This window comes from Lacerta agilis, chromosome 7, assembly GCF_009819535.1.
Source record: "Lacerta agilis isolate rLacAgi1 chromosome 7, rLacAgi1.pri, whole genome shotgun sequence".
Lineage (NCBI taxonomy): Eukaryota > Metazoa > Chordata > Lepidosauria > Squamata > Lacertidae > Lacerta > Lacerta agilis.
This window is the reverse complement of record NC_046318.1, coordinates 41,887,071-42,023,369: the sequence shown is the minus strand read 5'-3', so window position 1 is coordinate 42,023,369 and position 136,299 is coordinate 41,887,071. Positions and strand designations below refer to the sequence as shown.

General features: G+C 39.6%; 3 protein-coding genes across 5 annotated transcripts; 2 read left to right on the top strand and 1 right to left on the bottom strand.

Moving 5' to 3' along the window:
- The first annotated feature begins 24,695 nt into the window (after positions 1-24,695).
- On the top strand, positions 24,696-84,087 carry ROCK1 (Rho associated coiled-coil containing protein kinase 1). 3 transcript variants are annotated; one of them, XM_033155004.1, is made up of 34 exons: positions 24,696-25,353; positions 39,298-39,379; positions 41,910-42,010; positions 42,699-42,836; positions 44,691-44,866; positions 45,840-45,924; positions 46,323-46,467; positions 47,917-48,055; positions 49,957-50,048; positions 50,596-50,755; positions 52,002-52,068; positions 53,409-53,497; positions 54,394-54,442; positions 55,162-55,297; positions 55,545-55,636; positions 55,769-56,015; positions 56,611-56,717; positions 57,107-57,257; positions 59,076-59,236; positions 59,953-60,137; positions 60,857-60,926; positions 62,320-62,414; positions 63,123-63,288; positions 64,786-64,879; positions 66,245-66,333; positions 67,157-67,345; positions 67,819-67,984; positions 71,352-71,422; positions 72,080-72,168; positions 73,970-74,048; positions 74,157-74,418; positions 75,095-75,299; positions 80,469-80,525; positions 83,687-84,087. In XM_033155004.1, the coding sequence occupies exons 1-34, from the start codon at positions 25,261-25,263 to the stop codon at positions 83,688-83,690; spliced, it is 4,131 nt and encodes a 1,376-aa protein (XP_033010895.1). In that variant the 5' UTR covers positions 24,696-25,260; the 3' UTR covers positions 83,691-84,087. The 3 variants fall into 3 exon arrangements, 2 of the variants coding, with proteins under 2 accessions (XP_033010895.1, XP_033010896.1); XM_033155005.1 differs by lacking the exon at positions 80,469-80,525; XR_004427029.1 differs by lacking the exons at positions 74,157-74,418; positions 75,095-75,299; positions 80,469-80,525; positions 83,687-84,087 and adding an exon at positions 70,844-70,892 and having other exon boundaries at positions 73,970-74,035.
- A 5,134-nt stretch (positions 84,088-89,221) lies between these two features.
- On the top strand, positions 89,222-105,667 carry USP14 (ubiquitin specific peptidase 14). Its single transcript, XM_033155003.1, has 16 exons — positions 89,222-89,400; positions 90,579-90,724; positions 94,799-94,831; positions 95,427-95,531; positions 96,130-96,233; positions 97,785-97,843; positions 98,529-98,659; positions 98,985-99,065; positions 99,754-99,842; positions 100,550-100,664; positions 101,463-101,528; positions 102,012-102,104; positions 102,760-102,888; positions 103,459-103,519; positions 104,693-104,800; positions 104,941-105,667. The coding sequence occupies exons 1-16, from the start codon at positions 89,385-89,387 to the stop codon at positions 105,090-105,092; spliced, it is 1,488 nt and encodes a 495-aa protein (XP_033010894.1). The 5' UTR covers positions 89,222-89,384; the 3' UTR covers positions 105,093-105,667.
- Positions 105,668-107,455: 1,788 nt separating this feature from the next.
- On the bottom strand, positions 107,456-125,754 carry THOC1 (THO complex 1). Its single transcript, XM_033155002.1, has 21 exons — positions 125,634-125,754; positions 122,051-122,124; positions 121,893-121,953; positions 120,293-120,359; positions 119,603-119,721; positions 118,817-118,865; positions 117,244-117,339; positions 116,819-116,901; positions 116,096-116,169; positions 114,866-114,974; positions 114,426-114,557; positions 114,022-114,122; positions 113,635-113,701; positions 113,342-113,392; positions 112,646-112,716; positions 112,071-112,169; positions 110,983-111,048; positions 110,342-110,425; positions 110,029-110,176; positions 109,314-109,392; positions 107,456-107,895 (listed from the first exon to the last, which is right to left on the bottom strand). The coding sequence occupies exons 1-21, from the start codon at positions 125,736-125,738 to the stop codon at positions 107,600-107,602; spliced, it is 2,031 nt and encodes a 676-aa protein (XP_033010893.1). The 5' UTR covers positions 125,739-125,754; the 3' UTR covers positions 107,456-107,599.
- Positions 125,755-136,299: the final 10,545 nt, after the last annotated feature.

Genomic DNA, 136,299 nt, shown 5'->3' with positions numbered 1-136,299 from the left:
ACAAAACCACCAAAATTGTTGCGCTTTTGGGGGGGAAACAGTTTGCCAATTCTGCAAAATCCCCCCCAACGCCATTTTTGCACCCGAAAGCCAGGACATGTCAGGAGTTTTCCTGGCGTGTGGCAAGCCTACCTTTGCTGAAGCTAAGCAGGCCTTGGTCTGGTCTGGAAACCACACTTCTGCATGCCTTAGGTTGGTGTGATGGACAAATGGGAGGATATAGCTGTAACGTTTTCTCGGAAGTAGGCCCTACCTTCTTCAGTAGGGATTACTCCCTAGTTTATTTTGTTAAGGGTTTCGCAACAGTGGTAGAAATTGAACCGAGAATGTTGCCAGAGAGTTCCTCTTGGGATCACAGATAGACTTGGCCTAGAGCTGGGGGTTCAAAGGGCAGGGACGGAGTATAGGAGAAAGCAAAGCAGTGGGAGTCAGAAGAGGCCGAGGTGAAGGCTTATTTGAAGCTGAAGAGGAAGGAAGGAGGGAAAGATGTCAGAGATGGGCTTTTGTTCGGTTGGACCACCCACCTCATACCCATCCCTCCTCCTCGCCGCCCCCCGCCGCCATCCTGCTTGTCCTTCAGAAGGGGAGCGCCTCTAGCCTTGGAGATTGAGATATCAAGAGCTTAGCCAGAAATGATCCCTTGGCTTGTTTTTCTCCTTGGGGCTGAGAATGACATAAGTAGCTCCTTTTCTTACATGATAGAGCAACAACTTTGCTGGCAGTTGCAGAGTAGGATGCCGGGGAGGGGAGTCAAAAAGAACAAATTAAAACATTCCATTACCTAAAGCAGAGGCATGCTTGCACCCAAAGTTCAGAGGCTGTGCTGGTGTAAACTAAAATAACTCATAATTACAGTCTGGTAGGTTTTTGAAAAATCTTTATGCACTAGGTACACTTTATATTATTATAAACCCATCTTATCCTGACACTTTTTTCCCTCTCTGAAGGGCTGACCACATTGCAATTTTATCATACCCCAGCCTGCAGATGTTGTTGGACTACAACTCTCATCATCCCTGGCCATCTCTCTTCATTCCTGATCGTTGGTTGTGGTGCTTGGGCTGATGTAGCCCAACAACAACTGGAAGTGATTTGGTCAATGAAGGCTGTCCTGTACACCAGGGGTCACCAACTTGGTGTCTGTGGGTGCACTTGTATCCACATAAATCTTCCCAGATGCCCACAGGTTCCTTCTACAGTCACAATTAAGTTCCAGTGTGTTTGATATATCTGAGTATCTTAAAGATTAACAATTGGCTTGCATCAGAGATCCTTGTACACTCACTCTCCCCCACATGCTATAGTTCTGCTCTATTCTGCGCAGATGAGGCTGCATCTAGAGTACTGGGTTCAGTCCTGGGTTCCACGACTGCATAGGTGTCCACAGTTGGAGGAGTCCCAGAAAGGATGCTTGACCACCACCCCCTCCCTGGAATTCTAAGTGTACTGATGATTTTAATACATGGGAATGAAAGAGCTCTAGTACACTTCACTAAGCAGCCAAAGGCCTAGAAAGAACTCAATTCCCAGTTGTGAGGCTGCCAGACTCTTTGTACTTTTCTGGAGGAGGGCCCAAGCTAGCAGCTCACTGTTCAGATTAATGTGGCTTATTCATCTCTGCTGATGCTGCTTTCGATTAGACTTTGTAAATCTTAAAAGTGCCATCAGTTACATTAGCATTAATTCCACCCCCCCTCTTATTGCAATAGACTTTGTTGTAACAGTCTTATGAAGGCTCCCAGGGACCCTAGAGGGGAGGGAGGTGGTTAGTGATTATTGGGTTCAAACTGGAGGGATTCAGGCAGGAGTGTGGAGCATCCTTAATTGAAGACACTGTTTCTCCTTCAACATACCCCCCTCCCATGATAAAAATGATGGATGTAAATAATCTCATGTTGCTTGTAGAAGTTTTCACAAAAAAGACCCACTACATTCACCTGTTCTAAGCACATCACCACAAGGTCCTTGAAGTGCAAGTAAGCTGTTATATTTGCGCAAAATGTTGTTGAAAAACCTAAACCACTTGGGCAGCACAGTGCTCCCTTTTCTGCAGAGCCAGTGGTGCTAGTGAAGGTAGAGCAGAAGGTTAAAGCAAAGACAGGAGGGAGGGAAGTATTCCTATCACTCTTTCGTTGATGCAAGATTGAGACACAGAAGTTAGCAGGCTCACTGAAGGTCATGAAGCCTCTGCAGCAAGATCAACAAAACAAAACAAAAAACAACCTATGAATTCTGTTCCTTATGGCCATGTCTGTCTTTTTATCTCATTGTGTCTGAGATGACAGAAGGAGGATAATCTGGCAAATATACACTTCATAACAGTACTGGAGTGTGCACCAAGTTCTTTGGTTTCATAATTCAAGACCACTGCCACAGAAAAAAGAAGTAGACCCAGGAGATAAGGTTCTCGAGGAGATGAAAGTTGAAAGAAGGTTTCTTACAACCAATGTTGACATACTTTCTTTATCTCTCCTCCCACTGAGTCACTCTCCCAACAGACCTAAGTTGAGCAACTGGCATGCAACTACTTCTGCAGATAGTTCAAAGGCATATGTCTCCTGTGAGGCATTTTGTGTGTGTGTGTGTGTGAGAGAGAGAGAGAGAGAGAAAGAGAGAGAGAGAGAGAGAGAGAGAGAGAGAGAGAGAGCAGGTTGCTTATTTAGCACAGCATCACAATTGCTATGAGTACATGTGTTTTCATTAGGAGTGTGGGTTTCATACAGCTGTGTGCAAAGATCTTTAAATATCTGAACATATGCATCTGGGAACTCCATATGGTCACAGAAAAACAAAGTTGGAAGGAACCCTGAGTGTATGGCATCTTAGTCGCTCTTCACATGGAAATATCAGGATAACCTAAGTGTATATACAACACTAGTGGCTGCTGCGTAATTGCCCCCAACAAGTTAGCAAATATCAAGATAGGAGCACATGAATCTGGCTCACTGCACCATCTAGAAATAAAAGCAAAACAATGGTTTGGATCCAGACTGCATTAGTTTAACTTGGTTCCTTCCCATTGAAATCAATGCGACTGAAATCAGCAGTCATGACTTGATAATTAATGTAAACAGGAACTAAGCTCACCCAACAGTCTGGCTTCAACCTTACGTGTTTTTCATAGATTGTAATCAAAAGACAGAAATGTTCTGGGAGAACATGATGAAATTCAGCCTTGGCATTTACTGAACAGTGAGTTTAAACTAATATCTTTGGGCTCCATGGGTTCATTAACAGGAGCAAGCAGCTATCATATTGTCTGCATGCTAGTTCCCACAATCCTTGCTGCACTTTTTTTTTAATGGCACCCTGGAAAATCACCAGCCTTATAAGTCCCTCCTGGCTCTCAGGATCTAATTATCATGGCCCAAGGAGGCAGTGAAGACCTTTTCAACTGTACCACAACAGGCCCAGAACAGAGGTATTCATTGTGCAAGCTGCGTGGCCACATCCCTGACACCATATTGGAGCGTCACCATGCCAGGTCCAAGGCAGCAATTGGTTTCTGCCATAAGTGCCCAGCCTTTTCCAACCCACACCCTGAACCTGCAGAGCTTCCATGGTCTTTTGGAAGCAGCTGTGTGGAGCACAGGGAACAGGCCATGCACCAAGGGACAGGACAGACCCCCTCCCCTATATTACACATTTTTAAATTCTCTTCTATCCCACACTTCCTGCAGATAAAGACAATTGGCCAACTCCACCTGTGCAAGTATCATCCAACTGACCTCAGGAATGGTTGGATCTGATCATATTGGTTTCTCTAATCTTAAGTTTAGTTTTCTGCCTCTCCTGATACCGCTGGAACAGAGAGACAAAGATGGGTGCCATCAATATACTGATGACACTTAGTTCCAAATCCTGAATGATCCCAGTGATTATATTGTTTTTATGTGAGTGTGACCTGTCCTGCAGTCACTTGTGTTAAAGGCTGGGGTATCAATTTTACATAAATAAAATAAATAAGTATAGTATGCAGTTTGGTGCTAATGAAGCATTCAGCCAGAGCAGGACACAATGGTGTCCATTTTTCAGACAAAATTTTCGGTCTTTCCATTGTATAGCTAACCATTGTATGCTATATTGAAATGTAGGCCCATGAAAATATTGAGAGAAGTTTGTTTTAAGATGAACAGTAATAATGAAGTATAGTATAGTTACTAAAATTCACAATGCATTTTCCATGCAATGCATTTTCCACTCCATTTTGTATACCACCCTGCCATGGGATACCTTAAATGACATTCAATTCATTTTAATAGATGTTGGCCTAAAATACATCCTGAGTTCTGAATTTCTTTATACAGGTTTTGGGTAGTGGTTCTGAAATGGGCTAATTCAAACAGGCAAATTAAAATGGTGTGTTGCATGCCCCCCGCACGCCCCTGATAATTTGCACCTTGTTGTACTTTCTTATTTAAATAAACTGCAGTCGATTGACAGCTCTAGAAAAAAAACACACTACAAAATAAACGCAAGGATTGTGACACCTAGTGCCGATGTGCCCACATTGCAGAAAGGCTTAATGTTGGATTTAGCCCAAATGCAGAATGAAGGAAAGTGTCAGAAGAATAAATAAACCAGTGAAAAACAGTAATAATGACAGACGGGGAAGGCCAGCATGGCTAGAACAACATTTCAATAAAACACAGGCTGTTTCAGAGCCACGATGCAGCAGGGAGTGCTTGGAAATAAAATACATTGATTATGTTCTCTAGAATGGTGATAATTAGGAACAGAAAAGGTCAAATCCCAGCCCTCAGACACCTACCAAGCTCTTACTTGTTAGTTAAGGCACTGTAGGATGCCTTAGGAGGAGAGGCACTACGAAGACAAGGTTGCCCACTGTCCCCTAAACCATTTTAAAAATCTTTATTTATTTGATTGTTTTTATTTCTGAGAGTCCTCGTTGATGGAAAGCCACACAAAAAAAGGAAAATAAAGGAACCCTCAGGCAGAATTCCCAATTTGACAAGCTGCTACTGAGTTCCATGTAACTCATTCATGGCCTCTACATTAATTTTATTTTTAAATGAGGAGTCCCATCCTGGCATCCCTTGCATTGGCTGCTATGGAAATGTTTCCTGCTCATCTGTCTCTGTTCTTTGTTGAGCCTTAACATATTTGATGATCCAGGCTTTAACTTAACCTCAGAGAATCCTCATGCTGGGTTACCCTGTCTGCACTGGCAGAGGAATGGGAGTGCAGAGGGAGCGGACTGCCCCCAGCATCACTGTTCCAGTAGGGTGCCATCACGGCGCCCCCCTCGGACACGCGTCGCGCCCCCCGTGTGCCGGGCACCACACCCCCACAGACAGCACATCACGCACCAAGACCATGTGCTACACCCTTGCAGGCAGCGTACCTCACCCCCGGGATGCACTCCACGCCCCCCAGGGGCACCAGCCACGCCCCTGCCTGCTCTCCGCCCCCGGTAGAGGAGCATGCAGCTTTGCCACTGCCTGTCTGCTGGGCAGTATGAAGTCTGTCTGGATTTTATTTCAAATAGACTTATCATGAAGAATTGCAGATTGATTGCCCACATGAGTTCTCAGTTTACCTTACAGCAATTGACAATAGTGGCACCACGTTCCCTGTTAGACTCCCACCGAGGATAATACAATGGTGCCGCAATCCTATACATGTCTACTCAGAATCATAGAATTGTAGAGCTGGAAGGGACTCTGAGGATCATCTAGTCCAACCCCCTGCAATACAGGAATCTCAACTAAATGATGCATGGCAGGTGGCTATCCAAGCTCTGCTTAATAACCTCCAAGCAAGGAGAGTCCCACTGCCTTCCGAGGGAATCTGTTCCACTGTCTTAACAGCTCTCACTGTCAGAAAGATCTTCCTGATGTTTAGCTGGAATCTAATTTCTTGTAATTTGACGCCATTGGTTCGCGTCTTAGCCTCCAGAGCAGGAGAAAGCAAGCTTGCTCCATCCTCCATGTGCCAACTCTATAGATATTTGAAGATGGCTATCATATCTCCTCTCAGTCTCCCTTTTTCCCAGGCTAAACAAACCCAATTTCCTCAAGCATTCCTTATAAGGCTTGGATTCTAGACTCTTGATAATCTTGGTCATGGTCCTCTGTACATGTTCTAGCTTGTTACTATCCTTCTTAAATTGTGGTGCCCAGAATGGGTTACAGTGCTCCAGGTGTGGTCTGACCAAGGCAGAATAGAGTGGTACTATTACTTCCCTCGACCAGGACACTAGACTTCTGTTGATGCAGCCCAGAATAGCATTAGCATTTTGTTTTTGTTTTTTTGCTGCATCACACTGTTGACTCTTCTTAAGCTTGTAGTCTACTAAGACCCTAGATTCTTTTCATATGTACTACTGGCAATCTAGGTGTCCCTCATCTTATATTTGCGCAGCTGGTTCTTCCTGCCTTACATTTGTATCTATTGAAATTCATTTTGTTGGTTTGGTCCCTGTTCTCCAATCTGTTGAGGTCATCTTAAATCCTAATTTGTCTACCCCTCCCAGTTTGGTGTCATCTGCAAATGTGATGAGCATCTTCTCAATACCTTTACTCATGTCGTTTATAAAGCTGTTGAACAACAAGGGGCCCGGGAAAATAACCCAGTGGTACCCCACTTGTCACCTTTTTCCAGGCTGATGAGGAACGTTAAATACCCATATGCTGCGATGGCCGCCCAGATATTGCTAGCCCAAAGATGGAAAGAAAAAGCAGTCCCAACCAAAGAAGATTGGCAAACCAAGTTAATGGACTATGCTGAAATGGAGAAATTAACTGGAAAGCTCAGAAACCAAGATGACGAGAAATTTAAAAAAAGAATGGGAAATGTTTATTATATATTTACAAAAGTACTGTAAACATCTTAATACACTGGCAGGATTTTTAAAACACTTGTAATTTTAGAGATGGTACAGTAAACTTGAGGTTAAAATAGATATTTGGAGTAGAAATGATATGTAGTTAAAAAAAAGAAATGTAAGGAACCAGGGGAGGGGGAGGAGGGAAGTCACGGAATTAGGATAATCCCATTTTATGGATATGTATTTTACTATTTTGATGCAAACCTTTTTTCTTTTCTTTTTTTCTTTATTTTTTAGTTTGTTGTTGTAGTATTTGTTAGTGTTTGTTCTCTTTTGTTTATTTCTGATATTTGTTACACTTGCAGAAAACCCAATAAAAAATTATATTAAAAAAAGGAACGTAAGTCCCATTGGGTTCAGGTATAGAGAATTATAGTATATTATGGTCACAGACCAATAAATTTTAGTACAAAAATAAAAGGTACATTAGAACAATAAAAAATAGATATAAATATACATTTTTCTTCTGAAGAAGCCAGCAAAAGAATTTCTCCTAATCTGCACTGAGATCAGAAAAACTTTGGCAACTCTCTCAGTGATATAGGAGGACACATGCTGTAAGTAGAATGCCAAGTTTTCAGAAAATATTCTCAGATCAGTTTTTAGCAGAGGGGGAATCAGTCTCTTTCTGGACTCACTATACAGGTTAAATAGAGGAACATGTTCAAAAATTGTAATGCTCCAGCTCCACACAGACACAGCTGTTCATTAACTGAGGATTTATTGAATCATCTACTTAACAGTGCTGAAGGCAGCATGTTAAAGCGAGCCAGAATAAATGCTCTCCTTTGAAATGGTTAGTGTATACAAGTATAGAGCTGTAGTGATCTCATAATTTGAATAGTAATGAAGAACAAGAGACATTAGCTGCAGTTCTCGGATACTGTAGATCTGAGCCTACTAGGTCTTTCAACAACAATAATTTGGGTTTTCTTTCTTCATATATACAAAGCTCCCTTTGGAGGATTTGTAGTGCCTCATCACAATCTTGGATTTACATGAAGTCAGGGTGGGGGAGCAAAGGAGAAGGCAGATTGCATAACAGTAACGGTCACGGCACTGGAGCAAGAAAGGGGAGACACTGAGGAGAAAATGGCAGACACTGACAGAAGTGACTGGTATTCAATGCTAGCTGTACTCAGTGTGTAGACCCACTGAAGGTAATTAATATGACTAATTTTGGTTCATTAATTTCAGTGGGTGTATTCTGAGTAGGATTTAGCTGAATATAACCCTTTGACTTGGGAGGAGCCATTTGCTACTGTGTCTCAGGCAGCAAAATGCCTGCAGCCAACCCTTAATTGTTGGCATATTGATCATGGCGATTCATGTGCTGTAGCCAGATGAACTCCACTTCAGCAGGATGACAATGACATGACTATACTTCAATATTTACAGTGGAAGCAAGTGACATAGATCTGTTTGACCTGTGTTGATACAGTAAGGATTTGTGAGACCCTGGGGATAAAATGTCCTGCTTGTGAGCATCTCTTAGGCATCTGGTTAGCCACTGTGGGAACTGAATGGGCCTCTAGTCTTATCCGGCAGCATTTTTCTTATGTTCCTTATTTATTTTTTAGTATTCGTGTGGAGTTCCTCATTGATACCTTCCTCAGCAGCGCCAATGTCCTTCTTGTCCTGGCAAGGTGCAGCTTCAAAAATAAGCTGAATTTTGCAATACACTACAAGTTGAGCCTGCAGTAAGTTGCAAAATCAAATGTAGGGAAATGCAACCGGTGCCATCGCACCGCGCACAGAGCTTCTGGGGCGCCACAGGGGGCGCCACAACTATGTCACCCAACGGAAGGTGAGAGGCAGCGGGGGCACCAGATTTTGGCATCACACAGGGTGCCATTGAAATTTGAGGTGCCAGGGTCTGCCACTAAGTTGCACCACCAGATCCTCACCAGATCCAATATTTGTGGGAGCTCGCTGTGATTAATCAGTGGAGAGGGAAGTGTAGTCTTTTCCTTAGTATTACATATCCAATTGTCTGGAATTTAAATAGACTCCAGGGCTGAAGGTTAGCTCAATCAAGCCCAACTCAGATTAAGCCCTGATTATGGCAATGACTCAAGATAACTGAATGTTCCCCCCAGTTGTAAACCTAAGGACAATAGGCCGAGTCAAGTAATTAACATTTAAAATGGAGACAGGGATGCACAGAAAAGGGAGAAAGCTGTTAATGGCTTTGCAGTTATTATGTAAAAATAACATGACATGACAACTTCATATATATAAAACAGTCTGCTAAATCAGTGGCCAAACCTAGGTGTTTAAGTAGTTTAGTTTGCACAGACCAATAGGCAGTTTACAGGGAGTTTGATCTGCAAAGCTGAAAAGATAACACTAAAACCTGCAAAGGGACAATGGTTCAGGTTGTCCCCTCCCTCAGCAATGTAGTATATGGCATGCTAGCTCCATCTACTGAATTTTGGAGGGAGTGGCAGGATAAAACTTGAGAATGTGGAAATTTGGCCAAGAGCCAGCGAGAAGGAAAGGGAGGAGAGGCCTCCATCCATACCTCAAAATGGGGATAAAAGTTCAAACCTCAGTGGAGAGCTTTGGAAATTATGATGCAGCTGTATTAACTGGAATAACAGTACCTGGGGCTATCATGAAAGGATCCACAGCAGTGCTGAAACAGTCTCATCTATTCCTAGGGCCATTGTTAAAAAGAGTATAAGGAGTACGTAGTGAAAAAAAGTTGCCTCAGACACGTTTTCTTTGTGGGACTAGCATTCCTTGGTACAATCCCAAGGATTCCATATGCCTATTCCCTAACTTTTCTGCCAGTTTTCTTAGGAGAGATTTTTTATTAGTTGACCTAAGAGCGAACTTTATATTTTAAGCAACTGTCTCCATTATTTATACCTGGGACTTTCCTGAATTTTTTTTTTAAAAAACCCTACTTGGAAGGGATGAAGAAGTGTTGTTATTGTTTGTTTTGCTTTATTTCTGATTTTGCAATGCCAGCAGTTGACAAGAAGGGATACCCATTAAGGGCCTGCTATTAGCCCCAAAACATATTGGTTACAAAATATTAAAGATGCTCTATTCCCCCCTTTTTAAAATCCTCATAATTAAAGCACACATACATACAGTACAAGCTCTGCTAGCTTTTAAGAAAAAGACATTACCATATTTTTTCATTTTGGAAACACATTAAAGATACATGCAATTTTTTTGTATTTTGTATATGAAATACTTCTTGGCTAAAGAAGTTTTTATTAAATATTTATAATAGATTTGAGTAGATTATTTTGTAATAATTACTTTTTTAAAAAGATGTGAATTTCATACATTCTGTGTTCAACAGATGCAAATGTAAAATTACTGGAGATATAATCTTATTTCAAAGATAATAGGAAATGATGGCTTCTCGTATGCATGAGTCATTGTGCCCCTCAGACTTCTACCTTCCTCTTCATGTGTTTTGCATGTCAGTGGACAATATAGAAATCTTCTGCTTGGGTTTTAAACAAACCATACTTCCCTGTGACATCTGAACACAGCAGATTATATGCTTTATTTAAACTCTGGCTTTAGAACTGAAACGTTGGTTAGAGCCTACCTTTAATCAATAACCATAATTATTGATAGCAAATGTGGTACCTGCCAGACCTTGTGGGACTATAAATCTCATCATTCCTGACCATTGGCTACCCAAGGCTAACAGGAAGCTGTAGTCCAATTACATCTCGAAGGCACCATGTTGACTACCCCTGGTTTAGATGTCATGGGGAACTGTGGTCACTTTAAAATTAAAAACCATGCACCACCACCCCAGGCCACCCTGTTTGATGTTTAAAATATTGTTTTCTTAATGCTGGGTTCAAAAAAAAAATAAGGGTCATCTTATACATGGAAAAATATGGTATTCATGCTACCGCTGTCCATGGTACTCATTACATTAGGGAAGCAGGCAGGGGTCGTGCTGCTTACTTGCGCCAGAGGCCCATGACATAAAATTGTCTCTGGATGAAATAAGATGGGTGGTAGCTGGGGTTTCACAAGCACCACACTTTGCAGCATGCCCAGCCACCCTGTAAGAAAAGTGTTTTTGTTTCTGCTCTTTTTAAAAAGGTTAACCAAGGGAGGGGCAGGACATCCAGGGCCCAGTTGAACAGACCCAGGGTTTGGGGCTATGAGGTGACTGGCTTACAATATTGTTGGAAGCAAGGACATTTCTGCCTGAGGCTTGAATTGACTTATTCCATCCAGAAGACCAAGTCAGTGGTAGATCAGATTATATGCATGCAGAAAGTCCCAGGGTTTAATTCTCAGGGAGAAGTGGGGGACATTCCTGTCCCATACTCTGCAGAACTGCTGCCAGTCAGTCTAGCTAGTACTGAGCTAGATGGACCAATGGCCTGACTCAGTATTAAGCAGTTTCCTATGTTTTTGGATCTCTCCCTTTCTCAATGTGTGTTCCTGAGAGCAGCATGTGTGGACCTGTAGATTATGCATCCTTTCACTTGATCTATAGTTTATGCAGAGGGAAAACAGGATGCCACCAGGTTTTCATAAGATTTTAACTTCCTCAAACTTGCTAGTTGTGAAACCCTCAAATATGTTGTAGTGTGTCTTCACCCTTTAACCACTGCTACTCAGAATGTGATTCATACACATCTCCCCTTTGGATTATTGAGGGGGTAGGTCCCCTGTCTGGCCTTGTTGATTTCATCATCTACATTTCATAATATATTTTCTCAGTCTGCCCTCCTGTGCACACTTACATGGGAGTAAACTCCATAGCCTCAGTGGGACTTTATTCTGAGTAAGCATGCTTAGGACTGCATTGTCAGAGCCACACCAGCAATACCCTGATGGGGTCCATAGTTTGAGACTCCTCTTGTTCCCTTGGTGAGCCCAAGTAATTGGACCCTGATGGACTTTGTTGTTCATTCATGTCTCATCTCAGAGGTGGTGAATGACCCAGGGCCAGAACATGTGTGACAAGGGAGATTCATGAATAGGATCTCCTATGGCTTTTCTTTTGAAGAACAGGAATGTTGTGCTTGGAGAGAGGGTGTTTGGTCCTCTCCTCCCAAGCCCTTTCACCCCTTAGCTCTGGTGGGAGAGAGACAGGAATGGCATTTGAACCTGTCTTCTCTTGCCCCACTTTACCCCAACCCCAGCTAATTGGGTGATTTCCATCAGAGAAAGGCATGGAAGGAAAGAGTTAAGTATCCCAGAGCACCACGGCCCCAATTTTTATGCAGTCCTAAATACTGGAAAAAACAACAACAACAAAGGAGATCCTAGGATCTCACTTGAACCTCATACTCCAGTTTCAGAGGAATTCTTTGCTTGGTGGCTCACCCTCCTTTTCCTCTTTCAACAAGAAGTCTTCCATCTTCCTTTAGCTCCTACTATTCCCAATAAGTGCAGTCATCAAGGTGGCACTGAAAGGGGCATGTAATTCCCCTGCCCCTTGGTGTACTTTCGCTGGATTCTTTTGCACAACTTTATTTTTGAGCAACCTACCTGCTCTGGTTAAACCATTTGGTAGCAACATAAACAGGACATTGCTAGATTTAAGTTTACAGAGTAGACATTTTCCTGCTATATTACCGTATTTAGCCTTAAAGTGTGGCAATATTAAACTTTTTTCTTATCTTTCAGACAGTATAAATGAAAAGTATGGCACAAATGATTGTGAATATGAAGATAGGTAACAGATGAACCTAATGAGCCTAAATCTCCCTTTTTGAAACAGATATAAGGGGGGAGGCTTAAGCAAATGTTGTTGTTGTTGTTCAAGACACATTTCTGCCAGTAAAGACTGTACAGTATAAGGGCTCAAACACACATCCGCTTGCCTGTGATTTCTAGGCATAGATCCTAGAAGTTTTCCTTTTGTACCTCTGCTTTCCCTGAGAAAACCCACTGTTTACGGCTGAATCTGAATCTGAACAAACATAAATCTGCAGAAAACCCGGTTGACGTTTGTTCCGATTCAGCCATAAACAGTGGGTTTCCCTGGGGAAAGTGGTGGGGCCAAAGAAAAACCACTCTAGGGCCTGAGCCTAGAAATAATGGGGCAAACAGAAGTGTGGAAGAGCCCTAGTAAGTTCCACGGTTTAAATGGAAGCGTCAAGCACCTGGCTGGATAATCTCTCTTTTTAAAAAATAAAATCAATAGATCTTAGAAATGCCAAGCTTTGGCTGGATCATGCCTTTAATTCTCTATACTGCCAGAATTATTAACTTCCTATGCCACAGAAGTTTATAAAAAAGCAAATAGGTTACATTTGTCTCTTAAATTACACAGTTTAAAACTGCTTTTAATACTGTGTTCTTACCAAGAAAAGCCCTATGCGGTTAATTTTTGCTGGCTGACCCAATCTGACCTCTTGTTCTTTCTGCTACTTTTGAAATTGCTGCACTCTGTTCAGCCTGGAAACAAACAAAAAAACAAAACAAAACCACCCCAATCATAGAAAAGCTTGTGCTTCAAGGTTATATTTTTTAAAAAGCTAAAGTTCTTATTTTAAAAATAGAAGCACCAGTTTCTCTGTAAGTACGACATCAGTTCAAGTATGTTGATGCAGTTTCCAAAGCAATAAGAAATGCCTTAGGTCACATTTCAGTCAGGTCAGCCAAATCTACCATCAGTGATTAAAAAAAATAAAGCGGAGGGAAGGGGGAGGCCCTTAATGGTCCATGTTCTGGAATTATATCTCTCTTCGCATTCCTATTTATGAAAATACTTTTGGTTTTGTTCAGAACTATATTTAACTTTGCTTTGACGAATACTCCATCTGAGCACATAAACCCGCCGTATACTGAATGATACCTGAATGATACTGAATGATACCCAGTATTGTATGCATTGCCTGCGAATGCATTTTTCCGGAATAGTTCTCTCAGTTCGTTATCTGAGATGCTAGAAATGGAATCTAAAACCTTATGCATGTCAAACAGAGACTCCATCACTGAGCTGTGGGCAATCTATGTTTTAGTAAATATAATCAAGTCCCCACAGCCCATTATTTGAAATAACAATATTATTATTATTATTATTATTATACCTTCACAACCTGAACCCTAACAAAACATGTTTCTTTATGCTTTACAGATGCAGAGTTACTGCTGATATAGTGATGTTCCAAAAAGCAACTAGCAGCCTTCTGTCTCACTAGGGGTTTGAACTCAACTTCTTAAATTCATGTCAGTGCTCTAACATGATGGGAGTTACCAGTGGAATTGTGAAGTCATGGGAGCAAGGAAGTTAAATTAATGTGTGCTTTTGGGTGCCATGTTCTTTCATGTCAAACCAAGGTTTGTAATAAATTGTAATGGCAAAAAGGCATATTTAATATAAATCTGAATTTGTTTCACAATATCATTGAAACAGATGCTTTGAATATGAACAGCGGTATGAACCGGTAAGGGCAGGTGATTAAATATATATCTGACCAGTGAAGAAGTAGTTAGAAATGCTATATGAGATTTGTTTAACTTGAGAGCTTGCAACAACATATTTGAAATAGTGACTGGCCCAGTAAAAAGAGGCCATCTCATAAATTCTGCCATGGTTTCTGGGCACCACATTATTCTGAATGGTGAAGACAAAACCAGACTATGGAGAGCTTCAATAGGTGTTTTAAAAACTTGTAATGGATAACAAAATAGACATAGCTGAAGAAGTGTGCATGCACACGAAAGCTCATACCAAGAACAAACTTAGTTGGTCTCTAAGGTGCTACTGGAATTAATTTTTTATTTTTTATTTTTATTTTTTGAAATAAGCTAAATAATATGATACACACTGGGGTAAATAATATTGACTTTAGTTATATTGATGTGATTTGAAGTGGCTGCTGCATCTGAGGTCATGATATTGAATTACAGTTCCTGGTTTTTTTTTACTAGAGGAAGAAAGGGGGTTGCAATAATCTCTTTAAAATATGATTTCACCTAGACCTGTATGTAGCTCAGTTCTCAGTGCAACATGCATCTATTTGGAAGTAAAACCCACTATGTTAAAGGTACCCCTGACCCTTAGGTCCAGTCATGGACGACTCTGGGGTTGCGGCGCTCATCTCGCTCTATAGGCTGAGGGAGCCGGCGTACAGCTTCCGGGTCATGTGGCCAGCATGACTAAGCTGCTTCTGGTGAACCGCATGGAAACACTGTTTACCTTCCTGCTAGAGCGGTACCTATTTATCTACTTGCACTTTGACATGCTTTTGAACTGCTAGGTTGGCATTATGTAAGTTGAGGCTTACTCACAGGTAAGTATGCAAGTCTTCAACTTGTTACTGATCACTGGTTACATCTCAACCTGGTAAAAATCTTGAGATATAATCCTTATTTCTAGGAAGCAAAGTATATTTTTAGACACATAAAAATGGTCATGTAGCAGCTGTTTAGAAACTGTGTAGAAGTCTGGAATGCAACAAGTGATCTCTGTGGGAATGTAGCTCTGACTGCATGCTCTGATATAATACTCAGTGGATAAGTGCAATTAATCACTGAGTTATCACCACAAAATGCACCCTGAGATGATATACCCCACCACAGTTCTCACACGATTAGAGGGTCTTTCCTAAATAAGTGCAAATATCTGCAAACCCACACCAGGATTTTGTGTATTTTTTGTGTTTTTGCACTGTCATTCATTCTAGTGGCCTTTTGTCTCTGTGAATTAATGATCCATTCTGGCAAATTCTTTTTTTCTGAGAGAGATTTAAGCAAATCCTATGGACTTAGCAGAATGATGCAGAAAAAGCTGATATATGAGATACAGCCTCCAAATCTCAATCTTTGTATCTCTCATTGTAGGGGAAATTTTTATCTTGTCCCATGAAAGTTAGTACTGAACAAACACAGAATATACCATATCGTCTCTACACGATTTTGTACAGTACAGTAGGATTTTATCTTTTCAAGCTTAAAGTAAGGTGGGAATTAATTTAGCTTTAACACAATTAACACAGCAATGCATTGTTTTTTATTTAGAAATTGTCATTTACACCAGGACAGGCTCCCTCCTTTTTTAAAAAAAGGATAACAGTGTAGTGTCATGTTCAAAATAAAGTGCAAAGATGGTTTGGAAGTACAGTACAAGTTAACTGCTTTGAGGTTGTTGTTTTCTAACAATCAAGTGTGTGTGTGCGCGCGCACGCACCCCCGCACCCCCAGTGCTTTTTTCTAGAAAAATAGGTGCTGGTACTCATCATGAAGTTGTTACATTAAGCACCACACTTTTTAACAAAAAGAAAAAAGAAAAAGCGATAGAGAGGTGCCAGTATAGTTTCCAGGAAAGCACAAGTTATTTTTTATGTCTCAAAGAGATCAGGAATTCTGACTCTAACTTATTAAGTGTTGTTTTCCCCCCAGAAAATATGAAACTGCTGACTGAAAGCTGCATTCAGCTTCTACTGAGCATTTTATATCAAAATCCTATATATGTCTACTCGCAGGTGATCCTGAAACTGCAACCCAATGCAGACTTAACTGGAAGTATGCTCCAGTAGGCACCTATAAGCTCAAGCTATTAAAAGACCAATTAAATTTAAATAGAGAGATTTCACCACAAGCTTAAGGGTCCAACTGAAAGTGGGAATTACAAGTCCTTAACTTTCACTAGGCTGTGGCTTCTGGCAATGAGTTGGTTTTGTAATTAAAATGATGAAATGAACCTAACAGAAGTGAGACGAAAGTACTTGGGGTGCCTTGTGGAGAGTAAGGCCCATTTAACACACTGAGGAAACATGCAGTAGATCAAGCTGTACACAGGAAGACCCTGATAACGTGTGTGTGTGTGTGTGTGTGTGTGTGTGTACACATATGACCACTTTAATTAAAATATATTTGAGAACATAAATTTCCATTTTCATTAAGTCTTGTTGCAAAATACATTTCAGCTTCAGTTTCATGGTCTTAGATACGCCTTATGTTATTTGCATAGAACCACAGACTTGGGAGGAACCATGTGGGTAATTTACTCCAACTCCCTGCAATGCAGGAATCTTTTACCCAATGTGAGATTTGAAAATATGCTCAATCCCTCAACACAAAATCTTTTAATTCTAAGATTCTTTTATATTACTGGTTCAAAGGATGAAGGAAGGCTATAAAAAACAACTAATGACAAGAGCAAATGTATCAGAACAAAAGCTACACTCACACATAATTGCTTTTAGACACTTTATTTCAAACATCACATCCTGTGCTTGCTGTCAGGTCTTTTTAAGGGGGGGAAAAACCTGCAGCTAGTTATTTAGTAAGAGCCTCCTTCACCACCCTGTTTTCTCTATCCTTTGACTTCTCTGTGGTCACTTCATGGGCTGAGCCAGGAAACAATTTTGCAAGCACTTATATGGCTATGAGCCACGTATGAGTCAACCATTTTGCATATTAAGAAAGTTCCTCTCCATTTCCTTTCAGCAGTCTAAAACCTTCCAATGGCTACACACTGTGCTGTGCTTTTCTGATTATATATTTGTTAACATAAAAAATATTGTGAACCTTTTTAGATCCCACTGCAAGAGATCGGGGGGTGGGGTGGGGAGAGAATAATACTTTTATTTTCAGTCTGCTTAATAAAAAGTAAAATAAAATCCCTTCTCCTACTTTGTGCTTGTCCCCGTGAAAAACATTGATAAGCAGGGAGTCCAAATTATAAGAACATGCAATTTCTGTGAAATTATGCAAATGAAGACTTTTGCATAGATTGTCCCAATATTTTTGTGTGCATCAAGACATTTTGATGCCCAAGGTGAAGAAGTAAATGGCACTTCCTGCAGTCCCCTCACTCAAAGTAGACAGTACTCAAGGCTGGACCTGAGGCAGAAAATATTACAAGCATCCCCCAGCACTCTGAGGCAGTAAATATATAACCATTCTAGATTAAATAACCAACAACTTGCTGCCCTTTTATTAGATCCCAGATCTGCTGCTTCGGGAAGCTGCTTCACCCTGTCTAATGGTAACATGCAATGGACATTAATGCTGCAATCCTAATAATAATACCTTTATTGTCAATGTACAACCTGTGTACAATGAAATTAACCGAGCCTCCATCCCTCCACCCCACTCAGTCTCATTGCACTCTGTGTGCTTGTCGCACAACACACCAACCCCGAAAGTCAGTTGCACTATATTATTTTCTGTTCAGCAGCCTAACAGCCCGTGGATAGAAACTGTTTTTTAGCCTATTGGTATGACTGATTATACTTCTATATCTCCTGCCCGAGGGTAGAAGATTAAAGAGGTGCTGGCCGGGGTGTGAATCATCCCTGAGAATTTTTCTCGCTTTCCTAAGGCAACGATCCCTTGTGATGTCATCTAGCAGGCTCAGGGGACAGCCCATGATATCATGTGCTGTGTTCACCACCCTCTGTAAAGACTTTCTGTGTGTGGCTGTCAAGCCAACATACCTCACTGTGATACAATATGAGAGGACACTTTCTATTGTGGACCGGTAGAAGGAGCTCATCAAATGTTGTTTAACATTGTTCTTTCACAAGACCCTGAGAAAATGGAGTCTCTGTTGGACCTTCCTAACCACCTGAGCATAGCTGTCAACTTTTCCCTTTTCTTGCGAGGAATCCTATTCAGAATAAGGGAGTTTCCCTTAAAAAAGGGAAAAGTTGACAGTTATACACCAGAGTTATATTGTTTTTCCAAGTGAGGTCTTCACTAAGGTAAACTCCCAGGAATTTAAAGGAAGAGACTCTCTTCACGCACACACACCCCATATACAACGGGGGGGGGCTAGTTCCCTTCTCTTCCTCTGAAAGTCCAACACCATCTCCTTTGTCTTGCTAATATTTAGGTGCAAGTTATTCTCTAAGCACCATGGAGATACTTTTTGAACCTCCCCAGATATGCTGATTCATCTCCATCTGTAATTAGACCCATTATGGTAGTATCATCTGCAAACTTAATAATTACAGTGGATGGATCAGATGAAATACAGTCATATGTATACAACAAGTACAGGTAGAGGGACTCAGCACACATCCTTGTGGGGTGCCAGTGCTGAGCTTCAGGGAGGTAGATGTAACAGGCCCAATCCTCACTGTTTGTGTCCGATCCCTCAGAAAGTCTTTAATCCAGTCACAGATGGTAGGAGAAAGGTCCAGTTCCATCAGCTTTTTGATAAGAATGCCTGGAAGGATGGTATTAAAAGCCGAGAGGAAGCCCCACTCAATATACTGGGACTTGCCTCTAGTAAATATGCTTAGGGTCATGCTATACAACATATACAAGAGGGAGTGGAAGAGGGAAGGCCTAGGAAATGTCTTGCACATGAAATCCAATTCTCTGACGATGAAAGCTTTCCTTTGTTTGCTGAAAGAGTTGCAAGTTGCCAAGTCTTTAGCAAATAAGCATACAGTATCTTTTCAGTTGTATTCTGCAACCCTACCAATACAATGAGAGCTGGCCTAAGACATTTTGGCACCTGAGACAAATCACAAAATGGTGCCTCACCTCCTTGCCAGGGAACAAGGATGGGAATTAAGACTGCATCAGGATCTGCTGCCCCTGTGGATCCTGCCACCTGAGGTGATTGCCTTGCCTTGCCTCATGGGGGGGGGGGCCTACGTACAATCTTTTTATCATTAAGAAAACTGCACCAGGCTTCCCTTCCTGCAGCAGGAAGGTAAACAGCATTTCTGTGTGCTCTGGCACTAGTCACAGTCCTCCATGCGCCAGTAGCGGTATAGTCATGCTGGCCACACGACTCGGAAAGCTTTATGAGGACAAACACTGGCTCTCTCAACCTGAAGCATGATGAGTGCCGCACCCGATAGTCGCCTTTAATTTGACTTAACCATTTACCTTTACTTTTACTACTTAGTAAAGCGTCTTTAGGATTGGAGCCTGAAGGCTAGAAACTTTCTCATGTTTCTGAACTGAGAATCAAAATGTTTGTGCAATGTGCACCTATTTGCCAACATTTGATGTTTTAAAGGCTAAGCACAAGGGTCAGGCAATTGAATTTAAAATATCGGAGCCCTTAACGATGCTTCTTACAACACTAAAGACATTAGCACAGTAGATAACTGAGTTGCTGGGAAGATGATAATTGGAATTAATGTTGAGTCAGATTTACTGTCTAACACAGATATGTACCGGTATGAAGTGCAATCTAGAATAAGTGTGCAATACAAGATGGTACTACCTGATATCATTCTTATAGTTCATTTGTTATCAAGACGACCTTCATTGAAGTGTATCAGACTAACAGGTGCTAATGCTGGATTCAAGAACTGCTCATGGCAATACAGTGTATTTCTATATTTCTGGGACCAGGAGCATGGCCACAGAACTAATAGGATTATGAGAGAAAAACTGAGACTAAATTATTGAGTAAATATATTTTCTAACCAGTTTAACTCTGGAAAACATCATTTTATTGTTATGGATATACTTAGAATAGAATCATAGAATCATAGAGTTGGAAGAGACCACAAGGGCCATCCAGTCCAACCCCCTGCCAAGCAGGAAACACCATCAAAGCATTCCTGACAGATGGCTGTCAAGCCTCCGCTTAAACACCTCCAAAGAAGGAGACTCCACCACACTCCTTGGCAGCAAATTCCACTGTCGAACAGCTCTTACTGTCAGGAAGTTCTTCCTAGTGTTTAGGTGGAATCTTCTTTCTTGTAGTTTGAATCCATTGCCCCAAGTCCGCTTCTCTGGAGCAGCAGAAAACAACCTTTTTCCTTCCTCTCTATGACATCCTTTTATATATTTGAGCATGGCTATCATATCACTCCTTAACCTTCTCTTCTCCAGGCTAAACATACCCAGCTCCCTAAGCCGTTCCTCATAAGGCATCATTTCCAGGCCTTTGACCATTTTGGTTGCCCTCCTCTGGACACGTTCCAGCTTGTCAGTATCCTTCTTGAACTGTGGTGCCCAGAACTGGACACAGTACTCCAGGTGAGGTCTGACCAGAGCGGAATACAGTGGTATACTTCTTTATATGAACAGCTACAATGGAGTAGTTTTCAATTTTTGTGCAGTATGACAAAAATTATGTGCAGTTTGTCCAGAGAGCCATTCAAAACTGCATGGCAACATTTGTCCACAGACTGGAGATCTGTTTACTGAGGAGTTATAGGGTCTCATGGAAACTCTGCTATGGTGGTGGAACAGAAGATGTACCATCGCAACACATACACCTAAGATATGCTGGTAGAACACTCTGTAGACAGAGCTGTACTACAGCTGGAAATAGGGGAGCAGAATGGCTGAAACAGTTGTGGGTGGCACATAGGCAGCACAAGGAAGGAGCACATTTAAGCCATATCCTAAGCTGTATTGTGGTTGTGTGCAGTGCTTTAAAAAAAATAAGGAAAAAAAGGTGCTGGTACTCACCATGAAGCTGTTACAGTGTCACACTTTTAACATGGGGGAGGGGGGTAAGGTGCCAATACTGTGTACCCTTGAGCACCCCTGAAAAAAGCACTGGTTGTATTCCTGTATACGCACCAACTTTACATCAGCCCGATAAGAATTTCCCTCTCATTGGCTTCAGGGGGAAGGGAGAATATATTTATTTTAAAAGGTGCCTCTGTGAAAATGAGCACACTGCTCATCTCACTATGACAGAGCATAAGATGTGGTGTAATCAATACACAATCACAGTACACCACCATCAGTATAGAACAGGCATAGGCAAACTCGGCCCTCCAGATGTTTTGGGACTACAACTCCCATCACCCCTGACCACTGGTCCTGTTAGCTAGGGATGATGGGAGTTGTAGTCCCAAAACAACTGGAGGGCTGAATTTGGAATAGAAGCTCCACACAGGACAACCCCAAATAAGGTGGCAGAGATGCAACAGGTCACACACTCCTAGGAGGAACACTCTGGAGATGAGAAACTACAATGGTACTTTGCAAAAAACAGCCCGGCCTCAGGGCACAGATCAGGAATTGAGCATATTGGTAGTACTTCTCTTCCTTGTAGACAGATATGCTGTCTCAGGACTCCAGATGCAAATACCTATCAGCAAACCACTCCTAATCATACACACACAAAGAGAGAGAGAGAGAGAGAGAACAGGAGCTATGGGTTGTAATCTTGAACCTGTTGACAGTGACATACTGACTGCTTTGTTTCTTAAGAATTTAACAGTCATAATACAGAACATGAGTTAGAGAGACAGTGTGAAAGCGCATACTCAAAAACACCAGCACCACTTTCCTTTGCAGCATCAGCAATTTCTGTGAGGAAGAAACATGCAGGGGGCTGAGCCAGAGAACTTTATTTACTTATAAATAAAATTGATGTATCACCTTTCTCTCATTTTGGCATCCATGATGATGAATGCAATATTAATGAAACATAATGATAACAGTAATTAAAAATCACAAACCTTAATATAGGCAGGTGTTATATTTTAAAAAGACAGCAAAGAAGTGTAATTAAAAACACCAATGCACAGCAAATGAAAGGTAGCTATATTTTACAAGCCCGATAGAAGAAGACAGACTTTGCTCATTGCTTAAAAAATAAGAGTGATGGTGCTGGGCAGATTGCCTAGCCCATAGTTTCATAAATGAGGTGCAGCCAGAGAAAAGCCCCTCCTTGTTTGATACCTGCCTACCTTCCATAAGTGGGGACACTGGTCATCCAAGCTACTTGGGCAGGCTCATAGTGGGGTAAGTGGTCCTTTGGTTAAACAGGGGCCAAACTATTTAGGACAGGGATACTTAAGCTGTGCCCTTCAGATGTTTTCAGGCAGCCTCCATCATCTGTGACCATTGACCATGCTGGCAGGTGCTAATGGCAGTAGGGATCCAATACTGGGAGGGAAACAGGTTAGGACTCTTAATTGTGCTTAGAAACAAACTGGAAGTCACTGAAGCTCCTTATGTATTGGTATGAAATTATCATATTCTGTCCCAAACCTGGCTGCCTGGAAAAAGGTGGGCTATAAATAAATCAATAATAATAATTGTTCAGGGTGATGGTGGAGGAAAGTCATTAAAGCCTATGTGAGGGATGTTTTTATAAACATTTCTGATTTGGATCTTAGTAGTCAGTGGCTCCACAAAAACTTTAATAAAGTAATATTTTTCTAGCAGGGGAGAGATGATGAGAGACTGGGCAACTCAGACTGAAATAAGGCTACAAACACATTAGAAAAGTGCAAGTAGATAAATAGGTACCGCTCCGGCGGGAACGTAAACAGCGTTTCCGTGCGCTGCTCTGGTTCGCCAGAAGCGGCTTATTCATGCTGGCGACATGACCCGGAAGCTGTCTGTGGACAAATGCCAGCTCCCTCGGCCTATAGATCGAGATGAGCGCTGCAACCCCAGAGTCGTCTGCGACTGGACCTTTACCTTTTATAGCTATAATAATACGTGTTAACTAAATAGAGTCTCTTCAGCTATTGGCCTGCCCATTGAGTAGATAACAGTTTACATTCCCTTACTCGATTGTTCCAAACATTTATTTGACAACCCAATTCTGGTCTTGTCCATCCAAGTACTTATATGCCCTCTGAAGAGAGTCTCCCCTGAACTGTACAGCACAGCAGCAGCAGGCAATAAGGCTGCAGTGCTAAACAAGTCTACTCAGAAGTCCCACTTAAGTAAACGGGGTTTACTCCCAGGTAACTGCGCGAAAACAGTATTCAGGGAGAGATGGGAGACAGAACCACCCGCAGGATGTACTGAGCTTCCTTATTTCACTCCTAGAAACAGCATGAAATATGACAACGCGATGCGATCAACGAATTTAAGCCAGGGAGTCCTTGGTTACTTGACATCAGCACGGGTCCCCCGCAAGGCACTGAAAAGAGCAACCTTAGCTTCTAATCCCCAGTCCGCAAACCAACTCTGCCTGATGCAGCCTAGGACCAGAACGGACTTGCTGCTGGGATGTCTTACACACCCATCATTTCGTGCGGTCTGCAGGCAGCACACGGCACTCCGGCTTCAGGAGATTGTGGCTTGTTGCGACAGCAAAGGCTGCGCCCGCAACTCAAGGCTGCCGCTGCCGCCGCTGCAGCTACAACAGCAGCAGCAAGCAAGCAAGCAAGCACAGACCAGCCGCCACGCTCGCGCTCACAGAAGGCGGCACAAGCAGAGAAGAATCTAGACAGGAGAACCCGGGGCGGGAGGGAGGGGGCAGGAAAAGAAAAAAGAAAAAAGGAGGCGCGCGCGCACGCGCTCAGATGCCAAGTAAAGTCGCCGCGCGCTCGCTTTCCGCCCCCGTCCTCCGGCGCATGCGCTCCCCGCTTCGTTCCCCTCAGTCTGTTTGAACAGGAAGGCGGACATATTTGTGTGAGTCTACCCTCCTTGACTAGTTGCTGAGGCAGCGGCGGCCGCCCCGGGGCCTCTCTGTTCTTCTCTTCGCCTCCTTCGGTTCGGCTTCCCTCACGACTTGGGAGCAGCGGCTCCTCCTCCGCCAGTCGCAGCTGCGGAACAGGGGCAGCAGCAGGGTCGAGCGGAGTCGGAGTCCAGCGGCCGCACCAGCTTTTCTCCCCCCCCCCCATCCCCACCCCCACTGCCCGCCCCGCGAGAGAGAGAAAGAGAGAGAGAGACGTGAAGCCCGGCGGAGTGCGAGGGAGCGCGGCTGCTGTAGGGAAAGAAAGAGCGGGGAGGAGGCGGAGAGAGAGCGCGGCACAGAAGCGACGAGCGGCCGCGGAGGACCCGACGAGGTGAAAGGGAAAAAAAGGAGGCGCGGGAAGGGAAGATGCCTTAGCCGTTACGCGGCCGTTGCTGGAGCCGCGCGTGTCCCGAGGGCAAGGCGAAGGCGGCCGCCCTTCTCTTTCTCTCTCTCCACCCCCACCCCCGTTTCGCGGCCTATTCTGCAGCTGGCAACCTCCCCCCTCCCCCCGTTGCTGCAGCTCGGGCAGGGAGGCGAAGCCGTACCCTCCTCCTCCCTCAGGCCCGCATCTCCACGGAGAGAGCTGCCCCGCCGCCGCCGGTGACGCTCTGCTGAGAAAGTTTCCTGTTTTCATGCTAGGCCTCTCCTCTCTCTTTCCCCTCCTTTCCTCCCCTTGTTTGAAAGAAGTTGCTGCTGGGTAGCTGGCATCGGGGAGGAGGAGGAGGAACCGCTACGCTGGCTTCCAGGGCGGCTGGGAAAATGTGGCTGCAGAGGCACGGGGGCCCAGGCTGGAGGCGAGAGGAGACTGGCAGGGCTGTGGCTGCAGCCTAGGCGCTGAAGAAGAAGGGGCAGCGGGGAAGGACTGCTCCGCACCCCCAACCCCCCTACGAGAGGGGTTAGCGCCTTTGCTCCCGTTTTCGGCTTTAGCTCTCTTTCGCGCGAGGATGTGTGGCAGGGAGAGCATGAGGGACAACCCCAGCGCATCCCCAGACCTTTGAGAAAGGAGGACTAGGAGAGCCAGCTCAGGGAGCACTCCTGTTTCGTTTTTTCTTTTCGTTTTTTTCCTGTGGATTAATAAAGCGATCACCTCTTCAGCACCATGTCGACGGGAGAAAGCTTTGACTCTCGGTTTGAGAAAATCGGAATGATGATAAAGGATCCCAAATCTGAAGTGAACTCGGACTGCTTATTGGTGAGTTGTATTTACTACTTTTTTGATAAACGAACATAATCACGGGCTCCTTCTTAGAGAAGAGAGCTTCCTCCTTGATGGTTTTTTTTTAAAAGTCTACTGACGTTTGCCTTCTGATGAAGAGGAATACAATAAATTTATTCTGTGTGCTATGTGAGATCTATTTTTCCAAGAGGCTGCTGCTCATCTCCTTATGTCTTTCTTTAAGCTGCCGCTTTGCTTTCACTATTTGATAGGCTGCAGTAGTATTCGAAGATTTGAGAGTTACTGGCAATACAGTATGCTGCAATAAAAATGTTGTTAGGTGGATATTTTCTTTTATGCTGCAGCTGTAACCCAGGAAATCCTGCTGTGTGAAGATTTGTACTTCTAAGGGACATGTTAAGAGTGACTTGTTTTTGTTCCCACTCACTATATTCTTGAAAATGTGGCTAATTTAACACTCTGCTGAATAATTCACAGTTAAACTGTGGGTTTCTAAATCTGAAAGTAAATCAAAATACAGTATTTCATTCTTAGATGTGAAAGTAAACAAATGCCTTAATTCAAGACATGGTAGAAAAGTGGTAGGAGTGGTGGCATCAAAACTAATCTCAGATTTATACACACAATCTTTATTTGGCTTGTTCAGAGTACATTTAAGAATCTTTCAGCATGGTTCTATGCACACCTACTCAAAAGTAAGCTCCAGTGAAGAGCTTACTTCCCATGTAAGCAAAGGCTTTGCTTTTGAATGAAAGATGAAACAAGTGAGTATATTTGATTTAGCAGGCAGTTCCTTGTAAAATTTCTTTTCTGAAGCAGACTGTTTTTAAAGCATTTTGACAAAACCTTTTAATACTCTACCGAAGAAGCAGTTTGACTTTCCTTAGTGCATATAAATTTTCTAGTGATTTTTTTTTGTTAAGAATTGCTCAGTGTTTCATTCGTGTCATTTAAGGGCTTCATTAAGGTAGAATACAACTTTATCATAGCTTCCCAGAGCCAACTAGTGTGGGAAGCTTGGATGCGCAGCAGTGGTTGTTGGATGTACAGTATAGTTATACTGTATAAAGGACTCAAGGGATTTCAATATTGTGACTGACTTGGGTCCTAAATAAATACAGGATTCCACTAGCGAGTTCTCTTAAATAAAAAAAAATTTGGCAACCCATGCCAATCATATGTAAAAATTTAAGAGATCGAAGTTATTTTTGTCCATTATATGCATGCCATACATTTTATAATGTCAAAACAAAATATAAAAATTAAAAATTAAATCCTTCCAGTAGCACCTTAGAGACCAACTTAGAGACCAGTTTGTTCTTTATAATGTATATAATATATTTATTATAAAATGGAACAGAGGTAGGGAGGTATGTCAGCTGGTTCTCCAAGTAGAAGTTAACTATGTGGACTAAACACATACTGATGTTGGCCTAAGAAATTTCTGTATATACTCTAGAATCCAGTGGTTAACTTCCTGTTAGAGCCTATTGACATGATCCTTTCAGCCTTAGCACATGAGCTGAGCCCAATAGTATAAACATCAGTGGCTATGTTTGTACATCTCTATAAGCCATAAACCATGGTTTACCATGCATAAGCAAATTGTGCCAGCTTCACTCTTCCTGCTTTTGCCAAAAGGAAAAAAAACCCATGCAGACATGACCATAGTGTGATGTATTGAACTTTGGATAGATCATATTTGGGTACTTAATCATAACTGCAGCTTTTCAACTTTAGGTTGTGTGAACAGTTTCTGTTATAGTTCTAGAATATGTAAGCGTGGGAATCTCAAGGCATGATGAGGTATGTAATCTTAAGGTGTAGTAGAGCATTTTCAATGTTTGTTTGAGATAAAGCTAGAACTGATGGAAACAGTGTAATTCACACTGAACCTTATTTATATTTTGTAGTCATTTTATAACATTTGTGTAGTGATTAAATTTTAATTATAACAGACAAAGTGGGATCCATAATCTTTGAAAAAAACATTTAGGGAATTCTGTAAGAAATAGTAGGTCAAATATTTAAGTAGGGTCCCTCCCTTCAGTGGCCCCTCTCTTCCTTCCTTTATAAACAAGGGCTCTGATAGCTGTGGATTAACCTCCAGTCATGGGGAGGCCTCTTGTAAATGGGTGGGAGAGATTTGGAATCGGTTGCATAATATTGGCCTTTGCTGTGCTACTGTTTCTGGTTAACTTTGAAGCAGCTACACAGCTGACTGTTGTTGCTAAGCAACAATCCTACATATCTTCATATATTTTTTCTTTTCTTACAAGGCAGGGCACTTTTACATACCTCGACCATGGGTGTTGTATGGACAATTCATGTGGCAGTACATGGCAACTAAATACCCCTATTGCATGCTTCTGGATAAAGGCAATGAATGTTTTCATGTTTGTGATAAAAACATTTAAAACATTACTCTGAATCAAGTATAGTAGATAGCCTTCGTGGAAAAACATTTTCTAGCATTAACCACAGATTTGTAATATGTAAACTAGGCCTCAGTATTTAATTTTTGGGCAATGGCAGGAAATGTGTATGGGACATACTGAATATAGGAAGTTGAGTCAAACTATTAGTCCATCTTATTTAGTATTGTCTACTACACTGACTTGACAGCCATTCTCTAGGGTTTCACACAGCAGCCCTCTTCAGCTGTACTGAGAGATAACAAGGTATTTAATCTAGGAACTTCTATATGCAAAACATGTGTTCTACCCCTCCATTACAGTCCTGAGTGGGTGAACAAATGATAGACTCTTTCTTATTTGTGCCACCTTTTGTTCCCTTGTTTGCCTTTCCCTCCCTTTTTGACTCCTGCATCATCTTCCCTTTCCTGTAGGAAACCCTAGTGCATTACTCTAATATACATAGGTAGTTTTATATTTTTCAAAAATGATTTAATTAAGCTTCAGCTCTGCAACCTATCCTTAGTTCACAGAAAATAATTGATGTTTCTCTAGGTGTGTGTGTGTACACTATGATGTTGATTTCCTACTTAGCCAAATGGCAGATGTGAGGTGGCAAGAATAGTGATCTCACCCATTACTGTATCTTAAGCCTGGTTAGGGAAGCATCTACATTTATTCCTCAGCAAGTTTGTAATGCTTCTCTGGACAGAGCTGGCTTTAACATTAGTCCAAGTAGGAAATCTTCAGTATCTACCTTTGGATATTATTCCCTTTGACAGCTTCCCTTTAAGATCAGTTCTGAAAGAATTTTGCAGAACAAACAATGTGTTATAGACTTGTTCATTTGTATCTGTTGAGGAATGCAGATATGTTTGTCCAGGAATTTATGTAATCTAGTACATTACTACAGGTCTGAGATATTAAGTGAAGAAACCTGTGGGCTTCATGTAGCCCTCAGCTACCTTGTGAAGTTAATGGTGTCGTCTTGAATTCCTATATTTATTTTTTATCATCAAATGTTGTGGAACTTACAATTGTAGAAAATATAATGATAAAAACCTAATTCATGAAAATTTAAAATAAAAATGCCTTAATTTTATTAAAATATTTATAAGTTTATCCAGTGTTAGGGATGGACGTACAAGTTGCTAGGTCCCCAAGTATATTATTTTTGCCAGTTGGAGAAAATAAATGGGGTGTTTGGAAATAAACAGTGTAGTAAACAAAATTAAGGATTGAGTATTTGGATTATATCCATTGTCCATATTTCATGTTATAGTGAAGCAGGGGTGGAGAACATGAGGCTCTCTAGGTGTTGCTGGAATACAACTCCATTTCCCTTGACCATTGGCCATGTTTGCTGGGGCAGCTGGGAATTAGCATCTAATAACATTTGGTGGGCCACATATTCCCTGCCCCTGTGGTAAACACAGTTAATGGTTTACTATGGACATGGACATAGAGATCATTTCCACTTGATCCTCACCAGTGACTTAGCATTATATCCAAACCAGGAACAAAAAAGCCATCATCAGGAAGCCATGAACAAATCTTTGTTTCAAATCATGGTTTGCTTGGAGCCAAACAAGCCACTATCTTTGGTTTTGGTATAATTAAGCCAGGGATTGTGGTTTCGGTGTTCCCACAAGGAAGAGCAATGCATACATGATAAACTATTAACAAGCAAACTGAGCAAATATGTAGATAATTCTTATGTAGAATTATCATTCAGAAATGAGAGAAATTTAATTTATTCTGAAAAAGCTCATAAAATATCCCTAGAATGTATGTAATAAAGTTGTAGCAGTCCATTTGGTGCTCAGTTACTCCTTAATACTATTGGTTGAACTTTTTATTCTCTACTGTGGTGTTTTATTAATTCATCTGATTTGGTTGTCACAGCAAACCATAACATAGCACAGGGGTCAGCAGCCTTTTCAGCCATGGGTCGGTTCACCATCCCTCAGACCATGTGGTGGGCCGGACTATATTTTGAAAAAAAATATGAATGAATTCCTATGCCCCACAAATAACCCAGAGATGCATTTTAAATAAAATGACACATTCTGCTCATGTAAAAGCACACTGATTCCTGGACTGTCCATGGGCTGGATTCAGAAGGCAATGGCCCACGGGGCTTAGGTTGCCTACCCCTGACATAGCATGACAAGAATGAACCTCAGCCTTGCTTCCCCCCACCACATCCCAGATGCAAGGAATTCAGAAGTGTTCACTTCCCTTGTCATGCTGTCCAACCTACAAACTGGTTAATGTTAACATTAGCTATGGTTTGTTTGAAGCATGCCAACTTTATGCCATGGGTACAAAGATAACTTGGTTTCCTTCTGTAGTTAAAGCTAACCACAATTTGCTTCTAACTTTGTCTAAAGCTTGAAGTGATGCAGAAGCAGACTTCTTCACTTCCATAATGACAGCTTATCATGTGCAGCGAAACCCAGCCACTACATTTTGGTCCTCTGGCAGTATGCATCATCCACCTGCGTCTATCAAAAGGCTCTAAAATAGTTGTGTGTACCTTGACATTAGTTGACCTTGTATCTTGGGTACCTAAGTGCTCTGCTGATTGGGTCCAGATCCTCACACTCTCAGTCAAATTGGAGTAAGCAAATTGCAACAAGAAGGTCCTGATTTGTCAGGCAGCATTCTCTCTCAGATAGATAGATAGGTAGAGGGTGTGTGTGTGTATTATTATTATTATGCTGTGGGGCTGCCTGGTCTGTAGTGGGGCAGCAAGCAAAAAAAAAAAAAAAGGTGCCTAGACAATTGGTTTTGGTGCCCACAACCCAGGTCCCAGGAGCCACATGGCTCCTAGCATTGCTATCTCAGTTTTTATCACTGATTCCTGCTTGTGCAATGGGGCTTTCCTCTCTGCCCCACATGTACCCCTGAGATTGATTTGGGGGCTCCAGAGAACCTCCCAGAACACCATGCAGGGGGAAGGGGGGTTATTTTGTCTGGCAAGCTGCTATGCTCACACAGACTGCACATTAGTGATAGTGCAATTTAATTTCCGCACTGTGTACTTAAACTTCCAAAAATATTTAGATAAAACCACTTACCAATGACTCCTGAGTAAACATAGCAGTCATGGGATAAGAGAACAGGTCCTCTTATGCACCAGTTGTTTGTTAAAGAATAGGAAGTAAAGAATAGAAATAAGTGGACAGTTCTCACAATGAAAAGGCGCCTTCAAGGGGACCCATGCTTTAAAACTTGTTCTTGTAAATGACTTTGAGCTAGAGGTGATCAGTGAGGCTGCCAGGTTTTCTGATGACATCCAGTTGTTCAGGCTGGTAAAGGCTATAAGAGTTTGCAAGGAGCTCTAAGAGGATCTCTAAACTATAGGAACAAATGACTCAATGTAAGCAAATGTGGTACAGTGTAAGTAAATGTAGCTGATGCACAACAAATCCTAACCACTTACACATGGCTGAAGTGGCAGTGACTGACCAGGAAAGAAATCTTGAGGTTGTGATATAGTTCAGTGACAATGTTGTATCAGTGTGCTGCAACTGTGAATAATGGGAATTCCATGCTGGGGATAATTAATACAGAGATTGATAATAAAACTGCCAATATCATGATGTCTTTTAAAAAAACAAATGTAGTGTGACCACATTTGGAATATTTTGTATAGTTCTGATCACTGCACCTCAATACAAAATTGGATTTCATTACCATAAGATACAGTTACAGCCACTAACTTGGGACAGCTTTAAAAGAGGTTAGACAAATTCACAGAGGATAAGGCTATGACTGCTAGTCATTACTGCAATATTTTTTTATTTAAACCATTTATAAACAGCTTAATATTTTAAAAATCTCTAAGCAGTAATAAGAAAATAAGTGGTAGGATACCTTTCAATCCCAGTCAGTGGGGAACAATAGGAGAGGGCTATTGTGTTCATATCCTACCTGTGGGCTTCCTATAGGCATCTGGTTAGTCACTGTGGGAACAGAGATGCTGGATTAGATAGATAGGCCCTTAGTCTGATCCAGTAGGCTTTTATGTTCTTATTTATAACAAAATTGCAGAACACCTAGGTAAACAACTAAGGAAAAAAGTGCTCAGTTACTGCAGCTTTTGGTGTCTGTTTACGAACAGTTTTGTGTGCTGGAGGGAAGAATTGGATTTTACAGAAAGTTAAATTCATAATAGTTTATCAATGCTCTGGTCCATGGGGTCACGAAGAGTCGGACACGACTGAACGACTGAACAACAACAAAAACTGAATGTTCAGAATCTTAATGATGAATAGAAAAGGGAATTACAGTAGTGTTCTGTACAGCCTAATCAATGACAAGAAAAGGAAATTACAGTAGTGTTCTGTACAGCCTAATCAATGACAAGTTCAGAGAGAGAGAGAGAGAGAGAGAGAGAGAGAGAGTAATCTTTAAGATTTAAAATTGAGATTGATTCAACAATAATGGATCTTTCAGGTATATGGCACTCCACAGCGCATTTATAGGAAGGAATTGGGCTGTTCAGGCAGATGCTGTCAGTGTAAAGATTATAATTCCTTTTAAGGCATATGATGTGGGTGTGTCCTGTGTTGGTAAAAATTGTAGTACTTTGTTTTGGAAAAAAATCCTCGATATTTGCAAATGTTGTGTTGTGGGGTTGAACTATAAGGACTTGCATTGTCCACAGGTGGACAGTCAATGGACCCTGCAAGTCCTGAATGGGGTAACTGTGCCCCTGAAGGACCAGGTGCGCAGCCTGGGAGTCATTTTGGACTCACAGCTGTCCATGGAGGCACAGGTTAATTCTGTATCCAGGACAGCTGTCTACAAGCTCCATCTGGTACGCAGGCTGAGACCCTACCTGCCCACGGACTGTCTCACCAGAGTGGTGCATGCTCTAGTTATCTCTCGCTTGGATTACTGCAATGCGCTCTATGTGGGACTACCTTTGAAGGTGACCCGGAAACTACAACTAATCCAGAATGCGACAGCTAGACTGGTGACTGGGAGCGGCCACCAAGACCACATAACACTGGTCTTGAAAGACCTACATGGGCTCCCAGTACGTTTCCGAGCACAATTCAGAATGTTGGTGCTGACCTTTAAAGCCCTAAACGGCCTTGGTCCAGTATACCTGAAGGAGCATCTCTACCCCCATCATTCTGCCCGGACACTGAGGTCCAGTGCCGAGGGCCTTCTGGCAGTTCCCTCACTACAAGAAGCCAAGTTACAGGGAACCAGACAGAGGGCCTTCTCGGTAGTGGCACCCGCCCTATGGAACGCCCTCCCACCATGTCAAAGAGAAAAACAACTACCAGACTTTTAGAAGACATCTGAAGGCAGCCCTGTTTAGGGAAGCTTTTAATGTTTAATAGATTATTGCATTTTAATATTATGTTGGAAGCCGCCCAGAGTGGCTGGGGAGACCAGCCAGATGGGTGGGGTATAAATAATAAATTATTATTATTATTATTATTATTATTATTATTATTATTATTATTATTATTATTATTGGTTTCTAACAGACATAAAATGATAAACACCTACCACCCATTGTTAAATGGGTTGAAAATCTTACATCACTTTCTACATTTGAATGCATATCTTATAATTATAAGTCTTGTTTGGATATCGTTTTGGACATATGGACTTCCCCCCCTTCTGGTTCAGAGATCAAGGGTCCATCTAGGCCAGTCTCTTCCCTTTTTTGCTTTAGAAGTATTCTGTTCATGCACTGCAGGGGGTTGGACTAGATGAACCTCACAGTCCCTTCCAACTCTACAATTTTATTATTATGATTCTATTTATGTTTAAATTAGGATTGATGGATCATTTCTGTTTTAAAATCATCATATGTTTTAAAAAGATAGCTGCAATGATTTACCATACTTGATCTTAAAACGTTCATGTGAAAGAGTTCCCAGTGTCTAATACCAATCTTGGTCTTACATTTAATATTTTAATTTAATTTAAAAATGAATACTGTTAATTTTAAGCAAACTTATTTGTGTGGATATATATTCTTGCAAACAGTGTCCTTACGGAAAGAGTGCTCCCAACCTGTAATACCTCAAAGAGAGTAAGAAATCTATTAACATTAATGTCAATTTTTTATTTTATCTCCCTTGTAAATGTTGGATTGAAATGTTGCAGTTAAGATGAAAGTATGGAAACTCAGACATTGCTTTTGCAGATCATCAGAATAAAACTACTATTTTTTCTATTATGTACAATCACTTAATCCCATTTAAAATACCGTATTTTACGCTCCATAAGATGCACTTTTTCCCTCCTAAAAAGGAAGGGAAAATACCTGTGCGCCTTATGGAGGGGAGGCAGCGGCGATGTTGCTGGATCATGCCAGCACCTCCGTATACCGAAAGAAGCTTCTTTCGGTGAGCGGAGCTGCTTGCATGATCCAGCAACATTGCCGCTGCCTCCTCCCGCCGAACGCAGCGGGGGATGGGGGAGGCAGCGAGAAGCGAAGGGGATGTTGCTGGATCGTGCCAGCAGCTCCGTTCACGGAGCTGCTAGCATGATCCAGCAACAGCTCCACTGCCTCCTCCCACCAAACACGGCGGGGGATGGGGGGAGGCAGCGGGAAGCGAAGGGGATGTTACTGGATCATGCCAGCAACATCCCCTTCACTTCCTGCTGCCTCCCCGCATCCCCTGCCATGTTCGGCGGGAAGTGGGGGGAGGCAACTGCGATGCCTGCTTTTGGGATCGATCAGTGGGTGGCAGGGAGGTTGGTGGAGGATTTCCTCCACCACCCGACGCGCTGCCCGCCGATCCCAAAAGCAGGCTTTTGGGATCGGTGCAAGGCACGGGGTGGTGGAGGAAACAGCGGGGATGCTGCTGCTTTCTCCACCACCCTGCGCCCCGCACGCCGATGCCAAAAGCAGGCTCATCCCCTCTTGCTTTAAAGGGACATGGGGAGGAGGGGAGAAACCGAGTGTTCTCCCCTCGTCCCTATGTCCCTTTAAAGCAAGCGGGGATGAGCCGCTGTGAAGGGAGAAGGGACTCCCCCTCCAGCACCCCCTCCCTGTTTTTTAGAGGAGGAAAACCAGGAAAATATTTTTTCCTGGTTTTTCCCCTTTAAAAAACAGGTGCGTCTTGTGGTCTGGAGCGCCTTATGGACCGAAAAATACGGTAGTGTGTCTGATCATGTATTTAAAGCCTGGGGGAAAATATTCTTCTACTCCAGTCTAATTGTGTCCACAAAAGTTTATAGTTAAAGTGTGTTTAGGGAAAAAATAATCTGTGTTAAGTGATCTTGAGTGTACACTTTAGAGACAGCTGATGTGTGTTTGGTTTACTTCTTGGCAGGCTTCAGAAAGGGAGAGGAATACTATTTCTTTACACCCTATGATAGTGAGGGAAGAAAATGGTATGTCAACACAGTGAATTGATTTAGAAGAAAAGGACAATATAAATAATTTAAATGAAGTTTTCTATTCAAATTTGTTCATTTGTTTCCTAACATGACTACTAACCCATGTTAATTTACAACTACCGTAGATGGGGTATTACTTGAAATTTCATTCTACCAACCAGGTCTTGCATTTCTTTGTTGCACTTTGTCTTTAAAGTACCGTATTTCCATATAGGGTCTGTCTTACTACCAGCATCTGACTGTTTATAATGTCAGCAGTGCAACGCTATAAAACAAGGTGGGCAACTTTTTTTTTCTTTTCAAGACTGCATTTTCTTGGGGAGTAATCTCTTCCAGGGTCTGAATGCCAGCAGTGGGTGGACCCAGAGCTGATGTTGGAGAATGAGAGAAGAATTGAGAGAATCAGAGCGTTCTAGATTAACTCATTAACACCACCTTGTTTCAAATTTCACCATAGCTACCTCAGATTCCCAATCCTATGCAGGTTTACTCAAAAGTAGTGCTCAAATAGGTATACAAAGGATTTTGTTGTTGTTGTTACAATCAGACCACTTGAAAGAAAGTGAAAACAATTCTTTTCTGATTAATGCTCTCTGCACACTCAAAACACGTGGCAGAAACTACCAATTTGTTGCTGGACAGCTGGTGCTGTACAACTGTAGAAAAAGTTAATCATGTCAATTTTTGAAACAAAATATTTCCCTTCTGTTGTTTAAGACTGTATTTTTCCTAGCTTTTTGAAGTTTGCTTTCCTTCTATGTAGTGTCATAACAAACAACAGTTAAGGAATTATGATGGGTTAGAGAAGTGGGACAGTTTCAGGAAGTATCTAGGAATGCATAAAGTGAGGCTTTGGTTCCCAAGCTGTAGATTGTCCATTTGTGCTGTAGTTTTATCCTGAGAAATATGTCTCATTGACTCAGTAGGGCTTTCTCCCAGATAAGTTGGCATAGCATTGCAACTACATCATAAATATGGAAATATAGGAACCCACACATTAGACAATTTTTTGTCTTCTTTCTAATGTTGCAATCTTCTGCTTCATTCTGTTCCATCCTCATAAAAAAGATAAGAAACAAAAACAAAATGCTTATGGCTGATAGCATGTTAGTTACTCAGCAGACTAGTGTCATTTATATTTGTAAAGTGAAGATGAGAAGCCTGTGTTTGGTAGGGAGATTATAAATTGTCATATTTGAGAAATGATCAACTTGGTTCTTCACTTACATAGAAATGCCACATTTATCTCATTGTATCTAGTAATGGCATTAATTCAGTTTATAGATCAATTAGTAGCAAGTTTATATCTGGATTATTATTAACCCAAGAGAAAATACTTAGTTTTAAAAATCCAATTTCAATGTTAAAAAATCCAAAGCTTTAAAAGATGGATTTTTATTCACCCTACATGTAGCTGATTGTCAGTATTATTTATTTTAATGCTAATTAACCCCCCCCGAGCCCGCTTGGACTGTCCCTAACTCCCGGATGTCCTCCCACTCCTCCTTGTTTGACCACCCTCTCCATAGGCCTCATGACATGCATGTGGATGTGTACATCTGAGGAAGAGCCAACTATGCATTTTTACTCAGAAGAACCCCATTGTGTTCCTTAGAGCTTGCTCCATAGTAAGTGTATTTAGGGATGCATGTTTTGTGGTACAAATTACCCACCCAAGCAGTTCCATACATTGTGGGAGAGGGAGAAGTAAATAAATCCTCTTGCCTTCCTCTTCATCACTCAGGTTCAGGACTTGATGAGCAGTTCTCAATCTCAGTAGTGATACATAATACCATTTGTGTAGTAGTGCTAGACTCCTGAGGTTCAGGATTAGGTGAGGGGGAAATTACTTCACTGAGCTCCAACTATGAGGAGAATTTACCTACTATTCTCTCCCCTCCTGCGCACTGCTGTTTCCAGACCTTTAGCTTATTAGCTAAAAGGACCATTCACATTAAGAGGCAGTATGTTTCTGCATACCAAAACAGGAGAAGGCCATGCATTTAAGAACAAGACAGAACAAAGGCCCATCTAACCCAGCATCCTGTTCTCCTAGTTGCTGACTAGATGTCTATATTAAGAATACTAAAAAATTGGCTGTTGCTTTGCCTTTCTTGTCTGTTGTGTAAGCTTTCTGGAGGCATTTAGCTTTCCACTACTGAAAACAAAATGGTGTACTTGATTAACTTTTGGATTGATCCAACAGGGCTTTCCTTGTGTTATTATCACATTCCCATTTGTTCTCAGATATCTGGCTCCTTCCAATATCTGAGCTGTATATTTGCATAGTTTAGTCATGTCTTGATTTAATAGACAAAATATCTGGGACAAAGGACACTAAAACAATTAGACTTTCAAAACCAAATTTCACAAGCTGAGAAATAAAATAATTTATGAAAAATAGGCTTGTGGGCAATCAAAACTATCAAGGAACTGGAGCAACTCCTCTGTGAGGAAAGGAAACATTTTGGGCCTTAGTTTAAAGCAGGGGTGGGAAGTCTTTTTGGCTTCTTGGGCCAGATTCTTTATCAGGATCAGCCTTACAGATGGGGTCACCCATCTGTCAGTTGCTTGATGTCACAGTGATGGCGAATCACTTGGAAGTCCTGAAGCTGGGACTTGAAAGTACATTGCAGGTAGCAAAGTGCTGTTAAAACAAAGGTGTTTTCCTCCATTTACATTTAGTCCTGCCAAGCTGGTAGGATTCAATTGTTGCTCATCAGTTGATGAATGGGGGTTAAATCCTGCTATATTATTGAGTGTTCCAGTTCCCTGCAGGATTGAATCCCACCTCTCTGCCAGAGAGTGACACCAGTTGGTTGACAGGGATGTGCAGTTTTGGGGAAATGGCTCTGTGAGCCAAAATGGACCCACTGAGGTGCCAAGATTTGCTGCCCTCCATGGTTTAAAGAAAAGGCAAGTAAGAGGGCACATTATAAAGGTTTGCAAAATTATGCATGGTGCAGAGAAATTGGATAGGGGAAAGTCTTTCTTCCCCTCTCATAACACAACAACTCACCGAATCCAATGAAGCTGAATGTTGGAAGATTCAGGGCAGATAAAAGAAAGTACATCTTACAAAACAATTTGCTCTTGCAAGAGGTAGTGACAGCTACCAATCTGAAAGCCTTTAAAACTGTGGCTTCTAATTGGCTGGGGCAACCTAGCTAGATAGGCGGCACATAAATATAAATATTATTATTATTAGCTAACTTGTGAACCACCGATTTAAAAGACAGATTCAGACAATTAGAAAGATTCATGGTGGATAAGACTTTCAACTTCTACTGGCCATGATGGCTCTGTTTTGCTTCCACTGTCCAAGTATGCGTCTGAATTCAAGTTGCTGGGAATTGCAAGTAAGAAGAATACTTCTGTGCTCAGTTTCTGCTTGCAGGCTTCCCATGGGCATTTGGTTGGTTGAGCAGGACTCTTTAAGTTCTTATGACTGCTCACTCAAAGCAGTTTGTCATGATTCCTTACTAATAGGAGTAAGATGTGCTGTGTGTGAGAGTATGAATTGGGGTAATTATCCAGCCCTGGCATTGGAAGAGAAATAGCACATCTCTGACCTTCCTTCACCTAAATCTCACATGGGGACCTAGTCTTAGATCAAAATAGTTTTTACCAAATGTTCTTCTGATATTATTTGGATGATATGTGTTTGGGGATAAACGTAATGTAGGTAAATGAGAATCCTCTTCTTGGAACCTTTGAGGTATGCATTGGTTGAAGGGGTGGTGATGCAATCTTCACTGGATTCAAGCCCTATATGCCATTGGAACTTTACTGAGTGGAATGCTAAGAGAGTTTGTATTTGGGGTCCCTTCTACACACATTGTTTCTTAAATATGAAACTTAAACCAAACATTATTTCGATGGGGCACCAAGTGGGTCCATTTGACACAGTTCAGTATACTTGTGCTCCCTCAAACTTTAGCTCTTTCCTTACAAGTGCTTTTTCTCTCCTGGATTCAGAGCCAAGCTCCTCTGCCCCATCTGTGACCAACTTTTTACTTTTTTATATATCTCATTTTGTAGATGGTAGTGTGATAAATTATTTACACTTCATGTATTCTTTAAACATTTTAAAGCCTGGAAGTTGTATATAGCTAATGCATACAAATTGTGTTCTAAAGAAAACATCACTTTTGTTCTTCAGGATGGATTAGATGCATTGGTGTACGATTTGGACTTTCCTGCCTTAAGAAAAAATAAAAACATAGACACCTTTTTAAACAAATGTAAGTATATGTCTTTGTATACATGTTTACAGGATTTCTGGTGTTGATAATGTTCCAATATACAGCTTTTTATAAAAAGAAAAGGAATTTTATGTGGTTAGCAGTTTGCATGGAAATATCTTTTTCTCACCCATATATGTATTATCACAGTTGTTACTTCCATGAACTTGTTGGAGGAAGCATGGGCTAAAAATTAAAGCAAAGCTGGGAAAAGAGAGGCAGATGTGCTGTGCATGTAATGAGTAGGCCTGGGCAATGTATCAATTCATTGCCTGAAAATGGCTTAAAGTTAAAATTGCAAGAGCAATTTGAAAGAGACAATGTATTGTGAATCCCCACTCACCCCCAGCTGCAGCCAGCATCGAGCTCTTCAATCCAGAGAGCCCAGCCAGGCTGCCTGATGCTCACCCACTCCCCCCCTTCCTTCCTCTGCAGCCCAGCTTGCCAGTCTGTGCCTTAATTTGTTTCTCTGGCTTGCCAGCCTGCGCCTTAGTTTGTTTCTCTGGCTCTGTGAGTGCCAGCAGGCTGTCCCCTCCCTCCCTTCCTCCTTGTGCTGATCACTGAGCAGAATGGAGCCACCTCCCATGACTCACGTAGCACTCCAAAGGGTGGCTCCCAGTAGCTGTGGTTTCAGGGTGAGCTGTGGCTCGTGGCTGTGGGTAGGCTGGTGGCTTATCTGTGGCAGTTCCAAGGCTTTGGAAGGCCCTCCCTGTGGAAATCCACCTGGCTTCTTCTATGTTGCCTGTTTCTGTAGAAATAGAAAATGATTTTAAACAAACAAACTTTAAATATGTTATTTTTATTGCTGTTTTTCATAACTAATTTTTTGTTCTGTGGCTATTAATATTGTAGCAATATTGCATGTTTATTGTATGTTTATTTATTTAGGATGTACTGCTGGATGGAATTGGCCGTGTGTTGGATGTATTGGGTTCTCAGTATAGAGGCATTGTGGAAAAATAAAATCCAGTGCACATATGCTCAGTGGGGGGATTTGTAGGACTTGAAAAATTGCATAGGGCTTTGATTTGAAATATTTCAAAAATCATTGCATTGCAGAAATGCTTACTATGTGAATGGCTGAGAGTTTTTTATATTAAGCAGTCTATAAATTAATGAAAGAGAAATAAATTTAAAAAAATCCCACAATGCTTCTTAATGAAAATGATGACTTACTATGGCAATAAACCAGAGGACATTTTCATATTTTCACATTTGCTTACCATCCTGGCAATCTTACATTATACAGCTTGGTAGTCTAATTACTTAACTTTTAAAACTATAATTTTTGATTTCCTCTTCATGCCAAAATATTTATCATTTTGTGGTCTAGCCACTATTTTTTTTCCCAATTTAAATTTCCTAACTGCAAAGGGAGAATGACAGTATAGAATCAATTTAATGGATGATTGTAAAGATGATGTTTTTGATGCATTAAGTTGTCCAAGTGTTACCTTATGTGTTTGAATAGCGTGAGACCAGAAGTTTCATACTTGCTAAGTTCATTCCTTTGGAATGTAGGAAGTTGCCTTATACTGTGTTGGACCATTTGTCCATCTACCTCAGTATCTTCTACACTGATAGGCAGCAGCTCTCCAGGGTTTCAGACAAGGTACATTCTGAGCCCCACCTGTACATGCTTGTGATTGTACCTGGAACTTTTCCCATGCAAAGCAGGTGCTCTACCACAGACCTACGACCCTTTTAGCTTCCCAGCACTAAACATTTACAATAGTTTATCTGTGGCTTGGGGAGGCACACTATATATGTATATCTTAATAAGGATTGTAATTGGTCAGTATTCTAGGATGTAAATATTGTTCTTTTGAACCTTTCATTAGAAAAGTCTGTTTCAGTTGCTGTGTTCTGCAACCACAGAACTGAAATACTTTTTATATAATCTCATGTCAGTGTTGACCCATGTAGATTAAAATAGCATGTTACCAAATTTGGAGTTAAGACTATTTGACCACTGGGAATTTAAATTATTGCAGTTTATTGGATGATGATTTTTAAAAATGCAGACTTCCTGCTTATATTTTCATGGTAAAGTTGTTTTTTAACATGAAAAAATAATTAAAAGGCCAAACACTGGAATCTTATTTTAGTATCTAATTTGTAACCTAAATAGCTGATATGTTGTGATGAATGCAGATTTGTCTAGTCTAATTACTAGTTTCATATATTTGTGTATAAGATAAATTAAAATTGAACTTCTCTCCTGACCTGTTCCTACAGTGAGTTGTTTTATTGTGCGTTTGGCATTTATATGTTGCCATAGGAATGAAAGTAACTTCGAAAGGAGATATTTGTAGTAAAGAAAAAAAAGCTTAAGAAGAGCAAACTCTTGTCTTTAAACAATTTGTGTATTTAACAGGCAACAGATGTTGCAAGAAATTACCAGCAAATGAAATATGAATAGAATGAGCTGTTTACCCAGTACATTTTTCCTATATGAAAGTTTATTTTTAAGATTGCGTGTGTGCTTATGTCTCATGGTGTAGTTTTTTAATTTATATTTTCATCACAGATAAAGACACAATAAACAAAATCAGAGATCTGCGTATGAAAGCTGAAGATTATGAAGTGGTGAAAGTGATTGGCAGAGGTGCATTTGGGGAAGTTCAGTTGGTAGGTTTACTTTTTGTGTATGAATAAGGTTAGCATTTATAAAAGAGGAAGCTGCAATTGTAACGAAGAAAAAACAACGCTTACATGTGCACCATATATTTGTGGTGATTTCCCTACCTGCCCCCATGACACTTCATACGTTTTTTAAAAAAGTTACTTGTAAGCAATCGCAAAGCTGTTTTGATGAACAAGCACAACAGGACCAAAACAGTAAAAAATGGCCCTGATTTTAAAGACGCATGTTACCGGTAATCACTAATTGCTTGTCCTGGGAGTATCAGGCTTTTGTGGGTGCCCTGGTGCCTGCTAGTGCTGGGTTAGTGACATCTACAGTGTGTTTTCAACCAGGTGCACCAGACCTAGCACATTACAGTACCTTTCAATCATAAAATCATTCAGCATTTCCCATAGAGATATGCCAAACCATGCCATGACCTTGCTGCTATTTGCAGTGTCACAGTGCTAAGGTTTTTCAGGTTTACAAATGTGTTGACTATGCTCTGGAGAGCTTGAGAGGATCAGGGATGCTGTCTGTCTTTATGTGAAATGCAGAAGGCCTGCCATGCAATACTTGGGTATTGCATATTGATTGATGCAAGGCATGTGTAGCATATTCATGTAGATTAATATTTGCCTTAAATTTTAATTTATGGTAACATTTTCTTCATCTTAAAATTTATTTTTAAAGGTAAGACACAAGTCATCACGAAAGGTTTATGCCATGAAGCTTTTGAGCAAGTTTGAAATGATAAAAAGATCAGATTCTGCATTCTTTTGGGAAGAAAGAGATATCATGGCATTTGCGAATAGCCCTTGGGTTGTGCAGGTATATTGACTAATTTTTGATGTGTTTATACCATTAATTTTGCTGAGTAAGGAAAAGTTCATTTTTCAATAAAAGTGCTAATTTACAGATTTTAGCAACTTTAAGTCTAAGTGTGTTTGCATTTGCTGTTCCATGTTTTGCAGTGCATATAAATGTGATGATTACTAAAAACAGAAAACCTAAGTGAATAATTTTTAAGTATCTTGGGCAGAATCCAAAGATGCAGGAGTGGTCTTGTGCTCATAATGCTTCGTTCTCATCTCCTTGCCCTGCAGCTTCCTGTGTGTCCCCAAAATCTGTTCCAGAGACTTCCCAATTCTTTACAGCAGATTTTGAGGATGTGTGGAGGGTTGCAGAGGAGCGGTAGTGAAGTCTGTTCCACTTGCCTGTGGACAGGGTAGATACAAACCCTTGTCTGTCAATTCATTAGTACTGTAATATATTTACTCACCTAGCATCTTTGTTTACCGTTGGAAGTCTATCCCTACTCAGATCAAGGAAATGCAAATCTGGAGTGGTGGGAGTGAACCTGTTGGATTGGGCTTTAGTTTTGAGGTGTGGACTGAAGCCCAATTAAACAGTTTTACTAACTCCACACAGATCTACACAGTAGGATTCCAACTTTATTAGGAACTGTGTGCCCCAGTTAGAATATGCATTACTTTGTCTTGGACATCACTTGTTCAGATGGATTGAACATATCTTCCTCTGAACAATTAGCTAGTAGTGTTGAGTTGGCAGCAGCAAATATTTGATTGTATGTACATAGGCAAGTACGTAGGTTAGCCCACTCTTGCACATGTGAATATTTTATTTGTGGCTGATTTTTTCACTTGTGTTGCTGAAGCTCATATTTGTCTAAACACTATAACAGCTTAAAGTGTCATTGGTTTAGCAAGTTTTGTTGCTTTGGACATCTGAGCATTTTAAACTCAAACAATTGTGTGTATAATTGATGCAATAAAATAATTGAAGTCACTATTCATTTTAATGCAAGAAAGTGATGATTATGTACTAATGGCTAAAGGTAAAGGGACCCCTGACCGTTAGGTCCAGTCGCAGACAACTCTGGGGTTGCGGCGCTCATCTCGCTTTATTGGCTGAGGGAGCCGGTGTATAGCTTCCGGGTCATGTGGCCAGCATGACTAAGCCGCTTCTGGCAAACCAGAGCAGCGCACAGAAACGGCGTTACCTTCCCACCGGAGCGGTACCTATTTATCTACTTGCACGTTGACGTGCTTTCAAACTTCTAGGTTGGCAGGAGCAGGGACCGAGCAACAGGAGCTCACCCCATCTTGGGGATTTGAACCACCAACCTACTGATCGGCAAGCCCTGGACTCTGTGGTTTAGACCACAGCGCCACCCGTGTCCCATCACTAATGACTAGTTTTTCCCAATATAATAATTAAGTAATCTTTATAAAGATTTCCTTATCTACAGTTTTTTCTTGAATGCTAATCACGCCTTTAAGTTTTGAACACTGTAACTAAAAATAACAACATTTGACTATGAATGGCCTGGTTCTGAAGACCATTGCTTGGCTTACTGAACCAAGAAATGTACAAGCCTTTTGTCCAGTAGGAAAATGGATTAATATCCTCTCCTGTTTATTCTGGGGCTGGTAACCATCGTTTCCTTCCTGGTTTAATAGCAGCTTTCTGCAAGTGTATTTTCAGATAAATAAGGCATTGTATTTAGATGGTAAACTGGTTCTTCCTTTTGGTTGATACACATATTGAACAGCAATGAATTGCTAATACTTTAAATGTCAACAAATAATTCTAATTGAGTGAGAGGAAGGCAATAATGATGAACGGAACACACAGTAATCTCAGTTTTATTTCCTTTTATAGTTATTTTATGCATTCCAAGATGACCGCTACCTTTACATGGTGATGGAATACATGCCTGGTGGGGACCTAGTGAATTTAATGAGCAACTATGATGTTCCTGAGAAATGGGCAAGATTTTATACTGCAGAGGTTGTTCTTGCATTAGATGCAATTCACTCAATGGGCTTTATTCACAGGTGTATATGCTATTTTTCTTAATATCTGAATACCTCAGTATTCTATCTGGAGTGCATTACAGTATAATCAGTTGCATGTTTAAAATATTTTTTGAATATTTAATCTAAATAGCCAGAATTTGCCCACTTCCTTACATGTTTGGGCTGGTCAATGGCAGCAATTTTGGGCAGAAACCATGGAAGGAAAGAGAAACTGAGGCAGGGAGAGAAATTGAACAATACAAGAAGCAGGAAAGATTGGACAGGGAGAAGCTTTTTCCTTTGTCTTTTGCTGGTTGGCTGCAGAAGTTTGTGGTGGAAAACAGGGAGGGAGAGATTTATGCCAGTATAGATGAGAAATTCCAGGTTCTGCCAAATCCAAACTCTCCCCCCCCATTGGATCTTGGGTTTGGATTACACAAGTGGACTTGATTATGTTGCCACTGCTGTAAATAAGGCAAGGTGAGGCTCTACCATATGCTGAGGGGGGGGGGAGAGAGAGAGTAGTGGGGAAATTAAAACCTGTAGTTCTGCAATGTGCTTTGTGTTAAGAGATACAGAGACAGCTTCATCACACTGAATGAAAGTAAAGTTTAAGAAATACTAAGGTGGCACTGGAACATTAGCCTCTTCCTAAAGAAAATTTCTGTCCTCTGTCTCATTTTTAATGGTGATATGCTAATGGTTAATTATGCTGCCAGTGGACTTTTAAAGGGATCAGGCAGCTGGTGATTGAAAAGACCTCTGCCTGAGACCCAGGAGAGCCACTCCCAGTTGTGTAAAGAAGTTTCATTTGTTTGTGTGTTTAAATCACAGTTAGAGGAGGAATTTGCTCAAGGAAGAGGATAAACTATGACAACAGTAATGGCCAAAGGTTGGCTCTAAGTTTGCTAGGTGTTGGTACTTAACCATCTTATGTGGCAAGACAAAATATAGCATAGGTGGGTTTTGTTTTAAAATATATAAAACCTAGGTTTATTTGCTTTCTTTTCAGAGATGTAAAGCCTGATAATATGCTGCTAGATAAATCTGGTCACTTAAAACTAGCAGATTTTGGTACCTGTATGAAGATGAATAAGGTTGGTATGCTTTTTTTAAAACCTGAATTAACTTTTATGCTTTTGAAAGTAATATTTTCTGGATGAATGTTATTTGACTATGAGTTTTGCCTAAATTTTAGATACTTGGAATACTGATGTGTGTTTTTTAGTTTATTGCTTGTTTAATTTTTTTGGCATGTTTTAAAGTGTTGCTTTAATTGTTTTTACCAGTAATTGTATTGTTTTATTATTTTTGTAAACTAAATACATTTTATGAAATAAATAAAATTCTTAAGATTTAAATGAAGTTTAGCTTACATCTTTGACACATTTTCCCAAGGAAATCTAGGAAAATGTTCTGCTTCAAGATACTTTTCAGATCCTAGGTGAGTTCTACAGAGTGATTGTTTTAAATAGCTCCTCTCTTTTCTTTATAGGAAGGCATGGTACGATGTGATACAGCTGTTGGAACACCAGACTATATATCCCCAGAAGTATTAAAATCTCAAGGTGGTGATGGTTACTATGGACGAGAATGTGACTGGTGGTCAGTTGGTGTCTTTTTGTATGAAATGCTTGTGGGTGAGCATCAAAATAATCAGTGTTCTGCAAATGACATTAACTGCATTTACTGTTGAATAAAAAATGCCTTTTATTTTAACTATTGATTAAGGTTTACATGGAAGCAAGCCCCACGGAGTTCAATGGCTGCCTTTTACAAGGATTTTACAAGGTCATAGGATTGTAGTCTTCTATACTTCAATGCTACATCCTTCCAGATCTTATGCTGTTGCTAAACATCAAGTCAGGGAGCAGAAAGACTTCAGCTATTCAGGGTTTGATCTCAGATGAGCAGGCTGACCCTTGTGTTCAGTAGAGACCTAGCTACCGTAGATAATGGGAAGGCTTAATCTTATCCAACTCTACCTGAAGGAGCGTCTCCACCCCATCATTCTGCCCGGACACTGAGGTCTAGTGCCGAGGGCCTTCTGGCGGTTCCCTCACTACAAGAAACCAAGTTACAGGGAACCAGGCAGAGGGCCTTCTCGGTAGTGGCATCCGCCCTGTGGAACACCCTCCCACCAGATGTCAAAAACAACAACAACAACAACAACTACCAGACCTTTAGAAGATATCTGAAGGCAGCCCTGTTTAGGCTTTTAATGTTTAATAGATTATTGCATTTTAATGTTCTGTTGGAAGCCGCCCAGAGTGGCTGGGGAAACCCAGCCAGATGGGCGGGGTATAAATAATAAATTATTATTATTATTACTGAGGATTGCATGTTGCCTTTCGGTGTAGAGTTTAGGATTTCAGTCTCCTTAATTTAATGCTCCTACCTGGTGCTCTCTTTATTGTCTCTGGATGCCACTTTCTTTATTTTATGAATTGACAGTATAATAACATTAATTGTTACACCTGTCAAAACAGTTGTATATGTAAAAACTATCTATCTTATCTATAACAAAAAATGTTTTAAAACAACACATACATAAAAACTATTCAAATCCAAGACATATACCAATGGAAAGGATAGATGCTGCTACACTAACTATCTGATTTTGATGATGATGATGATGATGATGATGATAATGTATTTCCAACCCCGCCCATCTGCCATGCAGAACACTGCACAGTGATTGGTTATGTATGTAGAGCACATTGCAGAGGTTTTTGGTGCATAGATGACAATAGTCAGGCTATCCAAATCCAAAAATGGCCATAGTTGTCTTACCAACTGAAACTAGTACAAGGCACTCCTAGCCACTAAAGTTAGAATCATGTAATGTGAAAATGCTTCTACCATACATGAGCTTCTTGGATCTTTAGTACAACTGGAGTATTGCTTTCTAATTTAACTTTTATATTAAGTGATAAGGTGAATCCTGACTACATAAAATAATTGCATGAGAAGTAGCAATAATTTGCTTTCTATATCCAGTATTTAGCCTTGTTCTGACACAATGTTTCCTTGGAATTTTATTCTGGTATTGTGTGACATTTTCTCACTTTGGTTCTTTTTAATTGTAGGGGATACACCTTTTTATGCAGATTCTTTGGTTGGAACATACAGTAAAATTATGAACCATAAGAATTCTCTTAGCTTTCCTGATGATAATGATATTTCAAAAGATGCAAAAAATCTTATTTGTGGCTTCTTAACTGACAGGTAATATTTAACATCAAAATGAAAGTTTCTATAGTAAACTTCATCACCTGGTGATAAACCAGTGTTTATGAATTTTACATATGTTTTAATAAACTTTTTAATCCTATTACGTCTTGTTCTGATAATAAAATATAGTGTTGCTGCTTTAAAACCACTCTGTATACGACAGCTTTTAAGTCAGTCTGACAATTCAAGAGCTTGAAATCAGTTTCCTACTATTTTTGTTTGTTGAATAAATCTTATGTTAATAATTGGTTTAAAAATGTCTTTCTAAATGCTTAAGTACTTTAAGTTTATATACATTTTAAGCAGTGGGATAAAATAGCATATGCAATCTTATCCTGCAAAATATTTAAAGAAATTAGAATTAAACTGGCTTCAAGTTTGAATAACTTAACATTTGTACGAATTTTACAATCTTTTACCTCATTCCTGTGTGTGTGTTCTTTTTTTGATGCAAGCAATCATTTCTTGTACAGTCATTATCCAAACAGTTATTAGCTGTACAGTGTGTTTCTTTTTAGCTTTAGTGTGCATGAGTATACCTGTGTATTATTCTTAGGTTTCATAATTTATGTAAAGGAGGAATTTTTTAAAATCTTGCAATTTAAAATATTGTTAGGATTATAAATGCGGTCTCTTGAATACCCTAAACAGACTATAGATACACTTTTTCTTCAAAATAACATATGTGAGATTGTGCTGCTGATGTTGTCATAGACATGGATCCAAAAGTATCCTTCTGCAAGCAGAAAAACTCTTCTGCTCATAGAAGGGGTTTTTATGACTTAGCAAAGAGCAGATGAAAAACTAATCTATAATGCCAATAATGTTCTTGAGTTTGTAAAAGCTCTTATAAAACCGTATGTGCAAGACTATTCAGTATTTTTTCCTCAGGAAAAAATACTTCAAACTGTTTATAGTGTTAATCCCTAATGTGGAATGATTTTGTGCATTAATGATTGGAGTGCACACTTGCAATTCTCCAGAACTGCAAAGCAAGACCTATGTTTCGGGTGACATACCGTATATATTCGAGTATAAGCCAACCCCAATATAAGCCAAAACACCTAATTTTACCCCCCCAAACTGGGAAAACTTATTGAATCGAGTATAAGCCAGTTCACCACACCACAAACCGGCGGAGGAGGAAGGAGCAGCCTGAAAGCGGCAAAGGCGGAGGAGGAGGAAGTAGCAAGAGCAGGCATAGGAGCTGCGGTTGGGAGAGGCGTAGCGCAGCACCTCTCCCAACCGTGGCTCCTGTGCCTGCCCTTGCGAAAGGTGGGTGGCGGAAGAGGGACGAGCGGTGAGAAAGGGCTTCTTTCTTGTTGCTCATCCCTCCGCCGCCGCCCGCCTCACTCGAGTATAAGCTGAGGGGGGCTTTTTCAGCACCAAAAAATGTGCTGAAAAAGTCTGTTTATACTCAAGTATATACGGCAACTCTAGATACATTGTTGTGTGAAGACCTTCCCTAGCACTTATACAGCAGCTTACAGAAACAGTGACAATTCAGTTCATAGTCTGTAGCAGTCCAGGAACATATATCAAAGGGGGGGGGGATGCTGCAGTGTGTTTTGTTGAGGAAAACCCCCACTTTGGGAGGACTAAAGTGGATGGGAGGAGTGGTTAATATTTTCTATACACATTATTTCAATCTACCCCAGAGTTTCAAGACAATGTTATGAGGTAGCATGAGTTTGAACCACAGGAGGTGTGGTTCCTCACCCCAGATTTGGAGTGGATAAGCAGTTGGTGATTTTCTTCTGAGCTTTTCTCAGCTCCCAGTAAATCCCCTTTCTAATTTTCCATTTAAAAAGTGACATGTTGGGCTACTGTATGCTTTATGTATTTTGATCTTCAGAGCTTGCATATTTACTTGTTTCAAAATATCCCTTCAACAGGGAAGTCAGATTAGGCCGAAATGGTGTGGAAGAAATCAAGCGACACCCTTTCTTCAAAAATGACCAGTGGTCTTGGGAAAACCTTAGAGACAGTAAGTATCTCTTTTGACAACGCATGAAGCTATCTGCATTGAGGCCCATATCACATCTTTTAAAAATCAGTAGTATAAATTGGTTTGGTGTCCAGACTTGTATATACACAAAGTTGCGTATGCATATATAGATTGGGAGCCTACTCCAGGCATAGAATTCACCACTTAGGACACTGCAGAAATTAAATAGCAACCAATTTTTAGTATTTGTGAAAATATATTGCTCAAGAGATCCCTATTTCATTGCTAATGTGAGGTCTCTTGAGTGACCAATGGGTGAGAGGTTTTTAAATGGGCAGCTGTCTGGGGACCTCAGGAGCATTCTGTTCTGTTTAGTAATTACAACTATATTTAATTTTTGAAGCTTTGAATTTTTAATAATAATCTTTTTTTCTATTGCATGTGCTGCTCAGTGTAGAATAAAGAGTCAAATTTTGCCACGTCTCCTTGTGATTCTTTCATACCTCTTCTACATTTCACATATAACATTTTTAATACATGAGTTTCAATAAACATTTTAGTAATTCTTTTTTGTTTATATTGATAGCTGTAGCACCTGTTGTGCCTGATTTAAGTAGTGATATTGATACTAGTAACTTTGACGATTTGGAAGAAGATAAAGGAGAAGAAGAAACATTTCCTATACCAAAAGCATTTGTTGGCAACCAGCTGCCTTTTGTAGGATTTACTTACTACAGTAACCATCAGTAAGTATATATGTGCTACTGAAAATGCAGGCATGTGAGCATAAGTTGTGAGAATAAATCCTATAAGATTTGAGAGCAGTATCACAAATGCAACTTAATTCTGGGTTTAAATGACACTTTAAAAAAATCTGTCTTCCCATACCATCCTGAAATGTGTAGCACTTATTATATCATCCTGAAATGTGTAACACTTATTATAGCAGTTTTGAACTTATGGTGTGGGCAGCAATTTTGTACATCTAATTTTGGTTCCTCTTGATGTGACATCATACCTTATCTCTCATTTTTGTGTTTTTCTCAAGCAATGTCAGAAGGCCAGGCTTTTAAGTAATTATTACTTCCAGTGCATGCTTACCTGGGATAAAGTCCCATTGAACTCAGTGTGGTTTATTTCTGAGTAGACGTTTGTAGAATTCCACTGTTAAGGGTCAAATTATTCTATGTAGTCTGCTCATTAATGTGCCTTTGAGTTTGTTTGCTTACTAGCTATGGAGAATAGCAAAAATGCCTAGTGAGCAAACAAGGAGACATCATGCAAGAGGTTGATCCACTTAATTATTTGCTAATTTAATTTGCAAAAAGTTCATGGATTCTTACCAGGATTGCGAAAAACGTCAGATTTCATCTTGAGAAGTTTTAACTCTTAAAGAGCATTCAAAATATGATAGTAATACACCTACAGGTTAGAAATACATAGTCAGATATGTATTTCACAATTACACAGCTAATTTCATGATTTTTGAGGAACTGTCCAGCATTTGGAGTAGTAAAGCTTTTTACTACTGCAGACAGAGGTTTTCCAATCTTCCTTGTAAGTTATGATTTTTCATCAGGTGCAAAACTGCAGAAAAAAATGTTGTAAAGCACAACAGTATGTGATATTTGAAGGAAAGATGTCTAAATAGGTTTTTCATGTTGCGTCTCTTCAAAAGATGTGTGCTTTCATGTTCAAATTTTAGTTAATGGCAGAGACTCAAAAATGTCAAATGCACCCTTAAAATTGCATGCACCCCTACTATATAATGTGGGCATTTATGTTTCAGGTATATGGGTTGCAGAAATGTGAAGCAGTGATCAGGGGGCTGGAGTACCTTCACTATGAGGAAAAGCCAAGATGTCTGAGGGTGGGGGTTAGTTTTTAAAAAGGTAACTAAGGATAGAAATGAGAGAATTTCTAGTATGTAGAAAGTGGGGAGAAAAAAGTTGTTCTCTCCTCATATAACTATAACTTATTGTGTGCTTACAGGTATTTATCTAGCTGTACAGCAAACTCTAATGACAACAGAGCAAGCACCAACGTAGATAAAAGTTTGGTATGTCTTTTTTTCTTTTTTAACCCCCCCCTTTATTATCAGTTTAAGACCACAAATAAGTGCTATTAGCTGATTAAATATTTTGTTGATTAATATTTTGTATTGATAACTTGATTTGAATAAATATAAATTACCAAGACATCCATATGTACACAGGTCCCTCTTTCCGAACACAATATATTCCCAGGAAATCGTTTGTTAGGCAATCATTTGCATAATGAGCTGATGATTTCTATTATTTCCTATGGCAGGGATGTCCAACTCCCAATAGACTGTGACCTACTAACAGTATAAAAAACTGGCAGTGATCTATCCATTGTTGTTGGATGGATCAAAGTTGTTGAATGAGCATTGCGATATACACAGAATGTAATCAAAGGTTGATTATATAAAACACAGTTGAGGGTCCTGAATCCCCAGTCCGATAGTGGAGCTTAATCTGATGGCCCACTTTTTTGCTAGGAAGCAAAAGTTGCTGAGCTTTTTTAGGAAAGCCAAAGTTATAGAGCTTTTTTTTGGGGGGGAGTAGATCACTGAGGAGCCAGAGATCTACCAGGAACACCCCGTGATTTACCAATAGATCGCAATCTACCTGTTGGACGTGCCTGTCCTATGGGAACATTTTTCTGGCTCTCTTTCCCTGCTTTCTGCCGGAATCTAATGCAACCAATCAACAAAAGCCAGACAAAGGAAAAGCTGATTTGTCCAATCTCCCTTCTTCCCTCCCTTCTCCCCTGCTTTCTGCCCAAAATGGCAATGCCAGTCAGCAAAGCGCAAGTAGGGAAGTGGGTGAGCTCCAGCTGTTCCAATATCTGAATCAGCCCTTTGTGTAGTGAGGGTTGGGTATAATTCTTTGTTTGGATAACTGAGATTTCGTGTAACGAGCATTCCAGTAGTGGGACCTATTGGAAGATATGTTTTCAAGGTATTGAAGGAAGTATAACATAAAGATTAATAGCCAATATTTGCAGTCATGTAACAATGAAAATGAGTCTTCAGTTCTTTTTCTTTCTCATTATTGCAGCACAGCAGAGCTAAAATGTCGCCAAAAATTAAATTATTTTTAATTTACAATGTTTATATACTACTTGATTATAATAAAACCTCAAAGTGGTTTACAAATGTGTCTTAATTTCTGGTCCCATTTATAAGAATGTGCCCATGTTTATTAATCTGTTAAAGCAATAATCTCCTAGCTGAAACTTGCTGTTCCAATTTTTAAAAATAAGATACTGAGAACAATTTTACATAGCTGTTGTAAAATTCATTATAATTTAGCTAGTCCCATAAGATCCTGTCAAGTATGGCTTTTATTTTCATTCTGTATTTTATATTTAAAGCTGGAATCTCTGCAGAAAACTATCTATCAACTTGAAGAACAGCTACATAATGAAATGGAACTGAAAGATGAAATGGAACAAAAATTCAGGTGACTCATTTCATTCTATGTTATCAGAACTTCAGAAATACCTGTTTTATGAATTTTATATTGTGGAATTATGATGGTATTAACACTTTATATGTGTAGACCAAGAGATTTGTAGCCCACCTCCAAAACTGAGTATCGGGCTTAGGAGCCAATTAATGGCACCAATTCTGAAAGTGATATTTTTAAGAGTTGCTAGTAGCAACAAGGATGCCTTTGCTTGTTGGCATTACAAAGAGCAAGACTAAGCAATCTTAGGCGAATGTGCATTAGTTATCTTGGGAGTGAAGAATTGGAAAGGTAGGGATATAGTCACTTTGAGTCTCCCATTTGCCTGCTTTTTGGTTTGGTTTCTTTCCCTCTTAGAGCTCACTCTGGTTCTTCTCAGATTATGTTTACGCTGCTTGCTAGAGTATATGAATCTGGCTGCTATATTCATATTCCTTAGTGGCAGCTTCAGATATTTGGAGCTAGTTTAAGATCTAAGGTGCTAGTTCTACACAGAAATAGTCAAGTAAAATTCTTAGGTTACTAGGATATCAGTGTTAGACATAATGCGTATTCAACATAGCACTAATTTGCAGGAATTTTTCCTTATGGATTGGAGATGGCATGGAGTACTCACAGTGAAGGAGAGGGAGAAAAGTCCTGTTTTCCTAGTGCTATTTAGTTGAATACTACCCACTCGGTATGACATTGGGCTATACCCATAAACAGATTGGTGGTAGCCTTTTCTGTACACCACTGTCAGCCTTTTGGTCACCTGGATGTAGATTACACAGCCATGATGATGTGAGTTACTGCAGTGTAATTGAGTTAAATTGGGTTGTTTGCAGAGCAGTTGTAGAGCAGTTTCCAAAAACAAAAAAGTGTCACTAACATAATTTTATTTTTTCTAGAACATCAAACATTAAATTAGACAAGATAATGAAGGAATTAGATGAAGAGGTAAGTGATTTTTTTTGGTGTGTGGTTGGAATTAGTCCCCCCCTATTTTTTTTAAATAATGGTGTTAGAATTTTATTTGCATACATGTGATTTCTTTCTTCAGTCATTTATTATTACAAATAAAACAAATCTCTCTCTCTCTGAAGGATTTTTTTCCTTTTCGGAGAATGAGGAAAGTAAAGACTTGCCAATGTGGGATTGCTTGTACAGAGAGTCTTTTGCCAAGGTCTTGATTCACTTATTTTAATCTCTACTCTTGGAATGCCGTCTCTCTAGCCTGTAAAATTGATGGGTGTGTGGCTAGTGACTGTAAAAATGCCAACATACAGATAACTCATACCAGTTTAATACAGTATTTAAAAAAAATTAACACAATTATGATATTTATTGCTCTATTTTATTCTAAAACATGATAATATTTTCTTTCAAAGATGGATTATGAATTCCCTAAATAAAATAATTTGGACCAGTTGCAACTAAATAAGTTTTCTGAGTGGGAGCCAGTGCAATGAGTCCTTCTAGTGCAACAGGGTTTCCCCTCCTCTCCCTCCCAGTGGGCAGGGAGAGAGATATTGTTCTGTCTGGCAAGCAGAAATGCTTATGCTGATCATATTAGCACAATGTTGAATTCCACTGACAACTTCATTGGGATGATTAGAACTTAAATTTTCTACTAAATTTAAATGGTGAAAAATTAAATGGCAGTATATAACTTGCAGGGCAGTCAGAGAAAAAATTTGGAATCAACAGTTACTCAGGTTGAAAAGGAAAATATGCTTCTGCAACATAGAATAAATGAATATCAAAGAAAAATTGAGCAGGAGAATGAGAAACGTCGAAATGTAGAAAATGAAGGTAAGCTATATTTCCTTTCAGAAAGCACCTTTCAGGTAAGACTGATGGTCTCTTTTGTAGGATTTTTTGAACAGCATAAATATCTTAATATTCTTTTAAGTATTATAATTGGGGCATATTTGTGTTTGAATATGCCTCAGAGCAGTGGTGGCTTGTTTTTTTTCCTTGCTGTATAGAAATACTAGAAAATATACCTCCAAGAGACATGTATGTTTATTTACATTTAACATTTCCCCTTTGCATCTAGTGTCAACGCTAAAAGATCAGTTGGAAGACTTAAAAAAAATCAGTCAGCATTCACATATTACAAATGAAAAAATAACGCAGTTGCAAAAGCAAGTAAGCAATTTTCTATGCCTATATCTGCTTTACCTCCAAAATCAATTTAGGGTAAATGCAACAGAGCTGGATGTATTGGTTTTATGATACCCACTGCTACCTTTTCTTAATTCTCCCTTCCCCTCCCAACAGCTTGAAGAGGCCAATGATTTACTGAGGACAGAGTCAGATACTGCAGCAAGGTTGAGAAAGAGTCACACAGAAATGAGCAAGTCAGTAAGTCAGTTTGAAGCTCTAAACAGAGAACTGCAAGAGAGATGCAGAATCCTGGAAAGCACAAAATTACAAGTGGAAAAAGACTATTATCAACTTCAAGCTGCATTGGAAGTGGAAAGAAGGGATAGGAGTCATGGATCAGAAATTATTGGAGAGCTACAAGGTAATAATTTAAGCCAAAGTAAATCTAATACAGTACAGTAGTACCTTGGTTTACAAACTTAATCCGTTCCAGAAGTGCGTTCTTAAACCAAAGCGTGCTTTCCCATAATAGTGGGGGCTCAATTTACAAATGGAACACACTCAACAGGAAGCAAAACATGTATGCACATTAATTCAATGTGCTTTCAATACAGTGGTACCTCGGTTTACGAACTTAATCCATTCCGGAAGTCCGTTTTTAAACCAAAGCCGTTGTTAAACCGAGGCACGCTTTCCCTAATGAGGCCTCCTGCCGCTGGTGCCCTTCCATTCAGCTTCCGTTTGTCGGCCGAGGTAAAGTTTGCAAACTGGAACACTACTTCTGGTTTTGCGGCATTCGTATACCAAATAGTTCGTAAACAGGACTGTTCTTAAACCGAGGGACCACTGTCCTGAATTTTAATCCAAGTTGCGTAGCACTAACATTAGAAACACTGTCTCTTTTTTAATTAACCAACTACCTCTGATGTATGTTGGGAGCTATATGTGGGTAAATCATAGTTTCGGTTTTGTGTGCAAGTACTGTGACAGATTAGACTATTTAATTGTTTATGTAGCTCGGGTTACATCTTTACAAGAAGAAATCAAAGGTTTAAAGAACAATCTTGAAAGAGTGGAAGAAGAAAGAAAGCAGGCCCAGGACATGCTTAATCGTTCTGAAAAGGTAAGATCAATGAGGCATAAATTTCTTGTTTTTTTGGAATACAGATGCATATTTCTAAAAATCTATAAAAAGCAGCATGCAAATATGATTGATAGGATGATTTTATAAGATCTAAATTAAGCCACTGTGTTTGAATTTAAGTTTGTTTAATTCAGTTGATGTGAGTGAGAATACTTTGGCTCATGTAATATTTTTTATATAGTTGTGGATCACTTTGTCACTCACTTCCAATGTAACAGTTCATTATCATATGCTCAGTTTTAAAAAAAGAAAGCTGAGGTGGGTGGGATGACAAAAAGCCATGAAAGTCATGAAATCTGAAATTTTTTTTAGATTAAGGATGGTATGGTGTTCTTAACCTGACTTCAGATTATAAAAATATCTTACAGGAAAAGAATAATTTAGAAATTGATCTAAACTACAAACTCAAAATATTACAGCAGCGTTTAGAGCAAGAAGTAAATGAGCATAATATAAATAAAGCTCGTTTAACTGACAAGCACCAGTCAATAGAAGAGGCCAAGTCAGTTGCAATGTGTGGTAAGTTTTTATAGCATTTATTTGTTCATATAGCATTTATATACTGTTCCTCCCAAGGCATGTTTACAGTTTTAAAATACTAAAACAAATAAGTAACTACAGTCCAACTGGGGCAGGCCATGATGCTGACTTTACCTGCCTCCTTCACTCTCTTCTTCCTTTTCACAGGGAAGATTGTGTCCAAGGTTAAACTACTGTTAATTGTTTGTATATTTTTCCTTTGGATAAATACAGGCTAAACATCCCTTTTATGTATATAATAAAGAAATGACAGCTAAAATGTTACTTGTAAGTCAGTAGGAGAAAGGCACAAATTGGACCAGTGTGCCTTCAAATGTCTCTTTCCTATCCAATCATTAAACAAAATGCTGCCTGTGGAAGCAGTCATAGTGAAATGCTCAATAATACAGTGCTGAAAAGGAAAGTATGTTTCTAACAGTATTAGCACACAAGTATTGTTTGTTTTTCCTCACAGTCATCACTGGTTTTATCATTATACAAATTACACACACACACACACACACAAACACACACGTATATCTATATATATTAAAATGTAAAAGGGGGTGGGTGTTTGTTCGTGAAGGGGGAAGTTCAACGGGAGAAGCTGTGGGGAGGCAGGCGAAAACAGGGGCAAAGACGGAGAGGAGGCAGGCAGAAGTTCTACGGGATAAGCTGTGGGGAAGCAGGCAAAAACGGGAAATACGGAGAGTTCAACGGGAGAAGCTGTGGGGAGGCATGCACTTTCTCTTTTACATCTTCCTTTTCCATTTCACAAAATGAGCCACAGCAACGCGTGGCCGGGTCAGCTAGTGTATATATATATATATATATAGAGAGAGAGAGAGAGAGAGAGAAACAAATTTTATTACACAAACATAATAAATAAAATTAATAAAATAATAAAAACTAAATTGTCTACTTAAGGCCCCTTTGAATAGATAAAGAACACTATGAATGAGACATACAATGATTCTCCATAAACTGTCTAAGCTAAACTACATAATTCACAATTACAATATGTGGTACAGCCAACAATGCAGCTGGATCATATGGGACTCACAAATGGGGATAGTGCTGTTGCCCTCAGGTCCTGCTTGTAGAGTTCCCATAGGTTGGCCGTTGTAAGAACAGGATGCTGGAGTGGATGAGCCTCTACTGGTGGCCATTCTTATGCTATTAAGGGGAATAGACAAATTCATGAAAGATAAATTTATCATTGGCTACTAGTCATTTAGTCATTGCATACTAAGTCCAGGATTGGAGGCAGTTGCCAGGGAACAACAGTGGGCCAGGGCTGTTGCTCTCAAGGTGGTGATAGGGCTACTGTGGGAAACAGGATGATAGGCCAGATGAACTTCCAGTCTAATTCAGCACATCTCCACTTACACTCAAACATTTGGCAATTTTTTTGTAGATTACTAAGATGTCTTGTCAGTGGGGTATCTTCACTGTCCTCGTGAGTGTTGAAATAGTTTATTTTTCCTCACTACTTGCAGATAGTTTTGAGTGCTAAGTCTTACTGCCTATGGTAGTAAAGAAGTGGTGATGGGGCTAATAGTCAAGGAAAACACTGCCAGTACATATAAGAATTCTGGACAGTTTTAGTATCTGCTATGACTGATTACGCCACCTAAGTTTTGCCTCTCCCCCCATCAGATTATTGTAACTAATTGGCCAATGTCTGTAGACTGTGTAAGGTGTCTGGTCAGGTACCACTGCAAATGTGGAAGGTCTGCCCATTTAGTATGCAGAGCGGCCTGCATAAAATTCTTTTATTTGAATTTTTTAAAAGATGTACTATCTTTGGTCCTTTAGAAATTGAAAAAAAGGTGAAAGAAGAGCGATCAGCAAGAGAGAAGGCAGAAAATCGCATAGTCCAGATTGAAAAACAATGTTCCATGCTAGACTTTGACTTGAAGCAATCTCAACAGAAGCTGGAGCACCTTAGTGAGCAGAAAGAGAGACTAGAAGATGAGGTAATAAAAAGTGCTTAGTTAGTTGCTGTGCCAAAGCAAAGATAAGTTTGAGGTACTGTACTTAAGAAAACCTAACTTTCTTCATATCCCTTTAAGCGGAAAACTCCTCAAACCTCTGCTTTTGTATGTGGTGTGGATGCAAATCCAATATCTGAATTCATTCCCCCCAAATTAGTGTTGTAATTGTTTTCTCAATTCATACAATTTGGATTCTATGTGCCATGTATTTTGCACTACAAAGCTTTGCTACAGAAAAATGCTAGTGAAAGTGGAAATACATAGAGAAATGATTATTATAAAATTAGTAGGACCTTTCTTTTGCTGTGTTGTGGGGAAAATCATGGAAGGGGATTCAAAATTTAGAATTGAGGAAGATGGGCTGCTTTGTAAAAAAATTCTGTATGTTGCTGTACATTCTGTTCTACATGGACATAAAGGCAGCTTAGGCAACCACACAACTTGTTTTGCATGCTCAAGGCAGTTTGTGTGTGCGTGCAGAGGCTTGGGTTGTGTTCAAGTCCTGTGTGTCTGATAGCAAACTGCTTTCAAACCTGAACATGCTTTCAAAAGCAGCTTTTGATACTGTATTGAATGCTGCTGTATAAAGAAAAAATATATGTTTAAATGCTGGCAATAACTTATTTATGAAATATTCCTACTTTTCAAGAAATTAGAAAGCCTTTTCTATTTGCTAAAATATTTTATTGTGTGGTTAGGTTAAGAATATCACACTTCAGCTGGAACATGAGATTAATAAGAGAGTGATGACACAGAATGACCTGAAGATTCATGCTATAGAGGCAGATAACTTAAAAAGTTCTGAGAAGCAGCTAAAACAGGAGATCAACACATTGTTGGAAGCGAAGAGATTAGCAGAATTTGAGTTGGCTCAACTGGCAAAGTAAGTAAACTCAATTTAGAATCGGCTGCTTCACCCCATAATGTTACAAATGTTACTGAGTGCTTTTCTGTATTCAAATATGCATACATTTTAGTACATGAATATCTTTGTTTAGTAATACCTGTTTATATGATCACAGGAGCCTTATTCTCATATGCAGAGTTCTTTCTGTGTGATAGGGTCTGATTACAGTACATTATGTACAGGTTAATGCTATAAAAGTAGATGCCACAAGGTTTGTTTCTTGTCTTTTAGGCAGAAGTGCACTGCTTATTTTCTAGTTGTCTTACAAATGAACTGATCAAAACAAAGCACTTGTTCCAGTTTGAAGTTGCAGCTGAAATTCATTTGAGGGAATGTATAACTTTAAATTAAAACCTTGGAGTAAGAAGAACCACTTTCTAAAGGCTTATTTCATACTTCATGCACAACTTGGATGTTTAGTTACTTGATTAACCAACACTTGATGACTGATAGTTTATATAAACTCCATCAATTGAGAAGTATTTTATTTGAATGTGTATTAGGGATTTGAATGCTGTGTCAAAAATGAGAGATTTTTTGAATTTGGTGGTAGGGAACAGAAGTCTGCTGATTGACTAGCCAATGTGGGGATGGGATAAAGAGGGTTGTGTGGGTTAAAATTTACCAGCTAAAATACTGCCACCAGGTCTTTGGTTGGTATGTAGAATGCTCTTAATTATTTTCTCCTCTCAAAGGCAGTACAGAGGGAATGAAGGCCAAATGCGTGAACTGCAAGATCAACTAGAAGCCGAACAGTACTTTTCTGTAAGCTGTCCACTTGTATATTACACAAGCATTTTTTCTGAGTGATGATATGGTAACATTGTATAAACCCAATAGTAGTGACTTTTAATATTAGCTTCATATAATGTTTGTACCTGGAGAGGGTAAATGGGTAAAGAGGTGATGATAAGGACAGGACAAACAGACAGAAGTAGAAGACAATGTGCTGATAGTGCTAGCAACCCTCAAGGGCCACGGTTTTGTAGTCAATAAAACAAAAAGCAACTACATCCCTTGGGATGTAGCACTTGGGAGCCATCAAAATCAGGGTGGTCATTTGCTGACTCTTGCTAAGGATATCATATGTAATGATGTTAGCTCAGCTTTTGAATATGATGGCATTAGTTATAGGGATCACACCATGGGCCAGACACCACTCCTCACCCTCCTACTATACCAAGACATCATTGCCAATTGTAGACATTGCCAGATACTCCTGGTGGACAACACAACCATGAAAGTCCACATTACAGGTAGGAAGGAACCAGATTGTTCACCTGGAAGCCTTCCATGCACTAGACTGGGCAGTGATGCATCTGACTTAATTCACATTGGAGCATATCATTGTAGTTTTGGTGAAGGTTATGATTTTATAGGAATTTATAGACTTGTTCTCTGTTGCTTGCTTTATTGCTTTGTTTAATCATATTTTAAACATTTTTGAGATATTGCCTTTAGCTGTCAGGGTGCTGTCATTGATTCCTGGCTGATTGCTTAGGGAAGTATGAAGACAAGGAAAAGTTTTTTATTTCAAACTTTACAAAGAGAGGCTATAGAACCCAGCCTCTAGGATAATGGCGTTGTCCCAAGTGAATCACCCTCCCTTCTCTTGCACTTCCTCATTATTATTATTATTATTATTATTATTATTATTCATCTCCTCTACGGGTGCCACTATGTGCCCTCTGTCTTTGAGCTCTTTGCTCTCCTACTTTTTAAGGCCTGCTGGGTTCTGTGAGATGGTGGGTCTGGAATGCTTTCTAGTGACATGTCAGCCAGCTGCTGCTCCGACTCTGCCTGCTGCTCCTCTCCCATTATTTCTCAACTTTCCCCCTCATCTGCCCCTGAGCTGTGACCTCCGACAAACCACAGTTGTAAATCTACAGTGTCTTCCTCTTCCTCCTCCCTGGAAGGGTCAGGATGGGGAGGCAGCTTCCACCACTCTTCCTCCTCTGCCCAAATCTCTGACAATACCTACAAAGTGTTTATAAATGTTCAAAATAATAGAAGAATATGCAGTAGGTAGAAAATAATGTGCCAGTATTTTTTATTACATACGCAACATTGTGTCCTGTAATAAAGAATGTCTGAATGGTTAGACATATTATTGAGCACAATATGATAGAGTTGGGTTTGTTGTTGTTTTTATTTACAGACTCTATACAAAACTCAGGTTAAAGAACTTAAAGAAGAAATTGAGGAGAAGAATAAAGAAACTCAGAAAAAAATACAGGAATTACAAAATGAAAAGTAAGTAAATGTTAGAAGCACAATCTCTCCATTATTAAGCACCTGTTTATTTTAATTAGAAAGTGAAGCATGTACTCAACCCCTCTAATTGTGGAGTCATTTCTGTTTCATGTTTCTCACAAGAATGCATACAGTGTGTTTTTAATTTTGCCTAGAAATAAAATTTTATCTTCATAAAAATTGGTAATAGTAGGACATTACATATGCTAGAAGTGTAGGTATACAAGGTTGTACTTGAATAAAAACTGTACATTTTTTGTTTTTACTCTCAAGTTAGGACAGAGCAGAACAGCATATTCTAGAATATTGTGGACACAGTATATGTTGACACAAATTTTAGTTCTGCAAGCAAATAAAAAAAATTAATGTTTGTAACATACAGAGGGACATGAGAAGAAGGCCTTGCTCTTTTTCCCCTGTAATAGCACCTGTGTTCTCTGGAACAGACTTTTTGTTTTATTTTGTTTTATTAAAAAGACAACATGGCTCATATTTTGTTTGGGGAAAGTATGTATAATTTATATGCTACATTTATTTCATACCTTTCCATCAAGGAGCTCAAGGTAGCAAATATAATTCCACCCCATTTTGTTTTCACAACAACTCTATGAGAGGTTAGCCTGGGAGATAGTGACTGGTTTTCTGCAGTCTTAGCCTTTAAACACTACACATTACTACTTTGGAAAAAAAATTAACTTTTTGTTGTAGAGAAACTCTTGCTGCACAGTTAGATCTGGCTGAAACAAAAGCTGAATCTGAGCAGTTGGCCCGAGCTCTCCTTGAAGAGCAGTATTTTGAATTGACTCAGGAGAGCAAGAAAGCTGCATCACGAAACAGACAAGAAATTGCCGATAAGGATAATATTGTAAGCCGGGTAAGTTACTGTGCAATAAACACATTACAACACAACTTACTATCTTGTATTGAAAACATCTATGAATCCTCTATTTTATATTGCTTTAAAATATTATTCCAGTGGTACGTATTGCTCTGATGTGCACTGGAAGTTCTGTTTTCTGCAGTGGAGAATGGAGAACACATAACAGGGTTAACTCCCCTTCCAGCCAGCCAGTAGTGCTTTTCAAGTTTTGACCATGCCTCAAGAGAGAGAGTTAACCCTTTCATGTGTGCTTCCATTTCCCACTGAACAGAAGGGCACTTCATGGTAAGGCTAATTTTCTGATTTCAGCAAAGGGAGCTGAGGCATACATACAAAAGACTACATATGCAAATTGGTTCCTTCCTTGAAATTATAGGAAAAGCCATTCCATATTTTACATACGTGTCCGAGCTGTCAGGGGTGTTCCTCAGCCGAAAAAAACCTATTAAAAACTGCATTTTTCCATCTATAAGACACCCCCTATTTTTGAGGACTCTGATTTAAGAAAATGGGGGGGGGAATGGCCTCCATGTATAAGATGCCCCCACATTTTTGACATAATTTTTTTAAGGGGGGGGGAACCTAATCTTATACATGGAAAAATGTGGTACATGACACACATGTTTAGTGTCTAGACAGCTATTCCCAGGTCTGTGGTCTATGGAGCAGTTGCAGAAAGAGGGACCATGCCTCTTCCAGTAGCTTATTTATCTTCCCCAACAGGCTATGCACACGCTACCGGATACTACACCTGTGAGTGAGCTGCCTCAGTTCTTCCTACTTCAATTCTCTCCTGGTTCTGGGAGGCATTGGTGCAGGAGAGGGTGGGAAGCACCCAGCCCTTCACTTGCCTGACCTGTCTTTTCTTCCTCTCCCTCTAGCTCTGTAGCTTCCCCTGGCTTTGACTCTTGCCTCCTGGTTGGTACAGGTTCCCACAAATAACTTCCCCATTTGCCCTAGTCAGACTCCCCCCCCCCCACTCCCCCCACCAAGTGCAAACTCAGCAGCATCCTGCTAGTTCATGGCAGTTCCCTTGCCTTGACATACAGTGGTACCTTGGTTTTCGAACGTCTCCATTGACTAACATTTCAGAGCTCGAATGCCATAAACCCGGAAGTAAATGCTTCTGTTTTCGAACACACCTTGGAAGTTGAACCGGAAACGTGGCTTCTGTCTTGAGTTTTCAGTTTTGAGGCTTCTGTTTTGAATTTTGAGAACTCGTATGGTCTTCCAGAATGGATTAGGTTCAAAAACTGAGGTACCACTGTATTTGAATCGCTGTTAAGTTTTCTAAAGTTTCTTTACATAGCAAAGCACTGTATGTGATCTTTTCACACATCATAAAATATGTCTAGTAGAGAAAAGATCTGCAGAAACTAGTCCAGATTTTTAAAATGATAAATTATGAGATGACAAATTTGTACTAGTCAAGCATTTATAATGTGCTTATTGATGTCAGTGGTTTAACAAAGCCTTCCCCATCTTGCTTAGCTTGAAGAAACAAATAATACATTAACCAAGGATGTGGCATTTCTAACAAAAGAAAATTCTGAACTAAATGAGAAGATTAAGAAACTGGAGGAAGGTATGTGATGATTTCCATATCAATGACCATAAAAGATTAATTTTGAAATATGTCAAAACCTTTTATACATGGAGGGCAGTTCTCAGTGGGTTAGGTCCAAACACCTCTTTCCAGAAACAGAAGGGCTCCTAGTGTCTGAAGGCAGGAAATGCACCAAGTTGAGGAAGTAACTGTAAGTGGCTTGAAGTCCTCAACTCCAGTCTATTTCCTGCCTTTGTCCGAGGTGGTATTTGGTGTTAGCCAGGGGTCGGCAAGGTTTACCTCACCTGGGCTGGTTCATTCCAGTGGAGATCCCTCTGTGGGCCAGATTGTGTGCATGCATGAGAGCACGCCCACAATTTTCGGGGCCTGCGTCTGTGCAGACGCGATTCCGGCATTGTGGAAGGGAGTCCCCGTGCCACACTGTGCCGGTTTAGCCCAGCGCATGGGGACTCACCGAGCGGGCGGCTCAGTTTGAGGGCAGCTCATGGGCTGGTTAAACAACCCCCGTGGGCTGCTTGTGGCCAATGGGCCTTAGGTTGCCGACCCCTGGTGTTAGCTGTTGCTCTTGACCTTTGTAAGATGGCTGTATTCTGTTGTTTGTGTCCGTTTTTGCTAGTGGACTTCTTCTGTAGGCAAGTCTAGAACTGGCCCGGTATGTCCTAGGCAGTAAAGTGTACAGTTTAACAATCTCTGTTCTGCTAGAACATGAGCTAAAAGTTTGAAATCTAACTGTTGAGGTATGGAGGAGCCATGCTCTTTATTATAAATGAAGATGTTTAAGAAGAATTATTGGCAGTATCATTTAAATCAGGGGTGGCTAACCTTTTGTCCTCCAAATATTGCTGGACTAAAACTCCCATCAGCCCCTGTCAGCGTGGGTAACATTCAGGAGGTTACAGGTTAAGCACCCCTGATCTAAATTGTTTCTATTAAAAAGATTATGAGTTATGAAAAAAGTGTACTTAAATTTCTCAATTACCATCCTAGATGGTAATTTTCTGAGGTCTTAGTTTTTATCTAATACCTAGAATAGTTTCTTCTAATTTCATTTAGGCACCGGACCAATCCATAATTTGATTGTGTTCTGCCTTTTTGTAATTGAAATTCGTATTTTGATTGATTGCTTTATTTTTATGTGACACCATAGTGGAAAGGAGGGATATAAAGCTTCTCATAAAACAAATAAACAGGGTGGTATCTGACTAAATCATCCTAAGAGTACACATATTGAATCATTCCAGAATGAATATGCACTGGCATAACCATTTGGTTACATTAATAAAAATTAAATAATGATTGATGGGGGAGGGAACCAAGTAAGGTGCAGTTATTTCGATGTCATAAAAGGCCTTGCTTAACCTCAATTCTTAATATTGTCAACAGATTATATATTGAAAAAAGAAGAAGAAATAAATACCATAAAAATGCAGTATGAAAAGAACTTGAACACTGAAAGAACCCTTAAAACACAGGTATTTGTCTTTTCTTTTGATGCTGTGTTAAACTACATTCTGAAAGATTTTATTAGCCCTTCATATGTTATGATGTTTTCACTACAAACAAGGATGAAAGGTTTCAATTATGATTATACACCTACAGCATTTCCCCATTCGTCTTAGCTGTGGTCCTACAAAATGTGGTATCAAGGTTAAATTTTGTCCAAAATATAAAAATCATAAGCAGTCATCACAATAAGACAATTACATAAAATATCAAATAAATGAACATTTTAACAACCAGTATGAAAAGTAACAATTGGAAGCAGAGTTTCTCAGTGCTACATCCTTTTCTGTATCTTGAAAATGCAAAATGGAGCTTAGGCAAATCTCTCTGGAATTCACAATAAACCACAAGGCTGGCTGCTTTGTGGCATTGTAAAGCATAGACTTTAGTTCTTGGTTCCTGCAGGTCTGAACTTGTTAAAGGGTCTCTAGTAGCAGAGCTGGGAAGTGCTGTTGCTAGAGTAGACAGTGTTTGACTAAATGGACCAATGGGCTGGTTCAGCATAAGGCAACCACTTATGTTTATAGGTTTTGAATGATAGGGTCATGTTGTGGTAGTATTTCCCTACATAGCTCGAGAAGAATAATGGGTTAAATGGCTTAGACCCATAGAAATATATGAGATCCATATATTTATTTCACTAATTGATCATGCTTTGTAAAATGTTTAATTTGTGAGCAAGACTCAAATGTTATCATTGGTTAGAATAATTCCAAGAGGGTGGGGACCATATATGTGCTAATATTTTTTATGTCTATTCAAATTTGTGCATATTTATTTGATACATAACAGGCTGTCAACAAACTGGCTGAAATTATGAATCGCAAAGATTTTAAGCTAGATAGAAAGAAAGTAAACATGCAGGACTACAAGAAAAAAGAGAAGGAAAATCGGAAGTTACAATTGGAACTTAACCAAGAAAAAGAGAAATTTAATCAGATGGTAATAAAATACCAGAAGGAGCTTAATGAAATTCAAGCGGTAAGACCTTTCCCCTTTTTTCTTTTGGTTTTATATAGTCCTGTCAAATACATTCACTGATGGTTTTCTGCTTAAAAGCTAACATATATGAGAAGGAAATGGTGTTCAATACTCGGCTTGTCTGTCTAAACTCTGCTGTGGAGTACATTGTTCAGCTAAAGAGTTTTCAAATGATTACTGTCATGCACGAGGAAGTAGCAGAACAAAGTTAATCTAACAGAGCAACCAAGGCAGTTTCTGTGCCAAAACTGGTGTTAAACCTGACCAAAAACTGGAAAATCTCTCATTTAAGAGACTCAAACTGGCCAGTGATGATATTGTATACTAGTAAATAATTTTGTTTCTGCAAGTTTGTGATGGTAGATCTGCAAATAATGAACATTTTGTTTGGCTCAATTTGAATTTTAATACCTTGTGTTCTTAATAAATTAATTCACACAAATAATATTCCCCACATTTTCTACTGATTATAGCAAATTGCAGAAGAGTCTGCACATAAGAACGAACTTCAGATGCAGTTGGATAGCAAGGAAAGCGATATAGAACAACTGCGCAGTAAAATTAATGACTTACAACTAGGCATGGACTCAACTAGTGTTGCCAGCCTTCCGCCAGATGACACTGATGGAAATGTTATAGGTAAGAGGCATAGATTTACTGTTTATGCATCTTGTTCACCAGGCTTTTCTTCTATATATAGATAAGCTGTCACTTTAAAAAAAAACACCGTTGGCTATATTATTTTACATTTCTTTTGTAGATAGAGGATAATATGGTTTAAAGGCAGGATGCAACATTCTCTGCATACTTCTCTGTAGGGAAAATTTACAAACTTGAATTCCCATTTAGATAATTCCTCTTAGTATGCAGCTTGCAAGTTGTCATTTTTTTATACAGTGGCTATAGATGTGATATCTGCATTTACCATATTGTTTAGTTAGAGTAGATTTACTGTGGATTATATTTTATTGCACAAATAATTAACAAGTCCACTTCCTTACATGTACTGTCACAGTAGAATTTTTTTTAGCTACAGGTCTGTTAATACCATGTTTTGTGATATGGATTTTAAAAAAATCTTCATTATATTTATATGTATGATCTAACAACTGCAAAGAATAAAGCCCTGACAAATGTAAAGTACCTGTTTCTTAGCTCCCCTTTTACAATTACTGTATATCAAAATAACTGACAATCAAGATTGAATTGATTTCTGATTCTTGATAACAAAATTAATTGGGGTCATTTCAGTTTATATTATTTTATGTTTTTAAACTTAGTGTGTTGCCACGTGTCTTCTAACTGATTAATTGTTTAAATTAATTAAATAAAGTCTGCATGACAGTAGCAGACTTCCACTCATTTTCATTTTCCTTCTTGCCCTGCATGCCCCCAAAATCTGCTCTGGAGGATCCCCCAACTCTCTGGAGCAGACTTTGAGGGTGTACAGAGGGCTGCAGGGTGGAGAACAGGAAGGTGAAGTCACATTGCAAGTCCTTTCTGCTCAGTCACAGACAAAAAATAATAATATTAAAAATGAAACAACTTAATTAATAGTGGACAGAATGGCCGAGGGATTAATTACCTCATTATTTCTAACTTGGTTGACAGTTCTATTTAAAAAGTATTAGATGGGAAAACCTATATAACAGGAACCTGGAGGTAAGGAAAGATAGGGAAAACAATATATAGATTATAATTTCACATCAAAATCTGTAATGTGAACAGTTCAAGTTTTAAATATTTATTCTGCTTATTTACATGTGATTCACCCGATATGGCCAGATTCTAAATTTATAGTCTCCAGTGAAGTGCATTTAGGATTGGATTCCTAGAGACTGAACACTACAGCTATCTTCTCTGATTCCTCCACCATATTGTTTATCTTCTTTAGCCCTATTCAGAAGTTAGACATGTGCAGTGCTTTATTTGAAAAAAACGAGTTGCCGGTACATCCACCCCTTACCCCTTTGCCTGCCTCCTCCTCCTCTGCCACTGCTTCTTACACACTACCACCCTTGGAGGCGTTACCTACCAAAGCAGGTCTACCACAAAATGGTGTGGCTAAAGCGGCCCACACACAAGGAAAGGAGGAGGTGTAGGTCGTTCTAGCCACGCCACTTTGTGGTAGAGGAGGACAGTCCTCCTCTACCACAAAGTGGCGTGCCTGGAGCGGCCTACTAGTCAAGGAATGGAGGAGTAAGAAAGATGGCCACTCTAGCTGCACCACTTTGTGGTAGACCCACTTTGGTCTAAAATGGCTGTGGGGAAGCGGTGGAGGAGGAGGCGAAAAAGAGGTGGCGGTACAATGTACCGCCATGTACCGCCTAAAACAACAACCCCTTGACATGTGAAAGGGAAGCAGGGTGGTGCTGAATATCTGAAAAGCTCATGCACCGACTTTGTGTATGCTGAGTATTCCTGCCTCCTGGTGCCTGAGCATACAGTGTAAATATATGTCAAGACAAAGCCTTTGTGTGTACTGTTGTACTTGTAAAGAATTCAGCACAATCTTGAACCTCAGTTATGAGGGGTTCCAGATCACATGGAAGTCAGCTGTGTGCACAAAGGCTCCATCCGCACAGATATTTGTGCTGTATGTGCAGATGCCAGAGAGCAGGGGTAGTTGGTGCACATGATGTTGGGGGCACGACTACCTGGCACAGCCCTGCTCATGCGCTGGTTTCTTGTGTGAGCAGAATTCATGAATAGTGTTATGTATTGTGTTCTTTAATGGATTTCATATTGAAAAGCAACAGCTTTCATTCCTAACTCTGGCTTGCTATCTCTTTCTGTCTTCCTATTGCGATGTATAAGCATCTTTCCAGATAGTGGTTCTGCATACTAAGAATTAATTCTGATTGGAATCGGTGTTCATTTTTTGTTTATAATATATTGAGAGTTTCAGTGGGGAGTACAGCTGAAAATAAAGAACCCCAGCCTGGGCTTAAAAGTCCCACTTTAGCCTAGACTCACTGTGTAATCAGAGGTCACTAGCTCTCAGCCACAGTACCCTGTCATTAAACTTGCACCAAGTACAAAATGATTTTTTTACTGCTAGGAACCAGGTGAAAACATTCTTCTTTAACCAGGCCTTTGGCTGTTAAAAAATCTGTAGACTTTTAAATGTGTTTGCCTTTGTGAAGATGGTGATGATTAATATTTTGTGTTTTTATGTTGTCAACCACCCTATAATCTTTGGATGAAGGGCAGAACATAAATTTAATAGTAATAATATTTTTCAGTCAACACTTGGTTCTAAAACAGTATGCAGAATTTGGGATACATGTGGCAGGGTTCTCTTTCCCTGCCCCAGGTTAGAATATCGGCAGCTGGCAGTTACTTGTAATGAAATTTGGTGATACAAACATCAGTCCTTTTTATAAACATTTAGAGAACCTTTAGCCTTTTATATGATTATGTAGTAATCTTACCACAGACTAAAAATTGTTGTATGAAAACTAAATAAACTGCTTCTCTCTTATTCTTTATATCTAGCTGATTCTTCCTGCATTCCTTATTTATTTCTCTTCTATTCTTACCTTCTGTGAGTAATGGGACAAGTGGGTACTTTGTGTTTGCTCTCCTGCTTTTTCTGTTTCTTGTGAACTGTGGCTTTCAGTTACTATACCTTTATGCTTAGTATTTCATCTTCCCTTTCCTAGTGTTACATTATATTTATGTCAAAACTTTAATAATACTATGATTCATGCTATACCACCATTTTCAGACCAAAGTTTGGTCTGGCTGTTTCAAAACTTTGCCATTGAAACAGTATTTGATGTTACCCTTGTAAACCCTTTTGCTGCTTATCCTGCAATAGGTTTATTGCCATGGAAAATGAATTTGTGACTAAGCATGAAAAATGCTTCAATCCTGTTTTTTATTTAGCTGTGGCTGTTATTCCTGCTTCAGCAGTCTATTTGGTAATTGCTAATGGCTGCATGAAATTTATTTTCTTATAGTTCTCTGTTATTAAAATGTTTCCTAATATGTCCCCCAACAGAGTCAAGAATGGAGGGCTGGCTTTCAATACCAAACAAAGGAAATATAAAACGTCATGGATGGAAGAAGCAGGTATTTAAGAATTCTATTTTCTTTTGAAGCATAAGCCAAATCAGATATTAAATTATACAGCTTACATCCAAAGCATGGGTAGAAAACGTTTGATGCTTACTAAGACACAATGCTTACTAAGACACACACACATGCTGAAAAATAATTGGTTATGTAAAACCATTTATGCTGTACAAAAAAACAACCCAGGCCATCTAGTTATCATTTCTTCTATCTGCATATTTTTGAATTAAACAAAGCTTGAAAAATATAAATCTTTTGGCAGACGTCAAAGTATTTCCCCATTGCTATAAAATAGAAATAACAAGTACATTTTTTAAAAAACAATTTAAACTGAGTAAAAATCAGTATATATGCATCACCTAATTTATTAGTGATTAACTAATGTTGTCTCTAGGGTTGTTCACATGTCACCCCCAATTTCAGGCTTGTGCACCCCATGCTCCCTATCTTCCATCCTTCCCTTCCTTGTGTTCATAGTTATCTGAGTTTGAGTGAGATTATCGCAATTTATCCTTTGCCCCAACTAGGATCAGAGGTCAAGCTATGATTTTGCATTACACCTGAATAGCCTCTCTTTTTTATCCAGAGAAATTAGGAGGTGGATAGAATTGCATTTTATGTATTAACAGTCTTTTTCCTTTCCCTCTTTTTCAGTATGTTGTGGTCAGCAGCAGAAAGATTTTGTTCTATAATGACGAACAGGACAGAGAACATTCTAATCCATCCATGGTATTAGATATAGAGTACGTACTTCTAATATAAGTATGAGATAACAGAAGGGAATTTTCTAATTTAAAAGGTTAATTTTTTATGTCTTTAGATACAGAGATACATTTTAGTTTTTGTCCGACTGGTTACATTTTAGCTTTTGTCATACTGGATAGGCTCAACTATCCAGAAGAATGATACACTTGAGCATGTTCATCTTTAGATGTGGCCAATATGGCCAACTATCGCCCAGTCTCAAATCTTCCATTCTTGGGCAAGGTGATTGAGCGAGTAGTTGCTGAACAACTCTAGGCACCTTCAACCATAACATCCTTCTTGACTGTCTAGAGGAGTTTGGAGCTGGGAACACTGTTATACAGTGGTTCTGCTCCTTCCTCCTGGGCCGTGTTCAGAAAGTGGTGGTGGGGGATGAGTGTTCAGCCCGTGGGATCTCGTGGGGTGCCTCAGGGTACTGTCCCCCCGTGCCTCAGGGTACTCTCCCCCATGCTTTTCAACAGCTACATGCAGCTGCTGGGAGAGATCATTAGGGGGTTTGGGCTGGGTGTTCAACGGTTTGCGAATGATACCCAGCTCTACCTCTCTTTCAAATCAGAACAAGTGAAGGCAGTGAAGGTGTCTGGAGGCGGTTGGAAGATGGATGGCAGCTAACAGATTAAGGTTTAATCCTGTCAAGACAGAAGTACTATTTTTGGGGAATAGGAGGCAGGCAGGTGTGGAGGACTCCCTGGTCCTGAATGGGGCAACTGTGCCCCTGGAGGACCAGGTGTGCAGCCTGGGAGTCATTTTGGACTCACAGCTGTAAATGGAGGCGCAGGTCAATTCTGTGTCCAGGGCATCTGTTTACCAGTTCCATCTGGTACGCAGGATGAGACCCTATCTTCCCGCAGACTATCTCACTAGAGTGGTGCATGCTCTAGTTTTCTCTTGCTTGGACTACTGCAGTGCACTCTATGTGGGGCTACCTTTGAAGGTGACCCGGAAGCTACAACTAATCCAGAAGGCGGCAGCTAGACTGGTGACTGGGAGCGGCCGCTGAGACCACATAAGACCGGTGTTGAAAGACCTATATTGGCTCCCAGTACATTTCCGAGCACAGTTCAAAGTGTTGGTGCTGACCTTTAAAGCCCTAAACGGCCTCGGTTCAGTATACCTGAAGGAGCATCTCCACCCCATCGCACTGCCCAGACACTGAGGTCCAGTGCCAAGGGCCTTTTGGCGGTTCCCTTGCTGCGAGAAGCCAAGTTACAGGGAACCAGGCAGAGGGCATTCTCGGTAGTGCCACCCGCCCTGTGGAACGCCCTCCCACCAGATGTCAAAGAGAACAACAACTACCAGACTTTTAGAAGACATCTGAAGGCAGCCCTGTTTAGGGAAGCTTTTAAAGTTTTAACAGACTATTGTATTTTAATATTTTGTTGGAAGCCACCCAGAGTGGCTGGGGAAACCCAGCCAGATGGACGGGGTATAAATTATTATTATTATTGTTGTTGTTGTTGTTGTTATTATTATTATTATTAAATAGAGTGGCTCCAGCATTTCCACAACTTTTATATGTTCACATGTCATACCAGATTTTCCTGCAGCAAATATGTATGTGTGAACATCAGATGAACGCCCATTAACACCACCTGATACACTTCTATGATCCCTGATTCAACTGCATCTTCCTGTTACATATACTGTGTTACATATACACACACTTCTCAATAATTTTTTATTTTGTAGGAAATGCAGTAATACTTTGTACTTGTACCAAAATGGAGATATGGATATTGATGTTAAACAGTAGGGAGATTAATTTTGATCTAATTTCAGAAAATTGTTCCATGTGCGACCAGTAACACAGGGAGATGTCTACAGAGCGGAAACTGAGGAAATTCCTAAAATATTCCAGGTAACAGCAACTGTCATATATGGATTTGAACATTGTTTCTTTAAATAACTTTTCAGCTTTGAAAAAAATGTATGAAATACTACTATATGCTTTTCTTGTTTTGCTCAGATTCTATATGCCAATGAGGGCGAGTGCCGAAAAGATTTGGAAGCAGAACCAGTTCAGCCACCAGAGAAGACAACCTTTCTGAATCATAAAGGTCATGAATTCATCCCAACATTATACCACTTTCCAGCCAACTGTGAGGCTTGTGCCAAGCCCCTCTGGCATGTATTTAAGCCGCCACCTGCAGTAGAATGTCGGCGATGCCATGTTAAGTGCCATAGAGATCACTTGGATAAAAAGGAAGAATTAATTGCACCATGTAAAGGTAAGGTGACTATATTTATATTTGAATTCAGTGCAGTTCTATCACAGGGGCAATCCAAACTAGGTTGATTAGATTATGGGTTGTATCCGGTGCTCTGCATGTGTATTTCCACAGGCTGAATGGGACTTACATTTTTTCTCCTCTTCTTGTGCCCCCACCCTCAAATCTGTTCTGTAGCCCCCCCAAACCCCCACAGCTGATTTTGAGGACACCCAAGTGCTTGTGTTTGTATGTAGTTTTATTAAAAGTAATTAGAAAATATATTGAAATATGCTGAGTGACTCTGTAACTCTTAAATCAGTAATGTTTTAAATTGATTAACCAATTAAGCAACTAAGTAGTGCAGTTTTAATTTTGAAAGATCTGAATTTCTTTGCTATGTATCTTTGTATGTATGTATGTATCTTAAGTGCTACCAACCATAATACATTATTTTAAAATCATAGAATTGTAGAGTTGAAAAAACCCTGAGGGTCATCTAGTCCAACCCCCTGCAATGCAGGAATCTCAACTAAAGTATCCATGACAAATCAGCACCAAATCTCTTATTAAGAAACCTCCAGTGAATGAGAGGTGTTTCTTCAATACTGTACTTTCATTAGCCAACCAGTGGTGATAATGTTTATGTTATTATATCTTGGTTTTATTTAACAGTATTCTTTTTTCTCATTAATAGTGAGTTATGATGTAACTTCAGCAAGAGATATGTTGTTGTTAGCCCCTTGTCAAGAAGATCAAAAGAAATGGGTTTCTCATTTAGTAAAGAAGATCCCCAAGACACCACCATCCAGTTTTGTTCGTGCTTCCCCCAGAACTCTTTCTACAAGGTCCTCAGCAAATCAGTCATTCAGAAAAGTTAAGAATGCGTCTGGAAAAGCTAGGTGAGATGTGAATGGACTAAGTTTAATTTTTTTTTTTTTTTGTAAGAAGGAGGGTCTGCATATGCATAGCTGTCAGCGTTTCCCTTTTTTTAAGGAAAACTCCCTTATTCCGAATAGGATTCCTCACAAGAAAAGGGAAAAGTTGACAGCTATGTGCATATGAAATAACTGACCTATCCAAAGATTACTGTGTTGACTAGATTCACTTCTTACAAATCTGATTAAATCTGGTTCCTAGTTAAGGGCATTTACTAACTGGAGATATTGTCTTTTTAAATGCAGCAAATCTTACTTTATTTTCGTTTAACAAACAGCAGGAATTCATATCGATGTAAAATGATTTATTGAAGTCATTTGAAAATCCTTATGCATTTTGAGCAAATTGTTCTACAATGGGATTTAATTTTTAAAATAAACATTCAGTTTGTGAACATAACATACTTATAATTTTTATATTTGTAAATATTAATATAAAAAATTCAATGCTCTAAAACAATTTTAAGTCTTTAAAATAGACATAACAAATCCACCTTACCCTTCCATCTCTGCCTTTCTAGCTGATTATAACTTGCTGTCACATCAACAAAGGAATTGGTGGAGGTTGGGGAGATTCATAGTCTTATATAAGCATCTATTTTTCAATATAATCAACTGGAATTCTTCATGTACCTATGGTGATGTTCCTTTTTACACAAACTTCTCTTAAAAAGAAGAATGCACATGTTAGTAGTACCCTTAAAATGCATTGCTATTTATTTCACCAGGTTTTTGCTTTATTGTTGCCTTATATTTTGCCTTGTGTTTGGTTACTAATAGAAGTTTGATCTTCAGTATTATATAACTCCGTGCCCCTCTTTGCTGCATTATTCCACATTCTGGTCAAAGTTCTCAGCAAAGTATCCTGATATTAAGTCATATCATTGATGTTGGTAAATGTTCTTCCATGTAATCCTTAATACACTGTTTTATTTCTAGCATGCACAAGCCATTTCTTTAGCCCTTTGTGTGAAAGTGCTTTTTATGTAGATTTTTAAAACCATAGGTACATGCTTCAAATGGTAATATTTGACAAATGTAAAAACTCCATAAACTCAGGAATTCAATAGTGGAAAAATCAGCCTTCTCACAAAAGAAAGTAATCCACCCCACTGTGATGTAACTGACAAGAAATCTTTGCTTCTCCTTGGAATATTCAAATGGCATGACTTCCCAGGAAAAATAACACAGTAGAAACTAATTACACTGAAGAAGTCAACACTGGGGATGTGCACTGACCAGAGGATTTGTTCAGACCCTGATTCAACACTTCAGAAAACATCCACCTAAGTCCAAAGTACTTTGGAGGGTGCCCAATTTGTGTCAGTCCTAAGTCTGTGTCAGAAAAAAAGGCTTCATCACCTCTCCCATTTGCTATTGAGAACTCAGAAAAGCTCTAAATTGAGCAGAATTTGATAAAGGTTTTAGGTGTGTATGCCTAAAATTCTTTGGCAGAGACAATCCTGAAAAATCTCGTGAGGATAACTGCAGTGGTTTCCCCATGAGGAATCATTACATTTTTGAGGTGGTGTAAGAAAGCGATCACATTAGTCTTCCCTACTGTGGTGGACACCCAGGGGTGTATTTATCAATCCTTTAGAGTTGATTTTGGAGTGGGGTATAGGGACTACAGGGGATTTCCTTTCCTCCCTGTGGTTTTGCTTGTGGGCACTACTTCGGTGCTCATAGGTGATACTGCACACAGAGCTGTAAGCAAAATGCTTTACTTGTGTGCCTGCCCAGTATGCTGGGATATTGTACTTTCCCCACCCCAAGCTCTCCATTGTTGCCTCCTAAGCTGCTATTGTGTATCTTCTTCTAGCAAGAGGAACTGGAGCTGTCTGGTGTAATGCCCTTGAAACTTGCCCCACTCAAGTTTTTTTTTTTTTGTAGTACAGGCAGATGGCATAGCTGGGATCCACTGTGATCTCAAAATTATCCCATATTATGCTCTGCTGCTTTCTCCTTATGGTTCTGCCAGCCTTGGAGAGGATGGGGGAGAATTTGCACCCGCTCTGTATATTGTCACTGCTCCTGCCTGCAAAAAGTTTCAGCTTTGTAGGAGAATAATTCTACTGGGCGGCACTGGCTCTACCTCTTCCATTGCCCCAGTGGGAATCACCATGTGGTTTGCTGCCAGCACCAAGTACATGCCTGCTGATCAGACATGTAAGGGTGTGGCTATGTTAAATGTGTCTATTGTTCTGCTGCTTTGCTACCTATACCCTTTAGCCCAGTAACACAACAGTATGTATGTAGAAAAGAAGCACATAAAAATGGAAAGCACAGAGTGAATTGAATCCAACTAACTCATTAAATCCATTGAAATAAATGGACATGAATGATGTAAATCCATTTATTTGAATGAATTGGTTGGATATAGCTTGTGGTGATATGGTGTGTGCTTCTGGAAATCACTTGTACGTATGATGAAAACAGGCTCAAAAGGACAGTAAGCAACCATTAACAAATATGGAAAAATGGGGGAAATCACTTAAGGATGGGTACATACAGAGAGAGAAGGGATGGGGGGAGAGGTTGAGTAGTAATTAAATAAAATTACAGTGACTTAAAAGGAACTGCTTTTCTCATCTTTTGAGTGACTGAAAGTGTTCAAGTGGGTTTGGCTCCCCCTGCTGCTCAAAGGCAGGGAACATTGAACTTTAGAGGAAGTAGATGGTTTTCTCCTTGGGCTTCAGTTTGCTTCATGTGCAAGCTGAAAACAAAAACAAAACCACACACAAATTATACAGTAACAAAGAAACCACTGCACCAGAAAAAGCTTGCTAACTGAGTACACAGCAGAACATAAGACCAACCTTAGGAACAAGGAGACCTAGTATGGCAGTTGAAAAAACATTTTTAAAAGGGAATGGCACCTTGAAAACATTAGATCATCCAAGGACAAACACCTTTCAGGTGAGAACAATGGTTCCTTCTCCCTTGGGTATTTAAGGTCTTCAAGTAGGATATTGCTGTTCATACCCTTTGACCACAAGGTGGCACTAAACTCTCAGTGACGCCCTGTAGTGACCGAGACCTGCCATTCAGGTAGGAACCAAGAATTCTCTCTCATTCCATCTTTTATCTTTCTGTTACAAAAGCTTTGCTTCATGAGTGCCTTATGCAGGCATTAAGTTGTGATTGTTGTAACTCATCTGCTCATTTTGCTGCCTAAACCTTAGAAATCATATGATCTCAGTTAAGTTTAATTATGAGTTTCAATGTTAACTTTTTCATTTAAGTTTCAAGCCATCTTTCTTCTAGGACGAAATATGTTCGCCCTACTCATTCGTCTTCCTCATATCTGACACTTTCTTATATACATCTTCATTTGTGCTTCCCTACTTTGTACTAGAGGTTTTGTATTCTTTAGCTAAGCTCCTGTACGTCGATAGCATGCCCGGGAGCATGTATGATTTCTGTATGATAACATTAATGCTGAAAAATATAGCTCTATTTCAATATAAAATATCTCATAGAAGATATGTTTTCTGATTTCTGGAAGAGAAAAAAAATAAAGATGTTGTTTGGAAGCAAAAATATGCTAAGTTGTGCCAGGATCAATGCTGGCATTCTGTATAATTTTTGCACATTCATTCTAGTTTTACATCTTTCTTTCATTATGTATCCTGAATTCTGATCTTCATCTTTCTATATGTACCTGTGAGTGCATATATGTCTTATATACATCATTTAGTCAGATAAAGAGCTACGTAGCTTCACTTTTTCAATTCATATTCATAGCTGTTTCTCCCTTACCACCATTGTTTTTGGAGGAAATTCAGAATGTTGATTCATTTTAACTAGAGAACTTTGTGTTGTCCTCACCATTTCTTTCTAAGTATTTCTCATCCTATTTCACTGGGATTCACAACCTTCTAGTCATGGACAAGGGTCTTCAAGCATGAAATCATCTGGCACTCACCCTAGTGATAGGCTTAGCTTGCTTGTTTCACCTCTTCACTCTGATTGCTATTAAACTAGCTTTAACTATAGTAGAAATTATCAGAAAGGGCAGAAATATAATTCGAAGTTTAGAGACCATTTTCATATTTTCACATTTGGTTAGGTTGGTATTTATCAACATCCATTCAGACAACTTGAAACATGCAGGAAATCACTAGTAGAAGAAATTGAACAGAAATGCTGTGATCTTGCTCCACAAGCACTTCAGTGTTGCTGAAGTCAGCAAGATAGATTTAAATGCACATTTGTTTGGAACTAAGATACACAAATACCGGATGGAAATATGAGGCTATATATTCATTTTAAAAATAAGACCTCTAAAACGTTTTTCTTTATGGTTGCTCCTGTTGAACATCCCAGAATATATTATGCTGTGGATGGGGTTTATTTTATTAGCAATGTGCTATGCTGCTTCTGGTTGTACAATCTTGTTATGGCTGCCTGAAGTTTAGGCTATCTTGAGCATTTTGAGAGCAGGGGAAGAAATAAATACATGTTTAGAGCTAGTTAATACATTCTAGTTTTGTAAAATTAATTTCATTCTTCCTGGAGCTATTTTAATACCCTTGTCAGTGATTTTTATTTTATTTTCTGATGGATATTTCATTTCTTAGTTCATTTATTTAGCATGATGTTATAATTTGTTTATAAATACTAAATATGTGAACAGTAAGAAAAGATACACTATGTATCATTTATCAGAAATGCACATACTTAATAGAAGTTATGCAGTGAACAGTTGACTCAGACAGAAAATAATCTCTCTTTCTTCAAAAACAACCATGATCTATAGTTTTAGAAATGCCAGTTCTTTTAAAGATTTTCTTTTATTGCAAAGTAATTTGGCTTTACTTTTTGATCCTTCATCTGTGAATTTCATTGCTTAGGTCCTGAACATTTAGAAATTACAGTCTCTTTAATCCTTAATTGAGAGGCATAAAATTTCCATTTAAGCAGAAAAAGGGGGAATTTTCTTCTTGTTAAAGCAATTCACCCCCCCTTCTTTCCACTGTTTTATTAGAAACTTTGGTCTAGGTCTTCCCTTTTATTTGCTATTAGCATTCAGATCACTTCTCCTAGGGCACCATTTTTCGTATAGAGTGCACAGTGAACCCTCAGCGCATCAGAAATAGTCGTGAAATGTTCATTTCTAAATTTCAATAGGTCAAAGGAGTATGGATCTATGGGGGACATTACCCATTCAGAAAACTCAAGTTACTGGTGAGTAGCCTTTGCTTTTGAACCCACTGCTACTTGTCATGTGGCAGTAGTAAGAAAGCAGAATTGCTTTCTTCTAGTAATGAAGGAGGAGCTTTCTTAGAATGAGAAAACTATATTATTTCTCAGATTGTCATTTTGGAGATGTCTGTGGCTTTATTTGATCTTGGCTATCATTTGGTCGGATTCTTTGTCAGCTCTATGCTTTCTTCTCTTGATACTGTTGGTAACAAAACAGTATGCATATCCTCATAACACAATTATGTTGTGTAGAATATGCCATGGTGGTGGAATCCATTCTTGGAATAAGTGCATTTCCCTCATGTGCTCTCTAACACTTCTCTATTCTGATGGTGAAGGTGTACACTTTATTATCCACAACTGCCTAATTTGAGAAAAGTCTGTGTTAACTTTGGACATAGCTAAATATACCGGTATTCATTTCCTAGGTAACAAAAAATATTCAAAAAAAGGGAATGGGGAAAATATTCTCATTTGATGGCAGTTTCACAAGATTTCTTTTAATTTTACTGCCTTAATATATTTCCTAGAGAGAACAAATAAAAAGTATATTCTGCTACATCTTTCTTTATTATTTGTTAGTCTAATTTAGCCTGCTTTTCTTAAGGAATGCCAGAGCAACTTAATGGGGTTCCTAAGCATTCTCCCATCCAAGTACTAGACTTGTGCATCTTTATCAATTTTGCATCCTCATGTCACTTGTTGGATCCAATATTTTATAACCATAGATGTCCTTGACATTTATTTCACATTCTTGATGTTAAGTAAGTTTGCATAATAACTACTGGTCTACAAATCAATTCAATTCAAATCTTATCCCAGTGGCAACAGAGGTAATTCAGTTGGTAGAGCATAGGACTATTAATCTTAGAGCCCCACATTGGGCAAAAGATTCCTGCATTGCAGGGTTTGGACTAGATGGCCCTTGTGGTCCCTTCCGACTCTACAATTCTATGGATCTTCCACAAATTCACTAGGTGGCCTGAAGCAAGATACTCTGAGTCTTATTGCAGGGCTGTTGTAAGGATTATAAATGATAAGTAAGCAGGAGCTGTAACTCTTCCAACGGTTTGGTTTCAACCCCAAAGGCGCACTCCTCCATTGTCTCCTGATAAGACAGATGCCAACAACCAGCAAAATTATAAGTATTGTTACTTGCCTTCTGCTAGCTGGGTTATGGCTCCACCTTCTGGTCAAGGCAGGAACAAGAGCTTTGGAAATAGGCTTTTGCTGCCATGATTCTATACTCGTTTGTTTCCTGCCTTCCTCGAGTTCAGTACCATTTGTTGTTGCTCCCGCTTATCCTTCTCAGGCTAGTGTCTGTGTTTTCCCCCTTTTTATTGCCCTTTCCCATCAGCCTTTGTTTTCCAAGATCTTTCCCTCTCTCCCATCAGCTTTGTTTCTGGTGGCTTAACATCTATGAAGCTGCTGTGGTCATCAGGGGATTTGGAGTGAAGTGTCTCTTTTTCTGTAACATCTGAATCAGGAGTGACTGTAGAGGCTCTGGACCACTGTTTGGGTGGAGTAGGGGACTGGATGAGGGCCAATAATAATGTGAGAGAGAGAGCGGTTTCTGTGTCTGGGTTTCCTTTTCTAGATGGGATTACACTTCTGAAGGAACAGGTATGTAGTTTGGGGATACTCCTGGATCTTTCTGTGTTACTTGAGGCACAGGTGGCTTCAGCAGTAAGACAGATGCACCTGTTTCCAGGCCTAGATAGCTTGGCAACTGTGATCTTGGCATTGGTAATATCAGATTATTGGAATGTGCTCTGAGGTTTCTCTTGGGTTTAGTCTGGAAGCCGCAACTAGTGAATGCAGCGACTAGGTTGTTGACTGGGGCACACCATCAACACAACAGAACATATTTGCTGAGGAAGATGCACTGGCTGCCAGTATCCTACAAACTGAAGTTCCAAGGTTTTGCTTTTAGTATTTAAAGCCCTAAACAACATGGGACTAGGTTACTTAAGGGACTGCCTTGCCCCATATATCCCTGCCTGGCAGCTGCGTTCCTGAAATGGAGCACTCCTGAGAATACTGCATGCCCCAGAAATGTGCTTAGTGTGCACTAAGAACTGGGCTTTTAGTGTCACAGCTCTAGCCCTCTGTAACGAGTTACAAACAGTAATTAGACAAGCACCTAGCACCTTGATACAGTGGTACCCCGCTAGACGAATGCCTCGCTAGACGAAAAACTTGCTAGACGAAAGCATTCGTCTAGCGGGAGGCAGCCCCGCTAGACGAAAAAGTCTATGGGGCTGCCTCGCAAGACGAAAAAATTTCGTCTTTTTTTTTTTCGTTTTGCGGAGCGCGGCTCCCATTGCCGCTCCGCAAGACGAAAACCCCGCTAGACGAAAATTTTCGCGGGACGAATTATTTTCGTCTAGCGGGGTACCACTGTATCTATTCATTAGGCTTTCCTTGAAGTGTGACCCAGTCAGTTTATGGAATATTGATTGTATAATTGTAGAAATGGTATAAATTGCTTTTAGTTTACCAATACCATATGTTCTATTTTATCTTACTGTATACCACTTTGGTAGCTTTTCATTTTGAAGCAGTATAGAAATGTTATTTTTAAGAAGCCCCAAAACAAACTTTGATCCTAGATTAGGCACAGCTCTGTGAGTCGTACTAATGAATAAAGCATATATAAAGATATTCAGGATTCTGTATTATTTCATTTGTGTTGTGATATTACCAGAAATACTAATTATATTTGATTATCTGAATCTATGGAGTGTATAGCGAGGTTTGGGCATAATTCTTTACATTCAGGTAAGTGAATTTTCACATTGCAAGCAGGCGGCTAATGGGACCTGTGTGTAGTTTGCAATTGATAGCAAAGTTTACATTTTTACCATCATACATTGGGAATCTGCTGCCAGTTGCAGCTTCTCAACACAAATGCACACAGTAAAAAAACCCAGAAACATAAAATACCAAAATGTTCAATATGTACATAGGATAATCTCCACTAATGTTCCATTGTATGCAGAATATCAAATGTAACACTGCTCTAACATGCCTCAGGTACATTAACTCCTGAACAATATTTTAAATATTGTTGACCTGTTAAACTAAATGACATAATGAAAAATGAGGCAATTCTAATGGTGTCTTTTTCTTTTTCTTTCCAGTTAACAATATATGCAGCACTCCATGGAATCTGGCTGAGTCTGAGAAAGCTGTGCTTTTTTCCCACCATACAGGGCAGTGCAGACTGGTTGTTTGTTCCAATGCAATTATCACTGGCTTCAGGGCTAAGACTGCTATTACTCTCTCCTCCTTGCTTTGGCACAAAAAGCACGCTGAGGGTGTCTTATTGCGGGTTTGCCTTAAGGTAGATTAGATTAATTATTACTATGTAATGCAAGTAAAAGCAAATAAAGCTTAGCTAGAAATAAGTTTAAACTGCTGCCTTTTTGGATTTCTAAAAAATAAAACCACCAGCTAATCATGATGGAATGCAGTGAGCTTTTCTTGTATCAATGAGAATAAGAGGACTATTTACCCTGTGGGAAGGATATTTATATCAAGATAAGCACACAAATATGAGTATAGAAAGAAGGTATCTCAAACTGAGAAGGACTGAATTTTCTTTGAAGACTCGAAGTTGTGCAGAAAACAGCAAAATTTGCTTGAAAACAAATATAATCACTTGTGCCTTTTCTGCATTGTTGTTAATGCTAATAATTCATCATGACAGCTCAAGGTGTTAAAAATACTGATTCTGCATATTTGTAAAGGGGGAGAAAATGAGTAATTACATGTAATCTATGCATTGTTGCCAAGCCATACAGAATTTTACTTCTAGAGGCATTAGAAACGAAGTTAAAACAACCAAGTTTGGAAGCATATTTTGGTACATATTTTTTCTATAATTTGTATAACATATTGCATTAACAATTTGAAGTGCTAATTATAGCAAATACACCCCACAAAATGTATGCACTGTTTGAAATGTAAATTATTGTTAGAACACTTTTAATGGATGTTGCCCTTTTAGTGCCTTAATCTATTTTACTGCCATGTCAAATAAGTGTAGAAATCTCAAATACCTATTATGTGTCAGTGGTTTTATTGATCAAAGTATTGTAGAAGCTAGTTCCATTTTCATGTGTACAATTTTAAATGAAATTGCCTGTTACCAAGAGAGATTTTAATCATAAATACAAAAAGTAACAAATGCTTGTACCACAAATTTGAAACACCTAGAACACTTTAAAAATTCCAGATAATACAGGAATTGAATACATTTTAAGCTCTTGCTTTGTAGCAGGAATATTATTGTGGTATGAACAGTATGGCTTATTTTATTTTTTAACCAAATACCTCTTCAGTAACTTATAACGGCTTTGCAGTTGTGTATTAAATAAGAAGCACTGGAAAACTGATTCGTCTACATGACGATTTGCATGTTTAAAGTGGTATTGAAAGCCACACTAATAGATATGTAATAAACATATCTGTTATTACTATGGTAATGACTCGTGCTCATTTAATACAAAATAAAACTAATTTATGGAAGAACTATTTTGAAAATGACTGTGGTATTTTTCTCCAGAATACACTTCTTAGGAAGTTTGGGAAATTATGATGCTTTACAAACAGATAACTGTCAGCATATTTAAATCTGATACAAACTTGATAAAAAAATTAATTACTTTTTTATAATGTCATACTACATTTTAATACAGGGTAAAGTAGAAAAAAATTCATAGGACTTTGAAGAATTTATTTTGATATGTGAATTGTTAAATCCCATTTAGTAAGCACATAATGACTTTCATCAAAAGGAAATTATACCAGGTACACAGCTCTTAAAAGAGAATATTTACATATATTTTAATTTATAATTAAGTCATGATTAGTAGTAAAAACCTGTCAAGCTTACTCTGCACTCTTTGGAAATCAGTGATACTGTGCTATCCCTAAACAGAAGTAGCATGGACTCTTAATTAGATGAAGAGATGAGGATGGCCAGAGAAGACTGACAACAAATTAAGAGTTGGGTTGTAGCAAGGGAGACCATGAGGAAGGTCAGAATTGTTCAGGAACAGATTTTCTTAAATTGGGCCTTGAGGAAGGAGAGGAAAATGGTTTGAGGAAGGAAAAGGAAAGATGGAATGGAGGGCGGCATGGCGTAAGCTGCCAAAAGCAGCAACTGGGAGGCAGAGACAAAGGAGAGAAGGCAATAGATGAGCTTGTGACAGCCACGGAGTAAGAATTGGTGTGAGAGGGAACATGCAAGAAGAGGTGGAACAGAGAGGTTGAGCACTGTAAGTTCTTAAAACTGAACAAGGAAGCAACACTGGAAATAAGTGGGGGCTCATTTGGCCAAAGTGAAGAAAGGATGAACCCACCTTAAGTAGAGGAAAATGGAAAAAGGCCAGCAAGTGATTTGGGCAGATAGTGATTTTGGTGCTTGCTTCCCCTAGTTCAAAAGGTGCGGGTTTTTTATTCTGTTTTCTTGATTAAAGTTGTATAATTGTACACTGTTTCCATGAAGATGGATAGAAAATAAATGTTTATTTACAGATGGGTATAAGCATTACCTGTAAATGTGCAATTTACAGCCTTTTTGCCAGATTAAAATTTTTGGTAGAGGGGATGAGGGGTGCCTAGGAGGGAGGATAAGAGAGTACTCACAACCATATATACATATGGTAACTTAATAGCAACAGAACTAACATAGAATTTGATAGGAGAGAGAGAAGGGTATTGATACAGAACAATACTGATCCTTGCTGAAAGCTATGTGGTGACATTTCATGAGTGTTCACCTGTTACATTCTGGAGAATTATGCCTAAGCCCCAAATTTAGGGTGCCCTATTGGTTTCATCTCCAGGGCATATTGTTATATTCAGGAATCAATTCCTATGGTGGGTAGGTGAACCTGTTAAAATGTTGATTCCTGCCCAGTTCTGAATTTGGTATCAGGCCTCTCCACCACGCAATGTCATTATATTGTGAGTTAATGTTCCCATTTAAGTTATGTATTGTATCAAGATCTGATATATTTTCTCAGTATTGTTTGTTTTCACTGTGCTGTTTTGTTCTCTGGTGTTCCTCAACCCATATGTATATATCTTCTACCTTATCAGTCCACTTCATGAATCATTTGGAGTAGCTGTTGCCTGTAAAACATTATGCTGCAATAAACCAATGAGTCTGTAAAATGTCACCCAAGTTCATTATCGTTTCTTTAGAATGCTATGGCTACTATTCTGAATGAAGTGTGTTCTCAATCAGAACAATAAACATCTGCTACATATGGTAATTCTTAGAATATAAATTTTGTAGGGGAAATGAAAGTATGGAATTAAGAGAACAATTGGAAAAACCACCTATTGATAAATATTCATTGGGCCTAACAGAGTGTAGACTTTTCTCAACCCTCTGGAGACAGAAGGAAGAGATGGACTAGAGGAAATTCTTACCTTGAGAGAAGGCTGTTGGAAGATTTAAAGCTGGCAGTTCAGTGACTCCAAGATCTACTGTGCTGCCTACTCACAGCCAGGTGCATGAGGTGGTCATAGGATTACTCAGTGTTTTTTTCCTGGGGGGTACGCGGGGGTATGCACACCCCTAAACATTTTGTGAATCTTTGTACTTTTGTCCATTTACTGTATTTATTTCCCCTGATTTGAACTAAAAAAATTGTGATTTTCTTGAGTCAAAAAGAGAGTACCCCTAAACTTTTTTTAAAGGAAAAAAGGCACTGGGGTTACTGCCAATAGACTAGAATCCCTCTTACAATATGTGGCATGCAAATAATTTGACACTGTAGAGCAGGCCAATGTGATGCCCTCTAGATATTGGACTACAGTTCTGATCTTCACTGACTATTGGCTATGCTGGTTGGGGTTGGCAGTTGCATTCTAACAATATCTAGGAGGATACCTTGTTGACTTTCCCCTGCTGTAAAGGATCTGGATTCTTCTCTGTGGGAGGCAAATCTGGATGTTGACTGTATTGAAGTTTATGATGAGGCAGGTCTCTAGGAAGCTTTTCCTTACATTCAGATCTGATGGGAATTCAATGCCAGCCAGTTTTTGGCTTGGTTCAAGTCCCTACTGGCAAGGGAAGTCAAGAGAGTGGTGCCTGAGTTGTCCCAAGTGTAAGTTGCTCTCTGTCAAGCCACACAAAGGCAAAATGGTCCCAAGCCCTAGAGGAGCTCTAAGGAAGAGGCTGCAGCCCAAAACCTGCTCTAAACAGAGTAGCCACTGAAGGAATGGTTGGGTTACCTTATGTACATGGCCTTATGTTCTCATAGGGCTGACAAATTGGACCAGACTTCATTCAACATTGGCAATTTTGAATGGCACATTTGGGTTGTGCTTTCTTCGATGTGGCTCCTCAACTCTGGAAGTTTAGATACTGAGTTTCTGCTGACAAAACATTTCCATTAGGCACTGGGAGTACATTAATGATTGCTCTTTGGTGTAATTGTTCTCATGCTGCTCTATTAATTGGGCTTAAAAAGAATAACAGTTATGTATTGCATTCTTTGTACTGTTGGAAATTGCACTGGAATCAGATTGACCTGATGCACCGTAGTCTACAAATTGGAGGAATATTAAATCACAGATCAAGCACCATAGACAGAACCATCACTTTGCCTCAAAGAATTCTTTTTAATCAAAGCTGTGAATATATACAGCTCTTATTTAATAAGGATGCCCTTAACTCAACCTAGAATTCAGGAGCCTTGGTAATGAGGGAGCTTAGTGTAAAAATATTTTACTTCTGGCTGCAGATTGCAGGTGGAAGTCATATAGGTGCTGTATAGAAATTTGCTGATGAGCTGGGAGATGCACTTTCACACAACTCAAGTGAAGTGTGTAAGTCACTTTTCAAAACGACCCTAGAATGCAGCACCTCTAAGCAATTTATCAAAGAAACCAGATATGTATCTTTAAGGATCATGGCTAATAATTTGTTGGATAAATGACTAAGACTCTTTACCACTATCATAATTTCCTTTGATAGCTGGGTACTTGACTACATAACAGTTTGCAAGCAAAATGGGGCCAGCCAAATATAAAGCAGTGATTTCTATATACTTGGGGGATTCCTTAGGTATGCAGGAATACAGTATATAAATTAGAAACACGTCTTTAAAAAACAACCTCAAAAACCGCCCAACAAAGTTGTGTTAAGTTTGTCAAATCTATGGCTGAGCAGTTGTGACATGAGAACATCAATTAAAGTATCGTTTGAGATAAAGGGGGGGGGGGACGAAAGGAACTAAAGAATGAATTGACCTGCTGAAGGCCCTGACTATTTCATTCCGATACTAGACGGGGATACCGGTAATTCAATGATAACGGGGGTGGGGGAAATGAATGCATGCAGAGTGCGATATCAAACGCAGTCTGCTGGGGTTCCTCCGAAGTAAGCAGGACACACTGGGAACATGCCCCTCCCTCCACCGGCCAGGATCCTTTTGCACGAGCACTTGCCGGGCAAATCCTATTACATCCAGCGAGGCTTTCGTACACCTGAGTAACTAACGGGACATACCGGGTCCGATCGCGAGGCTAAGCAGGCGGAAGCAGCGCGATTGACGGCGAAACTTCCTCATGTGGCTCCTTTCCGCCGCCGCCGCCGCGCGCCGCGACCACTGGGGGCAGCAGCGAGGCGGCCTTTCCGGAGTTGCGCGCGCACCCATCCGCGCTTGCAGCGTCATCCTGAGGGGCCGGTTTGAATGAGACCCCGAGGAAAGGAAGCGCCGCGCCGCCAGAGCTCATTCTCGCTTCCTCTGCGCGCCCTGAGCTGCCGCCGCCGCTCTCCTCCCGCCTTCTTCCTGCAGGCTGCTCTCGCTCGCCACCATGCCGCTTTTCACAGGTGAGCCTGTTCCGCCTCCCGCCATCAGCGCCACGCAGGGGCCTAGTGCGGCTTCTCCTTCGTAGGCCTTGCTGGGGTCCTCCCGCTCCCCGGGCCGGGGCAGAGCTGCAAGGAGGGGAACGGGCTGGGGCTCGCTTACACGGGACTGCGCGGGCTCCCTTATCCGAGGGGCCTTCCTGCCCACCAGAGACAGTGGGAAGGAGGGAAGACATTTTTATCAGGTGCGAAGTTGGCTTGGCATTATGGAGACACCTGGCCTGGTGAGAGAGGAAGGGAGGAAGAACTAGGGGGTCGCTTCTTGTTTGCAAGGGTCCCCTGCCTGTCCAGCAAAATGGGGTTGCTGCACAGTAAGCGTTCCTCTGTCTTCTCATGCACTGCGTAAGCCACCCATTCTGGATGATTTCGAGTGGCAATCTTCAACCTTGTCAGAATCTGAGCCCCTTTTGATCACAACATGGAATACGGGACCTTATTCATAAGTTATTTTATGCATACACACATCTTCCTTCATTTTCCCCAGTGGTGATATATGCCGCAAAGGAGAATATACAGTAGTGGGCTCCTGTGTGGGAGTGTGAGAATTTTGTTGAATGCTGCTAGTCATGCAGTAGTGACTGGAGCTTTCCCTCTGGAAATCTTTGCATACAACTGTTAAGGCTAAGTGAGTCCTTGTTCTCCTTTTCATCCAGTAGCTTTCTGTATAGCCTTCTTTTTTGTCTCTTAAAGTGAACAACAAAATGATGGTTGGTGCTGATGCCATTGATGTGATCCATAAAGATCAGGATGTGATGCATTGGGAGATACTGAGGACTTTTGGGTCTTCTGAAGACCAGTGGTTTACATGATGAATAACACGGTGGCGAATGTCTCAGCTTGCACATGTGAAAGCTTTGGTGGAAGTTCAAATAATGACCCAGTTTGCAAGTAATGATAAGCAAACCCATGGCTAAGCAAAAACCATATAAGAACCATTATTCTGCAAAGTTCTTGACTGCAGAATCCTTTGTGCTTGAATAGCGAATCTTTCCTTTAAATTTGTGCTTTACAATATTTCATTGTAAAATGAAATATAGACCTCTATAAACCTTGTCAGTGTATACAGCATGTAGGAACGGCACACCACTGTACCATAACTTGACAGTCCTATTTTTCTTTCTCTCCCCCCCCCCCAACTGCAGTTAACGTAAAGTGGGGCAAGGAGAAATTTGATGGAGTGGAGCTGAATACAGATGAACCACCAATGGTATTCAAAGCGCAGCTTTTTGCTTTGACTGGAGTTCAGCCTGACAGACAAAAAGTGATGGTGAAAGGTGGAACTTTAAAGGTAGAGTTTGAGAATAATTTTGCCATACGTTTGTCATTGTGTGTTTTATAAATTTAGTGGATTGCTGCAGTTCTTAGCAGGAGAAAATATATTGAGTTTGGCTTGTGGGATACAGGTAGAGAAGCACCAAAAAAATTAAACAAAGCAGGTAAGCATAAAGTGGTGCTTTCCTTTAGGTACTTATGTTTTGGGTATGGTAAGCTACTTGGCTGAAAGGAAGACTACTTTATGTGTGCATTGTGATAACTAAAACTAGCATATTGATGCAAACCAAAGAGAGCTGGTCTGCTTTTGTGGTGTTTTGTGGTGTGTGTATACCAATTCACCAAAATGGGTGCAACCCACCAAGCATTGCTTCCAGATGTGCCCTGTTGAAATGAACTAGAGCTCAGTAGTGCTTGGTAGGTTGCAAGAGATCTATGCGTGCAAATACATAGATACAAACACATAGACACTTGTTGCTTTCCTTTTAGTTTGATGCAGTGAGCTGATATGGTAAAAACTATCAAATCACTCAAACTTTAAGCTTTGGCAATTTGATGCCATGAATTTTGCAGGAAAATTCAGTCCTGTATCTAGGACATTGAAAAACTATAATGTGTCCTAAATAGGGCAGCCATTGAGGAATGGTTGAAAAGCCTGGGTATATTTTGCCTGGAGAAAATTAAGATAAGACGTGAGAGCTGATATCTGAAGTACTGTTATATGTTGAAGATGGAGCAGACTTATTGTCTGTTGCTTCAGAGGGCAAGACTGAAAGTGATGCTTGGAATTGCAAGGAAACAGATTTTGGCTAAAATTATGTGAATACAGTGGTACCTCTGGTTATGAACTTAATTTGTTTCGGAGGTCTGTTCTTAACCCAAAACCGTTCTTAACATGAGGCGCGCTTTCGCTAATGGGGCCTCCCGCTGCCGCTGCGCGACTACCACTTGCATCCCAGGGCAAAGTTCACAACAAAGAGCATCTACTTCCGGGTTAGCGAAGCTCATTACTTGAAGCGTTTGTAAGGAGGATGGCACGTAACCCGAGGTTCCACTGTACTTCCTAATGTGTGAACTGTTCAGCAGTTCTTGTAGGAGGTGCCCATGTCTTTGCTGGAGGTATTTAAACAGAAGAGGGATCTGTCAAGGATTGAGCAAGAATAAACCTTGAGGAAGCAACATGCACATACCTTTCTCTAATATGTAAATACTTTTCTAGTTGCCTTAGCAAGTAGCAGCTGTTGGTAAATAATCTCTTCCCGGTTAGCTTAAGAACTTGCTTATTTTTGCAGGTAAATAACATGAAACACCTGCTATTTTATGGCAACTTATGCTTGTATATAGTTGGGAATATTTTCACGTAGAATTGGAAAACCTATAAAACATGAAGCAGTCTTAGGTATCATACTGCTTGTTATATAGTTAATAGCTTGCACAAAGAATGGCATTAACAAATACAGTGGTACCTCGGTTTATGAACTTAATCCGTTTCAGAAGTCGGTTCTTAAACTGAAACCGTTCTTTTTTTTTTTTTATAAGAATTTATTGGTTTTACAACAAACAACATACAAATATAACACCCACATTAACCCACCCCCAACTAGAAATAAACAAATACACAAATACCAATAATTCTTCTTCTTATGCTGTAAAAAAATTTCTTGGTCGAATCTTGGTACAGACTTCCCCTGCCTTTTCGCCTTCGGTTCCAATCCCAAGTATTACTTTAATAACATCTTATACCATCTTGATCTTAAAAAATCCAAATATCTAAAAATTAAAATCAAAAGCTTCTTTTTGACAAATCTTGTTTCATAATAAACAATATTTTCCCATTCTTAACTTAACCTAGATCAGATCATGTTATAACTTAATATTAATTCCACACAAGATTCTGGTTCTTATCCCCATATTTTCAAAATAAATCATAACAAATATCTTCATTCCCTATAACTGCTGTTAATAACAAAAATTTAGAGTACCTCTTTTCTTTCTCTAAAAACTTAAAGTCTTGACACACCGGTTTCAGGTTACCATAATACATTCTTTTCCTTTATACCTTAATATCATTCACCCTATCCCCCTTCTGTCCATTTTCTTTGGTCATCTTGCTCCAGAGCTGCTCCTCGAAGTATCCTTTTTCTTTACATAGCCACAGATCCAGACTAAGTCCAAAGTAGTCCTTGCATAGAACATCAGGGTGCACATCTTTTCCCCCAGCCTCTCCGGTTCATCATCACATTCTTCTTTTATTTGTAGATATAAACATAAAGTTCTCACCTTCGCTCCCAAGCTCTCACCTCGGGAGTTAGTTATAACAATTTTCTCCGTCCTGGGTCTGCCACCCCCAAGGGACGATCCATTACTCCGGAGTAGCCATACCTTTTCGTCCTGTTGTTCAATCAGCCCCTTCAGTTCTGTGCCAAGGCTCTCCTCCAATGCAGCCATTTCCTGTACAGTCTCCTCTGTGGGATATAACTTTTTTGACATATGACAGTTCAATATCTCCAATTTTCGGTTGAGCAGTTCCAGTCTCAATAAGATAGTCCTTTCTTCATGGGTCATTTCACAGTTCGTAACCAAGTCAAAAACAAAGCCGAGCATGGCAGAAGCGGGCATAGGTGTCAAATTGCAGTTTCGGTTCTCAGACTTCTCCATCTTGCCAGTAACTTTCCATTCAGTCAAAGTCTTTCACGGCCATTTTCCCCGAATCCAGGGCGCAAGAACCAAAAATTTTAAAAAGAGATACTGTCCACCAGTTTAATCCCCAAAGGGGAAAACCATAAGTCTCACTTGTCAAATTTTAAATACTTTGTTGCCATCGCTGTAACAGCAGTCTCTTAAGCTGGTTATTTTCTATCTCCCGAAGGGAAAGAGGCAGGCTCCCTTTCCAAATGTCCCCCAGGTCGTCAACACGGCACAAAAACAGATCCAATCCAATACTCACGACACCGGGATTCTTAAACTCCAACTTTGACAGGTAGAACGTTAACGCACATCGCGGGGGCAACCGCCGCTTCGCGTCCCGGTTGGGGCTTGTCCCCTGAAGCCCGGCTCCGTTTTCCCTTCACCCCCACTCCCCCTTTACAGGGGGAGCGAGGGAAGGGTTCGGAGCCATAGTGGGCATAGCCGGGGAGCCCAGGGTGCGGGACGCTCTTCCCGCACCCTATCGGAGCCCCGCTTAGCGGTAGCGGGGCTCCAACCCCCGGGACGGGCTGGGTCGCCTCGCAGCCGAGGCAACCCACGACCGCTCCGCCATTGCGTCGCCGCCGGAAGTAAACTGAAACCGTTCTTAAACCGAGGCGCGCTTTCCCTAATAAGGCCTCTCGCCGCCAGTGCCCTTTCACTGTTCAGATTCCGTTCTTAGACTGAGGTAAAGTTCACAGACTGGGACACTACTTCCGGTTTTGCGGAATTTGTAAACTGAATATTTATTAAACAGGGCTGTTCTTAAACTGAGGTACCACTGTATTCATAATCTTCTGAGCCTGTGGCTTGGACTCTAGCTTCCATTCTTTGAATGGAAACATATTCCATTTGTGGGATTAGATTTCCCACCTCTTCTTTTTCTTAGTGGCCCTCTGCCTTCACATAGTTTTGAAGGTTAGGAGACCATCGGGAATTGAATGGCAGGAGGACTGCAGCAGCAAAAAGGAATTGCTGAAAATCAGGGTGCCCTCCTTGTGAGAGTGGAAGTGCTCATACAACACTTTGGAGAACAAGCCCATGTTTGTAGTTCAGAATCGCTGCAAGTATACTCCCCATTATACTGCACATTTTCAGTCTGTTCTGTGATAAAGGAATGCTCTTTGTGCACATAGGCCTTTCCTGTTTCATGTATTAAGTCTTTCAAATGGATGAGAGTGAGAGCTTTTACATAGGTGGGGCTCTGTGGGTTCTTGAAGCTACTGCACTGCAGTTCACATTGGTGCAATCTGCATAAAGTTACTCACATTTTTGTTCTGTTGGAATGAATAGCACTTAACTACGTCTTTCTGGGGATTGTGCCTTGGGTTTTGCAGCTACTAGATCTGCTGACTCATCTTAATATTATTGCAGGCACTTAAATTTGTTTTGTTTTGTTCAATAGGATGATGATTGGGGCAACATCAAAATAAAAAATGTAAGTATTGCAATGTAAGTATTGGGCAAGATGTCTTGGATCCTAATTTTTCTTCAGTGAATGGGGCAGAGTTCACAGAATGAGACTTTTCTGCCTCCCCCTTCTCTCTGCACTTTTGTGTCCCTGTCTTCTGTGGGGTTGGAGACCCTTGGTAATGATGTGGGATATGGTGTGCAAGCTGCAGGTGGAAGGGGGTTTGGCAGAAATCCCTCCTTTTATGTGAATTGTTAAAAGCTTGTTCTGTATTTGCTACAATTATTCAGCTGTGAATGTGGTAGTCTGGTTTTTTTTAAAAAAAGAAAAAAAGAAGCAAGCAAGCATAAAGGTAGTAATGGAAAGTCAGACTTAATGGCTGATACCATTACTTGGTAACCTTGGTAAAAAATAAAATAAAAAAATGAACTGGAATATACTGATAGTGCTCAATTATTATTTTTTGAAAGATATTCCCTAACGTTCATAAGTAACCAGAGTGTTAAAGGTTCTAAATCACCATGCATTTTATTTTAATACTTGATGAAGACTGGAGTATGTTCTCAAATAACATTGGTTTTCTTAATTGTCTAATTATAGTCATTGTTCCTTTTTTGAACAGGGCATGACCTTATTAATGATGGGTTCTGCTGAGGCGCTTCCTGAAGAACCAATTGCTCGGCCTGTCTTTGTGGAAGATATGACAGAAGAACAGTTAGCCTCAGCTGTAAGCATATTTTTTCATCCCTTTGCATAAGTCTGAATGTACTTCCTCATATTGCCACAAGTTTAACTTAATAATGTGTTGTGACCTTGCTTGGTTTTTGGAGAGAAGTCTGGATGTATAAGAGCTGCAAACCTAGTTTTGTATGCATGAGAAGGGTGTTTGAGAAAGTCTAACAGTCAACTGCTTATTGCCTATTAAGCTAGGAAAATTTCAAAAGCAGTTTGTGTTATGGTGTTGGGGTAGCTGTTTAAAGGAAAGAAATTGGATTCATTGGACTACTGCAAGCCTTTGCATGAGTCTTAAGGTCTTACTATACTTGCTGGAAGTCAGCTCCATTGAACTCAATGGAACTGTTGAGTAGACTTGTATAGAATTGCACTTTGGATCCATAGTGGTGCCTTTAACTGTGTAAAAGCTGTTTTTTTTGTTGGTTTGAACAAACCACTTAATTTTGTCCACAGAAAAGTAATAGCTATTCATGTACTAGCCTTAGCTGTGCAAAAGTGCTGTAGAACTAAAATGCTGAGAGTGCTTTCCTGGAAATCACTCAGGAAAAATTGCTGTAAAATATTCAAGCATTCTTATATTTCTGTGGTAGATGGAGTTACCATGTGGCTTAACAAATCTTGGGAATACGTGTTATATGAATGCTACAGTTCAGTGTATTCGCTCTGTGCCAGAACTGAAAGAGGCCCTTAAGAGGTAGGTTTCATATTTTATTCAATGATGTTCAAAATTATTATTAGAGATTGTGGCTTTGGGGGACGGGCTTCAGTATGTGTACCTTACTGTTTTTAACATTCAACTTCTCTTAATGGGTACTAAATATATTGTTGCTTAAAATTTGGTGGTAGAATTCAGATCCGGTTAGTGATCTGCTTTTCTGCAAGTAGACTTAAACGCTATTATGTAATTATTTTAAAATTTGATTTCTATTCCTATCCAATTTATTCCATAATTTTTTCTGTGTCTTGTTTGCCTAGTGCTCAATTTACAAAATGTAGCATATTCAGTATAGTAGCTTCTATGCTGGCTTTTAAGAATACTTCTCAGGTTGACAAATCCTAGAGTACTCTGATTTGAGATGCGATTAAGACTGATATATTAATGCTTTCATATTAAGTAGTTGGTGCAAAATTAATTTGCCATGCCTTTAAAATAGTGTTTTCATGCTTAATGTTACTTCTGTGTGTTCTTTACTGCCACTTTGCTCCCGCTCTTTGTGAATTCATCAAGAAGCAGAATAGGCAAAGGTTAGTCTTGTTAGCACTTTGGGAGGTAGGAATCAAATGAATGACTTGTATAACTTGCATATAAAACAGAGATTAATAGAAGTCATAACATTCTGAAGCATTCCAGATGGGTGAACAGTTCGGCTAAGCAACTCTTTATGGACTCATTGCCCTTTTAAGGCCTTGATTTGGATCTAAAGGTGCTCTTGTGCAACTGAAAGGCAGTTTTGCTTATGTAAGGTGGCTTTCTGTACTTTCTTCCTTTTCTGCTCTTTCACTGCAGTCCCCTATGCCACACTCCCATGTTCTCCCAGAGGGTTCCTTAACCCTTGGGTGTAGCTTGTCAGTGGGCATAGGAGACTGGTAGGGAGAGGAAGGGATCGGAAAGCCGTATTGCACAAGTGAAGTTCTGATTGCTCATGTTTGGGCCCATGCGCTTGGCTTTTAAACAGTAACTTCATTTTTAGTATATCCTGAGATGGTAATGATAAATACGGAAGCCATGGTAGGTGATGGTTGTGCCATAACTCAGTGAACTCAATGTGTATAGAAATGCAGTTATTTGAAGGCCAAACCTCTGGAACCCTGCAGAATAGAGAACTTGTTTTATCTTGTGTTGTTGGGGAGATTCTGCATTGGAGTAAATTTGTGGCCTGAGTTCATTTCTGTGTTACAGTGAAAGGAGCAAGACAAGGAGCCTAACGCTGTCCCAATGTCACTGGAAGTAGAATTTTTGGGGTGGGATGGAGGAACAAAGAATGAGTAATCCAGACTTGGGGACACAAGGATCCCGGAAACCTTGTGCTTTCCTCTGCACATGTGTGCTCACTGTTCTGCAGACACTAGATGACACTTTTCATTATTATTTTAAATGGAAGCTGACTCTCAATTTCTACTCTTTCATTAGATAGTTTTGCTCCAAGTAACACAGTCCTGATAAAGTCCACCTCAGCATTATTTTTGTGTGGGCTGCATTGATTCCAAGGCCAAATTAAATGACATGTTTTAAACATCTCTTTAGATATGCTGGTGCCTTAAGAGCTTCAGGAGAAATGGCCTCTGCTCAGTACATCACAGCAGGTTTGTATTTGATCATCAATGTATAACTTTCTGCTGCTTAAAAAACCCCTCTTTGTAACAGAATTTTAAGGATTCTATTCACTAGATTATAACTGAGGGAAAACCAAAGGCAAGTGGTCTCTTAACAGGCAAAGAAACACATCTCACTGCCTTATTTTTTGTACTTCTGAAATGTCTAAGGTTGTCCCCACCCTAAATCAACTACTGTCGTTTTGTTGAAACTGATTACAACTCTCCAGTTCTATAATTCTATCAACAGTTAACAATGTTTCTTGAGTTTTCAAAGAATTTGAAATATAACTAATGATTTCCAAGTGTGAAGTTTTATAATTGTGTTTAAAGAGCAAAAATATCCTTATTCAAAGGTGCTCTTGAGGAGCTTCTGATAAAGTTTGTAGTAACAATTGGCTTTTGGTGCCATGCAGGATTCCCATGTACTGAATTTCCACATACAGCAGTTTAGTCTGTTACAAGGATGTGATGTGTTCAGTCCTGTTTTGCAGGTAGATTGTTTGGGCATATGATGCAAAAAATTAAATAGCCCTCCACTAAAAGCAATACTATGGTATACAATAAAAAGGAAAATATTTATTTGAAATATATTGTGTTTATTGTATCTGTTCCTTTAGTACTTAACAATTTAATATTTATTCACTTTTAAAAACAACTCTGTTTTATTTTTAAGCTCTTAGAGATTTATTTGATTCCATGGATAAAACCTCCTCTAGTATCCCTCCCATCATTCTCCTCCAGTTTTTACATATGGCCTTTCCCCAGTTTGCGGAGAAGGGGGATCAAGGCCAATATCTTCAACAGGTAAATGCTTTTATTTTACTTTCTAATATTCAGGCAGCATATGTCTCCCCAAAATACATCTATTGTTCAACGAGTTTCATACGTTTCAGTAGTGAGGCAATAATTAAGTACAAACCTATGTACAGTTTGTGTAAACTTGAATTTAATAATTGTATTCATATGATTCTGTAGCAGCTATGAAGAAAAACACTTTTGAAATAATGTTAATACTTCAGATTTACAACTTTTGCAGTAAACTCCCAATTGGTGTATTTATTGCAACTTCTTTTGTCAAACTCGAGCTATCATTGTGCCAAACGTTTGCTTTTCTCTGCTTCTTTCATAGGATGCCAATGAATGCTGGGTTCAGATGATGAGAGTCCTGCAGCAGAAGTTAGAAGGGATCGAAGATGACACAGTTATGGAAGTAAGTAGTCTTAGTCTTACAGTCCTGGAGAAATGGCATTAACTCTGTGCTCAAGCAACAACTTGATTTTGACACACACAAAAAACCATGTGCTGTGTGCAGAAATTGTGCTCTGGCGACGCAGTGGCAGCAGGAGGTCCCATTAGCTAAAGTGGTGCTTCAGATTAAGAACAGTTTCAGGTTAAGAACGGACCTCCAGAACGAATTAAGTTCTTAACCCGAGGTACCACTGTAGGAGTAAAGGAATTGGGAAGACGTAATGTGGCTTAAAGAAGCTCAGAATGAGAAGTTGTTTCAGAGCACAGTTCAAAGTGTTGGTATTGACCTTTAAATCCCTAAATAGCTTCAGCCCTGTATACCTGCAGGAGCATCTCCACTTCCATTGTTCAGCTTGGACACAGATCCAGCTCTGAGGGTCTTCTGACGGTTCTCTCACCGCGAGAAGTCAAGTTATAGGGAACCAGGCAGAGGGCCTTATTGGTAGTGGTGCCCGCCCTGTGGAATGCCCTCCCATCAGGTGTCAATGAAATGAACAACTATCTGACTTTTAGAAGACATCTGAAGACAGCCCTGTATAGGGAAGTTTTTAATGTGTGATCTGTTACTGTGGTTTTACATTTTGCCGGTAGCAAATGGGTGGCATATAAATAATAAATTGTATTATTATATTATTTCCTTATTTTTACAGACTGACTCTGGAGCTTCAGGAGCAGCAGCAGCACCTCCTAAAAAGAAGAGCTTAATTGACCAGTTTTTCAGTATCGAGTTTGAAACTGTGTATCCTAAACATTACTGGCAATACATGGGGGGATGATGATCATGGTAATAGCAACATGGGCAGGTTTGGAATTTTTCTGACACAAGAGGAAACATTTTTTTCTATGATGGGTGATTGTTGACAGAATAGAAATAAGGAATGGCAAGTGGATAGAGGGAAATGAAAATCTTAAGTTTGGGAAATCTCCCAAAGTGGGAGCTACACAAGCTTTGTTTGTTAGTGAATCTGGGGCAGGAGTGAGGAATCTGGGGCCTTCCAGATGTTGGACTTGGACACTCATCCATCCCAGGCAGCATGGCCAGTGGTCACAAGCGATGGGAGTTATAGTCCAGCAGTCTCTGGATGGTCACAGGTTCCTCATCCTTGATATGATGTAGCAAGTTTTCAAATCAAATAAAAACACAGCCAGCTGTTTTTGTTAAACATTTCCAAAGTTGCAAGGGGTGGGTGGCAGGTGAAGTTCATGCCAGGATGCGCAAATGTGTCCTATACTGTTTGTTAGCAAAAGAATTTGTCACTGCTATCAAAACAGCTTTCCTTGAAATAAGCACCACTGTTTCACCACAAATTAAAACATACTAAAATGAAGAGTAAGTATTGACTGGCACTCATTTTAACTGTTTCATTAAGCTCAGCAGTGTTTAAATAGAGCAGCAGTTCTAGTCTTTGCATATATATATATATTTATCCTTAACATTACGCAAAGCATGAAATGCACAGAAGCAGAAGAGGAGGATGTCACAAAAGGAAGAGAGAATCAACTCCAACTTAGTTGTTTTATCAATCAAGAAGTAAAATATCTTTTCACGGGTCTTAAACTGGTGAGCAACTTCGCTTCATTGTCTCTGGAAGTTGCTTTCTTTCTGTAGCACAGTGCTTGAAAGACCTTGCTTACTTTTGGCTGGCTTGAAAACAAGTTGGTGGGGATAGGGAGAGAAAATTGTTGTGTGGGTTGTTTGGACATGAAATGCAGATTTGTGTCCTGAACATGTACTCCCAACTTTTAGGTGTCTTAATCTGTAAAGCAGAATTGCATTGCAAGTTATGTTTTGCATTTTGCCTTCTCTATCCCATCCAATTGCTATGTATAAACCATATCTTTAGTAGCTTATTTTTTTCTATGCTAATGAAGCAGAGAATTCAAGAGGACTCTCCTCCCTCTTGGTCTCCTTCAAGACCGATGTAGGTGTTAAGGTAGAAGGCTGAACATGAAATGTAGACTAGTATCCTAAGTGTGACTACAGGATTAAGAACACAGAACAGATGGGGAGACTGTCCAGACTAGATTGGGTTTATATGAGCAGGTGTCTGATTGTACAGTGTGGAATGTAGTTCAAACTTTAAAATGCAAACTACAAATAGGCTCCATTGTCACCAGGTGATAGGCATTTCAAAGACATCTCCAACTGTTCCATATCTCCCTATTTTTAATCTTGGTCTTGGTGATCACTTGAAAGTGCTCCAGAGATTACTGCATTTAAGACCCATCCATTGGTATAGGCTACATCTTATTTGGCAGAAACCAAAATAAAAGCTGGGAGAGGGCAAGTTAAGACACCAAAGCAGGGGTTTTGGAATGACCTTGTATGATGTAGTGTAGTATTATGTTTCTGTTTCAGCGTCTTCAAGAAGAAATTACCAAGCTGTCTCCGACATTGCAAAGAAATGCACTCTACATAAAATCTGTGAGTAGGTCTCTTTGTAGCCATAAAACCATTTATGTTGACATTTTAGAGGTGTAGAGAGTAATAAAGTTCAAAGACCCTACAATATCAATAGACTGAATTTTGTTGTGCTGCATAAATTGGAGAAGTACACAGTGTTATAATCTGATACCCCATTCCAAACTAACAAGTAGCTTATGGGAGTAATTTGTATCACCTGCACAATGTGTGTGTACACCTTGCTGGGAGTGGAGGCAGTGCGGGGATGGGTAAATAGCGCAAACCAAATATGGGAACTTGATACTACTTGTAGGAAAAGGTATGTATTTTGTTTGTGGATTTTGCACATAATCCAGTTACATGGAATTCAGTGTTCTTATTTTCAGTGAAATTTCTTTTGTAATTCAGGGTCGTACAGGATATAAAGTTTAAAATGAATGCATACTTCATTTACTTCCACTTGCAGCTAAGTAGTTACTGTTGTGAATATTTTGCTTGTTTTAGTCCAAGATAAGTCGCTTGCCTGCCTACCTGACTATTCAGATGGTTCGTTTCTTTTACAAAGAGAAAGAATCTGTGAATGCCAAAGTTCTCAAGGTAGGTGTTTCATACATTATTAGTATAATTATTTAAATTTGTGTACAGCTCTTCATCCAGAAGATCCCAGGGCAGTTCAAAATACTACCGGTACTTCAGTTCTGCTTTTTGATCCACCTGGTGGTCAACAAGCTGCTAAGTCAACTTGGGTGCTTCCAATGTCAATTTAAACTGTTGTGATAGGAGTGAAAGCTGAAGCAGCATAGCCCATTTGATTAGTAGCATGATTTTTCTGTTAGAAAATGTTTCAGTCCAAGGGATAGTATGAAAGCTGTGAAATGACAAAACATTCTCCAGATATTCACAGAATATCTTGTTAAGGCTAGGCTATGAAAAGGGCTATTAGCTCCAGCATATACTTTGTGTGCAAAAAGTTCCAGATTCAGTAACTAGAATCTCCAGGTAGAAACTTGGGCGTTGTTGCCAGTCAGGAGACAGTTCTGAGCTAGATGGCCTGATTCTGTATAAGGCACCTTGCTATGTTCATAAGTGTTTTTTTAAGTAAATCCTGAGTTTTGAGTGAAAAGACAATTTAAAATGTGTTAAATTAACTGCATTTAAAGCAGTTCTGGGAAATGGTGTCTGTGGTGGTCAGTTAGCTTCATATGATGCTTTACAGAGATGTTAAGCAAGCCTCTCTTCTAACTGCTCCTAGGATGTTAAATTCCCTCTTATGTTGGATGTATTTGAACTATGTACATCAGAACTGCAAGAAAAGATGACCCCGTATCGATCAAAATTCAAGGAACTAGAAGACAAAAAAGCGAATCAGCAGCCAAAGAACGTAGGTGACCTATTACGATTTATTTAGCAGTGTACCTAATTTTCTTTTATACACAAGCCTTAAATAAGAGCCAGCATTGGGCAAGTGAACCATTATGACCCAAACATCATTTAGATGCTTTATAATAATGATGTCTTTTCAAAAATTTAAGACTTGAGTATCTATATTTGCTGTTGAATTTCATTAATTCCTAGACCTAATAATTAGCCACATTTTTTTTAAAAAAAGTATGCAGCTGCCATTTCCCTCTTGATGACAAAGATTTCCCTATAATTTTATTAATGGGGAAATTAATGGATAATCCCACTTGTTGAAAGCAGAGTGGCTAGTTCTTCATTGGTTGTGCTTCTTACGCTGGCTGTGATACTTTTGGTGCTTCTGTAATGCTTTGACACACCATGCAATTTGCTCCAAAGACTTTTTAACTTTTATTTAGAAATCGTTTCTCGTTGATAAAGGTAATCGGTGATCATTTATTAGGATGATAGGTTATTTTATTTTTTAATGTATTTCTCTTTTGCCTTATATGAACATAGCTCATGTAAACTATAAACATGTTTGTTTTTTAAGTCTAGTAAAGGTGATGGTGCACAGAAGGAAGTTAAATACGAGCCATTTTCCTTTGCTGATGGTAAGTGGAAATTGAAAGGAATTTAATGGATACATTTAAAACTACTGATTTTTTTCACGTTAGATCACAAATTTAGGTATTGAATACCATTTAATTTAGGTATCAATACCATTTAGGTATTGAAAATGGACAAAACACATAAGCATTTTTATTATTTCCTTGTCTGAATATCTGAAGATATATTTGACCAAGTGAGTGAAGGGTGTAAGTGGTGTCTGATAAATTGCACAGCTTAATATTTGAATGGTACTTGATTGCAGTATCTATGGTACAAAAACTAAAGCTCACAACTGCTACAGAAATATAACAGGAAAGAGATCAGGTGTGATCATGTATTTGCACCAGACAAGCATTTGATCTTCTACACTCTTTTTGTTGTTAAAGTAGATCTTCTTTAAATTTTATTTTGGCTTGTACTTGTTAAAATGAACTGCGTGGTTTTTCTACGCATGTTGTTTGTAGTCTGCCGCAGGTAACAAGTCTGGACAAAAATAACACCGGTAGCAATGCTGATTTCTTCCCAAGCCTGTTACATGTAGTTCTGCTATTCTGTGTGTCTACAAATTTCCTTAACCCCAGACACTGCTTAATTTTGCAAGCAGTGTCTTCCTTCACATGCTTAATTTGGTGTCCTTGGATGTGTGCTTATGTGGAGAGAATGCATTCATGAATAAAACTTACTTGAACCCAACTTTAATCCAAATGGTTTAAAATGTATTTTGTAATAAATGGCTTAGTTGCATTTCTCCAGAGCAGGGATGGAGAATCCGTTGTCCTTCAAATGGATTAAGGATCATAGGAGTTGTAATCTAGCAGCATCTGGAGGGTTCTAAGTTCCCCATCCCCACTCTAAAGCAGGGGTTGGGAGCCTTTTTGACCTAGTGGGCAAGCCACTTATCAGTTCCAATTCTCATGGGTCAACTGTCCCTTACACAGTGCTGGGTGTCGTATTTTTTGCAGCACTGCTTTCTGCAGGAATCTACTGTGCAATCAGGTGCCCCATGAGGAACTCGAGCTGCACAGCTGATTTAGCTGCTTCAGTTTCTGCCTGACACTTGACACCACATAGGCAAGGTTTGCCTGCTGTAAAGATTTCTGTGGCAATCACAAAGAGACATGGGTAACTGTGTGGACTGTTTACTGTAGTGTTACATTGTGATCTTTCTCCCCCAGATATTGGCTCCAACAACTGTGGATATTATGACCTACAGGCAGTGCTAACACATCAGGGAAGATCTAGTTCTTCTGGACATTACGTATCTTGGGTTAAAAGAAAACAAGGTACTGAGGCAATTGTAGACACTAGCAAAATAATAGTACATGAGGGTTGGCTGCTTTTATTGAATGATAAATTGGAAATCCTAGCTCTGAATAGTTCTTGTAATATGTGGTATTAATTTACTATTTCTTTTTATTCACAGATGAGTGGATTAAATTTGATGACGACAAAGTCAGCATTGTTACACCTGAAGATATTTTGAGGCTATCAGGGGGTGGAGACTGGCATATAGCTTACGTTCTACTTTATGGGCCACGCAGAATCGAAGAAGTGGAAGCGGAAGCTGATCAATAGACTTCATTTTTACCATTTCTGCCTAGGTGTGAAATAAATTTCTTAACTCCAGAGCTTCACGGGGGCTGCAAAATTGGTTCATTCAGTCTACTGTCATTTGGAGCGACAAGGAAGCAAATCAGGTTTTGAAACCAACCTCTGCACTAAAGTCACTACTACAGTCACTCAATAGTTGTTATATTTGAAATTGATTTTAGTTTTTGAGTTGCAAAAAAGATCATTTTAAAACAACTAAATTTTAACAAAATTAGGCAGGCCTCCTGCCTTTTCCTCTAATGTCATCAGCAAGATATTTATTACACACCTATTCATGCATCATTTTGTTGTTAATTCTTGCATGGTTTCTACCAGTTCAGTAGCTGTCAATCCTTTCTATTGTGTCTTGACAGCTTTGTCAAGTGGAATATCAATTGTTGCCTCAACATGTAACACAGTGCTGCTGCCCATAGCCTATGGAAATATGGCTACAATCACGTATTTGTCCAGCCTGATGTGCCAACCTGGTCTGTTCTGTTGCTGGCATTCCATGACTTTGAATAAATGGTGATCAGTAATGATGGTGCTTCTTACATAAATGTTTGGTGTTTTGTCTTCTTGCTAGAGCTTAATCGTATACCTCTTGGCTTGTATCCAATGCAGGGCTAAGTAAGCATCCCACCCAGCTTGGAGAAGAAACCAAAGAATACAGTTTAGCAGAACTGTGATTGAGTGGTTTAAATTGAGGTAAAGGAGAGGCAGTGGTTACAGTGTTGGGAAATAGTTCTTATTAAAAAACTTATTTGAAGAGGAGCATTCTACCTTCTTATACTGCATGTTGATGTTATATGCTTTTAAATGGGTTTCTCTAGGTTGGTGCTCTGTATTGAAGTTAATGTGTAAGCAGTCAGTCACTTCTGTTCCACTGTATTCTTATTCTTTCATCCTGTTGCTACTAGAAATCTTACAGGCTTATCTCCATGGAACATATATTTTGTTGAACCTGCCACAGAAGGCCAGTTTTCCTGCTACGAAGTCTTCAGTAGTAATTAGTTAAGTACCTAATAATAGCAGTAAATTATAAGCAATAAAAATGGTGTAGTGGAGTTTCTGGCAATAGAAACCAACGTTGCCCAGCAAACCTATGTCTGACAACTTTCTAGGATTTGAATTGTTTCAATGTGTTTGGTGAACAGTAAGGGATCTACAGGAAGCCACCGATTTCAAGCAGGCAGTGTTGGTCTGTTTGTGTGTAGCTGGCTTCTTGTTTGATCATGGTTAGGCCCAAACTTGATTAGCTACAGCAATAGCACTGTATTGGTCAGGTATATAATCATACCTAGGGAATGATGTTGAAAGCAAATACATTCCTTATAAGAAAGCACACTTTATAATTTATCCACAGATAGGCGCTATGATACTTAGAATAATATGAACTTATTAAGTGCAGTATTTCACAACTTGAGCAGGGCAAGAGAGCAAGCATTTTCTGGGAAAGTGCATCATCTTAACCCATAATAACATTTCATGCTTAAATCCCAGGGGTTCTTCCATAGCTTAGCTCATCTTTTCACACTGCATCACAAAAGGCAGGACAAAATGATCTGCTAAACCACTAATTTGATAAGCTTAAAGGGGAATCCTAATCAGTCTCTTCACATTGTGATCCTTTCTGGGCATATTTTAATTTTTGTTGCACTGACAAGGCCTAGTAGCTCTGAAGTCAGAATATCTACAGCTGGAACAGAAACTAACAAAATGCCAGTTACCAGGAATTGCCAAACCTTAATGAGCCAGACCCATAAACATATGTATTGCCCTTCACTGTACATCTATACTGTATCCTATATCCCACAGAGACTTTGTAGGACCTAGCACTCTACAACAGCACTACAAAAGCCCAAGCCAAAACTGAACATCTAGTTATAATACTGCTATCAACAGGAGAGACTTCCACTACAATGAAGTACCTTAGAATGATCAGACACTTGCTGTATATAAAATAGGTCTTCAAACAGTCGTAATTTCATGCATAAAACACTACAAGCCTAGAATGATCATTAAGATTATTAAAAAGGTATTTCCATGCCCTTTCTGTTAATAAGTACCGGTAACCAGAGTTATTCAGCATGCTGCTCTCCTACTGTTTTTGCTTGAACAGGCACCTAATTTTCACTAAAGGAAAGGATACTGTTTGCACTGCTTTACAACATTTTACCCACATGTACACTGGGGACGAATCCCTAACCAAGAGCAATAGTTCTCCAATCTTCATAGAATTTGAGCACTTAAGGCATCTCAAATTATGTAAGTACTATTTGTGTACTATGTCCCTTCACTACCCATACTCCATGGAAAAAGTCAGTAACCTTCCTATCTGCTTTTGAACAGCTCTAACAATTCATTTATTCCTGGAATTTCTAGACAGGTTACTTTAAAATGTTTTATTGCTTACCAAATTAAACTGATCTATCAAATGTTGGATTGTTACTTAGCAACAACAGCTTCTTTTTCCTTGTTTAGCACCTATTTTAGCTATTGTTTTCGCTATCGTTTGTTAGGCTTTCTGCAAGGTCATTTAATCCAGCTTTGATCAATGCAGTAATCAGATTTTCCATTGTAGCGTGGATCCCTTCTTGGTCTTGCCAAGTAACAAGCAGCTGCTTAGCTCTCATCTTCACATCTTCACTATCTGATTCAATTTGCCTTATATCAGAGTCTTTCATTTCCAAATATGGGGCCAGAACATTCCAGTATTCCCCAAGCTTGTTAGCAAGTAACTCTATTTGTTCCCCTGTTACAAGTTTATCCCGTTGAGCATCTGGACCTAAAATCAAACATAAAAAAAGAATATTTAGATAATAGCATTGTATAATGCAGCACTCAACAAAGCTGTTTCTGAAAACCAACACCTTGTTAGCATTGTCCAGTTTCAGTAAAGAATTATCCTTTTACATTCACGCTTCAAGTTTTATTTAAATTCTACTATCTTAAAATCATATTACAGAAGGTGCATTTGTGACTATAGACAGATCACTTGTTAGGCCACTTTTATACTCCCTGAAAGTGCAAACCCTCAACCATTACTTTTAAGTCAATCCATGATTTTAGACAGCTGTCTTAAATTACTAAACATTGAAATTGCCCAGCCAATTTGCAATTGTTTTGCAAGTTCAAATAGAATCCCTAACTGCTACAAAAAAGCTGCCTGTTCCCCAATGTTAATAACTAGTGCTTATTGGTCATGTTCATTTACAATATATTTCAGAAACAGCCCTCAATGAAATGAAAACTGGATGGCCAAGGAGGGAGGAAAGGTTCACATGCAGCTGGTAAAAGACATTGTCAGGAAGGGAGTATTTGAACTTTAAAAACAAGTAGGAGTGAGATACAGCAGAGGGAAAGACAGATTTCTGCTGAAATAGAGAGGATGGGAAGTAAAATTAGTAAACAAAATGAGAGAATGCAATAGAGCAGGTAAGTAGCATAAGCAGGATTCCACTGGGGGAACTAAAACAAGGCTGATTTTTCAGTACTATTGGGGGGAGCACTGATGAATAAGCATAGAAGACCTGCATGAAATTATAGCATGAATCAGAGAGAAAACTGGATATGAAGTGATCACATGAGGAAGAAAGACATCATGCAAATGAATTTAATCAGAAGGAACACAAAAAATAAGCAGACTAAAAAGGTATGGAAAGGAAAGATCAAGGATATGCCAAGTTTAGGAAAAGACACTGATTCACAAATTGTGAGGCAGGAGATGGAACTGGAAGGATGGTCTTTGAAAACCAGCTTTAGAAGAAGACGACAAATTCTCAAACTGACTTGCTTCAGGTGGAAATATATACCAATAGTTTTCATAGAACATAACTGATGAGCGAGTGCAACCGTTGACAAGGTGATGCTGTCTTGGAAGTACACAAGTTTGCACTAAGGAGCTATGATAGATGCAGAGAGAAAGAAAAACTCGAGAAGAGACAGTATTCTCAAGATCTACTCATTTAACAAGCACAGACTATCCATCAAGAAGGCCAGGGTCCAATAAAGTACGAAGGATTAGGAGGCCCTGGTTTTGTGCTATTGTGTGGCTCTTCTTTCTGAACATGGGACTTAAGCATTATTACTGCTAACTCAAAAGCAGTAGACAGGATGAACTTGGGGAGAATGTGGGTCTGCTGACATACTCCTTTTACAACACGTGTTGAGGAAAGTGGGAAAACCCCAAGAACACAGTCTTACTTTCATTGTTTTCCTTTAACAAAGCATCATTATCTTCCTCATCTTCATCCTCGCCTGTTTTAATTTCTTCAGAAGGAGGCTATAATGAGAGAACTGAATATCACTGAATGGATTTGTACTTAAAAAGAATTTGCTACATGGCGATTCCTGACCTACATGTAGCAGAACAGAGTTCAGAAAGAGACATTTGGAATTTATAAAGAAACCATACCTTGTTTTTATACAGATGTCTATTCTAAAACTACTACTAAACAATAAAATGCTAAATAAAAGCTTAATATTCTTTTAAGATACTGTAAATCATTGCTTCTATGAATTCCCATACAAAACTGCTAAGAAGACAGAAATTACATCCCATTGCAATGAAAATGAATTCTTAGTAACTGGTTCCAAAAAATAATCATTCGCTCAAATTGACTTCCCAGAACTAACTAAAAGCTTCATTGTCAAAACAAATTCCTATTCTCTTATTTTTTTCTGCATATTACAAGGCCAAGAGTGTCCAGCCTTTCCAAGGAAGATCATGAGACAAAATAAAAGTAGATGTACAAAGCAAAAAGGATCCTTTAAACCCAAAATTCATGTCTGTCTCCTTTCTTTCACAAATACTAAGTGTTACAAAGATAAAACACACAAACACAAAATTGTCTGCTTGCAGTTTAAGGACAGAGATATAGGCATTTGAAGAGATAATCAAAGGTATTTTACTACTTACAGGTAGTTCTTTAGCTAATTTGATGACCATGTTTTCGAGGTATTCTGGTAAACTCTTGAATTGCTGATTGGTTGGCTGGAAGAAGTGGGGGCTTCTACGTGCCAATAGCCGTAGTGCTCTCCAGCCGTAGTTAGAATTATTCACAACCCTGCCATCAAAGTCAGAATTAGTCTGCCATTTGGCATCTAGGAAAAAGGAACTTGTTTTCTCAGCTTTGTTGTGCAAGCCAAACTATGTTTGAAGCAGATGAACAAATCAGTGCAACACTGATGAGAAATGTAAACGGCAATGAAAAATGATCTGCAGTACATACTTAAACTCTTTATCAACCATGTTTTCGGGATCTGCCTGTTCAATAGCCTCTTCAAAGAACTCTTCCAATGTTGGCATATATTCTCTAGAAAATAAGAGTCAGATTTAGTGTTTAACTTTCTAGAGTGCCTTCATGTTTCCACGTCTTAGCTGCAATTCCTTCAATATAAGAGTGGCCAACAATGAAATGAGAAAAAAATACTATTTTTTCTACTGTCACCTGCATTTATGATGTAGGTTCTATTGTGGTTGAACAGCTCAGTGAATTAAAGACTGTTCCTTTTACTGTGATATAGCATATCAGAATCTGTAACATGCAAAAAGTATTCCATCCATATCAAAGCATCAAGAAATACTAATATTTGTTGGATTAAATCCATATTTAAAATTATAGGAACAAACATAGGTGAAATATCTAGCAGATGTTCTTTGTGATACCTCATGCCCTAATACCGGTAAGAAACTTATTGCAACTCCCCTGATTATCTGCTCACCCTCTCTATATTAATTCATTCAAATCACTTCATGGGTCTTCTGGCTTTGAGGTTTTTAAAACTGTTTTGAGGTTTTGTTTGTTTTACAATCAAGTTCCAACTTGTTTTATTATGGACCACCCTACCATATTATTTTCATATGACTTACCGGGTCTCAGATTTACAAGCTTCCATATTATCAGGGCATAAATTCCAGAGTCGAGTCAACTCTTCACTAAAATGAGAATGAAAAAGCAGGTTACTGCATTGTTATGAAGTGTGTTTTGATGAGCCAGATATTTTGCAAAGAGGGGCTTCTTCAAAGTGAAAAAATGCATTAATTGTCTAAAACACACATACACACACCTGTACCAAACTTCTCATGTAAGAGATCAGATCTAAAATCTTTAAATTCCTATGTAGGAAACACTGTCTTCTGTTTCTGAACTGAACACCGGCTCAGCAAGAAAGAGGCCCAAGTCTTTTTAAAAAAAGAGAGAGAGAGAGAGAGATAAAATGAACAGGAGGTGCTGCCAACAATTATGTATGGGCCTTGTAGCTAGGCCTTGTTCTGTCAGCAATCTTGGTCTGCTCTAAAAGCTGTGGCCCTTTGGCTGGCCCTCCAGATATTGCTGAACTACACCTCCCATCAACCACAGCAAGCACGCCAATGGCTGAGGACGATGAAAGTTGCAGTTCTAGAAGGCCAAATGTTTCCCACACCAACACTATATGGTGACACTAGAGAGTCTTCTTGTTGCGGGCCACAGCTGTGGAATGCCCTTCCCCTGGAAACACGGCAGATATTTTGATGGGGTTCTACTAGCATTAAAAAATGTGTGGTGCAATGGGTCAATGGCTGTTAACCAGAAGGTTGGTAGTTCGAGCCCACCCAGGCACAGTTGTGGGCAGGATTCCTGCATTGCAGGGGTTGGACTTGATGACCCAACTCTACAATTCCACGATTCTATTATTTCATTTCCATAAGCATTCAAACTAAATGAGTAAGAAACACACACACAACCCCAGGCATTCTCATACTGCTGCACTCATTAACAGTTAAATTATTTGGTTTGTTTAATCGTGTTTTCTGTTTTGCTGGGATATTTTTAATGTGATGAACGGCAGCCTAAAAATGTCAGATAAATAAATTTATTTATTGACATTCATAATGTCAAAATAACCGTTTTCATATCATTAGGTTATCTATAAAAGATTACAGATATATAGATGATGAATAATAAAGGTTTAACATACTTCCCCATCAGAATTTTTCTGTTAGGTCCTTTCCCAAGGAAATCTTCAGGAATGGGTCTCTTTCGCACAAAGAGTCTTATTGGCTTGGGATCACTTGGTCTACAGAACAGATATGCTAAGGTTAACAAGCAGCATGGTGCAAAGATATTAACTGTTCTACCTTGGGCAAATAACTGTGTTACTGTATATTCTGGCGTATATGACTACTTTTTAATCCAGGAAAATCTTCTCAAAAGTCAGGGGTCGTCTTATACGCCGGGTGGAGAATCTGCCGTTGAGTATATCTCAAACTCTATATTTTAACTGGAAAAGTTGGGGGTCGTCTTATACGCCGGAAAATACAGTACTTTTTAATGCTAAAATGCCACCCCAAGCTCCTTAGACATTTCCCTTAGCTGTACCTGAAAATCTCAAAGTAGAGGTCCATAAAATGACAAGAACCTACCAAGGTTATGTACCCAAGGGGGGGGAAGCTCCATGATATGAATTTGTTTATTAGCTTGAAAATATTATATATAAACACCTGAATGTTTATCCAATCCAATACAATCTCTAAACAACGTTTTTGAACTTACCTTTCCTTCACAAAACTTGGGCAACCTTCGTTTTTCCATGCATTCCAGTTCTCTTCAGTGTTTAATATGTGCTATAAAAGCAAAAGCATATGAATGTGTCAGTGTGAGTTACTGTCACCTTCAGTATTAGCATTTTTCATTTAAAGAAATCTGCACTATGAATGTATCAGGTATCCAGAGTAGAGGTCAGAGGAGAAATACAATCTCCATGTTTACTTCTGACAGTGGGAAAAGGTAATCTTTTTAAATATGGGTTGGATTCAGAATTCTGTTCTATTCACAGGACGCTACTGTTAGAGGAAGAGTGTGGGAAGAAAAAAATTGCCAATTCCCCCTTCAGGCTCCTTAGTTCAGCAAAAATCTGTTCTAGTTGAGGGACCTGTTGGAACAGTGTTGCTGGAAGGGGCTGCTGCCAGCCTTCACTTGATCACAGTGCATTTCATAAATGGAAAGAAACTTCCATTCGTAGAAGGGCATGTCTGGATCCAACCCCACACATATTTGTGCAACTTTGTCACAGGCCCATGGAGAATATCTTGTAGTTAGAGGGGAAAGTGCCAGCAGACATTTATCACTAAGCAAGCATCAGGTATAGCACTTGAAACTCTCATTTCACTGTTTTGACGCAAACCCCATTTAAGTGGATGGTACTCATCTAAAATTTTATTCAGTTCTATTTATGAAGAGGTCACTCACCTCTACCATTTTTGAGAATCTCTCTCCATCGGGAGGATTTTCTGAAAGAAGCTGTTATCAGATGTCAAAGAGTTAGCCAAAGGTTGCAGCATCCAAAGTTAGGACTGCAGCTTCAGAAATATCATAAACACAAAGTAATATATTTTGGTTTCTAATTATCCAAAATGTGCTTCACAATCTAGATAGCTTAACCAAACTTGATTTTTTCAATTGTAACAAAACAAAAACAGAACAACTTGTACAACAACTTGTACAAGTTGTACAACAACTTGCTTGCAGTCTATATCACTGACCTGGTAAACTAATTTTGTAGTATCTTCAATCCACAGGGACTGCTCATCTGTCAAAATGTAGTTTGAACTAGAAAGCAAGCCATCACATATGTCAAGAAGACTGAAGTCCCACATATTTAAGTTAATAATTTGAGTATTAATGATTCCCACCCCCATGGTCCCTGAAGAGCTGTTCTGGAAGGTTCATGGACCCACCAGAAATGGATGTGAGGGACTGCTGGAGGCTGCAAGGCAAAGGAAGTATTGGTGAAAATGCCAACCTCCTACATCACAGTTCCCTCTTCTATTCTTAGGAACAATAAAAAAAAGTTTTTCCAGGGATTTTATACTGGTAAAAATAAAGCATTTAAAAAACGAATTAGTTCAAATTTAATAATACTAGCCTACCTTTTAAATTTCACCTGTCCCTTTAGATACTGAAATAATATTAAATACTGCAATAGGATGTGTCGGCGGAAGTTGCTGTCACTCAGCTGTAAATCCATTAACTGAAAGAAAAGATGCACAGATGGATAGAAAGCCTCCTGCAATTTATTTTACAACGTAGAACAGAAATACAGAATGGGGAAAATTAACCATGGGCCCAACAATGCAGGATGGGTTGTATCCTATATCAGTTCTACTCAAAGCAGGCCCACTGAAATTAACGATAATTTCAACAGGTCTACTATGAATAGATCTTAGTTGAAGACTACCCAATATTCCAACTAATTATTCCCCATTGGTAAGATAACACTCCTTTGCCCATAAAAGCTAGTTTTCATGTAAGTTAAGAACAACAAACACAATACCTTCTCACTTGTGAGGAATTTAGCAAAGTAAACATGCTCCCCGCCAGCTTTCAGCTCTTCCAATTTCTTTCTCGACGCTTGGGTGTCATCCAACTTGTAGCTCTTAAAGACAGCCAATACTTCTTCAGAGTACTTTTTAAAATTGGGAGGGGGAAAATTAAAATGCAATATTTAAGGACAATCACAGCCACAAAGCAGACCTGAAATTTGATATGCAAAATGCTGATCTACTGATGCTCCTTTCCAGAGTCCAACTTTAACATTTATCTACTCTGTCAAACACTATTACAAAGCCTGGCGTCAGTTCATTTATCAAGGACCTACACACCCTCCAACAATATATGCCATCATCTGTCAATACTGTTGTTTACACAGGTCAAACACAGCAGAAAGAGTATGCACAAAACAGACAGAGAAGAAACAGAGTCACCAAGCATTACCTTCAGAAATGTTTTCCACGAAACCTTTTCGTAACACTGCACTGGATTCCGAAAGTAATCTTGAAGTGACCAGAACTTTCTATACAGGTTGTAATCTATTGGAATGGAACTAACAAAATATTTAACAAATAAACTCTCACACACTTCTGCTTATTCCTGAAGATACATTAATTTATCATTTAAATTTATACCCCACATGAGCTGCCCAATTAAAATGAACACATGAATGCAGACAGGAAACTTGCCCAAGTTCGTGCCCACGTTCCCTCTTCAACTGACAGAATTAATGTGAAAGCCGTTAATGGTAAATGCCTCTCTGTCAAGCATCCCCTTTTAGAAAATGCTGTATATAACTAAATAAAGCCCATCTAGTGGCTGTGTAATGTCTCTAGTGCACAATGACATTTTAAATTAAGAAGCTACAATGTTATGTATTCTCTATTTTTAAAAAATCTTGCACACCTGAAGGAAAGCATTACTTGCCCCTGTTATGCTTACTACCCTGTTTCTCCTAAAATAAGACATGGCCATAAAATAAGCCATAGCAGGATTTCTATGCATTTGCGAAATATAAGCCGTTCCCCAAAAATAAGCCATACCCCGAAAATAAGCCATAGTGACGTGGTACCTCCCATTAAAACAGCCTGGAGAGGCGTGGCTATGCAGCGTACCGATGCGACACGGTTAAAATAAGACATCCCCTGAAAATAAGCCATACTGTGTTTTGTTGAGCGAAAAAAAATATAAGACGGTGTCTTATTTTAGGAGAAACACGGTAGTTCTATCCACACTTCTCATTTGGTTCCTCAGACATCCCAGCAAAGACCTGATAATCCAACAATACAGCTCCAATTTTCAATTGTCACAAAACAGTGGCAGAGGACACTCTTGCAACCATTTAAGTCAAAGCTAGATTATATTATATTAATGAATACCAAGCTAATCAAATTAACTGCATTATGTATATCACTATCCACCCAGAAATATTTTCCACTCCAATACAAGTTAGTTGGATGAAACTGTTTATAAACATTATCCTGAATATATCATCATGGATAAGAGGACCTCCAGATGTTTCCAGACTACAACTGGGACTTATGGGAGCTATAGTTCCTCAATAACTGGAGGACCAGAGGCTCCCCACCACTGCTCTAGCCAAAGAAGATATTTCATGCATATATTTTCCCATTTTAGAACAAACTAATGGCTTAAATTGGTCTAAGAGCTTACCAACTTGTAGGAGCTTCATCATCTCCCATCTCACCTTCCTCTACATCCATCCCTTCTTCTCTCTCCTCAACATGCTGAAAAGAAAGAGGCCATTTAGAATTAATAACGCTGGAAAAGGCTTTGCACCAGAAAATTAGGAGATGCAGATTAAAGATAAAAATATTCTTTATCACTGGAATTCTAAGTAATTAGTAAACTATGCAAAGAGCTCAGATAGGATACAGAAGAAGAAGAAGAAGAGTTTGGATTTGATATCCCGCTTTTCACTACCCGAAGGAGTCTCAAAGCGGCTAATATTCTCCTTTCCCTTCCTCCCCCACAACAAACACTCTGTGAGGTGAGTGGGGCTGAGAGACTTCAGAGAAGTGTGACTAGCCCAAAGTCACCCAGCAGCTGCATGTGGAGGAGTGGAGACGCGAACCCGGTTCCCCAGATAACGAGTCTACCGCTCTTAACCACTACACCACACTGGCTCTCAATTTCCTCCTCCTTGTGCCTTCTCCCCTTAAGACTCCAGTTTAGAAAAGTGCTAAAATTTAAAACTGATACTTAAAATAAATTATCTTCACATGTAAGTAACTGATGATTTTTTTTTTAATTGTTTGCCCTCTTTTGAGAGTTGCATGTGTATTTGTTCAGTACATGGAAAGCAGAGTGCTATTTTATGCCTTGTTCTACAGATTTCCCACAGAACGGAAAATAGAAAATAAAAAGATGACCCACCTTCTGTCCAAGGGTGCTGTCTTGCTCACTGGTATTATAAACTGTAATATTTTCCAAATTAAATTGACTTTGCAAATTAAGCCCTGTAGAAAAAAGGATGCACATTAAAAGCCAAGAACAACACAGGAAATAATTATACCTATAACCCAATAAGACATTTGTAACTCACATATGTCAATTTACAGAATAGAATATATGATGTTTCCCATCAACAGTATAAAAAACAATCATTGTACTTTAGCTACAATTAAGCAAGACAGGAAATGTCTACCATTACCACCTTCAGAGAGTTCCTTGGCTAAGGCAGGCAACATAACTAAACAGATTACAAGCATAATACAATTAGAAAAGAACTTAAGATATGCAGCAGACTTCCATTTTTCCATTTGAGTATGTTTATATCATTATACACTAACAAATCTCACCTGATTTTTCTGAAAGTGGGAATAATCTAGCCAGGAATAGCTGGATTCTTCCACAGAATACTGTATTTTGGGATTTAGACAATCGTCTCAGGAGGTCTAAACAAAGAGATAAATAAGAAGAATATGTTTTTTATCTTATCATGGCTCCAGAATTTTTATAATTTGTCATGGGCAGACTGTGGTATGTTAAGGAGCTGATAAATGTCCTACAGGCAACCAACTTCTTCACTTCCCTCGCATGCCTAACTAAGACCAAGGGAGCCGGCGTTTGTCTGCAGACAGCTTCCAGGTCATGTGGCCAGCATGACAAAGCCGCTTCTGGTGAACCAGAGCAGCGCACGGAAATGCCGTTTACCTTCCCGCTGGAGCGGTCCCTATATATCTACTTGCACTTTGACATGCTTTCGAACTGCTAGGTGGGCAGGAACTGGGACCGAGCAACGGGAGTTCACCCCGTGGCAGGGATTTGAACCGCCGACCTTCTGATCAGAAAGCCCTAGACTCTGTGGTTTAACCCACAGCGCCACCTGGGTCCCAGCATATCTAAAAAATTGTAACACAACAGACATTAAAAATTTCCCGATATAGAGCTGCCTTCAGATGTCTTCTAAAAGTCAGATAGTTGTTTATTTCCTTGACATCTGATGGGAGGGCGTTCCACAGGGCGGCTGCCTGGTTCCCTGTAACTTCACTTCTTGCAGTGAGGGAACTGGCAGAAGGCCCTCGGAGGTGGACCTCAGTGTCCGGACTGTTCAATGTACCGTATTTTTTGCTCCATAAGACTCACTTTTTTCCTCCTAAAAAGTAAGGGGAAATGCCTGTGCATCTTATGGAGCGAATGGTGGTCCCTGGAGCTGAATTGCCCAGGGGCCAAAAGAGGATCATGCTTTTTATTTTACAAAGAGAAAAGGGAGTGTTGAAAGGACCCCGCTCAGCAGCTGATCAGCAAGAGATCGGGAGAGAGATAAGAGTCCCGGCTCCCTGTCAGCCCCGCCCTCCTTTGTTGAATGTGCTGCAGAGGGAGGTTGTTTGTTTCCCCAGGACATGTGACTGGCTGATTAGATTATCTGTCTGGAAACTGTAGAAATGGCTCCCTTTCCTTAAGATTTTTCAGAAATGTGAGTTAAACCTCATAAAAATGGGGCTTTTCCTCTTTGCTTTTCCCCTTTTGCAAAAGGAGCTTTGCTTTTCCCCCTTTGCAAAAAAAGCTGCAAAACCTTTAGCTGATCCTCGGAAAAAAAAAAACCCAGGGCTTTTCCCTTTGCAAAAAAAGCTGCAAAACTTTTAGCTGATCCTAAAAAAAGCCAGGGCTTTTCCCTTTGCAAAAAAGCTGCAAAACTTTTAGCTGATCCTCAAAAAAAAAACCAACACAAAAAAGGGCTTTTAGAGGAGGAAAACCAGAAAAATATTTTTTCCCCTTGTTTCCTCCTCTAAAAATGAGGTGCGCCCTATGGTCCGGTGCGTTCTATGGAGCGAAAAATACGGTAGTTGGCTTGGAGATGAGTGAAGTTTTGATGAACTACACTGAAAGTTGTGCAAACTGGGGATGAAGTGGAGAAACAAGACTACTCACCATTGCACATTCTCAGCAAGTAATTCTTTCCTGCTGAATAAAACGTGTTCTAAAAATAAAGTACCAAAAGGATGCAATCAGTTAACATTTTAAGTAAGAAGGTTGGAGGTTACACTGTTGCTGTAAATAAATTCACTTAACAGTAGAAGAATAGTAACTTTATACCAGGCCTAGCCCAGAGCATGTTTGTGGACAACTTGCCCACAGCAAGATTATGGGTGACAATCAATTATGTACTGTACATCCACTTGTGCAACAAAAAATCCGCTTGGGTCACAGGACATCCTGTTTCACTTAAATATGTCTCCAGCTCTTTGTGTGCCCCCAAGAGTCTGCTACAGAGGGTTCCTCAACTCTCCAGACCAGATTTTGGTGGTAAATGGGGGCCGCAGAGTAGAGGAGAGGAAAGGAGAAGCCCTGTGAATTACCATTATATATTAATTAATATATCAATTATTTCCAAGGAGTCAGTCAGAAACGTTCTTAAAGAAAAAACACAATGCAGCAAAACAAAATTAATTTAAGTGTTTTAATCCAAAATTACACCAAACATACAATTTCAAAACAGCAGACTTTAAACAGCACTTCACAGGTCAAATCCCACATGGGGCACAACAGTAGTGCTCAGCACGACCTTCTAGGATCATCCATCCAGAAAGGAAGAGTTATTGCTTCTTGCAACTAATGGCTTAACAAAGCTATATATCACAGGTATATATTGGAAAGCAATACAGTAACCCAAAAGTCTTCTAATAAACAAATCTATCCTGGAACAATAATACTTACAGATTTCCATGTAGTTACATTTTTTTCCACAAAGGTGAAAATTTTATCACATTGATCCAAAGGAAGGCAATCCAAAACATCTCCCAAGAGGACAAAAGGGGTTGATGCAGTGCAGATACCTTCATGGGTCAGAATAAATGTATACATTAGCTTCAGGAATTTTAAAGAGACTTTCAATTTGTTTATGTTGAAAGACTGTTCAATTCAATGTACAATCTAATCAAAATATGTTTTACTCGATTTACAGGTGCAACTCTTTAAATCTAGTCTTACAGCCCAATTCTCTCTCTCTCTCTCTCTCTCTCTATATATATATATATATATATATACCCAAAAGTAAGTCCCACTGTCTTCAGTAATGCTTACTTCCTAGCATATTTAGACTACAGCATTAGAAAACAGTAGACTTTAAAAAGCAATTTCAGTTCAGCTGTTGTCTAATAAGAATGAAAAGCTAGTAGTAATTACTAATAGAAAAACCTGGTATCAAGCCACTCAGTATCCCCTCCTCACAGAAAAAAACCCAACTGGCTGCACGATGCCAGAACTTCAGTCAAACCTTTGGGAAACGTTACAAAATATTATTTAAGGAGTATTTAAAGCAGGGTTTTTAATTTTTTAATTCTATTTTATTTATTGTAAGCCACCTATATATTTTATAAACAAGCAGAAAAACTGTTCCACACTCACCTTCTGTGACCCCATTAATAACAAGTGATATGATAGCCAGGACATTTTCACAGGAAGCTTGGTTTATCTGAACAAATATAGTACAAGGTAATTATTAAGTGTACACAATTGAAACATTACTTTGCAGGTGAAAATCCACTAAAAAATACAACTTGTACACTATACTTTGTTTGAGGTTCACCAACAGCCACATCAGCACATTGTCAAGAAACAACATTAAACTGCTACAATGGCTTAGAGCAGTCTTTCCAAATGTGCTACCCTCTAGTGCTTTGGAGCACAACTGCCATTAGCCCCAGGCAGCATGGCCAATGGTAAAGGATGATGCAAGCTGATGTCCAGAACATCTGAACACATTTGGGAAGGCTGGTTTAGACAAAAGCAAGTGAAACAGGACTTAAAGCTAACTAGTAACAATGCAGGTTTCTCTAAGACATTTATAGTCTGCTTAATTATTTGCATTTCTAAGCGGCATACATAAAAACAATTTTAAAAAATCATAAAACCAAAACACTACTTTAAAATGCCTCCTGGAACAAGAAAGGCTTAGTCGTGTGCCTGATGTTCAGCAAGGAGAGAATTCCACAGGCTTGGTCCACTACACTTCTAGTAGTTACAAGCAATGCATCTGACCCATGAGGAACCACCAACAGAGACTCCCCACCCCCCAAAATCTCAGCGATCGGGCCAGGATAGAGGGGATCAAGCATTTCTTAAGAAATCCTGGACCCATGTTGTAAAGAGCCTTGTAAATAAATTCAAGAACCTTGAACCCTTCCCGGTAGCATATAAGTAACCTGAGCAAGCTTTTAAGCGCCACTGTTATGCAATGTCAGTAGTCTTTCTCTGTCACTAGTATAGCTGCAGCACATTGCACCAGCTGGAGATTCTAGACCAGACACAAGAGCAGGTGCACATAGACTGCATTGCAATAATCAAGTCTTGTGGGCCCTGCAACACTGAAGAGGGCCCTCGGGTGTGACTGTATCAACAGCTGTCCTCATTTGCCCATTCCACAACACCACCAGGGCCTCAACAGGATCCCCAGCTCCATCCCATGTGAAATCACCCAGAACAGTCAGGAACCTATCTGGTTCCACTGTCTCTTGGCGCAGACCATCTGAATGGTTTCCTGACTCCCTCAGAGTGGGGCTGCTACCAGAACTCCAAACTTCACCGGGAAGTGTTCTGACCCTCACAATGGGGTTATGACCACCCCTCTCCCCACTAGGGACAAGGACCAAATCAAGGGTATGCCCTTCTCTGTGTGTTGGGTTGGTGAATATCTGGGACAGTCCTGTGGTTGCCATGGAAATCATGTTATCTTGAGCTAGCCTTGAAGCAACCTCAACATAGATGCTGCAGTTGTCCAGGACGACAGTCCAGGTTTCCTCCAACACAACACCAAGAAATTATAGTTTTTGTTCTTTAAAAAGATGAACCAAAGCATTGAAGGTTCAACTGATTTGGTGACTTCCCTTAGTGGTCATATTTTTCCTGACGTATCAGAAGTAATATGTATTATTCATTTTTTACTCTGAAAGGAACCATACACTTTCTACTGACAGTGATATGTAGAGTTACAACAAGTAGTACTCACAATTTCTTCTTCCAGGGCAACTCTGAAAGCTTGATCCAGGGTAAACTTTTTTTCATTTTCACTACCGGAGGAGAAAAGTGTTAAGACTTTTTTGCCAAACCTTCCATATCAACATAATTAAATACAGGTTATGGAACAAAAAACAAACTAAAGGTTACCTTCCAGGTATCTGGCTGAACGCACTCAATAAAGGTTTAATAGTTTTGTTCTTAAGTGCATCTCGAGTTGAGTTCTGAGAAGAAAAGGCAAGTAGGGAAGATTAGGTTTTTAAAGTAGTATTTCTATTCAATAGTATGTGTAAATCTATATCAAAATTAATGTATAACCCACCTTTCTTGCATGATGGTATTTAAGATGGGTAACATATGGTTCCCAGGCACAAATCAGACCTGCTTCACTTTAGCAAAGTTTATGCAATGGGGCCTTCTCACCACAACCAGGGATAATAGGGATTTTAAAGTTTTATATTTACTTAGAATTTAACTGCTCTAGTACTTTAATTCCAAGACTTTACTCATATAAAAACATGCTATACCTCATAGCACAGCCTAAACCAAAACTAGACTTGTCTAACCAGACTAACTTTATATTATTAGAATACAAGTTCAAATTATAATTGAATATATTCAGTACAAGGAGAGGATTAATGACTTATGTACACTCAGACCATAAAATCTTCTTGGGTCATTCCAAATCAAGTGATCAAACTTTTAATTGTTTTTTTTTTTACCCCGTGTCATTTTCTTAACATTTTGTACACTAAATCTAAAATTTAAATTGTTTATCCTATCCCGTTTTTGAGACAATCAGAAATAATAAATGTAAGCATAAAATGTGCCTCAAGGTTTGTGTATTCTGTACTTAAAGCTTTTAAACGCTGCAAAAATGCATACCCTTAGCCATGCGGTTTTAAAAACAGATATGGAAATATAACATGATGGGTAAAGGTAAAGGTAAAAGACCCCTCGACAGTTAGAGTGAGGGGGGAAAGTATTTGATCCCCTGCTAAATTTGCCAATTTGAACCTCTGATGAAGAAATGACCAGTCCATAATTATAATGGTAGGTTTATTGTAGCTGTGAGAGACAGAATAACAACAGGAAAAACCCCAGAAACCCAGAAGACAAAAGTCAGAGACTGGTGTGCATTATAATGAGAGAAATAAGTATTTTATCCCCTATCAACCAGCCAGATGTCAGGCTACCTGGTATCGTCACTGTATGTAACGAGCTAAGATTAGAAGCACCTGCTGTAAGGGAGAGGTCTTACCTGTAATCCCAGCTCGTTACAGTACCTGTACAAAAGACACCTGTCCACAGAAGCAATCAATCCAGCAGATTCTAAAGTAGCCACCATGACCTGACCAAGACCAAAGAGCTGTCCAAGGATGTCAGGGACAAGATTATAGACCTGCACAAGGCTGGACTGGGCTACAAGACTATTGCCAAGCAGCTTGGTGAGAAGGTGACAACAGTTGGTGCAATAATTCGCAAATGGAAGAAACACAAAATAACTGTCAACCTCCCTCTGTCTGGGGCTCCATGCAAGATCTCATCTCGTGGAGTTGCAATGATAATGAGAAAGGTGATGAAGCAGCCCAGAACTACACGCGGGGAACTTGTCAATGATCTCAGGGCAGCTGGGACCATAGTCACTATGAAAACAGTTGCTAACACACTACGCTGTGAAGGAATGAGATCTTGCAGAGCCCGCAAGGTCCCCTTGCTCAAGACAGCACATGTACAGGCCCGCCTGCAGTTTGCCAATGCACATCTGAATGACCCAGAGGAGAACTGGGTGAAAGTGTTGTGGTCAGATGAGACCAAAATCCAGCTCTTTGGCATCAACTCAACTTGCTGTGTTTGAAGGAGAAGGAATGCTGCCTACGACCACAAGAACACCACCCCCACCGTCAAAGATGGAGGGGGGCATATTATGCTTTTGGGGGTGTTTTTCTGCTAAGGGGACAGGACACCTTCACTGCATCAAAGGGACGATAGACAGGACCATGTATCATCAAATCTTGGGTGAGCACCTCCTTCCCTCAGCCAGGGCATTGAAAATGGGTCAAGGATGGGTATTCCAGCATGTCAATGACCCAAAACACACGGCCAAGGCAACAAAGGAGTGGCTCAAGAAGAAGCACATTAAGGTCCTGCAATGGCCTAGCCAGTCTCCAGACCTTAATCCTATCGAAAATCTGTGGAGGGAGCTGAAGGTTCAAGTAGCTACACATCAGCCTTGGAATCTTACTGACTTGGAGAGGATCTGCAGAGAGGAGTGGGACAAAATACCTCCTGAGATGTGTGCAAACCTGGTGGCCACTTACAAGAAACGTCTGACCTCTGTAATTGCCAACAAGGGTTTTGCCACCAAGTACTAAGTCATCTTTTGCAAAGGGATCAAATACTTATTTCACTCATTATAATGCACATCAATCGCTGACTTTTGTCTTTGGGTTTCTGAGGTTTTTCCTGTCGTTATTCTGTCTCTCACAGCTACAATAAACCTACCATTAAAATTATGGACTCGTCATTTCTTTGTCTGAGGGCCAACAGGCAAATTTAGCAGGGGATCAAATACTTTCCCCCCTCACTGTAAGTCCAGTCAAAGGCCACTATGGGATGCGGTGCTCCCATAAGCACAACCCAAACCGTAGTTTCTCAGAAGAAAGCACTACCAGTACATATTTTAAGTATTTTTTACTCTTAAGTAAGTAGACTTAGGAGTGCATCCATTCATCTCTGCAAATGACAAATGTGTTTTTGGTCGAATTAGGGCCAATTCACATGATTAAACTGGAATGTTTGGAGTGCAGACTGAACAAGTCCAAACAAATTCAGGCTACAATGAAAAACTCATATGACATTTTACCAGTGTGTAACTCAATCTAAGCAAACCACCTGAAAGCAGACTGAGTTCCATTTTAGAATTAAAGATGAGATAATGAATTACAGTGATTATACCGAATGTTAAACTTGTTAAACATATACAGCATTACATTACACACGTCCCTCACTAGTTGCCTGTAGAACGAAACAGTGATTTGTATGAATGAGCATCACCACAGGTCCAGCAAGCTACTTCTATTAACAGTCCTTTCTCCACACACCAATTAAAGGGGCAGAAACCCTCTCCCCTTGGGCATCTGGCCACCCTACTGGAAGCAAAATTTCGACATCTTCTGAAGGAGGACAATGTCGCCCTGTGGTGGGTTATCAGCAAACAGTTGTTACTGCTGTTCCTTATATGCCACCATTCCTTTCCACAATAAAGGTACGGGCATTGAAAACGAAGCTAAAAAGCACAATTCCAAAGTGCCTAAGATATCAGCGTTAAAATGTGGTCGATACAAATGAAAGTGATGTCCCTCTTATTATACTCAACGGCCTGTTAGAACAAACAGGTCTGAAGCCTGTGCCTTTGGGGGGTGGGAAACGGTCGGGCAGAGAGGGAGCTCCGTAACCACGGCGCCGCCACCGAGGGAAGCCACGTCCACAGGAAATGCTACATTTCTAAACACACTTATTGGGCAGGAAACGCCACGGAATAAGACCGGGTGTGTAGTAGCGTGGGCTTCTCTCTCCCTGGCCTGCCGCCCACCCAGTTCGTCCCCATCCATTCCGGATATAAGCGGGGATGAAAAGGGAGCTCAAGCGAAAAGGAAAGGCGCTCGGGAAGCCCCAGCTCTCCGGAATCCCCAGCGGCGGCATTCGCGCCCCAGCCCGCCTCCCCGCTCACCGTGAAACGCAGCCGCGCCTCAGGCAAGCTAAAGAGCGGCGGCGGCGACATAGCACCTCCTGGAAGACTCGACGAACAACCGGCGTCCCACTCTGATGACGCCATCCCTTTGCGACTGCGGAAGTCCGAAGGCAGCCGAGATCGCCCTCTCCTGCCCCGGAGGAGTCCTGAAGCGCCGAGAAAAAGGAGACTCGGAAGAGGAGGAGGAGCTTCGAGGATTCTGAACCACGTGACTGCTCTCTACCCATTCAACTCTCGCGTCGCCTCGTTTTGTTCTCAGTTCGTTTTGTGGAGGCTCTCTGGCTCTCCACATTAGTTTGATATTTCCTATTAACATGTAGTTCCTTATAAGAAGCATAAGCTTTCTTGTTTTCCTAAACCAGAGTCCCAGCATGATTGTATCCAGGGGGTAAAGTGTGCTCCTCCCACAGAGATTCTATATTCAGTTCAGTTTCTGCTTATTTAGCTTTAAAAGAAAGCATGTTTTGATGTGTGCAATATCACACCCACGTGTGCAATATCAAGCCCCAAATGGTGCAATTCAGAATGAGTGTGGGCTGCGGCACACTTGCACAACAAAACAAAGGAGGACATGAACCATGTTGCGGGGGGGGGGGGGTTGACTCAAGGTCACAAGTTAATTCAACTGCAAGAAAAAGACCTGATAAAGATGGAGCGGGAATAGTGCACAAAAGATCACTAGCACCAGTTGGCTCTGTCCACATAATAAGGTTATTTAATTTGTATACTGTACTACCTTTTCAATAAATGCTGGGTAAGCTAAGGTAAAATAAAGTATTTCCAAATCCTAACACCATGTTGGCAGGGACATGGGATTAAATGTAATCTTTCCATCTACACACATTTTATTGCATTGCATTGTAATAATTTATTGTAAAAATGTTCATTGAGTTGTGGAGATCTTTTGATACAGTAATTCAATAACGACCTAATCTTCCTGCTGCGTCTTCAACAGATGTTATAAATGTGTGTTTTTAGCAGACATTGGTGCACAGTGAGTCCCAGTCTGATACAGTACTAGTGTAGAGGCAAGCTCTCTTACAGTGAAGAACTGTGGCGTGTATTATATTTTGTTTTGTATGAGCAACAATGCCTAGGTGTCACCTTGATTGATTCTGTGTAAATTTGTAAGAAAACCAAATAGGAAATTGTTCTTTTATTGATACTACTGCATAGCTAGATGTTTTCATTTCCTTAACTCTCTGGAGACTGAACACTTCTTGTCATCAGCTTATAAAACAGCGCAGATTCACCTTTAGGTAAGATCACTCTACACTGTTTGTTTATTAAAACACATGGCACAACACAGTTGCCAGTGCGGTGGGGGTGGGGGAAGAGACTCACAAAACCTCTTTTTTCCAGATTGTTTTTATGGTCTGTTGGGAAGACCAAATGAAATGTTTCTTATTTTTGTTGACATTGCTATCCTCAGTGGTGCATGAAAAAATTGTAAAGGCCACTCTTTCATAACAACCCTATTTCTCCTTTTAACTCCCACTGCTCTTATAAGAGTAGCAATATGTTAGCCTGATATGACCTGGTGGGGGGGACGACCCACAAATGGGAACATCCCTTTTGGCTGATCTGCGAATGCCCATTATTGCCAAGTTTTATTTATTTACTCACTATATTTATATAAATGCACCCAGTAACATTGTTCTCTAGGTGAATTGCAACATAAAAATGATACAGCACAATTGAACACACACACACACACAAAATCCCAGCTGGTGGGGGAGGGTGTGGCTTGCCAGTGAGCAAGATGAGTACCGGTACTTAGATTATTTCCTCAGCAGAGGAAGAGACCTGGTGCCTTTCTTATTCAGTGGCTTAAAACTGTTGATCTAGAACTCAAGATATCCCCCAGGAAAAATAACAAGTGTTTAGAGCTCTGGGGCCACACAGCTAAGATGATGGCACTACTAGAGAAGTAATTATACACTTTGGCAAGTAAAAAATAAAAAAAATCCTTCCAGTAGCACCTTAAGAGACCAACTAAGTTTGTTCTTGGTATGAGCTTTCGTGTGCATGCACACGAAAGCTCATACCAAGAACAAACTTAGTTGGTCTCTAAGGTGCTACTGGAAGGAATTTGTATTTTTATTTATTTATTTATTTTTACTATGGCAGACCAACACGGCTACCTACCTGTAACTGGAACTTTGGAAAGTAATTACTGAAGGAGCAAATTTTACCTGTACGTCACAATTTTTGAGTCTTGAAATACATTGAAGAGCAAGTTCAAGTTTATTAAAAAGTAGACCCTAACGGTTTGAAAAGAAAGCACTGTTTTAAACGAATCACAAGAAGTACCGGTATGAACTCAAAGAGGAAAATGGGCAATGTCACAAGAACACCAGTATTCTAATGTTTGTTGAAGTTGTTATAGCTCATCATAAGAAAGAATAACAAAACTTTTCCAAAAAGAGAAGAAATCCATCCAAAAATGAATATAATATTTATTTTCAAATAGCAAAACTGTTAATGTTGGATTAAGATAATTAGAAAACAAAGTATACATTTCCCCCCATGTGAACGAACCTTTCTGGGCTTTAAGATCAGCATAAGAGGTGCTTATCTCTGGCTCATTATTAGCAAGGAGCCCAGAAGCAGAAACATTCTTAGTGGTGGCACTGCAAGTTGTGGGATTCTTTTTTTCATCAGTTTGGACTAAAAAACTCATTCGCTTTTCATTTTTAGATTGCACTAAGAAAAATAAATAAAAACTACTGTAACTTTATTTATTTATTACTTTTTACTAGAAGTTTCACCATTTGCAAAACAGCATTATGATTATGACGTATTGAATTTGTATACTGCCCTTCATCCGTAGATCTCAGAGCAATTCACACGACTGCTTTGTAAAGCTGTAATGTTTATCTGCATAGCTGAGATAATATCCTGAATAATTGAAAACTTGACCTTCCTCCCAAATAATTTTCCTCTGGGCATTCCTCTAAGGCTTCAGTGGTTAACCATAAGAAAAAACAATACCATATAAAGAAAAGCTAATCAGAAGAATTAAAAACCACAGAGTGAAAGTAACAACCCAGACTTCCCAATTAAAACAGTCTCTGGCAGAATTAAAACACTAAAATGTTTTATGGGGGGGCAAGAACTTTCCTTGGCAGGGCATTCCAGAACCTATTGGCAGGAACTGTGAAAGGCTTCTCCCTGCTGCCAATGAGGCCTATCAGGACACCAAGAGGCCCCTATCCGATAACAGTTTGTACAAGCAGGCAAGTTCATTCATCCATTTTGTTTTCTTCTTGATTGGAAACCTCTGGGGAGGAAAACAAAACAACCAACCAACCATTCCTTTGTAGATCAGAACAATATGCTGCACTAGGGTTGCCTTATTTCAAAAAGTAAAAACCAGGACACCCCCAAAATTGTTGAGTTTTTTTTTTAAGACAAACACCAAAGTTGCTGAGCCAAGCAATTGTCCTAAGATCCAGAACAATGCACTACCTTTTGGAATTACCCCCTCCCCCTCATGTCAATTCCACCTTTGAAATCCCGGTAATGTCCACGAAAATCTGGATGTATAGCAGCCCCATCCCCACATATACTGAGAAAAATAGTTCATTGTTGATGTGATGGTGCTGCAAAATTCTGCTAACATTCTCTTTGGGATCACTAAGAACAACCATCTATGGGTTGTCTTTTTATAAAGAGAAACACATTTCATTATCTAGATTGCAGCATAAATTAGATTTGAGGAAAATATTATAACTGCCAAAGTCCATGATTGGTAGCACCCTGTTTAGGGAATCTTTTAATGTTTAATATATTACTGTATTTTAATATTCTGTTGGAAGCTGCCCAGAGTGGCTGGGGAAATTTAATTTAATTTTATAATAATAATTTAATAATTAATTTATTATTATTATTATTATTATTATTATTATTATTATTATTATTATTATTATTATAGATGTTCCATAGCTATATGTTCCATGTTCCATAGCATACAATAGTATCATGTTTTATCTTCCTCAGTTACAGGTAGGGGGATAATCCTTAATGGGAAACAGATGTGGGGAAGGGTGATTACATATCCTCCAACATTTCTCTGATGAAAATAGGTACATCCCAAGGAAAAGCGGCACATTCTGGGATTAAATAAAAAACTGGGATGGCTTCTATAAATCCGGGACTGTCCCTGGAAAATAGGACACTTGGGAAGGTCTGTGATGATTTTTTCTTTCTGCAGTACAATTGGAACCGCCCCCACCCACAGCTAGAAGCTTTAGGGAAAAGTCCACAAAGGCCACAAATTAAGTTTTAGAAGCATATGCACTATTGAGCTCTGCAGCCCACACCTAGGAGCTTTGCCAATTTCATTTGCTATGAAAAGCAGGCAAGTAAAATGGGTAAGAATTGGGAAATGAAACAGGCCAGAATCATGGAAAGCAATATTGACAAAAGGTCCTGTCACAAGGCAATTATCTTCCCTCCCCCACTTGACTGGAAACTGTGCTGTGATGATTTGCAGGAGGCTTCCTCAAAGGAAAAAAAATACTTGGATTTGACTGAGTCACTTGTTTTTGTGCATACCAATAAACCTTGTTGTTGTTATTCCAGTTGGCTAGCTGAAAAAATAGTGTGTGTTTATTTTTAAAAAACAGAATGAATGGATCAAAGAAATACTATGCCTTTGGATAACTGTACATCAAAGATGTTCAGATTTTATTTACTTTTCCACTTCCTGGCATAAGAACAGTTTGTTAAGTGTACTTATTTGTAACATCATTGCTGTAACTGGTGATTGTGCCAGTAGGTGTCAGAACTGATCCAGAAAACAAGCATGTACTGTTTGGCTTCTGTTTTCCAGCTTGCAGTTGGGCTTGATGTGCTAGAAACTTGCAAGGCATTTTGACTGCATCAGTGATCCAAAGTAGAGGTCCTGTTGGTTCTGTTTCAGCACAGCTGGTACATTTTCAGATTAGTAAAGGGCATGTTTTATTTGGAAGTATTTTTCTGTACTTACTAATCCTAGGGAATGTCCTAAGCAAGCTCAGTTGAAAGGATGTTTCCCCATCCCTCTTGTGCTTTATAATGAAGCTACTTCTCCTTCTACTGTTCTTATTCCACTCTGACAAAGTATGTTTGCTGTTCAGATGAAGTAAGAATCTAATTCAGTTAAAGCAAGCCTAGCCATTCCCAGTTTTTCATGAATCATTTCCTGCATTGGTCCACCCACCTTACGATAAACAGGAAATAATTTTTCTTGGATAGCAAGTGTGCTTTAAACTCGAAGGCATCACTGTAGTAGAATATGCTTAAATAAAAAACCCTAATGTAAAACCACAACTTTGAAAATCAGAAGGAATCCACATTACATAAACCACAGATACCATGTAACCAAAGTCACTCAAGAGTGGCTTCTTTTAAAAAAAGCCTAATGTTTAGTTTGGTTAAAGGCAGATAGGATGGCAGTGCCAGCAAATAAAAATTAAGCGTAGAAACTGTATAATAGGTGGTTCTTTCCAAGGAGATTCCAAAATATCTTCAAAACAGAAATATTTAATTGTACTGAAAACAAGTATGGTACAAAAGGCAACACAGAGAGAGGGCTTGAGGCTTTTATTGGCAAGAGTGCATTTTATCAGTTACACCTAATGTGCCAGCTGTACGCTTCCAGGAAGAGGAGGGTTGACCCGTGCTTCTGTTAACCTGAACAATGACTAATACAGCCCTACACAAGCTTGTGATCTACCAAGCCCAATCCATATACGGTGGCCCACTAAGGTCTTGTATTTTGTTGCCTGCTTAAATAAACCAAAGGAAAAATGAAAGTGTGCAAAAACTGGTCAAATGCATTAAAAAAGGCCAATCCCTTGAAAACATTTGTTTCAGTACTTGTATAATAGTGACTTCCCATTTGCTTTTTCTGCTGAAGCTCAAAGTAGGCTGGCTGTTAAAAAAACAAAAACACATGTTTTATTTCAGCCTGTTTTTAGGAATATACTTCTGTTTTTAGGAATCGATTGTATGTACACCCATAGGCTGGGAGGTTTTACTTTATGGATATAATACAAAATCAAGTTTCCTTAGTTTTGCTTGGCATACAAACTACACAGCTACAAGTAATTATGGATCTTGGCCCATAGATATTATTTTAACGGTTTATGAGGCTTTCATTTAGGCATCCTTTTCATTTTTTTTCATTTCATTTCTTTACATTTCTTCCCCTCAGAAAATGACATAGAACATTTGTTATCCAAAATCACTTGTCCCACACAAACTCACAATTCTACTACCTCATTCTGCTTTGACTGGATTATGCGTAGGAGATCACCTGATTAGTTTAAGCAGCTTACTCAGTATTTCCAAAGTGGTCATGCGAGAATAGTGCAAAGGAAAGCCGTTTATCTTTAAAGACAATAAGAATACTTGACAAGCCACACTCTGGTAACCTGATTTATAGTTAGCATGAGTATGTTTTATGCTTTGATTTACACCATATTCAGTAGTTAATATCTTGCTATGAGAAAAAGCCATATTACCATTAAAAAAAAATTTGGGGGGGGGGAAGACGTGTCCTTTAGGCTTCTTATCATGTGTTACACAGATTATCATCTGCTATGCAACATTGTAAACAGCATTTTATTACTTAACTTTTACTGTTATTTGCAAATGGGTTTAAATAAATAATCAATCTAATTACAGTCCCCCTCCTCATCCTGTACCTACTCTATCCCTGTTCCTAAAACAGAATGGGTGGGGCGCAAAGAAAATACAGATATAAGAAAAGACAAATCTAAATCAGGTGTTAACACCAACAAGTTATCCAACTGAGTTTTTCCAAACTCCCTTCTCTCTGTATTCAGACCTTGTTTTAAAGTTCCACTTTCCCCCCTCAGTACCACCCCCTGCTTGCTCCACTCAAACTTCTGCCAGTGTTTAAAATAAGCATCTTCTCTCAGTTTCCCTCCATCCTTGCTTCATTCAAGCCTTTGTACTGTCATTTTTCCTCTCAGTTTCCTCCATCCATGCATTACTCAAACTTCTGTTGCTTTAACCACTTTCCCCCCTCTTTGTGTGCCTCCTTGCTCTGATTCCATGGCCACTGCTGCTGTGCAACCTGCCTTCACTTTTGCTCCCTTATCCTGTCCTGACTTCATGCAAATCCAAGATTGTGATGTGATACCACAAATCCTTCAATGGGGAGAAGTTCACAATGACATTCTTACATTTTTATTACATAAAGAGAAATGGAAGATTTTTTTATGGCAAATGGAAGGGATTCAATTTTTTAAAAAGCCTCGTCTTCCAAGTAATTTACCACTCTAATTCGGGGAGCCAAATTAATTGTGAAATGACTGACAGATTTTTGTAGTTCTTTAAGTAATTTCCTTCTGGTTTCTAGGAAGAGTTGCAAAAACACACATTCTTTAGCATAAGGCATTTACAGCCTTATTAATACTGAATTCCAATTGGTACATAAACAAAACAAAACAGTCTTCAGTAACTTTACTATGGAATTTCTGCATTTCATTGTGTATTTTAGGCTGATTGCATACTTTGACCTTGCTCTCAATGAGTATAAACTTTTAAGTTTTTCAACTTTGTTAATGTGATCACATCAATGAAATCATCCAAAAGACTGTAATGTATTTGGTTCATACAGACACAAGGTGAACCAAAACACACAGAGCCAAATGCAATTAGGAGAACCTGGAGACACTGATAGCTCTTTAGGGACAGAGAAAGCATAAAGTTGTTTCTCCAAAATAATTTGTCTGTACCCTATTCTACAGTAAGGCCAAGGTATTGTAATCATTACATGAAGATGTTTGCAATTATCCCTGGAAGGCTTCCATCATACTTCTAGGGATACTATAACAACATGTTATTGTAAGAAAAACACTGGGGCCTAATTTGAATAGTAGAGTGCTTGGTATCTGGTGGGCGGGGCTTGTGTGTTTTGCTCCGGAATCAGCCCCTCCCTTCAGTGTGTGTTCAGTTATGAATGTCAGTTAAGAGGGATCAACTGCCTCTTCTTGTTTCTTGCCTCAGACCTGCCTCATGATGTTATTTTAGTTTCTCTCATTATGTTATTTTGTTAAGAGTTTTCTCTCAGTTTATTATTAAAGCTTGTTTACATTTACGTGAGCCACTTATTTTTCTCAAAGAAAAAGAAACTCTGCCAAAGAATGGTGGAATATCCTAAACTTGGATGAGTGAGGGGATATTCCCAGTTTGCCAGGATCGATTTTGTTAATCATCCCCCCACCTCCACAACAATTCTCTCTCTCTCTCTCTCTCTCTCTCATAGACACAAGTGATGCTGGTTGCAGCTTGCTGAAAAATTTACTGATGTGCACTTAAAAGAGGGAGAAAGAACATGTTTGTGAATACTAAAAGTGGTGTTCCAAAGTGCTCAAAATTTACCTGTTTTCTCAACAAATGGCAGCCATAGTCAATCAGTAACTCCTTGATAACTCCAAGTCCTACTGCCTATGTGCTCACCTGGATTGACACCATGCACCAATAAGTTATGCCAACTGCATTTGAGTGACTGGCATATCATATAAAAAGGTTGTGCTTGTGTGACATGGTCATTCACACAACAAATTCAAAGTGGGGCAATGAAACTGGAGGCTAGAACTGACTGACAGTACTGCAATCCCCATGTACTGAGAGGTTTGGGGAATAGGCTCTCACGTGAATAATTAGTGTTGAAAAGGGTTGAGTTGGCCTTTATAAAGTATGGCAGAGGCCAAAGGGCTTCTGTATGTCGCTACCTTGCATTCTGTATTATGGCTTCAGTAAGTAGCTACCTTGCATTCATCTGACATTTCCCATAGTACCACAAATCTGCTGAAAGTGTACATTGAGCACGTGATCACTTCAGCGTGTGCTCAACTAACGCAATGTCAGCTCGACTCATATGGCCCTGTGTGAATTGTCTGCAGATTAGTTTTATCAGCTGCATCGTACAGAACTGGTCAGATCGGTGTGGGAACAGATGGCACCAATCTCTTGGAAACAGTAACTGCAGGCTTGACTGAATGAAAAATTCCTCAGAGAAAGGATCTCTTGCAAGCTGTTCTGAACTTCCTTCTACTCCTAAATATATTTCTTGAAATATTTTAAAAGAATAGTATATATATATTGTGAGCCCTGTGACTTGTCATGATGTCCCATAATTGATCAGGCACAGCAAGACATGGCAGAACAATGGTCAGGCAGGAGACTGAAAGGTAGGTATGGTGCAGTAAGTGATTTTTAGAATGGCTAGTCTTTTCTGCTATACTATGAATATTGAATTTACCCTAGAATTGTTTGTGTAAAGAAGCCAAAGCATTCTGGTATTCTGGTTTCACAGTTGCACATTGTTCTTCATTGTTTATCTTGGTTGGCATGATTACAAAGTGCAGAATGTAATAGCTTCCCAAATGAATGGAAAAGGGAGCATGACAAGGAATGGTTGGAGACTTCTTCTGGCTAGAGACTCCTTCTAGAAGGAGCCATGTCTTCTGTCCTCCTCCTTTGTCTAGATATGATGTCAAACTTGTTGTCTGCGTTTACTTCTGCACATGATCAGTTTGCTTGCTGCATGACAAAAGGAATCCAATTTAGGTGCTGTGAACTTTCAACAGAAGTAATCACAAGGCATTCCTAGTAAATCTAAACACATACAAACAGTTGGATGGTACCATCTATACACAAACCTCACGTAACTCTCATGAAGGTCAAAATGTGCGACATGTCTTTTATTTTGAGCACAAAATTTACTTGAAGCAAAATTCATTCCTGAACATTATGCTTGTACAGGAAGTCTGAATGCCAGTATTTGTGCCAGCTGAGGACCAAACTAGAAGCAGATGCATATAAGTTCTCTTCAGTGTCTTTAAAAAACAACAACACCCAAACCCCTTTTGGAATGGTTGTCAAGTAGCAGAGGAGCAGCACTGGGAAAGGAGGCACCTAATCTATCCCGTAAGACGCCATTCTTCCCTGCCGAGAAAAGAGGTGCAGCTTGGAGGAACTGATTGGAGCAGAAACATGGCTATAAAGGAAATGGTACTGCTGTTCCATTGCCCATTAGCTCCTCTCAAATATTTTGGGGTATGCAAACCAACCAACCAACCCAAAAGACATTGAGGACAAGTTACACACATTGAACTGCATGAACTGTCTAGTTTGGCCTTATGCTTCCATTTGTCTGTATTACAGTTGAGTTCTTGGCAACAGAAGCCTTCTAGATAGGAAGGAGATAACAGGAATGTAGGAATCTGCCTTAAAACAGTTCAGACTATTTGTCCATCTGGCCCAGTATAAGTAGTTGTCCAAGGTCTTTAGCAGAGGTCATCCCCATCACTATCTACTGATCCTTTGAATTGGAAATACTAGACTAAGCCTGAGGCCTTCTGCATGCAAATAATCTGCTCCACTCCTGAGTTCTGGCCTCTGCACTCAATGGTGACCCCACTTCTTTGAAGACAGCATTGTAGCAGTTGTTGTTAGGCTCCCATCCGTACATGGTTTACTCTGCATATCTTGCAGTCATTCCATCCATCACATGAAATGGAACCAAACCAGAAAAATGGTATTAGACAACCGCATCCTATCATTGGGATCACAACTTGCTCTATGCCGGGCTTAGCCAATGCGGTGGCATCCAGATGTTCTG

What these genes read in the sequence shown, in the direction of transcription:
- THOC1 (XM_033155002.1), bottom strand. Translation starts at nt 125,738, where the DNA reads ATGGCGTCATCAGAGTGGGACGCCGGTTGTTCGTCGAGTCTTCCAGGA. An exon ending in CTTGCTGAGAATGTGCAATG is followed by an intron (nt 117,340 to 118,816) that starts GTGAGTAGTCTT and finishes CTCTTTGTTTAG; the next exon opens with ACCTCCTGAGACGATTGTCT. An exon ending in GCTTGTAAATCTGAGACCCG is followed by an intron (nt 110,426 to 110,982) that starts GTAAGTCATATG and finishes CTTATTTTCTAG; the next exon opens with AGAATATATGCCAACATTGG.
- ROCK1 (XM_033155004.1), top strand. Translation starts at nt 25,261, where the DNA reads ATGTCGACGGGAGAAAGCTTTGACTCTCGGTTTGAGAAAATCGGAATG. An exon ending in ATAGCCCTTGGGTTGTGCAG is followed by an intron (nt 42,837 to 44,690) that starts GTATATTGACTA and finishes TTCCTTTTATAG; the next exon opens with TTATTTTATGCATTCCAAGA. An exon ending in AATGCGTCTGGAAAAGCTAG is followed by an intron (nt 75,300 to 80,468) that starts GTGAGATGTGAA and finishes AAATTTCAATAG; the next exon opens with GTCAAAGGAGTATGGATCTA.
- USP14 (XM_033155003.1), top strand. An exon ending in TGAAAGGTGGAACTTTAAAG is followed by an intron (nt 90,725 to 94,798) that starts GTAGAGTTTGAG and finishes TTTGTTCAATAG; the next exon opens with GATGATGATTGGGGCAACAT. An exon ending in ATGCACTCTACATAAAATCT is followed by an intron (nt 101,529 to 102,011) that starts GTGAGTAGGTCT and finishes TGCTTGTTTTAG; the next exon opens with TCCAAGATAAGTCGCTTGCC.